General features: G+C 36.3%; 1 protein-coding gene across 1 annotated transcript; it reads left to right on the top strand.

Annotated features, from left to right (window-relative positions):
* Positions 1–49,950: 49,950 nt before the first annotated feature.
* Positions 49,951–121,461, top strand: C6 (complement C6). The gene is made up of 18 exons (XM_049767678.1): positions 49,951–50,063; positions 54,047–54,209; positions 55,859–56,015; positions 57,796–57,940; positions 63,598–63,739; positions 67,890–68,028; positions 72,669–72,869; positions 82,112–82,352; positions 89,811–89,933; positions 94,146–94,312; positions 95,382–95,607; positions 96,849–97,020; positions 97,293–97,404; positions 98,623–98,755; positions 99,594–99,782; positions 104,743–104,833; positions 107,736–107,977; positions 120,914–121,461. The coding sequence occupies exons 2-18, from the start codon at positions 54,067–54,069 to the stop codon at positions 121,093–121,095; spliced, it is 2,805 nt and encodes a 934-aa protein (XP_049623635.1). The 5' UTR covers positions 49,951–50,063; positions 54,047–54,066; the 3' UTR covers positions 121,096–121,461.
* The last annotated feature ends 22,718 nt before the right edge of the window (positions 121,462–144,179 follow it).

Raw genomic sequence — 144,179 nt, 5'->3', positions numbered from 1 at the left:
TCATTGATAGCCATTAAAGAAACTAAAGGTCTTATACCCACTAAAATAACAATTTCATGTAAGTTATAAAGAAAATAATAAAATTTATTTATGAAACTGGAAATTCTGAAAGAACATTTGTTTGAATGAAAATTATTCTCACTGGAAAAAAGTATAACAGAATCAAGTTTAAAACTACCCTAAACATATCATTTCACTAAGAATATATTTGCATAAAATAGATACATAATATTCATGAATATTACATAAATATGGAGTTTTAGGATAAATAATTACAATGAAATATTACATTTTAATTTATGTGTGAGTGTGTGTACTTAGATATCTCTCTAAAAAAAGAATCAATAAGTGGTGAAGAACTGACCACCAAGAATGACTATGGGAGTGGACAACCAGAGTATGCCTGGAGCTTGAGATGGTCTTTACGCCAAAATATTTAAGGGGGTAAGATCCCCTTGTTTTTTAGGCCAAAGGTCTTCCCAATTCCTTCATACTTTACTATGCCTATGCCTATGCAAATGACATCTGCCACACACACACACAACACACACCACTCACACACACACAACACAGCATCTTTTTTCTTCCTTTTTCTTTTTCTTTTTTTTTTTTGATAACCTCCCAATCTCTATAAGAAAAAAAGGGGGGGGCATACTAAACCTATCGATCATTTTAACCATTTTATTGGTGATGCAATAAATTTCCACAAATATAACTGCTAAAAAACTCTCTCCCCTTCTTTTTTCATCCTTTTTAAAATTTCTCTATTTTCTTTCTATTTTTTAATAACTTCACTTTCTGTCATCCTGAAAACAAATGTATTATGTGATACATTTTCTTTTAATAAAAGTTAAAAACTTAAATAAAGTAAGGAAAAAAGCTATGAATATTTAACTATATTACTAAAATGAGGGTATTAAATTTGTTTGACTTACATCAAATTATAATACAAGGTTCTATGCAATATATTCAATATTATTCTAAAACTTTTCTTATTACCTTAATGTACTCATCAGATTTAATATTTTTTCAAATCGCCAATAATATGCTATATACAATACTTCCCAAATCAACTTTTTGTAATAATTAGTAATATGAATATCTTTAAGGAATAATGCCACCAAACATTATATCCACATTATAAAATGTTGCCTTATACTTAAATAAATTATTTAATAGTCATTTAACATTTATTTAAAGCAAATCATTGAGATCATTTAGTTCGCTATATTTATAATAACAACCTCTTATAATTACTTATAATTATAAAAGTAGATTATATCCCTTCATAATTCAGTTTGAGTGGGCTATTTTTCTTTTTGTATATTTTTTTTTATTTAAACACCTTGATTACATACATGATTGTGTTTGGGTCTTCAGTCCATAAAAGGAAACACCCACCCCCATCACCAGTGCAACATTCCCATCACCCAAGTCCCCAAATCTCCCTCATCCCCACCCCAACCCCTGCCTGTACCCTAAACAGGCTCTACATTTCCCTCATACATTCTCAATAATTAGGACAGTTCAAAATGTAGTTATTTCTCTAACTAAACTCATCACTCTTTGTGGTGAGCTTCCTGAGGTGAGCTGGAACTTCTAGCTCTTTTCTCTTTTGTGTCTGAAATTATTATTACATGGGTGTCTTTCTTTTTTCTTACAACCCATAGATGAGTGAGACCATTCTGCGTTTTTCTCTCTCTCTCACTGACTTATTTCACTCAGCATAATAGATTCCACTGTTACATCCATGTATAGGAAACATTTCATGACTTCATCTCTCCTGACAGCTGCATAATATTCCATTGTGTATATGTACCACAGTTTCTTTAGCCATTCGTCTGTTGAAAGGCCATCTTGGTTGTTTCCAGAGTCTTGCTATGGTAAATAGAGCTGCAATGAATATAGGTGTAAGGAAGGGGTTTTTGTATTGTACTTTTGTGTTCCTATGGGTATATTCCTAGGAAAAGTGGTATAGCTGGATCGTATGGGAGCTCGAATTTCCAGTTTTTGGAGGAATCTCATATTGCTTTCCATAAAGGTTGAACTAGACAGCATTCCCACCAGCAGTGGATAAGAGTTCCTTTCTCTCAACATCCACGCCAACACTGTTTATTCTCATTCTTTGTGATGTGTGCCATTCTCTGGGGTGAGTGGGGCTATTTTTAACATATTAATCTTATTTTTTTTACAACCCATATTTATTCTTATCTGGATTTTAATTCTTTTCTTGACATTTCCCACGTACAGGTGACTGATCCTGGCAAGTGTATATTCCAGACTTTCAAAAAAAGCTGATTTTATTGTCTTTTTTTTTTTTTTTCTTTTTTTTTGGTTTTTTGGGTCATACCCGCAGTGCTCAGGGGTTATTCCTGGCTCCAGGCTCAGAAATTGCTCCTGGCAGGCACAGGGGACCATATGGGGCTCCGGGATTCAAACCGATGACCCTCCCTGCATGAAGGCAAAAGCCTTTACCTCCATGCTATCTCTCCGGTCCCTTATTGTTGTTTTTTTATGTCTATCTTTATTGATTGATTGATTGATTGATTAGTTTTTGGGCACACCCAGTGGCACTCAGGGATTACTCTTGGCTCTACACTCAAAAATCGCCCCTGGCAGGCTGGGGGACCATATGGGATGCCTGGAATCAAAACCGGGGTCACTACTGGGTCACTCCCTGGTCAGCACATGCATGGCAAATGCCCTACCGCTGTGCTAATCTCTCCGGCCCAGATAATTTTATTGTGAAGTAACCTTTGATTATAACAGAGCAGCTTTAGGGAAAAACACTCTGAAACACATAACTTAGTAGCTGCTCTGGCAGCAGCTAGAGCTAGTAAGCTAGTAAGATCTTGGCAAGTAGCATATTACACAACCAGTGGTGCCCCAATGGGATTAAGGTCACCATACTTAATAGTAACACATACTGACTTTTTCTTACTTTATTAATTTACTATTTGTTGTTGGGATCACCATCAACATAAAGTATGTGTTCATCTATTTTTTCTTATTTTGATTAATGGAATAAGCTTACAATTCTCTTGACATTTATGGTCTTGCTGTAAGTTACCTTAACTCATGAGCACCTAAGGTGTCCCCCCCCAGACTCCCATCCATTCTACTATGTCAGCTTTGACTAAGCTTGTTCAAATATAATGTATCTTCCCTATGCTTTGTTTATATATTTTGAGGATGTAAAATCTTTCTTTTTTTTTTTTTGGGAGGATTTTTTTTTTTGTGCATCTTTTTTTTTATTTAAACACCTTGATTACATACATGATTGTGTTTGGGGTTTCAGTCATAAAAGGAAACACCACCCATCACCAGTGCAACATTCCCATCACCCAAGTCCCAAATCTCCCTCCTCCCCACCCAACCCCTGCCTCTGTACCCTAAACAGGCTCTACATTTCCCTCGTACATTATCAATATTAGGACAGTTCAAAATGTAGTTATTTCTCCTAACTAAACTCATCACTCTTTGTGGTGAGCTTCCTGAGGTGAGCTGGAACTTCCAACTCTATTCTCTTTTGTGTCTGAAATTATTATTACAAGGGTGTCTTTCATTTTTCTCTAAAACCCCATAGATGAGTGAGACCATTCTGCGTTTTTCTCTCTCTCTCTGACTTATTTCCACTCAGCATAATAGATTCCATGTACATCCATGTTCTAGAAAAATATTCATGAATTCATCTCTCCTGACAGCTGCATAATATTCCATTGTGTATATGTACCACAGTTTCTTTAGCCATTCGGTCTGTTGAAGGGCATCTTGGTTGTTTCCAGAGTCTTGCTATGGTAAATAGAGCTGCAATGAATATAGGTGTAAGGAAGGGGTTTATGTATTGTATTTTTGTGTTCCTAGGGTTATATTCTAGGAGTGGTATAGCTGGATCGTATGGGAGCTCGATTTCCAGTTTTTGGAGGAATCTCCATATGGCTTTCCATAAAGGTTGAACTAGACAGCATTCCCACCCGCAGTGGATAAGAGTTCCTTTACTCTCACACATCCCCGCCAACACTGTTATTTCTATTCTTTGTGATGTGTTGCCATTCTCTGGGGTGTGAGGTGGTATCTCATCGTTGTTTTGATTTGCATCTCCCCTGATGATTAGTGATGTGGAACATTTTTTATGTGTCTTTCTGGCATGTGTATTTCCTTCTTTGTCAAAGTGTCTCCCCCCCCTGTTCATTTCTTTTCCCATTTTTTGATGGGGTTAGATGTTTTTTTCTTGTTAGAGTTCTGTCAGTGCCTTATATATTTTGGAGATTAGCCCCTTATCTGATGGGTATTTGGGTGAATAGTTTCTCACATTCAGTGGGTGGCTCTTGTATCCTGGGCACTATTTCCTTTGAGGTGCAGAAGCTTCTCAGCTTAATATATTCAATCTGTTAATCTCTGCTTTCACTTGCTTGGAGAGTGCAGTTTCCTCCTTGAAGATGCCTGTAATGTCCTGGAGTTGTTTTGCCTATGTGCTGTTCTATATATCTTATGGTTTTGGGGCTGATATCAAGTCTTTAATCCATTTGGATATTACCTTTGTACATGATGTTAGCTGGGGGTCTAAGTTTAATTTTTTGCAAGTGGCCTATCCAATTGTGCCAACACCACTCGTTGAAGAGGCTTTCCCTGCTCCCATTTAGGATTTCCTGCTCCTTTATCAAAAATTAGATGGTTGTATCTGTGGGGAACATTTTCTGAGTATTCAAGCCTATTCCACTGATCTGAGGAACTATCCTTATTCCAATACCATGCTGTTTTGATAACTGCTTGCTTTGTAGTACAGTTTTAAAGTTGGGAAAAGTAATTCCTCTCCCATATTCTTTTTCCCAATGATTGCTTTAGCTATATCGAGGGTGTTTATTGTTCCAAATGAATTTCAAAAAGTGTCTGATCAACTTCTTTGAAGAATGTCTATGGGTATCTTTAGAGGGATGGCATTAAATCTGTATAATGCCTTGGGGAGTATGACATTATGATGATGTTAATCCTGCCAATCCATGAGCAGGGTATGCGTTTCCATTTCCGAGTGTCCTCTCTTATTTCTTGGAGCAGAGTTTTATAGTTTTCTTTGTATAGGTCCCTTCACATATTTAGTCAAGTTGATTCCAAGATATTTGAGTTTGTGTGGCACTATTGTGAATGGGGTTGTTTTCTTAATGTCAATTTCATCCTTATTACTATTGGTATATAGAAAGGCCATTGATTTTTGTGTGTTAATTTTTGAGCCTGCCACCTTGCTATATGTGTCTATTGTTCCTAGAAGCTTTTGATAGAGTCTTTAGGGTTTTCTAAGTTAGAGTATCATGTCATCTGCAAACAGTGAGAGCTTGACTTCTTCCTTTCCTATCTGGATTCCCTTGATATCCTTTTCTTGCCTAATCGCTATAGCAAAAGTACGTCCAGTGCTATGTTGAATAGGAGTGGTGAGAGAGGACAGGCCTTGTCTTTGTGCCAGAATTTAGAGGGAAGGCTTTCAGTTTTTCTCCCATTGAGGATAATATTTGCCACTGGCTTGTGGTAGATGGCCTTCACTATATTGAGAAAGGTTCCCTCCCATTCCCATCTTGCTGAGAGTTTTGATCAAGAATGGGTGTTGGACCTTATCAATGCTTTCTCTACATCTATTGATATGATCATGTGGTTTTTATTTTTCTTGTTATTGATGTTGTGTATTATGTTGACTAGATTTACGGATGTTAAACCAGCCTTGCATTCCTGGGATGAAACCTACTTGATCGTAGTGGATGATCTTCTTAACGATGGCATTGAATCCTATTTGCCAGGATTTTGTTGAGGATCTTTGCATCTGCATTCATCAGTGATATAGGTCTGTAATTTTCTTTTTTGGTAGCGTCTCTGTCTGGTTTAGGTATCAAGGCTGATGTTTGGCTTCATAAAAGCTATTTGGGAGTGTTTCTGTTTGTTCAATTTCATGAAAGAGTCTTGCAAGATTGGCAGTAGTTCCTCTTGGAAAGTTTGATAGAATTCATTAGTGAATCCATCTGGACCTGGGCTTTTGTTTTTCAGCAGACATTTGATTACTGTTTTAATTTCATCAATGGTGATGGGGGTGTTTTAGATATGCTACATCCTCTTCCTTCAACCGTGGAAGATTATAAGAGTCCAAGGAATTTATCCATTTCTTCAGGTTCTCATTTTTAGTAGGCGTAGAGTTTTTCAAAGTAGTTTCTGATTACCCTTTGAATCTCTGTCATATCAGTAGTGATCTCTCCTTTTTCAATTCCTGATACGAGTTATCAAGTTTCTCTCATCTCTCTTTCTTTGTTAGGTTTGCCAGTGGTCTTTCAATCTTGTTTTATTTTTTCAAAGAACCAACTCTTTGCTTTCGTTGATCTTTCGGATTGTTTTTTGAGCTTTCCACTTCGTTGATTTCTGCTCTCAGCTTTGTTATTTCCTTCTGTCTTCCTATTCTTGGGTCCTTTTGTTGAGCATTTTCTAGTTCTATTAGCTGTGTCATTAAGCTACTCAGGTAAGCTCCTTCTTCCTTCCTGATGTGTGACTTGCAAAGCTATAAATTTTCCTCTCAGTACTGCTTTTGCTGTGTCCCATAAGTTCTGAGAGTTTGTGTCTTTATTGTCATTTGTTTCCAGGAAACATTTTTATTTCCTCCTTGATTTCATCTCGGACCCATGGTTATGAGCTATGAGGCTGTTTAACTTCCAGGTGTTAAAGTGTTTCTTCTGAGTCTCTTTGGGAATTCACAAATAATTTCAGAGCCTTGTGGTCAGCGAAGGTAGTCTGCAAATTTCTATCCTCTTGAACTTATGGACGGTATGTTTTATGTGCCAGCATGTAGTCTATCCTGGAGAATGTCCCATGTACATTGGAGAAGAATGTGTATCCAGGTTTCTGGGGATGGAGTGTCCTATATATATCCACTAGGGCCTCTTTCTTCCATTTCTCTCCTCAGGTCTAGTTTATTCTTGTTGGGTTTCAGTCTGGTTGACCTGTCCAGTGTTGACAAAAGCCGTGTTTAAGGTCCCCCTCAATTATTGTGTTGTTTGTTGATATTATTTTTCAGATTTGTCAACAGTTGCTATTAAATATTTTGCTGGCCCCTCATTCGGCTGCATATATGTTTAGGAGAGTGAATTCTTCCTGCTCTACCGTACCCCTTGATTAATATAAATGTCCATCCTTTGTCCCTTACAACCTTCCTGAGTATAACAGTTTGCATTATCTGATATTAGTATGGCCACTCCAGCTTTTTTATGGGTGTTGTTTGCTTGGATAATTTTTCTCCTGCCTTTTATTTTGAGTCTATGTTTGTTCTGACTATTCAGGTGCGTTTCTTGTAAGGCAGCAGCAAGGTAGTTGGATTGAGGTTATTCTGATCCATTTAGCCACTCCTGTGTCTCTTAATGGTGCATTTAGTCCATTGACGTTGAGAGAAAGAATTGTCCTGGGATTTAACGCCATCTTTATTCAAAATTTGGTGTGTCTTTTGGGTTGTCTTGTCTTAGATTAGGTCTTTCAGTTTTTCTCTTTAAGACTGGTTTTGTGTCTGTGAAGTTTCTGAGCTGTTTTTTTGTCTGTGAAACCATGTATTCTTCCATCAAACGGAAAAGTGAGTTTTGCTGGGTATGTATTCTGGAGTGAAGCTTTCATTTCATTCAGTCTTGTCACAATATCCCACACTGCTTTCTGGCATTGAGTGTTTCTGGTGACAGGTCTGCTGTAAATCTCAGGGAAGCCTTGCTTGAACACTGATTTCCCCCTTTTGATCTTGCTGTTTTCAGAATTCTGTCTCTATCTGTGGGATTTGTCACTTGTGACTAGGATGTGTCTTGGGGTGGTTTTTCTGGGGTCTCTTTTGGTTGGTACTCTTCGGGCATGCAGGATTTGATCACATATATTCTTTAGCTCTGGAAGTTTCTCTTTAATGATGTTCTTGACCATTGATTCTTCCTGGAAATTTTCTTCCTGGGTCTCTGGGACTAAATGATTCTTAAGTTGATTCTGTAGATCTTATCATAGATTTCTATTTTCGTCTGTTCCCATTCTTTGACTAATTTTTCATTGTCTGACTCATTTGCTTTAAGTTTTTTGTCCAATCTCTCCTGCTGTATGAAATTGTTATGTATCTATTCTTCCACGCACCAAGGTCATTCTCAGCTTCTGATACCCTGTCCAGAGCTTATCCCATTTTGTCATTCACTTCGTTTACTGCCTTTTTCAGTCTTGTTAGTTGACATGTTATTTCAGTTTGGAGCTTTTGTCATTTCTGCCTTCAATATTTTCTTGGTTCTTATTTGTGTTCTGTTCAACTCGATCATGGTTTCTTGGAGTCTGTTGAGCACCTTCCATATTGCTAGTCTTAAAGTCCTTATCTGAGAGGTTGATTAGTTGTTCAGTCACTTATCTGGTCCTCAGAATTTGTCATCTCTCATTCTCTATGTCTGATGCTGGCCTGCGTTGGTTTCCCCCATTGTCACCAATTGTATTGTGGGTTTTTCTACGTGTTGTGGTGGTATCTCATTGTCATATATTGATGTAGGCAGCACACTCCTCTGGCTCCTCCCCTTTCTGGATGGGCTGACTTGCCCTCTAAGGGAGGGGAGTCTCTCCGTGGATGAAGCCTCACCATGGGTCAATCTTAGGCCCCGAGCATGCAACCAGAGAAGGACAGTCCCAGAGAGAAATGTTTGCTTCTGTGATTTAGCGCCGTTCTTAGTGTGATTTTTCCTTCTTGTTGCAATGGAGTTCTTTCCTTAGAAAGAGTGCACGGCCGCGTAGCGAAGCGGAGCGGCGGTGCTCCTCTGAGCCTCTTTTTGCCCCACTCGCAAGAGTTTCCGCAAGAGGGACCAGTAGACAGACATAGACAGGTCACACACACAGTCTTTCACAGTTGAGCCCCACTGGGCCGGTGTACTTTCGCGGATTCTTCCACGCCTGGTGTCACACACAGGGAGGCCAGCTTTTGCCCAGATAGCATTTGTTATCTCTTCCCGAATGTAGTTCTCTTTGGAGTTAGCTTCCCAGGGCTCTGAGGAGAGCTTTCCAGAGTTCAGGAAAGACAGAGAAGGGTAGGACAGGGCTCCCCTTCCGGTGCTCAGTTCCTCAGAAGAAGCACAGCCCCGGTGGAGATTCTGCAGGTAGAGCCAGTCAGCACTCTGCCTGGAAAACCCCCACCCTGCAGCCATTCTCCTCACTCACTCACTGGCTCGCTGGGTAGCTCTCCCTCCCCCCGAATGTAGTTTCTTTGGGGTTCGCTTCCCAGGGCTCTGAGGAGAGCTTCCAGAGTTCAGGAAAGACAGAGAAGGGTAGGACAGGTCTCCCTTACGGTGCTCAGTTCCTCAGAAGAAGCACAGCCCGGTGGAGATTCTGCAGGTTAGAGCAGTCAGCACTCTGCCTGGAAACCCCCCACCTGCAGCCATTTCTCACTCACTCACTGGCTCACCTGGGTAGCTTCTCGAGGATGTAAATCTTATAACATTTAATCTTTATAGAATGGTGCTTGTAACAAGCAATTAAAATGAACATTAATGATAGTTAAGTTATAATGACTAAATGTTCAAATGACTACATATAAGTATAAATTTAAATAGCACCCAATTTTATCATTAAATAAATTAATAAAATCCTGTGAATAGTCTTTTGTTTAGTATTAATTGGCATTAATATTAGTATATGAGTGCATATTGAGGATTATATTTATTGGTTATATTATAATGTTCATAATTAATATAAGTAATTGTTTTATTTATTCAGACTTGTAAATCTGTGAAACCTGGAGCAGAGGGACTCCATTTTTGTCAACACAAAGTTAAATTTTTATTTATGGGCAACAAGACTAAGTTTCCATTTGAAAGCAAAGTTTCTATCCCAACATAATGATGCAGACCCCCAAGGCCTTATAAACCTCAATATACCATCCTAGATATCTTGCCATAAAAGGACACAATAAAACAACCCTGGACAACATCCCAATAAACTTTAAAATCAAGACTTCCTCCTTAGCCCTGGTTTGTGACCCCTGGGTAAGGGCACCTCCTTGAAAGGTGGCTCCGATCTGTCAGTTTGTAGCTTATGATTAACAAAATAAAGTTACTATATCTTGCATTTATTTCAGTTGTGTGTCTCTTCCTTCGACTCCTGACCTAACAAATCTATTGGTCCCTATATGTACATAAAGATATATAAGATGGGGCCAGAAGTGTTAATAAAGGAGGTGAGTTCTTGCCTTGCACATTGCTGATCTCCCAGTATAGTCCTGATCTCTCCAGGATTGAACCCTTTGCACAGAACAAAAGTAAGCACTAACAACTCCCAGCTGTGGTCCCCAATCCCCCCCCCCCAAAGAAACAAAACCAAAACAGCATCTAAGATGCAAAACATCTGGGCCCAGAGATATAGCACAGCGGCGTTTGCCTTGCAAGCAGCCAATCCAGGACCAAAGTGGTTGGTTTGAATACCGTGTCCCATATGGTCCCCCTGTGCCTACCAGGAGCTATTCTCTGAGCAGACAGCCAGGAGTAACCCCTGAGCAACGCGAGGTGTGGCCCAAAAACAAAAACAACAACAAAAGTGAATTGAAGCCCCAGGGTGTCCAGATAGATGCAATGGAGATCAGGGAGGCCACTTGCCTTGCACATAGCAGATCTGCATTCAATCGCTAGGCACCATATTTGTTTCTATGAACACCACCAGCAGTGATCCATGAGCACAGACGCCAGAAGATCTGAGAGTCAATGGGTGTGAAAACCCCCTCCCCAAATTGGATTTGAAATAGTAAATGGAGGAAAGAGCACATTTCCCTGTGTGCTGGAGAAAGGGGCACATGCTTGCTTATGAGAGAGGCCATGTAGTTACTTGGGGAGTGGCAGTACGGATTCCCTTTGTTAAGTATTAAAATAATCATCCTTGAATTTTCAGAACTGACCCCTGAGAATCCAAGGTCCCTATAAACGAAAATTAAAAAATGTTCTAGGACTGGATAGCTAGTAAACTGGTAGAGTATTTGAATATGAGCTGTGGCGAGCATATAGTGGTCCCAGGAGGTAAGCGCTGCTGCTCTGCAGCTCCCTGAAAAATAAAACAAAATGCACACACAATATCCTAAATAGATTATGTGTGACAATGATTTTGGCCATTGAAGATCTAGATGATAGCAACATGGAAATCAGAAGTGCATTTGAAGTCATCTAAGAAAATATATGCCTTAGTGTCTTCCCAACCCTTCTTTGACAATAGCCATCTTCTGACCTAGTTTCTTCCTGTGGAGTCTGTCACATCCCCTATCGGTTTCTCCACTTTCCTGAATGCCTCATGGGCAAGCAGCAATGTCTCTCATTGGCCTAGAGCCCTCCCTTGTGGGTAACAGGCAGCTAAGGCCTCTTGAGCCTGTTGCTCTCCCTTAACCATGGTGTGAGGGTCGTGTTCCTTACACAAGAGTGGTCACAGCACAGGAGTAAAAAATACTAATGCTGTAATCTGAATAATAACTAGAATTTGAAAGACAATACGGATACTCCTTGCTTAATGACCAGGTTCCGTTTCAAAGACTTTAAGTTAGGAACTGCATGTACTGTATACAGTAGTACAGTATATGCATAGTACCTGACAATACAGTATTCTGAAAAAGTAAATTATGAGAAATGTCAAACTAAAAACTTCCACTTGTTTTAATTTGCATAGGTTGTATAATTATACACAACAGTACTCAATGTATTACAGAACATAAAGTTAGTAAAGTAGGTACATTAAAGCACCAAAAACCACAGTACTGTACTGTAGAGTGTACAAGATGGAAAAGGGATATTTAAAATAAAAAAAAATAATGGTGCAGAGATGGTCATAAGTGCGAGTGGTTGCTAAACAGGTAGGTCGTTAAATGAGGAGTATCTGTACTTAAAAAATTCAACTTGATTCCCATGGCAATAAGCTTCAAGGGCAGAGAAACCCTATATTTCTTTTTTTTTTTTGTGGTGTTTTAGGGTCACACCTGGCAGTGCTCAGGGTTATTCCTGGCTCCAGGCTCAGAAATTGCTCCTGGCAGGCACGGGGAACCATATGGGATGCTGGGATTCAAACCGATGACCTCCTGCATGAAAGTCAAATGCCTTTACCTCCTTGCTATCTCTTCGGCCCCAGAAACCCAATATTTCTTAAGCCAAGGATTTCCCACTGTTAATCTCCCCAATATTTACCGTGACCTTTGCAAAAAAAAAATAATAATACCTTTTTTTAAAGAAGTTGCTGGTTTGGCTTTCTTTTTGTTTTTTTTTTTTCTTTTTTCCGTAGCTGATGATTTTGGTTTTGGTTTATTCTATGTTAATTCTTGTTGTAATCTTGTTGATACTCCCTTGTTTTTTGTTTCTGTTTTGTTTTGTTTTACTCCCTTTTACTTCTTTTTTTCCCTTCCTTTTTCTAAATGGATATTATAACACCTAGACAGACTCCTCCTAGTTTCCTCTCTCTCTCTCTCTCTTTTTTTTTTTTTTTGCCTTTCTTTTTCTTCTTCCCTGATCCCTGATGATACCAAGGCCAGATAGTTGAATGTTCATTTGGTGGAAATAAAAACTGATCAGACATGAATATCAAATCCAAAGTCAATGACAACAGAATTGCTACCCAATCTACAACAAGCTGTACAGTGGGGGCGGGGGGGACAGTTGCACTAGCATTACGGGGATAAAGGAGGGAGGTGTGTGATGGATGCATGCTGGGAACAGGGGTGGAGGGAGGACAACACTGCGTGGTGGGAATGCCCCTCACTCTTTGTCACTATGTGCCTCAAATACTACTGTGAGAGAATTGTAATTCACTTTGACCACAATAAAAATAAAATAAAAACTCAACTTGAAAGCTTCAGGGAGATTAAAACTCTTCTCATGGACAATTTTATAGAATGGGTGGCTAAGTGAAAAGACTGAGGCTGGAAGCATGAGAAGAAGCTAGATGATGCTGTGACATTAGAAGGTGGATCTGGGACAGATAAATGTTGCTGTAATTCAAAGAAACTCTTTTGTGTGCAGCAGAAACACGAACACTCCACAAGTGAATAATATTTATCCACAAAAAATAAAAATATTTGTGTTTTATGCAGAGATGTTCTATGATTTGAAAAATGATGTTTTAAGTGTTCTTTATTGAAGAAATACCATTATAATATTCCATAAATTTCTGATCTGTACGATTATATTCACAACTAAAATTATTTTTAGTTGGATTGTTCCGTATTTAAAAAAAATTTATTGTCTTATTTTAGCACAGTGGTTACAAATTTTTTTCACTGTTTCAGTTTACATCATACAGTGTATACTATCCTTTGCAATGCATCCTTTCCATCACCATCACCATTGTCTTCCATTTCCCTCCCATCTCCTACCCCTCAACCCTGCCTTGCACTAAATCAAGCAAATATTTCTTTTCTCTCTTTCTTTCTCGTTTCTCCACGCTCACTCTCTTTCTTTTTTTTTTCTTTTTTTTTTTTTTTGGTTTTTGGGCCACACCCAGTAACGCTCAGGGGTTACTCCTGGCTATGCGCTCAGAAGTTGCTACTGGCTTGGGGGACCATATGGGATGCGGGGGATCGAACGCAGTCCAAGCGCAGGCAAAGCAGGCACCTTACCTTTAGCGCCACCGCCCGGCCCCTCACTCTCTTTTCTTTTTGACTCTGTAGATTTGCATTGATGTTAATAGAGGAGTCCCTTCTCTGTAGTTTCTCTCCTTTCAGTGTCGAATTCTTGTCCAGAACAATCATTTCCAACAATCATTGTCCTGTTAGACACTTCTCTACAATAGCTACAGCCACCGCTTTTGGGGATAAACTTTCTATGCAAAGCTGGACCTACTGACATTTGTCTCTATTGACTCTGTGTATTATTATCATATTATCTCTTGTTTTTCTTATATCCACAAACAAGTGAGAGTAGTGTATGTCTATATCCCCTCTGACTCACTTCACTCAGCACTATAGTCTTCATGTCCATTCCAGTATAGGAAAAATTTTATCCCTTCATTTTTCCTAACATCTGTATAGTGTTCCCAGTTATGGAGGGGTGTGCAACAAGCTTCTGAGAAGGGCATACACTGAAGTTTCACTGCAGGACGTCCTTCCCCCTCCAATGTTCCTCACATGCCCACTTTGTGCAGTCCCAGAAGGCTTGCTTCCCCCCTTTCATCTTTGAGGACCCACACGGGTAAGTGGCCATGCAGTCAGTCTTTCTTCCCAACACCTCTATTCAGTGTCTCTTCATGGACTTAGGGTTTATTTTGAGGAAGGACATCACTACTCTTGTCCTTTCCAAAGGAAACAATGAGACAGCATCTTAGTGCTGCTCACAAACATTCAGACATCTCCATGTCCACCCTCTGGTTCCTGACTTCCTATTAGTCAGGTCACATCTCTGCCTCTGAACTCTTGACTGTTCTAGAACAGAGATAGGGGCACGGGGCTGTTTACCACGTTCATAAAAACTGAAGTCCCTTCAATCTCGTTCGAGGAGGTGAGGGAGCACCAGGTGGCTGTTCCCAAAGGAACTCCAGAAGGCAGTAGAAACGCCATGAGCTGTGCCATTCCCCCATCATTGCCCCTGACCCACCACACTCAATGTCAGGAAAACTAGCAGAGTCAACAAAAACATTGTTTGATTTATTGGGTTAATCCACATTTGGAGATACACAACAAGTGCAAATATGTTGGAAGGCTTTTCTAAAGCTATTTCGACGAGGATTTCACTCGAGGCTGAGTGAGAACTGGTTTCTTTGTCTCCTGTGGAGTGAACAAACATGGGAACCTCCATTGCCTATGGTTTAAATTTAACTCAGCGTCCCCTCCATAGAGTAATGGGGCCGGAGGAAAAAGGGGAAAGAAATGGAATGCTATAAAAGGCAGGGAAGGGGCTCTGTTGTTGGGGAGCCCTCACCACCCTCTCTGGCAGCCTGCACCTTCCCTTCAAAGTCTTGTTCCGTTGGATCCAGCTGGAGGTTAATACTAGATCCAGCAACTCATTCAGCAGATTGTGGACCAAATGTGTGTGAAATAGTAAGAAGGTAAGAGACTCAATGAGTTCCATGAGCTGGGCTGGCACCAGTCTCTTGCCATGCGCTGGGCATTGCAGAACAATGTCAGCCAGCTTCGCAGCCAACTGGGCCTGGCCTCTGGGACCCTGTGATACCAAACATGGCCCTGATATTGGAAGCAAAACCTGAGGTACCGTTCGGGGTTTCATTACAGACATCCCCATATTGAAAAGGCATTCTGGTATTTGGGGGAATGCTGCAAAAGAAAGGAGGGGAGGAATGGTGGAAAAGTGGCTCGAATGTTGCTGAAAGATCACACCTCTCCCCTCCATGGCAGCCTGCACCCTGCCTTTACTGTCTCCTTTAGATTTAGCAAGCTGGAGGCTGAGTCCGATGAAGTGTGCTATCTCCTGTAAATAATTCAGGTGATTTTGATCTTGAGCTGTTTCAAGGAGTGAATTTGTTTTTTATGAGCCAGATTTGGGTTAGATCCCTGCACCACATGCCCCTATTTTCTCCCCTTCAATATTTCCAGGTATAGTTCTGGATCTTTCAGAGTACTATGACTAGACCTTGGGAAGCCATATTTGGTGACATCTGATTTAACAGGACAAGGGTGCAAGCGGAGTTAGTATTTGGAGAGTGACCACCAAGTTACTTAGTGCTGCAGTGCAGGGAAAACAGGGACTTAGTAATACCACATCTTTGAGACGTTGCATGTAACTACTCAATAAGGGTAATTAGACAAGAATTGGTGGAATGGGGGGGTGGGCAGGAGTGGTGGTGCAGAACGATAAGGCATTTGTCTTGCTGGCACTAGCCTAAGACAGAGAGTGGTTCAATCCGCCGGCATCCCATACAGTCCCCAAGCCAGGAGCGATTTCTTTTGTTTTAAATTTATTTAAAGAAAATACATCACATAGTTGGGCACAATTGATCATAATACATTTGTTTCAGAGAGAACAAACGCAAAGTCATTAAAAAATAGAAAAAATAAAGAGATGGAAGAGAAAGAAGAAAAAGTTCAGTAGCAAGCACTGAATCATCAATGAACTCATTGAAGATCTAGCAGAAGGTTTAGTAAGCTTTTCTTCTCTCCTTTTTTTTAAAGGATAAAAGTTAAAGAAATACAGTAAAAACGGTGTTAGAGTAACAACAGTTGTTGTTTATATGCCCTCCATATGCAAGGAATCCCCTCCCACACCCTGTGACCTATTGTGACTTTAGTGGGAAGTGATGTCACTGATACCTATATAAATAGAACCCTGTGTGTCCCAGCCTCATTTGCCTTAGACAATTGACCAGGATAGCTGGAAAATTGGAATATGAATTTCCAGTATTTCTTCCATACTCGAAATCTGAATTTCTGGTATTATTTCCTTGATCCCTCTCCACCAATATTAAGATTGGTGTCTCTATTTTGATGACGGATGCGTCCTCCTTTGCTGGACTGCCTTGATCATTTACATCGCTGTCAACGGCATACAAAAGATTCATCTCAAGTACCAGGTAAGGAGGCAGTTGGAGTTTTGGGGGACTTCATGGCAGGACAGTGTTTTCAGAATAGAGACCAATTCAGAGACACACTGAAATTGGGGAGTCTGAAGCAGGATAGAACAATAATCCTCTAGCAGAGCAGAGAGTCAAAAGTAGAGGTTCAGGGGAATCTATTTCCTCAAGTTCAGAGGACTATGTTAGTTATGTCGCTGAGATCAGGTCCCACATGCAGGATCCCTGCAGTATCTTCGTAGTCCACATACTATACGCTTAAGAAAAAAAACAAGTCTTATATGTACCAATTATCTATGATAAGTTCAGTGCAATGAAATATATCATATAAAAAATGAATACATAGTCTATATTTTATGTATAAAACAAAAGTGCAATTTTACTATTTTATTTATTAAGTGTTTTGGGGCCTTTAAAGAGCTCTTTAGGGTGCAGTATAGAACATACATACTTTAGGTCCTAGTTTTTTGCCCCTGGCAGTGTGTGTGTTCCCAGATACATGAGACATTGCCCTAGATATCCCTGAGCATTACAGAAATGGCTCTGGTTGCCCCATGCAGTGCCAAGCAGCACACACATCACTGGACACATGCACTGTACCACTCTTGAGAGCACTGTCTGGCCTCCATTAACACTGCGAGTGTCACCCCAAAATATTTGAGAAGTATAGATCTAAATCAGGACACTTTAAGTATATATTGTATTTATCTATGAAGCACAAAGTTTCCATTTTAAGTATATATATATCTATAATAAATATTTGTTGAATGAATCAAGTTCACTGTTAGATACCTTAAAATATACAGATGTCTATTTTCAAATATGACTGTGGTGAATTTTCATTTCATAATCTTTATTATCATAAAACACATATCGAAATGACTTTTAGTATTTGTTTACATCATGAAATCCTTTGATTAATAAAATTTTCTATTTTTCATTAAACAGGGGAAGTGGAGTCATCTTTTGAATCCTAGTTACTCTACACACCAAACATTTAGCAGACTTAAGTTCATATTGCAACCTTTAAAAATAGTCTGACAAAGTTAATGTTTTATTCCCTTTAGTAAATGAGAACATTGTGAATGTTTAATATACAGAGGAAAATGACTGCATCAATGTATATTGATTCTAAATTCTATATATAATTCTAAATAAATTAATTCATATCCATATATCTGCAAAAGTACACATATACAAGATTAATCCACTTAACTAAATCTGAATATATTCAGGCATATGATACATACATCATGAGCCTCAACAAATTTAAGGCTCATGTAGTGACAAATAATTAGGTATTTACAAGTAAACAAACTAAAATGGGAAAATGGAGAAATTCAAGTCTCAAGTCATTTTTGTCTTTAACTTCATTCCATTGTTCGTTAGTTTGTAACCTAATAGTACTTGTGGTGCTTTTCCAAGTTTTTGTTTGATTTTTTTTAAATTTTTTTTAGTATTGTTGTTATGTTTTTCTTCCTTTTTCCCCACTTTTCTCTTAAATTGATATGTATAGCCTCTAGAAGGACTCCTCTCCCATTTTTTGCTTGTTTGATTTTTGCCCCCGTTTTATTTTATTTTTTTCTTTCCATCAAACAGAAACCACAAAATTTGAACCATCTTGTTCTGCCTCACAAACTGAGGGGGAATAATGGAGGGTACCAAGGACCAGACAGTCATATGAACATTAAGTAGAAATAAAAAAATGATCAGACTTAAACATCAAATTCAAAGGCAATGACAACAGAATTGACAATCTACAACATACTAGACACATGTTATGTACCAGAGTTCAAGTCCAAACTTGTTTTTTTGATCCCTCAGAGTTCTTACTTAAATTTTACTACTGTATCTCAAAATTTCAGCTCTATAACTTGGAGGAATTGTATATAACCTTATCTTAAAAGCCATTTGAAGCTTCTTGCTTTTTTAAAGCCTGTACTTTCTCTTTCTTACTCTCTCCCCATCTCTCTCTTCACATCTCTCTAAGTTTATTTCAATAAAAGCAATTTTTATTTATGAGGGAAAAAAATAAACAAAAACAGTTATTTATCAAGTAGAGAGTACAGCCCAAAATCCCCTGATATGCTGAAACCAGTTGATACCAGCTCATGTAAGTTGACTGTTAATTTTTAAGAATGCTGTTTACATGGGCATAATTTTAAATTAAATTATGGAAGCTTACTCTTGAATTAAGTGCACACAAAGCTAAAGGTAAGTTATACAAATTAAATTAAATTTATGCCATTAAGCACAAATTTAGTGGATACTACAAGTTATCATAATCTCATAATCAAGTTTTATATTAGTTTATTATAGTTTTATTAAAATAAAGTTGATTAGATTTTCACTTACGGTTTTTCTTTTGAATTTTATTTTCCATCTATTTATTTAATGATTTTTATTTGTTTTATTTGTGGGTGTGGCTGTAGGGACTTCTGATGCATGGGGGAAGCAGCCCACGCACACTCCAAACCATCCTTGAATATATTCTTGAATATGTACAAAACCCTGGAGTATTCTTTTTAGCAGTTTGTGAGTATCCTCAGTGATTAGTGGGGAATGGTGAAGCCTAGGCCATTGGTGTGGAGACCAATTGTAAGATGAGTCTTCGTTTTCAGATACTGCAGATCATGACCGTCGCCCTTCCTAAAGGAGCTGGTGCAGTGAGATCAGCTGAAAAACTAGAGTATTTGTCGCTAGTTGTACCTCTCTTTACAAAGTTTTATTTGTATATTTCTTTCATTCTATTAAAATAATTTCCAAGTACTTAATTTTTTGAGGTGTAATTGTAACTATGATTGCATTTTTAATTTTTATTTCTTCTATTTTATTGTTGCAAATAGAAACATCATGGGTTTCAGTGTGTTGACTTTGTAGTCTATAACTTTACTGTGTAAATTTATTGTTTTTTAGGAGTTTTCTGGTTTTTGGTAAAGGTTTTTAGAGTTTTCTAAGAAAAATATGCCATCTGCAAGTAGTGATAGTTTGACTCATTATTTTCATACATGGATGCTTACTAATAACCTCTTTCTGAACCTAATTACTGCCATAAGGACATCTAGAACTTAAAATGAATAAAAATAGTAATAGTGGATATTAGAGGGAAAGTTTTCATTAATAATAATAATAATAATAATAAATGCTTTCAATTTTTTGTCTTATATCTGATATTATACCTGATACTAGAGAAAGAAGATGAAGATGTGTGGGTTCACTTTCCTCAACTATAAAGCCATAGTAATCACCAAAACATGGTCAGTGGAATAAGGCCAAACTCTCAGACCAATGAAAAAGAACTCACAGTCAGATTCCTAAAGTATCTGGACAGCTAATTTTCAACAAAGGAGCAGAGTGTATAAAGCAGAGCAGGAAAAGCCTCCCCAACAAATGTGCTGAAGTGCTGTCCTAACATGTTAAACAATTTGGCACATTATACCCAAAAGTCAATTCAAAATGGATTAAAGACGACAATAGCATAACTAAATCCATAAAATATATTGAGGAAAATATAGGCAAATCACATCATGACATTAAATCAAAAGTATCTTTAATTATTTAATGCTATTGACAAAGTAAATGAGTCAAAGATAAACAAATGGGACTATTACCTAAAAGAATATTTCTGCAAAACAAAAGAAAAGATAAATAAAACAAAGAGATGTCCAACAGACCGGAAGAAAGTATTTTTCCCACCATACTTTCATTTGTTTGTTTTTCATTTTTTGGGCCACATCTGGTGACACTCAGGGGTTTACTCACTGGCTAGGCCCTCATAAATCAAACCAGGTCTATCCTGGATCAGCTGCATGCAAGGCAAAAACCCTACCGCTGTGCTACCATCCCACCATTCTTCCCATGCTACCCTCTCCACCATTCTTATCACCAAAAGTTAACTATTCAAGATATGTAAGAACTGGTAGAACTTAATTGTCAGGAAATGTAAAAAAGACCACCAAGATACATCTAACACTACTAAAATATCAATCACAGTTGAGGAAGAAGACGACAAAGAAGACAAGACAAGAAAAGAGGAGCAGGAGGAGGGAGCAAGGGATATGTTTCAATTTGTAGAACAGATGACTTATAGGTGTTGATGCCTAGATTTTATCCCAGATGATCTCATGTTCATGCTCTAATATTCGCACAACTTGTATGAATTCATGTATATCTGTATGTATAACCATTTGTAAAAATATATAATCACACATCTTCATAAAAAATAAACAGTTTTGGCATAGATATGAGAAATAGAAACTTTTATTCACTGTTGAGGGAATATCCAACTGGTTTCAACCATTTTGGAAAGAATAAAAAACACTTCTTTTTTTTTTTTTTTTTTTTTTTTTTGGTTTTTTGGGCCACACCCTGTGACGCTCAGGGGTTACTCCTGGCTATGCGCTCAGAAGTTGCTCCTGGCTTCTTGGGGGACCCATATGGGACGCCGGGGGATCAAACCGCAGTCCGTCCTAGGCTAACGCAGGCAAGGCAGGCACCTTACCTCCAGTGCCACCCGCACCGGCCCCATAAAAACACTTCTTAAAAAATACTAAGAATTCACTACAATCAAGTAGGTTTCATTCCCGGGAATGCAAGGATGGTTGAACATTCGTAAATCAATCAACATAATACAAAACATCAATAACAAGAAAAATAAAAATTGCATGATCATATCAATAGATGCAGAGAAAGCTTTTGATAAGGTCAAACACCCATTCTTGATAAAAACTCTCAGCAAGATGGAAATGAAAGGTCAATCTAGTTGAAGCCATCTACCACAAGCCAATGGCAAATATCATCCTCAATGGAAAAAAACTAAAAGCCTTCCCTCTTAATTCTGGTACAAGACAAGGCTGTCCCTCTCTCACGACTTCTCTTCAGCATAGCACTGGAAGTATTTGCTATAGAGATCAGGCAAGAAAAAGATATCAAGGAAAATCCAGATAGGAAAGGAAGAAGTCAAGCTCCTCACTACTTGCAGATGACATGATACTTTATTTAGAAAACCCTAAAGACTCTACCAAAAAGCTTCTAGAAACAATAGATTCATATAGCAAGTTGTCAGGCTACAAAATTAACACACAGAAATCAATGGCCTTTTTATACACCAATAATGATAGGGAAGAGATGAACAGCAATCCCATTCACACTAGTGCCACACAAACTCAAATATCTTGGAGTCAACTTGACCAATGACATGATAGGACCTATAAAAAGAAAACTATAAAGCCCCTGCTCCAAGAAATAAGAGAGGGCACACAGAAATGGAAACACATACCCTGCTCATGGATTGCAGGATTAAACATCATTAAAATGGTAATTACTCTCCAAAGCATTATACAGATTTAATGTGATACCCTCTAAAGATATCCATGGCATTCTTCAAAGAAGTGGGTCAAACACTTATTAAGTTCATTTGGAACAATAAACACCCTCAAATAGCTAAAGCACTCCTAGGGAAAAGGAAAATGGGAGGCAGTACTTTCCCCCAACTTCAAACTGCACTACAAAGCAATAGTTATTAAAACAGCATGGTATTGGAATAAAGGCAGACCCTAGATCAGGGGAATAGGCTTGAGTTCTCAGAGAATTTTCCCCCAGACATACAATTACCTAATTTTTAACAAAGAAGCAAGAAATCTAAGTGGAGCAAAGAAAGCTCTTCAACAAGTGGTGCTGGCAGAACTGGTAAGCCACTTGCAAAAAAGTGAACATAGACCCTCAGTTAACATCATGTATGAAGGTAAAATCCAAATGGATTAAAGACCTTGATATCAGACCTGATGCCCTAAGCTATATAAAATAAACACATAGGAAAAACACCCCATGACATTGAGACTAAAAGCATCTTCAAGGAGGAAACTGCACTTTCCAAACATGTGGAAGCAAAGATAAACATATGGAAACACATTAAGCTGAGAAGCTTCTGCACCTCAAAAGAAATAGTGCCCAGGATACAAGAGCCCACCCACTGAATGGGAGAAAACTATTCACCCAATACCCATCAGATAAGGGGCTAATCTCCAAAATATACAGGACACTGACAGAACTTTACAAGAAAAAACATCTAATCCCATCAAAAAATGGGGAGAAGAAATGGAAAGCTAAAAAAGAAATAAAAATGACCAAAACACACATGAAAAAATGCTCCTCATCACTAATCATCAGGGAGATGCAAATCAAAACAAGAATAAGATACCCATCGCACACCACACAGATTGGCACACATCACCAAAAAGAGATCAGTGCTGTCGGGATGTGGAGAGAAAGGAACTTTTAACCACTGCTGGTGGGAATGCCATCTAGTCCAACCTTTATGAAAAGCAATATGGAGATTCTTCCAAAAATTGAAATTGAGCTCACAATTTGGACCCAGTTATACCACTCCTAGGGATATACCCTAAGAACACAAGAATACAATACAAAATCCCCTTCCTCACAACCTATATTTATTGTAGCACTATTCACAATAACCAGGTTTGGAAACAACCAAGATGCCCTTCAACAGATGAATGGCTAAAGAAACTGTGGTTCATATACACAATGGAATATTATGCAACCATCAGGAGAGATGAAGTCATGAAATTTTCCTATATGTGGATGTATATGAAATCTATCATGCTGAGTGAAATAAGTCAGAGGGAGAGAGAGAGACATAAAATAGTCTCACTCATCTATGGGTTTTAAGAAAATAAAAGTCATTTTTGCAACAATCCTCAGAGACAAAGAGAGGAGGACTGGAACTTCCAGCTCACTTCATGAAGCTCACCACAAAGAGTGGTGAGTACAGTAATAGAAATAACTACACTGAGAACTACCATGACCATGTGAATGAATGAGGGAACAGGAAAGTCTGTCTAGAGTACAGGTGGGTGTGTGGTCGGATGAATGGAGATTTGGGACATTGGTGGTAGGAATGTTGCACTGGTGATTGAGGATGTTCTTTACATGTCTGAAACCTAATCATAATCATATTTGTAATCAAGATGTTTAAATAAATATATTATAAAAAAGAAAAATACTAAGAATTTAGCTAACATATGATTCCAATAATTCTCCTCTTGGCATTCTTCAAAGGCTCAAAAAATATTAGAAAAGGCACTGTTATATTCTTATGTAGCAGTATTTGCAATAGTCAAAATCTGGAAACAACCCAAGTGACCAAGAAAAGATGATTGGACAAAGAAAGTTATACATAAAATAACATAAGCATAATAAATATTAACTTGCTGTGGAAAAAACCCTAAATCATGTATTTTGCTGCCATGTAAAGGGACACAGACCATACCCAGGCTGAGTGATGTAAGTCAGAAGGAGAAAAACATATAAAAATCTCTCTCATCTGTGGTTATGTTAGAGAAACAGTAATGGAATAATAAACGTGTCAAAGGCAACAATATCTGTGAAGTGGTGTATAATAACTGAACTTACTATTTGGGGAATGGGAACTAGTATTATTAGGAGAGGGCTCTCTCGTGTAGGATGTTGGAATAGTTTATACATAAAAATTCTAACATTAACAGTATTGTTAAATCATGGTGTCTATAATAAAAAAGGAAAATAAATGTAATGTTAATTTTACTAATTGATAATGGATGACATTAATGGGTCTGAATTTTCAAAAAATGATATCCTTATAGCTGGAGGTGATAGTACTGGGGGTAGGGCATTTGCTTTTTACTTTGCTTACCAAGTTTTGATTCCTGGCATCCTATACAGTTACCTAAACCTGCCTGCCAGGAATAATTCTTGAGTGCAGAGCGAGGAGTTACCCCTGAGCACCACTGGGTATAGTGAAAAAAAACAAAACAAAACAAAAACAACAACAACAAAAAAAAGTCTACCTTGGGGGCAGAGGGGTGGTGCAAGCAGTAGGGCATTTGACTTGCACATGCTAAACTATAACGGACATGGCTCAATCCCCAGGTGTCCTATATGGGTCCCCCAAGCCAGGAGCAATTTCTGAGCGCATAGCCAGGAGTAACTCACTAAACGTCACTGGGGTGTGGCCTAATAAAGAAAAAAGTGTAACCTCATTGCTTGACTACTAATTTGCCTTCCAAATACTATCTTCATAATGAATAAATGGGACATTTCTGTCAATGCTCTAAATCTTAATTTAAAACTCTAAATTAATAGTGTTCTATTTGTGAGAATTTATTGTACTAAAATATAGCAATATATTTTTCTATCTTGAATTTCTGAATAATAAAAAGTTGCAGATGTTCCTCCATTTACCTTGGAATTCTTGATGCTTCTTAAGTTTAATTTCTCATTAAATACAGCTGATTTAATTTTACTAGTAATTAGTGAACATGAATAATTATGTTCCTTTGTAATCTTTATTTTTTTTAATTATTTTTGATCCACTTCAGATTGCTCAGGTTTTATTCTTACCTCTGCCCAAAGGGAATCACTCATGATGGAGCTAGAGGACCATATGGAATTGGTGGGGAATGAACCCTGGTCCAGCTGAAACACAAAACAAGCACCAACCCTCTGTACCATAGTTTCAGTTCCACTTTATAATCTTTCATTGCTAAAATCATCCTACTAAAGCATACTCATAATATAGGTTCTTCTATACTTTTGCTTTCTCAAATGGTATGAGAGAGTTAGATTACTTCATTAATCGCTATGAATTATTTATAAAATTGTATAATTCATATGATAATAAATATTTAGCTTCTATTTAGTTGTACTACACAATATAGCTATAAACTAAAATTTCTATTTTCTCAGTATATTGATCAAAGGTCTTTGAAAGAGAAAGTTTAAAGAATAAGCTTTTGAGAAATATATAAATTGCCAATTCTTTGTAGAAATCATTCTGATACTCTGTACTAAGTAATGTCTTCCAAGTAAAAAAGAACTTAGGATAACACATTTTGGGGTGACTTACAATATTAATAAGGGCGTAAATTGCTTGCCTTGCTTGCAGCAAAACCTCATTTTGATTCCTGGCCATAGTGTATGATCCCCCAAGCACTACCAGGAATGACCCCTGAGCAGAGAGCTAAGAGTTATCTTTAAACAATAGTGACTATAGGTACAAAATACAAAATCCACCATCCAACAACAACAACAACCAGGACAAAAAGTAACAAATTATACTCACGGGAAAATGCTAGAATGTTTCCTGAATAAAATGGGAAAGCAGAATTTCGATGAATAAAACAATCAGGTTCCCCTGGAGGGTTTGATTTATTTAGTTATTTTTACTTTCTCCTTCAAAACAATGTATGTTTTAACTGGAAAGAATGATACTTCTGAGGTAGTGGTTAGTTACTAAAATTTAGGTTCTAATGGTTAGGCAATATCTTCTCATCTAGATGTCTTACACCAATTTAAAACAATCTTTAATAGTAATAGCTGAAGGTTTTCAGAAACAACTTTATGTTACATTTCTGCAATTGTGTCTGTTTTATTCCAAAGTACTCACCAACTTTTTTGGTAAAATTTTCTATTTCTATAAAATGCTGTTTTCTTTTTTTTTTTTTTTTTTTTTTTTTTTTTTTTTTTAGGACAGTTTGGAATACTTTATTTATGATTTGGGTTTGGAAAGTCTGATCTTACAAGTCTTAGTCTGCAAGCACAGATGCAGAGATGATTGGAAGTCGAAAATCAATAATGATGAAATACAGCCAATGTGAAACAGGTGCTGGAATAAACGATTCATCTGTGAGTTCCATGGTGAGCAGAATGGAGATTCAAATATTTATTTGCATCCTGTGGCCTATTGAACAAGCCCTGAGGATCCAGGGTTTGACCCTGTTGCCTTGACGGCCTGCTCATTTTTAACTCCAGCTCAGATTGTTGTTGCCTTCCACATATTTGAAGAATTGTTGTGAGTTTTGTGGAACTTGCTCTAATTGCCACAGAAACCAGTGAATACTACTATTGTAACACATTATAATATTTCTTAACAGTACACAAGGCAATCTAAAGCCATAAAACTTACGTAACTCCTTAAACATTACAGGCATAGTATTTTCTTACATTTCCATATACATGCATATTAGCTTAAGTTAACCTCAAATTTTAAGTGAATTCTTTTTAAGGATTAGAGTCAAAGGAGCACAGTAAGAATGGTGTTAGAGTGGCAATTGTTGTTTGCATAGGCCCACCAAAATATGAGGAACATGGAAAGAAATAACCTTGGCCTAAGTACAAAGAGACCAGACCCCTGAAGTTTCCTGGCACAAGACCAAGTCTAGGCTCCAAGCAAGCTAGATCATCCAATCCAATACATTGTCTGTAGTGCCAACACACTTTTATTTTTCACACAGTCTCTGTTGTTGGTATCATGTTTCTGTATTAAAGATCCTGGAATCTGCATATCTTACATTGAAGTCAGGACGTGGAGCATCCTCTCCTTTCACCTCACAATCAAAGGGCAATGCAGGGAGCCCTGTCCTGTTAGCCGGTCGTTGTTGTTGTTAAGTCTTCTCAGTGTTAAGGGAAGTCTCTTTTGAGCAGGTCGAAGCCTGAGCAGTGTAGGTCTTCCATGGTAGAGGATTGCTTCCAGGTGATGTTATAGACCAGCCTGGATGTTTCGTGGATGGCTTTCCTGGATCAGGGGGAGAATGGAATATGCCCTTTCTTCTGAGGTCTGTGCCAGGTCGTTATGTCAATGTTCAGGGTGTAAGGTCCCTTTGCACTACAAGGTTTGTGTGTTCCAATCTCTATTAGATAGGATCTTATTTGTATTTATATTATTTTCCCATTTTAATGTGCCTATGCAAATAAGAAGCAATGCCACATGGTGTTATTGGCGCATATGGGGGCCATAAGAACAATTACAATGATTCCATTGACATGATTCAATCATAAGCATTAAACTGGGGGACTCTTCCACCAAAATTCCTTGTTAAACAGCTCAAAAGGAGAAGATAAAAAGTGGTTAGAATCATCACTGTATAAGAAAAAACATTTAGTAAGAATTATAGCTGTCAGAGAAAAAACACAAAAATATTCTAAAGAAATACGTGTCCATTTTATGTATCTTGAAACAGTTTGGGGTTGTCATACACAATGCACAGCTTTAGACTGTGATTACGATTCTACACTACTGAAGTTAAAAAGAGAAAACTAGATTAGTGATGTTTGAGAAGGTGTTAGAGAGTTAAGGAGTAAAAAAGACCTTTGTAGTGGTGTGGGAAAGGGGAGAATACACAATAAACATTCTGTATATGGAAAACATAACATAAGAATAAGGGATATTCTGAATACATGAAATACATGAAGTTTTTGGATGCCTAGGGAGGAATTTCTCACCCCCTCCCCCCAAGGCCCGATTAACCAGGCGTGGCCCTGAAGACCCCGCCTGGTGTGGGGGGAATCATGCTCTCCTGGACAAAGTGGTCAGCCCAGGGTCCTATGGCTAGCTGTCCTGCCCAGAGCCCCCATCTTACCAGTCAAAAGCCCACGAAATCCTGCATGTGGAGTGTTCTGGTCCCAGCCGAGCCTCCTGTGGTTTTTGGATGCCTAGGAAGGATTTCTCACCCCCTCCCCCAGGGCCCGATTAACCAGGCGTGGCCCTGAAGACCCGCCTGGTGTGGGGAATCTTGTTCCCCTGGACTAAGTGGTCAGCCCAGGGGTCCTATGGCTAGCTGTCCTGCCCAGAGCCCCCAACATACCAGGCAAACACACCAAGAAATCCTGGCATTCGGAGTGTTCTGGGCCCAGCCGGGCCTCTGTAGTTTTTGGATGCCTAGGGAGGAATTTCTCACCCCTCCCCCCAAGGCCCGATTAACCAGGCGTGGCCCTGAAGACCCGCCTGGTGGGGGGGGGGAATCATGCTCTCCTGGACAAAGTGGTCAGCCCAGGGTCCTATGGCTAGCTGTCCTGCCCAGAGCTCCCATCATACCAGTCAAAAGCCCACGAAATCCTGGCATGTGGAGTGTTCTGGTCCCAGCCGAGCCTCTGTGGTTTTTGGATGCCTAGGAAGGATTTCTCACCCCCTCCCCCAGGGCCCGATTAACCAGGCGTGGCCCTGAAGACCCGCCTGGTGTGGGGGGAATCTTGTTCCCCTGGACTAAGTGGTCAGCCCAGGGGTCCTATGGCTAGCTGTCCTGCCCAGAGCCCCCAACATACCAGGCAAACACACCAAGAAATCCTGGCATTCGGAGTGTTCTGGGCCCAAAAATGCTGTTTTCTAACTCATGGGAGTTCTGATAACCATTCCTCTGTCATAATGGAAATATTCTGTGTGAAGAGATACTCAACATATGAGAATACTAGAAAGAGCTCATACTTCCCTTTTTTGAGTTCCTTTTTAGTTATTCTTGGATTTGGAGTCAATATCTGACTGTGTTTAGAGATAACTTATGGTGGTTCTCAGGAACCATATGTGGTCATAGCATCTGAGTTTACCCATTCACTAAGTCTATTGTGTAATTGTCCTCCACTGACTTTCTGTAGTATCAGAATAGAGAACAGAAGAAAGAAAAACATTTTTGTTCAAATAGTTTTATTCAACCATAAAGTCCTTGTAGAATAATGAAATCATCACTGTTTGGGGACTAATTCTTTGCTACTTTGTTTTCCTACCTCCTCTGCAATATAGCTCCCCAATAACCAATGGAGTAGCAGTACTAACTATAAATGTTAAAGCATTTTTATCATAATAGAACTAAAACCAAACTTAGCTTCAAGTTAAATGCAATTTTACTGCCAAATTATCATTAAATATATAACTTTGACCCAAATAAATTGACTAGAAACAGAGAGATGATTCAAAATGCTAGAGCATATGCTTTGTATGTGGGAGCACTTGATTTGATCCCCAGCACCACATGCTCCCCAGAGCACTTTTGTTTATGCCACCTTAATTGAAAAGTGAATTGAAAATCAATTAATAAAAAATATCCAAACAAATATACGCAAGTTTAAATTTCTTAGTTTTGGAGAGAAATAAAGGGAAATTATCTGGTTAAATGAAAGTAGTTTAAATATTAAATGCTTTTCCTTTTAAAAGATTTATGATTTCTACTGAATATGGTAATTGGCCATATAGCTTATCAAACCAATTCCCTTTTAGAACAGGAAATAAATGAAATGTTGCAAATCTAAAAGGACACAGAAAATAAAGGACCTCCATAAAAATTGTATTTCAACAGATTTTGAAAATATAAAGGAAAGTAACTAACAAATCAGAGAGCTCACATGCTAAAGGTCTATATGTTCCAATGAGTCACTGGAGAGACATTAGGTATTATTCAATGGGACTACAATAGTGAGCAAGAATTGCTCTTAATGATTATATAGGTACAAGTCCAAGAATTGGAGAAATTGATGCATGTCATCTTTTCAAGAATACCATGTTTAATCTCTATACACTCTCATATGTAATCTATATATAATCCCATAAAGAATTTAACAAGAAAAAAATATCTAAGCCATCAAAAAATGGGGAGAAGAAATGAACAGATAGTTTCTCAAAGAAGAAATACAAATGGTCACACACACACATAAAAACTGCTCCACATTAGTAATCATCAGGGAGTTGCAAATCAAAATAGCAATGAGGTACCATCTCACACCACAGAGACTGGCACACATCACAAAGAACTACTAGAACAATCAGTGCTGGTGGGGATGTAGAGAGAAATAACTCTCATTCACGCTGGTGGGACTGCACGTTGTCCAGCCCTTATGAAACACAATATGGAGATTCTTCAAAAGACTGAAAATTGAGCTCCCATATGATCCAGCTATACCAGTCCTAGGGATATACCCTAGGAACACAAAAACACAATATAAAACTGCCTTCCTCATACTTATAATCATTGTAGCTCTATTAATAATAGCCAGACTCTAGAAACAACCAAGATGCGCTTCAACAGATGAATGGTTAAAGAATGGCTAAAAATAGCTTAAGAAACTGTGGTATATATACACAATGGAATATTATGCAGCCATCAGGAGAGATGAAGTCATGAAATTTTTCTATCATGGAAAATACGCTGAATGAAATAAATCAGAGGGAGAGAGATAGACACAGAAAGGTTTCACTCATCTATGGGTTTTAAGAAAAACAAAAGACATTGTTGTAATAATGCCCAGAGATGAGGGCTGGAAGGACTGGTTTCAATGTGAAGCTCACCATATAGAGTGATGATTTTAGTTAGAAAGATGACTACACTATTATGACAATGTTAATGAGTGAGAGAAGTAGAATGCCTGTCTTGAATATAGGCAGGGAGGGGGTGGGGAAGGAGAGAGATGGGGGAGCATTGGTGGTGGGAAGGTTAAACTGGTGAAGGGGATGTTCTTTTTATGACTGAAACTCAACTACAGTCAAGTATGTAATCATGGTGCTTAAATAAAGAAAAAATTTTAAAAAGTACAGAACTACTATACACTTGTTCAATTATTATCTAGCCCAAAGAAATAAAATTCCTAGGTCAAAGTCTAAAGTATCACATCTTTAATGTTTTTACTGTCCAATTAGCCTCGGAAATGTTATCACCTATCTCTACCAATGTAAAAACTTCCTATGGTCTATATATTCTATAAAATTATATATCAATATACTTACATATATATCCTATATATGTAAAATATTCCTATATTATATATAAAATTTTGATATTTTTATTATTGCTTCTAACTTTACAGATCCAATATGTGATGTGCTTTATAACCAATTATTATGGAATAGTTTACATTCTCTAAATTTTTAGTTGATTACCTCTACTCTTAGTAAATTAAAACATTTTTAGAGGTTTGTTGACAAAATAAAAAGGGGAAAAGTAATATTTTACATTATATATAAGTGGAGTGAACACTATAGAGTCAAATTTACCTGTACAGTACTAGACAAAGGACTTGTAGACCACAAATTATTCAAGATAAATAAGCACATCTTTTTCTTCATATTAAGACTCCATCTTATGCATGGAATGAAGAGCGCCAGAGAAATAATTATGTGAATACTAGTTAAAAAACTTTTTTGTTTTAATTTTCTTTAAATACATAGTTATTTATTTCTCAAATTTTTGTTTTATTGTCATTTTCTAGAACCTGTTCAAATTTTCCCTTGATCTAAGAACATTTCCCAATAAAAATATAGTAACACCCACCATGTATCATATGCCTGGTACATGTATAACTTCTCTGTAAGCATCAAAATATATATTTTCTTTAGGTATAAAAATATGTAAAGTTTAAAGTTAAATTAATGATTTAGAGTGAATAAACTTAAAAAGTAAGTTAAAAAATTAAATCTATTAGTATGCAATTTCACTTAAAATGTCTGACTTTAGCTACATAAATTTTGGTGTAAATTGTTTCTATATTTTTAAGGTATAAAACTTGTAAGTTATAGATAAATATAGGCAGTATATACAGCAAAGAGAGTTTTTGAAACCATTATTTTCTTTGTTTTTCTTGTTTTTGGAATGACATTCAGCAATGAATCAGGGACTATTTCTTTCTCTATGCTCGGGGATCAATCCTGGCAGTGCTTGAGGGATCACATGTAGTAATGGGGTCTAAATTAGGGTCAGCTGCATGCAAGACAAGCATCTTATCTTATATATTATCTTTCTGAACCAACATTAAAGATATTTTACTTTAAAATTAAGTTTCTTCAAAAATTTTATTGAACAATTTAACTTGTTGCAGAAGATAGGAAGTCTCTTTTAACTTACCATTACCATGACAATGATAATGAGGCAGAGAAGCAGAATGCCTGTCTGATAGAAAGGCAAAATGTTTGGGTGAGGGGAGGAAAATGGGAGGACATTGGTAGTGGGAAGATCACACTGGTGAATGGTGATGTACGTTCTATTACTGAAATCCCAGTATGAAAAATTTTGTAAACATGGTGATTAAATAAAAAGTAAAAATAATAAAAAATAAATATCTCAAAACAAGAGTAGGACTTAAGTTCTTTAAACATTAAAATAAATCAATTTATAGGTATGTTAATTAACACATTTAGACCCATTTTCACAATGTGTATATAACATATGTACACACATGCATAAATGCATGTCATGGAAGTAGTTTATCTATCATCATTAATGATACATGTCATCAAATCACCATGATGTTGACAATTAAATATCTTCTAATTTTGCCAACTATACCTTCATAAAATGCAACAAAGATGAGACATGCTGCAGTATACTTTTCAATGTGCTTCGCAGATTGAAGAAAGCTATCCTACAATTTACATTTTTTCTCTTTCTCCTTCCATTTTATTAATTAATATAGCTGTGTTTTCATGTAATAAATATAATTCAAATTATTTCTCTATTATTTTCTTTATTAAACTAAAAATAATATATCTTTTGATTTAAGTTATATGACACAATCGTATTCTTTTAAAGATTGACCTTGAAATATGATGTGATTATATGCTTAACTTATGTTTATTGTTGTAGGATCAATTTTACTGATACAGTAAATTTGTGAGGAAGAATGAAATCAATTTCTTCATAATTAGATTAAATATTTAATGCATTTCTTACTGTATAGAATGTTCCATCTAAATATTGTCAACTGAAATTGGAAAACAAACTTTTAAAACTATTTCAATATTTTTTTACTCTCATGGGATTTATTTTTACTTTGGGGCCAAACCTGGTACACTCAGAGATTGACTCTGTGCTTAGGGATCACTCCTGGCAGTGCTAGGTGCCATATGTGATTCCAGAGATCAAATTTGGGTCAGCCAGATGGGTCGCATGCAAGGCAAGTACTGAACTCTCTGTTCTATCTCTCCAGTTCCAGAAAGCAGCTTGAGTTCATTATCAACTCTCTTAAGATCAATTTTAGATAGATTTATGAGAAGAGTAACTTATGTAATCATACAAAGAACAAACTCAAATTATCTGTATAATTTTTGTGTCTGAAAATTATATTCAAACTTTTAAATTCTTTCCTTGATCTATAAAACTATATGTTTCTGTCAACAGAAATTTAGTTTTTATCATAAGACTTTTTTATCAGTTTAAAAAATAACAATAATTAAAGTTTGGTAATTTAAAAAAATCAACTACTCTAAATACTTTCCTCTTATTTATTTATGTGTTTTATTTCTTTCAACTTCCACTCTACTTTGGCCACAGACCCTGTGATAAGTAGAAAACTTTGGGGGAGCTGCTGGCTTCCACTGCTGTGGTAAATATGTTGCACTTGCACTTCTAATGGGTCTGTTAGGTTTACAAGAATTTGATTGAAACCAATTCTCCCCTTGAAAAAACTTGGAAAACTAGATGTTTATGTATGTAAGCCAAGTCTCAAAGAGCAAGTGTGTTCTCACTCTCTCTTTCACTCTTGTTCAAACTTGACATTGTTTATATAACGCAACACAACATTCTTCCTTTGTTTCTTTACTTTTTTAAATCTCTTTAAATTTATATACATATATACACACACATATACACACACATATATATATACTCTTCACCGGTGCAACATTCCCATCACCAATATCCCAAGTGTCCCTCCTGCCCATCCCACACCAGCCCGTACTCTAGACAGGCGTTCTACTTCCTTCATTCCCTCTTCCTTTGTTTCATAGCCACAAATCGACCATGATCCAGTGATTACTACCCAAACATATTTTTTGTTTTATTTCATGCTTCATTCCATAGTCCTATATCCAGAAAATCACATCACTGCTTTTCTCATTAGCATTCCTTAGTTTCCCACAGTTTAGAATTCAGAATAAATCTTTTCCTTAAAATAGGCTTTAAAAATGTATTAATTGAGTTTCTGTGATTTGTAATATTACTATTAATGGTTGTTCATGCACATGCTTCCAACACCACATGCATCATCAGTGTCCCTCCCTCCCTCCCTTCCCTAAAATCCCTAACACCTTGTCCTTTTCAACGCTTCCCACAGCCAGCACAATTGTGTGGATGAATCAGTTCTCACATTGTGTTGCTTTGGGCCTCAAAGTACTTTCTTTAGACTGTTTCAAGAAGTTCACATCTTCCTTTATTGCTCTTTCCCTTTTTTAGCTATTCCCAGTCCAGAAAAAACATTTGCTATAATACACTAAATGGTGGACTCTTCGTAGCCATATATGATCTAGGTGGCCCTTTTTTTCACTAAGTTCCTTAAACCTTGTAAGAAGACAAAGAAGGAAAGACCTTGTAAGAAGACAAAGAAGGAAAAGGAAGGGAAGGGAAGGGAGGGGGAGGGAAGAAAAGGGAAGGAAGAAGGGAAGGAAAGGAGAGGAAAAGAGAGGAGAGGAGAGGAGGGGAGGGGAGGGAGAGGAGAGGGAGAGGAAAGGGAGAGTAGAGAGAGAGTAGAGGGAGAGGGGAGGGAGAGGGGAGGGAGAGGGGAGGGAGAGGGGAGGGAGAGGGGGAGGAGAGGGACAGGAGAGGGAGGGGGAGAGGGAGGAGCGGGAGAGGAGAAGGGAAAGGAGAGAGGAAAAGAGAAGGAAAAGAAGAGGAGAGAGGAAAGGAGAGGGGAAAAGAGAAGGAAAAGGGAAAGGAGAGGGGAAAGGAGAGGGGAAAGGAAAAGGGAAAGGAAAAGGGAAAGGAAAAAGGAGATAAAGAAAAGAGGAAAGGAAAGGAAAAAAGAAAGAAGAAAGAAAGAATATCTCCTTTGACATGTCAATAGTCTAAAGATAATATAATGTTTCAATTAAGATTTTGAGATCTGTTTCTAAGAAATATATTCAGAGTACATACTCAAAAATCAGATAATTAAAAATAAATTTCCTTGTGTATATGTCCAGTATATAGCAGGACATCACAAAGTCCAACATTTACACACTGCAGAGAAGAATTTTGTTTCTTGTGTATTACTTGGGTTTCACACTATATCTTCTATAGTCTCTGCAGCACACTTCCTAGTTGGCACATGAACTTCCACTGATTCATGCCTAATCCTAACCTTAGCATCCTCCAAGGATTCCATAGGATTAGATTTTTAAGATTAGCCTACAACACTTTTCTCCAATAAAGAAAGCTTAAGTGTAGGAGAAAATGGTAGCACAAAAACTAATGTGGCTATAAAATGTGCTAAAATTCAATAAATATTAACTAAATGCTTATTAATGTTAGGATTTGATTTAGTTTTATGAGCTGTTCAAGTGCGATCAACACAGGAGCTGGAGTGGTGGCACTAGAATTAAGGCATCTGCCTTGCAAGCGCTAGCCTAGAAAGAACTATGGTGTCCCATATGGTCCCCCCAAGCCAAAAGCGATTTCTGAGCACATAGCCAGGTATCAATGGGTGTGGCCCCAAAACAAAAACAAACAATAAAAAAACAAAAAAACCCACAAAGTGTAGTTTTTTCTCTAACTCCACCATTATCATGACAATCTTAATAAGTAGAGAAGTAGAATGCCTGTCTCAAATACAGAAAGTGGTTGTGGGAGGAGGGAGATGGGGGGCATTGGTGGTGGGAATGTTGCACTGGTGAAAGGGGGTGGTCTTTTGTGTGTGAAATCTAACTATAGTCATGTTTGTAATCACAGTGTTTAAATAAAGATATTATTAAAAACACATGTATAGAGATAAAATAACAGAGGGAAAGAAAAACTAAACTTTATTTCTATGAATTCACAACTTTAAAAATAAATCATAAGATTAGCAGAAAATGTAAATACCGATTGGACAGTTAATGCTTATAAAAATGTCGCTTTGTGCTTATTTTTAAAGATACCTATCTTATCCAGGCACTTAATAAAATATATCTGGATGTAAGTTGATTATGTCTTAGATATGCACTAAGCCCAATCATCAGAGAGCAGAGCAGAAGACAGAAGTAAAAAGTTGTTGAAAAAGGTATTCCTTCTGGAGAAGGAAACTGGCCAGGTTCTTACTGAAAGTCTTAGGAGTGGAGGGAAGACCATTATATTGTCCTCTCTACTTAGTGTTCAAAATTCACAAATAAAACTTTTTTAAAATGATAAAAGAAAATCCACAAAAATGATGAATATATATATATATATATATATATATACACACACAGCTAGTTGAACTTTGTGGTGAAAGAAAAAAGATTTAGAATAGAATCCCTTATGGAACTGTTAAGACTATTATAGGTAAAAAAGGCATTTTTCTGAGAAAAGCATGAAGTATGTGTGCATTTTACCAAATTGAGGAAGCCAAAGGTGAATTGAACAGTGCTCCTTCAGTTTGACAAGAAAGAACATGACATTGAAATAATAGTTATGGGCCCTGTTTGGGACATCAGGCAGGGAAAAGCCACAAATCTGCGCCCGCCCAGTGGAGCCTAACTGTGAGTGCTCTTTGTAAATGTTTCTCTACTGTCCTCTTGCGTGAAACTCTTGGGAGTGGGGCCAAAGAGGCTCCAGAAATCTGCTCTCCCAGACGCCATTTCCAGGGCGGGTCTCCAGAACGTGAAAACCGGCGGGCTTTCGCAGAAGCCAGCTGCCCTGTTTGGGACATCAGGGAGGAAAAAGCCATGAATCTGCGCCCGCCCAGTGGACCCTAACTGTGAGTGCTACTTGTAAGTGTTTCTCTACTGTTCTCTTGCGTGAAACTCTTGGGAGTGGGGCAAAAGAGGCTCCAAAAAAGAGGCTCCGCTTCGCTACGCGGCCGTGCGCTCTTTCTAAGAAAAGAACACCATCGTAACAAGAAGAAAAAATCACACTAAGAACTGAGCTATAACACAGAAGCAAGCATTCCTCTTCGAACTGTCTTCTCCGTTGAATGCTCGGCCTAAGATTTGATCCAGTGTGAGGCTTCACCCACAGAGGACTCCCCTCCCTTAGAGACAAGTCAGCCCATACAGAAAGGGCGGAGCCAGAGAAGTGTGCTGCCTACATCATCTAGCCAATGAATACCACCACAACACGTAGAAAAACCCACAATACAAGTGTGACAATGGGGAAACAACGCAGGCCAGCATCAGACATAGAGAATGAAGAGGACAATTCTGATGACCAGATAATGGCCAACCAACTAATCAACCTCTCAGATAAGGACTTTAGACTAGCAATATGGAAGATGCTCAACGGACTCCAAGAAACCATGGATCGAGTTGAACAGAACACTAATAATAACCAAGAAAATATGAAGACAGAAATCACAAAACTCCAAACTGAAATAACATGTCAACTAACAGGACTGAAAAAGTAAATGAAGTGAATGACAAAATGGATAAGCTCTGGGACAGGGTATCAGAAGCTGAGAATAGACTTGGTGCTGTGGAAGATGAGATACATAACAATTCCATACAGCAGGAGAGATTGGACAAAAAACTTAAAGCAAATGAGCAGACAACGGAAAAATTAGTCAAAGAATGGGAACAGATGAAAATAGAAGTCTATGATAAGATCAACAGAAACAACTTAAGAATCATTGGAGTCCCAGAGACCCAGGAAGAAAATTCCCAGGAAGAATCAATGGTCAAGAACATCATTAAAGAGAAACTTCCAGAGCTAAAGAATATAGGTGATCAAATCCTACATGCTCGAAGAGTACCAACCAAAAGAGACCCCAGAAAAAACACCCCAAGACACATCCTAGTCACAATGACAAATCCCACAGATAGAGATAGAATTCTGAAAACAGCAAGATCAAAAGGGGAAATTACGTTCAAGCAAGCTTCCCTGAGATTTACAGCAGACCTGTCACCAGAAACACTCAATGCCAGAAAGCAGTGGTGGGATATTGTGACAAGACTGAATGAAATGAATGCTTCACCCAGAATACTATACCCAGCAAAACTCACTTTCCGGTTTGACGGAAGAATACATGGTTTCACAGACAAAAAACAGCTCAGAAACTTCACAGACACAAAACCAGTCTTAAGAGAAAAACTGAAAGACCTAATCTAAGACAAGACTCCCCAAAAGACACACCAAATTTTGAAATAAAGATGGCGTTAAATCCCAGGACAATTCTTTCTCTCAACGTCAATGGACTAAATGCACCAGTTAAGAGACACACAGTGGCTAAATGGATCAAAAAACTCAATCCAACCTTCTGCTGCCTACAAGAAACGCACCTGAATAGTCAGAACAAACATAGACTCAAAATAAAAGGCTGGAGAAAAATTATCCAAGCAAACAACACCCATAAAAAAGCTGGAGTGGCCATACTAATATCAGATAATGCAAACTTTATACTCAGGAAGGTTGTAAGGGACAAAGATGGACATTTTATATTAATCAAGGGGTATGTAGAGCAGGAAGAAATAACTCTCCTAAACATATATGCACCGAATGAGGGGCCAGCAAAATATTTAATACAACTGTTGACAAATCTGAAAAATAATATCAATAACAACACAATAATTGTGGGGGACCTTAACACGGCTTTGTCAACACTGGATAGGTCAACCAGACTGAAACCCAACAAGAATATACTAGACCTGCGGAGAGAAATGGAAGAAAGAGGCCTAGTGGATATATATAGGACACTCCACCCCCAGAAACCTGGATACACATTCTTCTCCAATGTACATGGGACATTCTCCAGGATAGACTACATGCTGGCACATAAAACGTACCTCCATAAGATCAAGAAGATAGAAATTTTGCAGACTGCCTTTGCTGACCACAAGGCTCTGAAATTATTTGTGAACTCCAAAGGGACTCAGAAGAAAAACCTTAACACCTGGAAGTTAAACAGCCTCATACTCAATAACCAGTGGTTTCGAGATGAAATCAAGGAGGAAATCAAAAGGTTCCTGGAAACAAATGACAATCAAGACACAAACTATCAGAACTTATGGGACACAGCAAAAGCAGTACTGCGAGGAAAATTTATAGCTTCGCAAGCACACATCAGGAAGGAAGAAGGAGCTTACCTGAGTAGCCTAATGACACAGCTAATAGAACTAGAAAATGCTCAACAAAAGGACCCAAAAATAGGAAGACAGAAGGAAATAATAAAGCTGAGAGCAGAAATCAATGAAGTGGAAACCCAAAAAACAATCCGAAAGATCAACGAAAGCAGAAGTTGGTTCTTTGAAAAAATAAACCAGATTGATAGACCACTGGCAAACCTAACAAAGAAAGAGAGAGAGAGAAACTTGATAACTCGTATTAGGAATGAAAAAGGAGAGATCACTACTGATATGACAGAGATTCAAAGGGTAATCAGAAACTACTTTGAGAAACTCTACGCCACTAAAAATGAGAACCTGGAAGAAATGGATAAATTCTTGGACTCTTATAATCTTCCACGGTTGAAGGAAGAAGATGTAGCATATCTAAACACTCCCATCACCATAGATGAAGGTAGAATGGTAATCAAAGGTCTGCCGAAAAACAAAAGCTCAGGCCCAGATGGATTCACTAATGAATTCTTTCAAACTTTCCAAGAGGAACTACTACCAATCCTGGCAAGACTCTTTCATGAAATTGAACAAACAGAAACACTTCCAAATAGCTTTTATGAAGCCAACATCACCTTGATATCTAAACCAGACAGAGATGCTACAAAAAAAGAAAATTACAGACCAATATCGCTGATGAATGCAGATGCAAAGATCCTCAACAAAATCCTGGCAAATAGGATTCAATGCCTCATTAAGAAGATCATCCACTATGATCAAGTAGGTTTCATCCAAGGAATGCAAGGCTGGTTTAACATCCGTAAATCTATCAACATCATACACAACATCAATAACAAGAAAAATAAAAACCACATGATCATATCAATAGATGCAGAGAAAGCATTTGATAAGGTCCAACACCCATTCTTGATCAAAACTCTCAGCAAGATGGGAATGGAAGGAACCTTTCTCAATCTAGTTGAAGCCATCTACCACAAGCCAATGGCAAATATTATCCTCAATGGAGAAAAACTAAAAGCCTTCCCTCTAAATTCTGGTACAAGACAAGGCTGTCCTCTCTCACCACTCCTATTCAACATAGCACTGGAAGTACTTGCTATAGCGATTAGGCAAGAAAAAGATATCAAGGGAATCCAGATAGGAAAGGAAGAAGTCAAGCTCTCACTGTTTGCAGATGACATGATACTCTACTTAGAAAACCCTAAAGACTCTACCAAAAAGCTTCTAGAAACAATAGACTCATATAGCAAGGTGGCAGGCTACAAAATTAACACACAAAAATCAATGGCCTTTCTATACACCAACAGTAATAAGGAAGAAATGGACATTAAGAAAACAACCCCATTCACAATAGTGCCACACAAACTCAAATATCTTGGAATCAACTTGACTAAATATGTGAAGGACCTATACAAGGAAAACTATAAAACTCTGCTCCAAGAAATAAGAGAGGACACGCGGAAATGGAAATGCATACCCTGCTCGTGGATTGGCAGGATTAACATCATCAAAATGGCAATACTCCCCAAGGCATTATACAGATTTAATGCTATCCCTCTAAAGATACCCATGACATTCTTCAAAGAAGTGGATCAGACACTTTTGAAATTCATTTGGAACAATAAACACCCTCGAATAGCCAAAGCAATCATTGGGAAAAAGAATATGGGAGGAATTACTTTCCCCAACTTTAAACTGTACTACAAAGCAATAGTTATCAAAACAGCATGGTATTGGAATAAGGACAGGCCCTCAGATCAGTGGAATAGGCTTGAATACTCAGAAAATTTTCCCCAGACATACAATCAACTAATTTTTGATAAAGGAGCAGGAAACCCTAAATGGAGCAGGGAAAGCCTCTTCAACAAGTGGTGTTGGCACAATTGGATAGCTGCTTGCAAAAAATTGAACTTAGACCCCCAGCTATCATCATGTACGAAGGTAAAATCCAAATGGATTAAAGACCTCGATATCAGCCCCAAAACCATAAGATATATAGAACAGCACATAGGCAAGACACTCCAGGACATTACAGGCATCTTCAAGGAGGAAACTGCACTCTCCAAGCAAGTGAAAGCAGAGATTAACAGATGGGAATATATTAAGCTGAGAAGCTTCTGCACCTCAAAGGAAATAGTGCCCAGGATACAAGAGCCACCCACTGAGTGGGAGAAACTATTCACCCAATACCCATCAGATAAGGGGCGTATCTCCAAAATATACAAGGCACTGACAGAACTTTACAAGAAAAAAACATCTAATCCCATCAAAAAATGGGGAGAAGAAATGAACAGACACTTTGACAAAAAAGAAATACAAATGGCCAAAAGACACATGAAAAAGTGCTCCACATCACTAATCATCAGGGAGATGCAAATCAAAACAACGATGAGATACCACCTCACACCCCAGAGAATGGCACACATCACAAAGAATGAGAATAAACAGTGTTGGCGGGGATGTGGAGAGAAAGGAACTCTTATCCACTGCTGGTGGGAATGCCGTCTAGTTCAACCTTTATGGAAAGTGATATGGAGATTCCTCCAAAAACTTGAAATCGATCTCCCATATGATCCAGCTATACCACTCCTAGGAATATACCTTAAGAACACAAAAATACAGTACAAAAACCCCTTCCTTACACCCATATTCATTGCAGCACTATTTACCATAGCAAGACTCTGGAAACAACCAAGATGCCCTTCAACAGATGAATGGCTAAAGAAACTGTGGTACATATACACAATGGAATATTATGCAGCTGTCAGGAGAGATGAAGTCATGAAATTTTCCTATACATGGATGTACACGGAATCTATTATGCTGAGTGAAATAAGCCAGAGAGAGAGAGAAAAACACAGAATGGTCTCACTCATCTATGGGTTTTAAGAAAAATGAAAGACATTCTTGCAATAATAATTTTTAGACACATAAGAGAAAAGAGCTGGAAGTTCCAGCTCACCACAGGAAGCTCACCACAAAGAGTGATGAGTTTAACTAGAGAAATAACTACATTCTGAACTTTCCTAATAATGAGAATGTATGAGGGAAATGGAGAGCCTGTTTAGAGTACAGGCAGGGGTTAGGTGGGGAGGAGGGAGACTTGGGACATTGGTGGTGGGAATGTTGCACTGGTGATGGGTGGCGTTCTTTACATGACTGAAACCCAAACACAATCATGTATGTAATCAAGGTGTTTAAATAAAAAAAATTAATTAATTAATTAATTAATTAAAAAAAAAAAGAAAGAAATAATAGTTATGGGCCGGGCGGTGGCGCTAAAGGTAAGGTGCCTGCCTTGCCTGCGCTAGCCTTTGACGGACCGAGGTTCAATCCCCCCGTGTCCCATATGGCCCCCCAAGCCAGGAGCAACTTCTGAGCACATAGCCAGAAGTAACCCCTGAGCATTATCGGGTGTGGCCCAAAAAAAACAAAACAAAACAAAAAAAAAGAAATAATAGTTATTATAGACTAAATACAGTATTTTTTGTGATGAAACATAAAAATATTTTATTACTTTAAGGTATTTTTTAGTAGTAGTTTTTATTTGACCAAAGTGGATTACAAATCATTCACATTAGTATTTTAGGTACATAGTGACATTGAATCATTTTAACCCAAATTTAAAAAAAACAGTCAATTATTATTATATGGTAAGAGAATATAAATATTTAAACTAGATGAATAATTTTATAATAAAAGTGAAAGTAGTTTATGAACCTAAAATCCAAAACAAACTAAAACTTTATTTGAGAATTTTATTTACTTATTTATTTATTTTTGGTTTTTGGGTCACACCCAGCAGTGCTCAGGGGTTACTCCTGGCTCCACTCTCAGAAATCACTCCTGGCAGGCTCAGGGGACCATATGGAATGCTGGGATTTTACCAATAACCTTCTGCATGAAAGGCAAATGCCTTACTTCCATACTATCTCTCCGGCCCCTATTTGAGAATTTTAATTTATCATTCTTCAAAGTAAAATAATTGCATTTGAAATTGCACTTTTTCTACTCACATAATGACTGACAAATTATTCTCAAGATTTATGAAATAGAAAGGATCATTAGCATTGACTATAATGACAAATTATAGAATTTTTGCAATAAGACTAAGTCAGCAAGAGAATAGTTAGCATATTAAAAAACCTTTAGGTTGTCAGCAGTTTCCACAGTTCATTATCTATGTTTGAGGTTATTTTCTGCCAAGTGGTTGTGAATTTATCATCATTTTAAAGGAATAAAGAATTAACAAATGCATATTCTTCTTTAAGAAAATTTTTTTTAATTATTTCATTTTAGTTTTCCGTATCCTGACTCCATGTTCCTCCTACACCCTTCTGTCCCTTTATAATTAAAGACTTTTTCTACTGGTCAGCCTACATTTAAACTTATCATAAATTTTCTACATTATAAAAATATGCAACATTCTGTGTTAAAAAATCTTTCACTGTACAATCATTTCAGCAATATGTAGTTTCTGAAAGAACGTAACTACTGTATATCAAAGTATGCTTTGTTTTTTAGTTTTAAAAATATTCAGATATTTTGAAAACACTTGTATTTTAGTATAGAGATATAAAGGGCATAAATATATAGAAGTTCACTTCCTAGTTCTATAGCAATCACTATTCATTAGTATCAAGATTATTTTCCAATGCAAATGGACAACACACTGGCATACTGGTTAAGGCTGACAACTTTGGGCCTTCTTGGAATGGGGGCAACAAAGAATCCCCTTTCTGCCTGAGAAACAGCCCTGCTCTGCAACTGATCTCATAATTATTATACTTGCAATCTGCCAAGTCACCAGATCGGTAATTTCTGAAAATCATAGTTAAGCAACACCTTGAAATTTTAGTTTTGTCATCCCAGTAGTACAACAGCAAATTTAATGGGAAAGTTGTATAGATATCTATTAAACTCCATATGCTTAGAAATTAACACATAACACTCAACTAGAACCAACCAACACAGAAAATCCTTAGATAGTGATCTTGGTAACACCATTTTGAGGTAAAACTATGATCATAAATTGACTTCTATTAACTTAGGTTATAATCATTTCAATTGCCTTTGTGTTGTACCAGACAATATAAAGAAAATTTGTTTGTGCATGCAAGAGAGCAGGCTGGAGTGGTGGGTGGGAAACTGGGGATATTGGTGGTGGGAAGGTTCACACTGATGGAAGGATTGGTGTTAAAAATTAATGCCTACAAAACTATAATATGAACAAATAGGTAAGCCATGGTGTTATTTAAAAAAAGAAAAAAGTAATTTTCATGCTCATTTCAAAAAATGTCCTACTATAGCAAAACTGATATCATTATTCTCACTTAAATGAGTTCAATGTAAAGTATAAGAAAATTTTGGAGAAAGTTCAAACTAAAATCATGAAGCTAAAGAACATAAAATATCAATGATTTTACATTGAACTATTAAATTTCCCAAATAATCAAAACAACTCTAAAAAAGGAGAAGAGAGAAAATGCTTTATTACTTCAAGATTAAATCATAATCCATAATATAGATCAAGAAACATGAGCAGAACTCTCTAAGATATTGATTTTAGAGATGCCTTTGATTTAATTGCTTTGGAAAGGAAAAAAAAACAAAAATTAAATGGAATTATATCAGACTGAAAAATTTATTTACTATTTACTTTACTTAAAATAAAAGACATTCAGGGCTAGAGCTATAGTGTAGCAGATAGACTGAAATTTTAGTTCTGTCATTCCAGTAGCACAACAGCAAATTTGATGGGAAAGCTGTAAAGAAAACTACCAAACTCCCTGTGCCTAGACACTGAGACATAACACTCAACTAGCACCAACCAACTCAGTAAATCCTTAGATAATGATCTTAGTAACACCATTTAGAAGTAAAACAATGATCATAACTTGACTTTTATTGACTTGAGTTAAATTCTAATAATTTCATTGCATGCATTCATTTTCTTGCATATAGTCAACCCAGATTGGACCACAACACACCATACAATCTCCCAAGCACCACTAGGAGTGATCCCTGAATGCAAAACCAGGAGTAAGCCCTGAGCATAGCTGAGTATGGTCCAAAAATGCTCCTAAAAAATATGTAAAAAGATATTCTATGGAGTGACTAATTCTTCATATTTATAATACAGTCAAAACTTCTACAGAAGGGGCCAAATAAAAGCACAGTGGTAGGGTGTTTGCCTTGAATGTAGCTGACCCAGGAAAGGCCTGGGTTCGATCCCCAGCATCCCATAAGGTCACCCAGAGCCTGCCAGGAGCGATTTCTGAGGACAGAGTCAGGAGTAACCTTGAGCACCACAGGATGTGGCCAAAGGAAAAAAAAAAAAGATCTTCAACAGTAGAAAAGTTAACAAATCCAGGAGCGATTTCTGAGGGCATAGCTAGGAGTAACTCCTGAGAGCCACCGGATATGATCCCAAAATAAAACAAAACAAAACAAAAATGAAAACTCTTATAGTGAACTTTAAGAAATCCATAGAACAAAGGCAAATTATAATTACATTTAGAAAGCCATAAAAATGGTGACAAAGTCACCATATCAATTATGTAGCTAGGGACTAAGCGATAGTATAGTACAGTGAGGACGGTATTTGCCTTGATGCTGCTAACCTAGTTTCCATTCCTGGTATCCCAGATGGTGCACAAGTACCATCTGTGGTAATTCCTGAGTGCAGAGCCAGGAGTAAGTACTGATTATTGCTGATCATTATAGTTCCTAAAACAAAAACAACAACAAATTATTTTACTGAATATCAATGGTCTATACTTGCTGACCAAAAGACACAAATAAAAATAAATAAAATTTTCTGCTGTCTCTAGGTATCTACTCGATTTCCAATGAAAAATATTGGTTCAGAGTAAGAAAAAATTGTGAAATACCATACAAGCAAATGATAGCCTTAAATATTCATATTTAAATGAGCTTTACAAAAGACTTTAAACTAAAAAAGATAATAAGGGAGAGAAGCAGACAATGTATACTGATTAGGGGGTCAATATATTTCCATGAAAAATTAGGCAAAAGCTTAGATGCTTAAGTGCTTAGTCATTTACAATTCTCTCTATTCACTTACTATCAAAAATAGCCAAATACACATACTAGTTAAAAACTTTTCGTAGCCCTATTTGACTTCTGATTAGTGTAAACTTGTACAATTTTTCTAAAAAAAAAACAATCTAGATATGTTTAGGAATTTCCTCCCAAATTCACAAAAAAAAAATAATGAATATAGTGTACATAGCTATAGGGAATTCAAAGCTACAAAAGTGTACTTTAAAGGAATAGATGAGTCTCACGTAGAGAATGCAACAAATATTTGGACTTCAATGGCTTATCACTGAAAAAGATGCAGAAGCATAAAGATAAATGATGAAAATAAGAAATCAAATAATGCTTCTAGCAAAATACTCTATTGCCAATTATAAAAATATACCTGACAAGACTGAATATTTGATGGATGATGGATGCCTAAATAAAAATGTACAAGGAAAGCATCAAGTACTAAATTTATGTCGTTTATCTGAGAAAAAAATTAATCATGTCCTTCAAATAAAAGTTCTTGCACAAGTCAATGTGATAAGGTTCTATGAACTGTAGAATATCATCAATTATTTACATTTAAATATTTTTAAAGTGTTATAACATAAATTATGTATGTATCAAATATGTCTCAGTGTTCAATATATACTGACAAAAGATACCTTCATATATATCATATACCTAAAAGTACTTATTATAAATATTGATAGTGATTTTGTCTATTTATGAAAATAATTTTATTTTTCATATTTTTCTATATTTTCTAAGCATCATTAAATATTTTCTATCACCAAATAATATTTATTCATTTTCAACAAACTGATGCATTATGAAAGGGGAGAATAATTTTTTAATTTTCTAAATGATATTTAAATTGGAGTTAGACATTATTTTTCTCATTAGTAGCAAAATCTTTTACACATGCCTTAAATGGGAAAATCATTGAAAATTCAGAAGCCTGTGTAATAGCTAACTCTTGGGAGTTTCGAGCTTAGTGCTGCTTGAAATTGTTGTTTGCACATGCTGGTTTCCACACAATGTTTATTTCAACAATGTTCTGGGTGATCTCTGGAACTTGGCTGTGTTAACTCACAATAGGGAAAGAAATCTGATGGACTATTCTTTAAACCCTTTTCCTTGTAAGCACCCATTGTTTCCTGAATCATATACCTGGACAAATACCACACTCTTTCAAAGTTATTTCATTTGAAATTTGAGACTTAACATAGTTTATAAAAAATGTAACCTTTCATACATGAAACATATGTAACTCACTTTATAGTTCTTTTAAAATAACTGCTTTGTCTAAATCTCAAATAAACCAAGTTTTATTTTCTAAAAAAATGATTTGCCTGGGTTTCCTAGGCTGTTCTACAAATGGTAAATATTACTACTTCATCTCTAGAGTATGAACAGAGTTGGGGGGTATAATATATATAAAATGTTCAAGGGGATTGAAAGAAAAGGCTATGATAGGGGCAAACAACAGCATCTTATGAACCTAACAGATAAGATGTGCTACACTGCCTTAGATTTAAATAATTTATTCCAAACAAGTGGAAGCAGAGATTAACAAATGGGACTACATTACATTTAAAAGCTTCTGCACCTCAAAGGAAATAGTGAGTAGGATACAAAGGCTACCCATGGAATGAGAGAAACTATTCACCCAAGAACCATCAAATAAGATATACAAAGTACTTACAGAACTTAACAAAAAAAAAAAATCTAACCCCATCAAAAATGGGGGTGGGGGGGAAATGAACGGACACTTGTCAAAGAGGAAATACAAACAACCAAAGGCACATGAAAAATGCTCCGCATCACCAATCATCAGGTAGATGCAAATCAACAATGAGGTACCATCTACGCCACAGAGACTGGCACACATCACAAAAAAAAAAAAAAGTCATGATATTTTCCTATACATGAATTAACATGGAAACTTTTATGCTGATTGAAATGAGTCAGGTGATAGATCGACACAGACTAGTCTCACTCATCTGTGGGATTTAAGAAAAATAAAATACAGTATGATAACAATACCCAGAGATGATAGAAATGAAAGCTGGGAGGACCAGCCCATGATACAAAGCTTACCAAAATGATTGGTGAGAGCAGGTAGAGAAATAATGACAACTATTATGGCAAGTAAGTGAGAAAAATAGAATACCTGTCTCAAAGACAGGCAGGGGGTGTGTATGGGAAGATGGAAATGGGGGGCATTGGTGAGGGAAATGGGTGGCATTGATGAGGGAAATGGGGGGCTTTGGTGGTGGGAAGGTTGCACTGGTGAAGGAGTATATTTTTTATGATTGAAACCCAACTATGAACATGTTGTAACTGTGGTGCCTAAATAAAGTTTTTTTTTTAAAAAAAAGGGTAAAAATTAAATAGTTCATGTAAGGCAACATATTGGAAGAAAAATAGGAATAACAGAATTTAACTTTGTATTCAAATTTTTCAAATTTCTACAAAGTTTTGTTTTGGTTTGGTTTGTTTGGTTTTTGGGTAACACCTGGTAGTACTCAGAGGTTACTCATGGCTCTGTGCTCAAAAATAGCCCTTTGTAGGCTCGGGAAATCATATGGGATGTCGGGGATTGAACCCAGGTACATCCAGGATAGTTTGTGTGCAAAGCAAGCACCTTACTGCTGGTCTCTTGCTCCGGCCCCCAAAGGTTTTAAAAATTTTAAAAAGTTTCAGTGAGACACTAATATTTAGAATTCAAGAAGATATGAAAAATATAAGAAATTGCATAAAAGTTTTCTTCTATCATGGCACTACAAGGAAAGATATTTCTTAACTTATTCCTTCTAATTCTTGACCATTTCTTTCCATTGTTGCATGAAAATTGTGTGATAATGGTAAAATGTTCATACATAATTTTTGACATCTTTAACAAGCCTACAGAGGCTTAAAAGTAATAAACTAATATTACCTGTTTGGCCTAACACTTGAAAGTTAAATAATTATCTCAATTGAATACACATTACAATTTTAATATTAAATCTTTTTTCTCACAATAATTAAATGTTAGAAAAGGAGAATCTACTTCTTAGATTTTATATTTCTATCTTCTCAAATAAGAAGTATGGGTCCTTTCTTAATATATTGCCATCTTTTAAATTGCTTAAGAACAGTTATAGCCAAAGAGATCTTTTATAGCCAAAGGGATCTCTTGGAATTTTGATGATAAATGGAATAAAACTAGCCTACAGTTTTTAATGTTTGGAAAGTTATAAAACAGTGTCTTGTTGAGAACTAAAAACTAATCACTTGTAACTTTCAAGTCCTTCTATTATGTGTATTCTGGTTCATAAGTTGCTTTTAAGATTTAGCTTTCTCTGCTATTTAGAGAATTATTTTAGGCCATAAACATTTTTTCCAAATGTAAAAATTAAAAAAATCTTCAAGATTAAAAATAGCTAGTAATAGAATTCTTTGCTTAGGTTTTCTTGCTGAAAAGTTTCCTGTGTAAATATTAAGATCCCAGTTTGGAGATGGGGTGGGAATGGGTGAAAGTCTGTTTAGTGTTAACAGGGAGTGTGAGTCTACATTGCTAACATGAGCTAACATTGTTTAGAAATCCCAGCAGCCAAAGGTTATTACAGTCAATAAAAAAAACTCTAAAGAGCTCAGGTTTGAAGCTTTGCACTATTTGTTCAAAAACAGTCATTCTTCTGATCCCAGCTGAAGTGCTGTTGGGATACTTGACTCCCAGAGTGCCATGGTTTGGGACTGCTGAGAAAAACCAGGAAAGGTGAGTTAATTATCAGGGAAATAAAACCAGCAGGTATTTTTAAATGAGTTTCTTATTTTTATTATTAAAAACAAACCAAAATAAATTATTATCTAAACTATTAGGGTCTTATCAGCTCTTCCACAAATTGAATTTGGGAAAAAAAGAACATTGACTGAAAGCTGTGTGGGCATCTTTGGTTTTTGTCTCACCGAGCCCAAACAGATTCTATTCTTTGTATCACACTCAATGCCTACCTAGCAAGACACAAAACAAATTCAAATGTGTTTTGATTCCATTTTATCTACAAGGACATATTCAACTATATATCAATTAATGTGATTAGGTTATTTGACATTTATTCTCTAAACTTGTTAAGACAGTTAAAAATTTATTGATTTATTAAGAAGAAAATCTCTAATGATTTTATTTTATTTCAAGATTTTGGCTTTGATTATTATAGAATGATTAACTCAGGTTTCTTAGGAAGGAGTATTCTTTTAGAAAAATAAGAAATGGAAATTAACCACATTAAAATATATTTATAAGCTTAACATTAGAAGAAGCAAAGAAACTCATTGGGGAGCCATATTTCAATGGAAAGTTTGACAATATTTATAAAAATTTAAATTTATATAGTTTAAAGCAGTTTTTACTACTAGAGTACATCTCATGTCCATTGAAAACAACAAAGATGTGCTAAAATATATTATAAAATTGTTTATTGAATATTTAAATCTACTAAATTTCCACAATAAAGATAATGGTTGATTCTATATACTACACCCATATGGTATAAAACAATGCAGATATTAAAAAAAAATCAAGTGTGGTCCAGAGTGATCATACAGCTTAAAACATTTGCTTTGTATAGCCTATCAGGCTTCAATCTTCAGCATCCCATAATGGTCTTCCATGAAATGCCAGGAGTCATTTATAATGCAGAGCTAGTAATATTGTCTGAGCAATGCCAGGTATTACCCAAAAAAGAAAAAAAGAAAGAGAGAGAGAACAAGAGAGAGGCAAAGAAAGAAAAACAAAAACAAAGAAAGAAAAAGAAGAAAGAAGTAAGGAAGGAAAGGAATCAAATGTATATGCATCTGTTAAAATATAAATATATATAAAATATACTTGAAGTAAATATAGATCTATGCAAAATATAATATGCATATGTTCTCTTTTGTGTGTGTTTATTTAAATATCATGCATACATTATAAATATATATGTAAGTAAAAAAATTTTCTTTTACAGGATACCTATTTTTAAAAATTATGTGAGGAAAATTTCTAGAAACAAGTACAAGACAATTTAACCTGCATGCTCTTCTTTATATTCACTTTAAATTTAAAAATAATAGCATGTATTATTTAAAATTCAACTTTTCTTGGTTGGTTATATTTGAAATAATATTTTTCTTCATTTCAATATATTTAGAACACAATAAACTAGAAAACAAATGATCTAAATAACTTACAGTGTTTTATGGATAAATCTGAAACTCTGAAATCTTAGTATTTAGATTTGTATTTTAATTAGTTATTACAACAAACCAAAAATAAATTATTATCTAAACTATCAATCTTGTTAAAGCAATTACAAACAAACAAGTTCACTTCTAAAGTAAACAAAATATCCTTAACCTGGAAGAAATTTTTAATAGTATTACATAAGTGTTTGCAATTATCACTCAAATTGCACTACTCAAATTTTCCTACAACCCCTTTCTGAGTTGTTTTCTAGACTCAGTTCAATAATTTATTTATTTTAGTTGCTAGCTTTCATTTTTTTTAATACCAAAATGAACAAAATAGACCCAGAAATTCAACTATCTTCTTTGCTTTTTAATGATTAGTAACAATAGAAGGAATATTTATTTAAATCTAGACAATATTTATTAGGAGGAAATAAGGAGGATGAAAATTGATGGGAAACTGCAATTTTAAATAAGATGGTCAGAGATCTAATTTTATTTGTAAGATAAAAAGTAACTAAAAGCAGTATTTCAGACTCATTTAAATATGAATATTCTATTTTATATCAAAGCTGATTTTTATTTTCACATGATCCTTACTGTGAAAGAGGAGCCCTAATTTTGATAAAATGTATGATCAAAGGCTAAAATTAAATTTACAAGACTCTTAAGCTTTCATATTAATTTGAAAAGCTAGAATTTATTTATGGCAAAGATGACAAAGATTTTATGACAAATCTTGTTCTAACTATATCGCGTGAAAAAAAATTTGGGGGGGGTCACTCCTGGCAGTGCTAAGGGGCTACTCCTGGCTCTATGCTCAGATCGCTCCTGGCAGGCTCAGGGGACCACATGGGATGCTGACCTTCTGCATGCAAGGGAAACACCTTACCTCCATGCTATCTCTCCGATCCCTGCATGAAAATTTTTATTGGAAAGACAAGAAAAGGATTATAAAATATGACAAGTAGTGCTACTTTGTAGATAAGGTAACTGAGATAGAAATTAGAAAGATGACCTTGTACTTATTTAAATTAGTTTCCATATTAATTACAGCAGGATTTTTATATTGTGTTGCATTTTTAGTTGGAGACGTTAAGATCAAAATGCCAAATAAGGGGACCTAAGCAGTGGTGCAAGTAGTAGGGCGTCTGCCTTGCAAGTGCTAACCTTGGTTCAATCCCCTGGTATCCCATGTGGTCCCCCAAGTCAGGAGCGATTTCTGATTGCATAGCCAGGAGTAACCCTCGAGTGTCACTGGGTGTGGCCCAAAAAAACAAAACAAAACAAAATGCCAAAAAAGTATGGAGAAACAGAAATAATTTTGCATATTCTTAATAAGTCTTTAGTATACAGATAGAAACCTTTGTTCTGAGTTTTCTCTGCAATCAGTCACATTTAGATAATTGTTATATGATCTATGTACTGAATCTTCAGGAATTTAGATGCTCCTGCTCCTGCAATAGATTCAATAGTGCTAATAGAAATTCATCAAAGGGACATCACTCCTTCAAGAATAAGAGTCTTGGACTTTTATGTATTTTCAACATTATTGTACTTCCATCAGCATCAGGTTCATCATCATAAAATGAGGTGTTTTGACTAGAGATTTCAAAAATCAATTCCAGCTTCTAACTCATTCCAGATTCTAACATCTACGGCTTTATGGGCAGAAGTAGTTGCTCTGTGAATTCAAACTTTGGCAGATTACCAGATGCCAAGAATCTAAGTAAGGCTTTCTGAGGTGTGGCCCAAACTCTGTCACTAGTTTCTGAAAAGGAAGTAAGACTTTCTGAAGTGTGGCCCAAACTCTCTCACTAGTTTCTGAAAAGGAAGAAATTCTGAAATTTACTTGAAGGCTATGTCACACACAGAGAAAGCATAAGTACATGTTAATTTTCATTTAAAATATAGTTGGTTCATATTGCACATGTTATCTTGAAGCCTATCAGTGTTCAGAAAAATAAAGTAGTACTGAGGGAAGTAACTGAGAGTATTCACCCTTGAAAATATTTTAATAGCATCTCCCAGGAAGAACATATGAATTTTCTAAGTCTTTAAGGAAGTATTGCTCAAAGAAAGACAAAAAGAAAGTGGCTTCTATAATCATCTTTGGCTTTTTGTTTTATTTTGATTTTGGCTTTATGTGTTTTTGGTTTTGTTTTAGTTTTTCTTTGATTGGGCCACACTCAAAGGCTTTCAGGGCTTAGTTCTGGTTCTACATTCACCAATCACTTTTGGCAGGCTGAGGGGACCACATGGGATGCCTGGGATTGAACCCAGGAAGTCCTGGGTCAACCACATGCAAGACATAACCCTACCCACTGTGCTATCACTTTGGGCCCATATGATCATCATTGTAAGTGTGACCATCTTTGTAAGTGTGAATGAATTACCCCTTAAAGTTCTACACCCCAAGCCTTGTATGTTCAACTCCTGCGTTTACTTCGTGGCACCAAAAGCAAACAAACAACCCCCCCACAACTTTATCCCCAACAAGTATGTAGTACTCATTATATCATTTCTCTTCAGTTCCTGGAGGTTCTCTTGACATGGCCAGAGGCTACATCCTGTATTTCATCCTGTTGACTTTTCTAATCCATGATAGCAAAGCCTGTTTATGTGATAATTACCCATGGACTCAGTGGTCCAGTTGCTCAAAAACCTGCGATTCTGGAACCCAGAGCAGACAAAGGTGGGTGTGTTTCCTTCATGCCCTTAGATTGGAGGATAGAATTAGCAACAACAGAAGTACCAACCGCACTAAGCTACTGGGGGGAGAAAGGGGAAATATTTTTTTAATGTAATAATTTCATTTGGGTGAAATAACATTTGAGGTTTTACAACATGAAAAGCTAACTTTATTTTCTCTGAAAAGTCAAAAAGTGCCACAGAAATTTAAGAATCTTAAGTGCAATGTTTTTAGTTGACTATTTAACTTATTGAGAATCTCTGCTCAAGTCTTTTTGCAATCAGCATATAATTGCTTGCCCACGGTTACTAAGTTAATTATAGAGAATTTTCTACTCAATAAATTAAGTCTAACAGGATCTCAGTTGAGACCTACTGCTAGCCATTAATTTCATTGTTGGTCTGCATAAGAAGGTAAAAGAAAAATGCTTACATGATAACATTTAATATTTTCATTTTTTCAATGTCAATTAATCACCCCCACAGTTTCTTTATATCTGTTAACTTTTTCTGAAGCACCACATTATGGAAGAGACCAAGGCATATATTTAAGGTGTTTTAACTATTATTGTACTATTTTTTTGTTTTGTTTGTTTTTGGGTCACACCTGGCAACGTTCAGGGGTTACTCCTGAACTTGTGCTCAGAAATCGCTCCTGGCAGGCTCGAGGGACCATATGAGATGTCAGGATTCTGTCCTGTATTGGCAGCGTGCAAGGCAAATGCCTTCTTGCTGTGCTATCGCTCCGGTTCCATATTGTACTATTTCGAGATATATTCTGAGAACTATTTATATTTATATAATGAGTCTTTTGAAAACCATCAGTTGATGGACTAGCAAGATTCATAGGCATATTCCTTGCATGTGCAAGGATCTGAGTTCTATCACCTGGTGGGCCTTTCTGCTCTACTGGCTATGTGTTACCTAATGTAACTCAGGACTCCCAAGCACTTCTTGGGAGGTCCATAAATAAATAAGGCCATAGTAAAATTATGGATTACTTTCCCCAGTAAAATACCCAAATGTGGTAAAACAGATTATTTACAATTCTCTTTAAATCAAGAGTACCTCAGTAGCTCTCTGCTGCTATAAAATAAGTAATACTTTATCATTGAGAAGTATTTCTCAAAAATCATCTCACAAATATTCCATTGCTATGCCACATTACTCTCTAATATTTGCACATGTACATCATTCCCTCAAAATTATGCTGGAGCAGTTATGTGAATTTTTCAAGATGTTTCTCTCATATCACCTTCTTTTTGAATTATTGGTCCTTTAAGACTCTCAATCTATTTCATCATGCTATTTATCTCTTTTACATTGTGTGGTCCTCTTTCCAGCAATTTGCAAGAATTTAAATAAATCCTAAAATTTGACTCCATGTATTTGTGAACTGTGCAGTCACACAGGACTCCACACCTACTAGTGTTCTGCGATTGGTTTAATGCTTTCTTAAAATTGATGAAAAGTTTTCATTTTTATAAGAGATTCTACCTTTTTTTTATTTAGCACTGATTTTTACAAAACATATCCTGGATTTTATTAAGTGGAAAGAACTACAGATAGATAATGGTCCATGATATTTTTTCATGTGGTCTCCAACCATAGTGAGTAAACTCATTCTAAACAACTTTACCTTCACTATTACAGACAAATAGTAATTAATCAGTACTATCTGGATAACTTTTGTGACCAGCTTTGCACCAAGCAGGAGACCAGACAATGTAACTGGCAAGCTTGTCCAATCAATTGCCTCCTGGGAGATTATGGACCTTGGTCAGACTGTGATCCCTGTGTTGAAAAACAGGTAAGTGACACAGAATATTCATACAATTTTCTGAAAGGCCCACAAATTTTAGAAATGTCTAATTTTTTTTTCAATTTGAAAATATGATCTCCCAGATTCTATTGTAAGGAAGTTTCAATTTCAATATGCTGGGGCTGAGCAGGGGGAAAGAAGGATTCATTTCTGTTTTTACTGTCATTGTAAGAAAATTCTGGCCCCCTGCATGGGGTTTGCATTTGCCTAAGTTTGAGAGCCCAGAAAGCAAAAGCTTCAACTAGAAAATGGAGTTCTTAATTCAGATATAAAATCAGTCAGTAATGAGGGACATTAATCAAAAGTCTGAGTCCTTGTTATTCCTCTAATTTCCTGTCCCATGTTGGAAAGTCCCTTCATCTGTTTATTGCCTCCAACTGCAGTATTTACTCACTTCTGTTGAATTCCTGTAAGGACATTGGTCTGTGTCAACATAGTCAGGGAAACTGCTGAGCTTTCACACATGAGGGAAGAAAAGAAACAGGTTCCTGGAAAACAATATCTGTGGGAAACTGTTTTAGACTCTTTACATGCTATCTTGTTCAAAGTTTACATTATCTTGTATCATTTGACCCATTTTACATGATTCTTGAGTGGTTAGAGATTTACCTAAGAGCACAACAGGAGTAAAGAAGCTATATTTGTACTTAGAATTTTTAATTTTTAAAGTTAATGCTTTTAAGTCCTATAATATTTCTATTTTCCATGACCCTCTCTTTTACCGCTATTATAGTTTTATAGTGATTTGCCTATGAAAATAAAAAATTGAGTTCTATTACATTTATCATATTATTTTTGATATATAGAAGAGTTATTGCTGTTTTCTAGAAGATTTTACTGCACTCAGGAGACTCTCAATAAGTACGTTCAATTTTTACTTAATTTAGGAACAATTTATGTTAAAGTTAGAAGCTTTAGAAATTTTTTTTTTTGGTTTTTTTGGTCACACCTGGCAGCGCTCAGAGGTTACTCCTGGCTCAGAAATCACTCCTGGCAGGCTCAGGGTACCATATGGGATGCTGGGATTTGAACCACCGACCTTCTGCATGCAAGGCAAACACCTTACCTTCATGCTATCTCTCTGGCTCCTTTAGAAAGTTTTGGACCACTTATTAATATTTTTCTTTAGCTTTTTTATACCAGTGTATAATATAATTCTACTAGAATCTCTCTCTTTTTAGGGGGTATAACTCTCATAAAGATATTTATGTGATTACTCAGTAAATGCCAGAGTCAAGATTTGTTTACACTAATTTCAATGGGATTGTTTATTACTATCTTTATTTAATCACCTAGATTACAAACATGATTGTAGTTGGCCTTCAGTCATGTAAAGAAAACCATCCTTCACTAGTGCGACATTCCCATTACCAATATCCCAAATCTTCCTTTTCCCGACCCTACCCCTGCCTGTACTCCAGACAAGCTTTCTACTTCCCTCATTTATTCATTTATTGTTATGATATTTATTATATATATTTATTGTTATGATAGTTCTCAATGTAGTTATTTCTCTAACTGCACTCATCACTCTTTGTGGTGAGCTTCATGTAGTGAGCTGGACACATTAATTTTTAAGCTTGGGAAAAAGAGACCCTAAGATGGAATGACCTTGCTAAGGATACACAATAATGGAACAAAACACTTATTAGTAAGTGTAGGAACACAGTCATAAAAAAAAAATCACCAGTGATTGAGAAGCCATTTTATCAAATGCCTCTGAACTTTGACCTTGTTTCAAAGTTATTTAACTTTCTTATCCTTTCAGTTTAAAGTCAGATCCATTTTGCGGCCTAGTCAGTTTGGAGGACAACCCTGCACTGAGCCCCTGATGACCTTCCAACCATGTATTCCTTCTAAACTCTGCAAAATTGAAGAGGTCGACTGCAAAAATAAATTCCGCTGTGACAGTGGTAATATACTCTTGGAAAATATTTCATTTCTACTAAAAATGACTTGACTAAATAAAGCTATTCCAGTTGACTACCAATAAAAGCCATACTAGAAGAGAAACATGATATTTAAGGCCTTGGGAAACAGGGATGTTATGCTACCAATTACTAAGCTGTTCATGTGTGAAATTACACTTTTCACTCTCTAATCATCTTGACCACTTACCTGGCTTATTAGCTCATCAGATCCTAGTGCTTAGGCCCCTACAAAGCTATAAAGTAACAAGCAGGGAGGAGGAGGAGGCAATGAACAAAGTCAGTTATCTTTAAATTTTGACTTTAATAAGCACAAATCTATAATAAGAACAAGCAATTGAAAAGAAATGGCAGTTACGTAGCTTTTAATGTAGTTCACTAAGGTAAAAATACTACACTCTTAGGTCACAAGGACGACCAGAGATGATGTGACTTTGTGTGTGTGACTTTGTGCGTGTGTGTGTGTGTGTGTGTGTGTGTGTGTGTGTGTGTGTAATTGTAATAGAACCTAGGCTTCCACAGTCTCATGCATTGAGGCAGGCACTCTGCCACTGAACCACATCTTCAGTACAGTGACAAACTTTCTTGATAGGTCTTTGAGATGACTCTGGATGTAATTCTTAACAAGGAGGCTGAAAAAATTTAAAAGATGGAAGCATTCTCTGTAAGTTAAGTGATGTTTAATACTTGAACAAGTTTACTACATACATAAAAATTCTTATATTTCAGTTTTATTAAATTGTCTTAAAATCTCTCCTATAAAGTTAATTATATATAGTTGCTATATCTCTCTCTATATATATATCTATAGTTGATACTATCTTGATATAATATCTTGATAGTAGCTCTTCAACACTCACAATTTGAACAGTCTAGATTATATTTCTGCGAACTTTTTTCTCAATAAACTCCAGATGGAAAATATTTTAGGTTTTACAGGCCATAAGGTCTATGTTGCAACTACTCAACTCATGTTGTAGCATCAAAGCTGCCACAGAGAAAACAAACAAATTAGTATGGCTGAGTCTCAATAAGAGTTCATTTACAAAAACAGGTAGCAGGTTAACTTTAGCCCTTGGATCCTAGTTCTCTAAACTCTTAGCAAAGCATTCAATCTAAATTAAAAATTAGAGTTTAAATGAAAAATCTATATAATTTCTTGATAATAACAATGAACTGTTTGTAATTAACCATTCATCAAACTTTAACCCTATAGAAAATTGACCCCAGAAGTAGATCTAATCTTCTACTCTTAGCCTGTTTTCTGCCATCAGCCTTTCCAATCCTCTTTTAATGTTAGATAGGTAGACTACTAACAGATATTACCCTGTAGAATTTCATTTACACACACACACATAAATCTAGGATATAACAAAAAAGAGTTGGACATTATACATCATGTCTATACAAATAAGATCATGTCATAGATTTTCAAAAGAAAATATGAAGATATCTTGAATAAATTTTAGTGCAAACTTCTAAGAAGATTCCTTTATTTAATAGTTGAAAAAATTATGAAATTTATTTCATAAAAATTTTATTAGGCATAAACATGACCACAAATTTGATATTACAAATTAGATATGATAATGAGATTTCAAGGTAGTTAGTGGTATAAGTACAGTTTATCTCTAGATTATCAATAGTATATCCCAAACCATTGATGAGTGGTAACACACCTGAGTTGGCCAATAATTCAAAGTGAAGGACTGAGGATGCAGTCTTCTCAGGTGTCCTGCTGTGCTGATTACCTGTCCTACTTTTGTGATTCTTAGGGATCTCCAGAGTTGTACCTAGTGATTCTCAGAGGAGCATACAAAGCTGAGAATTAAACTAGGGTTTGCCACATGCAAAGTAAGCAACTTAAACCTTGTACTTTTCCGACCTCTGGAAAAGTATATGTAGATTCTTGAAATTTACTAATAAGCTAGTGCTCATAGGCTATGCCAACTCTTCTCTCAAAGTCTTAAGGACTAAATAATTTGTCACAAAAATAACATAAATTGGTTATCATATAAAATTGGTTACAAAAATAACATACCATTTTAGCTTTACAAATCAGAAAAAAAAACGAACTAGAATAAGAGTACAACAGGTAGAGCATTTACCTTGCACATCGACCCTAGTTTGAAACACTATGTTCCATATAATCTTCCAAACACTGCTAGGAGTAATTCTTAAGTACCAACCCAGGAGTAACTCACAAGAATTATCAGGTGTGACCTAAAACAACAAAATAAATAAATAAATGCTGCCAAATTACTTGTAAAGCAATGATAATATTTTTAAAAAAGGGATGGAAAAATATGCAATTTCTAAGTGACTTCAAAGCACTAGGTAAAAGTGTATATATTAATGTTCTGGCAAAGCATATTGACTTCTGCAATTTTTTCATAGTCTAAATTTCCCTTCATCTTTCCCATTCCTTCTTTGAAGGCACATTTAAACTTCAAAATATCTTTCTCCATATGCTTTATATTTCATGATATGGAAGCAATCTCAGTGTGTCCCATTAGACCTACTTCACTCCTGCCACCCATTCCTCAACAACACAAGTCATTCTCTTATTTTGAGGATTTTTTTTGCCATCATTTGTTTGTTTAAGACTCTTTTCCAACTTCCTCTGTTGTATAGAGGTGTTATACTATTCACCTTCCAACTGACTGATACTGTCCTCAGTAGCTATTACTCTGCTTGTGTGGTCTTCCAGTGAGTTTTTCATTTCACCTATTAAGTTCTAAGTTCTAAGGTTTTTATTCTTTCCTTTTCTTTTTTCCTTTCTTTTTTTTTGGGGGGGGGTGGGCGTCACACCTGGCGGTGCTTAAGGGCTACTCCTGACTCTGAGCTCAGAAATTGCTCCTGGTAGGCATGGGGGACCATATGGGATGTTGGGATTTGAGCCACCATTGGTGGTGAATTGGCAGCGTGCAAGGCATACGCCCTACAGTTGTGCTATCTTTCTACCACCACCAGTGAAGTTTTCTTATTTTTACTCTTCTATCTTCTGAATAGTATTGGCTGTGTGTTCCATGGTTTCTTTGAGTACCTTGAACATCCTCGATATTTCTTCTTTAAAGTCCTTATCAGACAGATAAATAGGTGGCCGATATTAGTTGGGTCTTCAGAACTAACATCTTTATTTACTAAGCATGGTGGGCTTCTGTATTGCTTTCACATTGTGACCTTTGTAGTGCTGTGTTGTTTGTATGTGTTGTGGTGATGCTCACAGAGTGAAAGGGAGCCACAGTCTTCTCCAGATTCACTGACCCGGGATGAAAATGACTTATTTTTCCCCTGGCCCTACCTCTCCAATGAAAATGACTCTTCTGAATTAAATTAAATAGGAGCCTGCTGTTGATCTTTCTCTAGCCTCAGTTTCTTGGGGCTGTCTCACAAGACATATATATTTTTATATACACAAAAATGTTACCTTACTTTCATTCCTATCTTTGTTAGTAATTCTCTTTCCAAAATTTTAGAAATACCAAATGGATAGAATTCTTTGTATGCTAACATAACTGGTATCTTTCCTACTTATAAAGCTAAACTAAGGAAAACTGAACCTTTATTGAACCCTGCCTTTGTCTGATAAAATTGGATTTTTAAATGTAAATGTATAAAATATAAACTTGTTCAAATTTATAAAATTAAACTTATTTACTTTGTTTTAAAAAATCTCTATTTTTTCCATCCTGTAAAAAAAATGAGGCTAGCAAAATTACTAGATTTACTTCTTTTAAAAATAGCATTGTTCAGTATATAAATTGGAACTGTTGAAATTAAAATTGGAACTATGGAATTTATATAAATTCAATTCTGATTATATTTTGAGTCTAGTATGGTTGTGATGATCATAACTATATTCTTAACTGTACTCAATAATATTTTGAATACAATGCAAGTTTTCAAATATTAAAAGAAAGATTTTCTAAATGATTATTAAAAGTCAAAACTAAGTGCTTTCTTTTGAAATTAATTAAAAGATTTTACTTCAACAAAATAATATGAAATTCTTCAAAGCTTTCAAATTACTTTAAATAGGTATGTAGATTTCTAGTAAAATGCTGACCACAATTTAAAATCATTAACAAGTCTTTTATGGGCTTTCTAAGAGATTACTCCTGACAGTATTCTTAGGGATTGTGTTTTACAGTGCTTGGGGGACAATATGTGATTCTGTGAATCAAATTAGAGTCAGTCGCCTTCAATAAAAGCAATTAAACTCTCATATAAGTTTTCCAGAAAATCAGAAAATCTTGAGGAAGAATTTTAATGATTTTTAGTGAAAGCCAATGTATAATGGCCCTAATGCCAGTCTTTCTATTTTAGGTGAGAAGTAACTGAAAGACAGGTGTTGAGTTACCTAATATTGCACGTGTCCATGTCATATTGAACATGCAAGAAGTAGTTACTCATTAATTCAAAAAGTCCTTATAAAATTTAGCAAGTCTTAAAGAAGTCATTATATTAGTATATGGAGTTTATGTTGTTTAAAAAATCATACCACAATAATGTCTGTAATCAAGGTGCTTAAATAAAATAATAAAAATAAAAGTAAAAGAAATCATTCACTTAACCTGCTTTTTAGTACAATAATACCTAGATGTATGGGACCCGAGGGATAGCGCATAGATAGGGCATTTGCCTTACATGCAGAAAGATGGTGGTTCAAATTCTGGCATCTCATATGGTCTCCCAAGCCTGCCATTAGATTTCTGAGCATAGAGCTTGGAGCAACCCCTGAGTGCTGCTGGATGTGACCCAAAAACAAACAAAAAAAATTACAGATGTATAACTTTTCTGAAAATAAAACTAGTAAATTATATGTAGTAAGAAAGTTATCAACATTAATTATGTAGTTTATGTATGTAAATTAATATGTAGTAAATATATATAGCAAAATTATTATAGAACATCCAGAAAATGTTCAGTTTGATTTTGAACACATTTGTTTATGTAGATTTTGTTGTTTACATAAATGTACATAAACAATCTCTGAACAACACAGAAAAAAATTTTATATACACAAAAGTGTTATCTTTACACTTAATTTCTATCCTTGCTATTCAATATCATATAATCACATGGCAAGATTCATGTGTCTGATTTATTTCACACAACATAATTTTGTGGAGATTTAACTATTTCATTATATATATATATATATATATATATATATATATATCAAAGGTCCAGGTATATGGACTCAACCCCTCACACCAAAGTAAAAAAAAGACTTAATATATAACAAAGTGTATATAAAGTATATAAATAGTTTTATAGTAATTTAAAATAAAAACATAATACTAATATCCTATTTAGATCCAGCATTTCGAATGTGCTATTTCTTCAACAGAACAATCTCTGCAGCAAGGAGATTTCTATAATAAGAAAAGGAGTCTAGTGTTACTTCCCTTGGTTATATAATCAGCCCAATGGTGAATAAATAATTCTGTGGTAGTTTGTATAATCCTATAAAAAGAAGGGGAAATATTATTTTAGCATTCCATTTTGATGTTCCTGAAACTTTCAAAAATAACAAAAACTTTTCTTTATTTTTCCCTAGAAATTTAAAGCACTGAATATAATTTCCTAAATTATTGGGTATTTCAGTGTTATCAATTTTTGCTTTTCTTAACTAGGCCGCTGCATTGCCAATAAGTTAGAGTGCAATGGAGAAAATGACTGTGGAGACAATTCAGATGAAAGAAACTGTGGAAGAACTAAAGCGGTATGCTCGCGGACATATATCCCCATTCCCAGTGTTCAACTGATGGGTTCTGGGTATGTAATAATTTTTATTGTTCTGGGAGTATACGACCTTGGTCTTTACTTTCAAGAATAAAATAATTTATCATTTCCACATATAGTTTGTACCTGGATATGTTTTGGGCCTTTACAAACATGTTTATTTTAATTGTCATATGTCTTCTGACTTTTCTGGAATAGATAGAGACAAAATGATAAAGGGTCAGACAAGCTGTGAGATGCCAGGATAGATTATTGAAGCTAGGACTTAATGGCCTGATTACCACTCAGAAATATTAGAGGCATATGGATAAAGAAAACATTAGAAAAATATATCTATGAGTGTCAAGATACCAGAGAAATACAACAAACTTCAAATGCAAAAGGGCAAAAATAGAGTAAATAATGGAAGACAGAGCTAGAGATAAGGAGTTAGGCAAAAATGAGAAAAGTAGTATGATGTAAAAAAATCATTTTAAAAATAAGTAAAATATTTCAAAGAGTAAGAGGCAAAAAAATTCTATGACATAAACTTCCTCTCTCCTAGACTATGTGATGATGCAAAATTAGCACAGTGTAAAGGCAGAAATTCAGACCTTTCTACTGCTGCATCCTATTCATTCAATCTACAAACTGAAAAGTGGGACCTAAGAAACACTGACTAATGTGTCAACATCTACCATCTACTAAATGATAGAATCAGAACTCAAACCCAGACTTCACTTTGTTTCCTGGTGCTACCAATTCATGCTGATTTAGCTATTTCTATCAATCCAGGCTGATTCAAGTCAATCTACATTTAAAGATGGGACTATCCTAAAATAAACTTTAGTAGATCAAGCAACCATTTCCCCAATCATAGAATAGTGTTTATAAACTTAACGCTCCCATTTCAGAAATTCTAATGTTCCCATCTCAGAAATACTGATATTCTTGTATCATAAATACTAAGAATTCTTTTTCATAAATTCTAATGTTCTTATTACATGCCATGGGGTCTAGAGGCTTAGAAAAGAATTTTAGATTCATTAAACTAATCAGCTGTCTCTGAAAACTTTAATGTACAAGAAACTCAAAAAATCTATAAGAACATAGTCTTAAACTTAAGAAAAGTTGGTAAAGATAATCTTTTAAACCTTCTGTTCCCAGAGTAAAGAATTGTCCCTTCAGTTTTGACCAGGAAACAAATAATTCCCTAATGGCTCTTTAATTGCTTCATATAAAATTTTTACAAAATCATCTTTACAAATGCTTCAAGGCTTGCATAAGTCTCCAAATCTGCTTGAGGCTTCATTCAATTACAATGAAAGCTAGAAGATAATGAACCAAAATCAAGGACAGTAGTAAAGTGCAACATCATTAGTCTAGAAAAGGAGCCCAGTTCTAGTTTAGTTCTGCATTAACACACTATAACCAAGTTACTGAACATCTCTAGATTATAATTTCTCATTTATGCACCTACAAATTTACTTGAGAGTCTGTCTGTTCTAGGACTTCCTAGCTAGAGTTGATTTCAAGAAGAGTGCCTTCACCTTCTCTTATCAATGTATAAAAATGGCTTTATTCTTTCCTTTCCTTGGAAGAAAATCAGCCCAAAACTCCTACTGATAATCACATTTTCTAATGTTCTCATTTATGTGAGGTGACATTACAAACTCACCTCTTGCTCTCACATTACAGATGGAGAAGACCACATGTGATGTGTACTTTGGCAGAAGGTCTGTGTGGCCCTCGGCCAACCAGAGCTGTTGTCCCAAGTGTTCTGAGAAATGAGCAAAACCTGCTGGCTTGGGAACAACCAGTCCTCTATTAGCCCCTTCAGGGACTGACAGTTTTGAAAGCTATTACTGGAATTTTTTCTATTCAGTTGGCCTTAGAATGTCGTTCCTCTTCCTGACACATTTTTACCCACAAAAACTAGCTTCCTGCTATGGTAGTACCTCTTTTTAAATGTCATCTTTCAGAGAAAGGATTTAATAAGATATACCAATACTCTGTGCTATCGACATCAGTCACCAGGCCCTAAACTAAAGTAAAAATCAGTCAATGACACCATGCTGCTTTTTTTCCCCTCAGACTCAGATAAGGTACAAATATACACACTTGTATAAATATATTTATATACACATGCATTCAATGTATATAGTTATAAAATTTTAATTCAACTGAAAAAGGACAAAATACACTACTCAAAGTCAAATCAGATTCAAAAAGACTCTAGAAACTGAAATATTAAAGACTATGATATTTGAAACAAAAGAATATTCAAAATTCATTTGAATTCTTCAGAGGGGAGGGTAAAAATACAGTTAAAAACTGCTGCCTACTTGACTTAGTTCCTCAGTAATTCTGGTGCATGGAATGATAATTTATCCTCGACCCAAATTGTCTATCTGCAGATTATCTTTAAGTAGCTTTTATCCTTACTGATTCCTCAGAACCAGGAGCCCTTTTTGGCAAGTCCTTTCTTATGAGTTTATAGCAAACTTTTTTTTACTTATTGATTCCTATTATTTTTTTCAGAATATGCAAATTAATGAATCTAAAGCATCTTCCTAGTCCTGTTAACTTTAGTTTAGAAAGTTATTTCCAGAATAGCTCTTTATACTTCCTCTTTCAAATGCATGCCTATACAAAATTGAATTTGGATACAGCTATTTGAGTATAAGATGCATCTTACAGGAACCACTGGAATTCACTATGGGGACAAAAGGGGTCAGAGATAGAGTACAGAAGATGAGGTGCTTCCCTTGTAGGTGCCCAATGAGGGTTCAACCCTCAGCACCCCATTTGGTACCATGAGTAATGAAAGGAGTGATGTTTGAGTACAGAGCAAGTATTAAGCCTTGAGCACTGCTGAATATGACCCCCCAAAAATCAGCTTTAGGAATTTAATATCCATATATATTTCCCATTTAAAGTATAAAATTTTATTTTATTGAAACAGGTTTAATGTATTTAATTTTTAATCCAATCAAAACCACAGGCTAATTTCAGAACCCTTTCAGCATCCCTCAAATAAAATCTACAGCTATTAGAAATCTATGCAATTTGCCTTCTACCCTCAATTCTAGACCCTGGCCTGTATTTTGCAAATGGAGGCCAGGGTACCATATTATGGGCTCTTAGGATATTCCAAAGGGACCACAGGTGAAAATTGTATAAATGGAAAGAGCCATAACATGTGAGTGGAGAGCCAATCGGTTGTCCAGAGATGGGAACACAGACAGGAAATAAGATGGGAAGGGCCACAATTGGAAATAAGATTCAGAAACAAATCTATATTGTATCTGTATATATTTCTTTATTCTAGACATTTTACAATCAATCTGAAAATTTAAGAGGCAGATTAAAAAATGTTTAATTTGAATGAGGTTTACCAAAGTGGGCAGTCCTATACTCTCAGAGGATGATCCACTTTATTCAACATTTTTGATAAAAAGTTTTTTCATACAATATATTTTAACATGTAAAATAATTCATAACACTGTTGATATCTTGAAAATGTTTTCCATCTTTCACAAATATTTTAGCATTTTAAATATTTGATTTGCTTTCACCTTATTAATCTCAGTATCACAATTTCTTCAAAGTTCTCATTTTAAAAATGAACATAAGTATATCTATCTCTGCTATATCTTATTATAAAGAGTAAACAAATACAATACAAACATTAACTTTGTTTAGAAGTGCTTGGCTTATAGCAAATATTATGTAAGCTTTGTTGCATATATTTAAACATGATTTTATAATAATCAAGAAAATCAAAATACCAAAATATAGTATCTATTATTGTCACTCTATAAAAGTATTTTATGTAATACTGAAAGAAACAAATCCAGGATGACATTCATTGTATAATAGTTTATTTAATTATCTACTTACAAAGTTTACAATGGTTCATAAGTCATAAATAATTATTAATCCAAATTTTATTTCATGTTGAAAGTCCAGACTTTAATCAAGTGAGAGGAATAAGGAGAAACTAACAAAAAGATTCTTGCGTTAAGGCTTCTTTTTCTTTCTGAATGCCTCACTATAGTCTTAGTCTTAAAAAACTAGATTATTCTTAATCATTTTTCAGAAGTCAAAAATGTCTGAGAAAGAAATATTTTTACATTAGTCGGGTAAATTTTTTAAAATTGTTCTTGGTCTATTAAATTCTTGAACATTGCTTTGTTTCTAGATTTCATTATCTGGCAGGAGAGCCCAGAGGAGACGTCCTTGATAATTCTTTCACTGGAGGAGTATGTAAAACTGTCAAAAGCAGTAAAGCAAGTAATCCATATCGTGTTCCCATCAATCTGGAAAATGTCAACTTTGAGGTATGACATTTTATCATGGTAGCACCCCAAGACCAATGTTGATCATATTAAATTTGCAGAGAGAAAATTATGATCAAGCAGAGAGATAGTACGTGGTTTAAGATACATGATAGGCATACTCTAGATTAAGCCTGGGCACCACATGGCTCCTTAAACATCAGTGAGAGGCCATTACCTAAAAATTGTATTGATTAGTGATTAATAAAAAGGAAATATAGACCATAGGTAGCGGCGCCGGGGGCCGTGCCGGGGCGTCGGGGCCGTGCCGGGCGCGCCCCAAAAAAGGGGCTGGGGCTGGAGGCGCGTCGGGGAGGCCGGGGCTGCGGGGAGCCCCCCGAGCAAAATAAAGATTTAATTTAAAAAAAAAAAAAGGAAACATATTCTCAGATGAGTGGTGGGCAAATATTTTTCTCCTAGTCTGTGGAATGTCTTTGTTCTAGTCATTCTTTTTAAGTGCGGAAGCTTCTGAATTTGACGCAGTTCCATCCATTTATTTTTGCTTTCATTTTCTTAGTCGAGTCATTGAAGACTTGCCTCTAAATTCAATGTCACGAAGAGTTCAGGTTAGAGAATAACAAGTGGCTAAACATAATAGAATCTGAGAGTCAGACTATAAAAGGAAGATGCCCAAGGTGAAGAGGATGGGAAAGGAAAGAAAAGAGGGAACACTATGACAGTGGTAGAAAGAAGCAGATACTCTGTTGGAGGGTGTGGTGCTCAAATATTGTAGCTTATCATGAAACCCTCTCATTAATAATATTATGATTCAAGGCACCTCAAATAAAGACATGTTTTTGTTTTGTTTTGTTTTGGTTTTGGTTTTTTGGTTTTTGGGCCACACCAGGCGGTGCTCAGGAGTTACTCCTGGCTGTCTGCTCAGAAATAGCTCCTGGCAGGCACGGGGGACCATATGGGACACCGGATTCAAACCAACCACCTTTGGTCCTAAATCGGCTGCTTGCAAGGCAAACTCCATTGTGCTATCTCTCCAGGCCCAAAAGACCTGTTTTAAAGATAAACCTTATTTTTAGTTTTGGGGGCACACCCAGTTGAGTTAAATATTAACATTTAACAAGGTTATTGTCAGCATGTGAGCGTGGGGCAAATTTGAGCCTGTATAATACTTCCCAATTACATGATACTTTGATTTTTAATATGTTTGTATACATTGTTTCTCACTATTAGCATAGCAATCTGTTGAAAAAAGTAGAAACATGTTTATATCTATTTGACTAATGCAAGACTAAGAATTGGTGAAGTTGGACAGCTTTCTGCATTACTCAGCACATAACAAAAGTCAATAATGCAATAGAGTTAGAATTTTTAGCTCCTGCTTCTAATATAGTGTTACATTTGCTAGATGAAGTCTGCTGGTAATCTCAAGAAACTATTACCAATTTTTCATGTACAATGTCTATGTAGTTTGAAAACTTTCAATAAATTTTTGTTTAAACATAGTTTTCTATGAAGTTCATAAATGGTAGTAAGTTATTTCAATTTACAAGCACCATGGGCTACATTTAGGAGAATTTTATGAGCATCTTTTGATACATAATAATTAAATAAAAATATGTATATTACAGTTAAGGATAAATATTAAAATGCAAGTGAAAATCACACAGATGACCACATCTGAAATATTTTATATTTTACTATAATTATTGTTTTTGAATTTACTTACATCTAGTGTATCTGTATTATGAAAAATATAAAAATCACTACAATATATATCTTTGAAAGTGTAAATACATGAATTTAGAAACATCATATAGATAACTTGAAATCACCTTTGATATGAATATGAATATGAGGACTGAAACTCCCCCATTCAGACTAAAGTAGATTTGTTTCATTTTCAATGTGGTTATAAAACTTTTTAAACTTAAGTTACCTCAATTAGTCTGAAACTAAGACTACATTTAGTTTTAGATCACTATATAACTTCTGAGGAAGATATCATGGCCCTATTTTTTCAACAAATATTTAGAAATAACCAGTTCTAAGGTCATGTTTGTTAACTTCCTTGTCACTTTGTTTATATCTTTAATTAAAAGCTGCATATTTCAGCTTTATCCATTTAATAAAAAACATAGAAAAAATTAGCAAGCATTTTATTTCCCTTCCCTTACAGAACTGGAGTTTTTCAATTTTTTCTTCTTTAAGACAGATAAGATAATGGGCTGACTGGCACATAAAAATTACAATATCTCAGGAAAAGAAAAAAAGAAAATGCAATCAGAAAAAAGCATCTTTCCACCCCCATAATGTCTCTTTCTTTATATTCTATATCTTAATACAAATTCTCTTCCTTCTTTACACACAAAAATCTAGGTTTATCATGCCTCAGGAGGTTACCAGTCCACCAATTTCCAGTTAGTCAGTATGGGAGCAGTTGGAAACTTGTAATAATATGTAAAATGGAGATAAAAAAACTTTCTCCCAGAGCTTGGTTGACATTTCTTCCTTTGGAAATCTATGAAAATAGAATCTTTAGAGCCTACCTGCTGTTCTGAAAACACTTACACACTGGGAAAAACTTACCTTCCTCCTTTTACAAGATGTCTTAGTTTTTTTATATTTCCTTTAATGGAATACCAGTCTCATTCTCTTGCCTCCCACCCCACCTCTTGCCTTCTCCCAAATCTATTCACCTACTTGGTCAACAACTATACAGACTCACTTCCTAAAACAATCTACTAGTTTTTCTTCAAATCATCAATTCCTATGAACCTATTATTCTTGGTTCAATACAAATTTTATTTTTGGTTCTATACTGTTCTATCATATTTTCTATTTGTTTTGTGGCCATACCCAGAGGTGATCTGTGACTGCTCTCCTCTCTATGTGCAAGGGAATGCTGCAAACATTGCTTAAGGAACTATGTGTTTCTGGGACTGAATGCAGATCTTTTGCACAGAGCATGGCCTCTGCCCTTTGATCTTACTTGTAAAACCTTGCCTTTTAGAATTCAATACAAATATGTTAACAGGGTATCTAAAAACTAACTCTATTTTTCAAATCCTATCTAAATTGCAGCTCATCTCTGTTGTAAACCTCCCTCCCTCCTTCCCAGATAATATATACAGTATTCTTTTTCTGAATTTAGAATACCAAAGCCTAATTTTCATAGGTTAATATATTTTTTCAAAGGAATTCACTTTTTCTTATGTGAGAATAAATCCATAAAACATTGTCTGGTCTTTTTTGTTTTTAGAGAAATAACAAAGAAATATTAGTAACTATGTTTAAACCTGATTATCTTGCTTCTTATTAACTAAAGCACTTCATTTGTGAGATTTAAAATGTCAACTAGCATGCATATTAGTATCAGAATGTAACTCTGAACTTTTAACTAAATTTTTCTGTTGAAGATTTTGCAGCAGTATTTTTCCCCTTTGATAAATTATGCAAACTATTTCATAGTGGGGCCAGAGAGAGAGCATGGAGGTAGTTCGTTTGCCTGGCATGCAGAAGGACGGTGGTTCAAATTTCAGCATCCCATATGGTCCCCTGAGTCTGCCAGGAGTGATTTCTGAGCGTAGAGCCAGGTGTTACTCCTGAGCGATGCCAGGTGTGACCCAAAACAAAACAAAACAAAACCTATTTCATAGTAATCTGTGGTTTGCCTCAGTTCGAAAAACTTCAATATTCACATTTTAATCTTGAATATTTTAAACATAAAATATTTCCCTGGCAAGCCGTACAAGCATCTTTAACATAAAACACTCTTCTATCAAATTACTTTGCAACTTAAAAAGTCTGATTATTTGGGGACTGGAGAGATAGCATGAATGTAGGGTATTTGCCTTGCATGCAGAAGGACAGTGGTTCGAATCCCGGCATCCCCTATGGTCCCCCAAGCCTGCCAGGAGTGATTTCTGAGCATAAAGCTAGGAGTAACCCCTGAGCGCTGCCAGGTGTGACCCAAAAACAAAACAAAAAAATGGGGGGGGGGGGTCTGATCATTGTTCTCTTGTTTCTTCTAGCAAGAACAAAATAACATGTCATTGAAATCAGTTCCACTTGACTTCTCAGACTTCTTCAGAAGTCTCAGAAGTTCCACTTCTTCTCAGACCCAAGAATGAATGAATAAATAAATGAATGATAACCACCCAGCAGGCAGAATCAATTTTTTTTTCTCTGTCTCACAGACATGACCTGTGAGTACTGATGCTTATACCCAAAAAGGGACAAAAGGCCTATCCTGGAACCAGAGCCTAACTGCTCTCCTTTTCCCAGTCCTAATTTTCTGAAAAATACCTTAATTGAGATGGCCAACTTCATTAAATTCACAGGCAAACTAAAAATAACCTCATTGTTTATTGCCCCATTAAATTTTAGTGTAGACGCCTTTTCTGGTATAGCTCCTTTGGGTTTTATGGTTATTGGTTGCAATCCCAGTGGTAACACAACACTTACACTTAATACTTGTATTAAATGTCTGTGATGGTCTTTTCCCCGAATCAACTATCGACACCCTGAGAGCTAAGGAAGGCTAACATCCTTGTTCTCTAGGGAAATGGAGTGTCTATAAATATTTATTTTTGGCAAGAATGCATGATTGCTCATTATCGTAGAAACTTAGGGGTAGATTCAGTGTGTCCTGAGGTATGTCTTATTTTTAATGGCTTTTCCTCCAGGTACAAACTGTAGAAGATGATTTGGAAACAGATTTCTACAAGGATTTAATCCCTCTTGAAAACAATAATAATCAACAGGCCTCAGATAATCATGAACATAGTGGTTCCTCTGGAATACCATTTTTATTTTCCTCAAAGCAAAAAGAAAGCAGGACTTCCATGTCTAGCTTCAAACAAGCCATTGAGGCATCTCACCAAAAGGTAAAAAAAAAATCCTCACGCTTTAACTTTCCTGGAAATTAATACTAACTCAAAAGTCAATAAGAAGGGAGGATTTCTTATATAAATCATTTTTTATGCCCCGCCACTCCCGCCCCCTTATATAAATCTTATAAGATTTATACCACAAACATAATTTTATTTTTGGTGTCACTCAAAAGTTAGAAAAATAATACATATAATGATTCTACTGTATATGTGTATAATTGTAATTTCTTTATTTCAATATTTTTATTATCTTACATTTATATAAGCCAGTTTTATTTTTTCAGTGTAATATAATGCCGTCAATTAAATAATTGATTTTAATTTTCCTATTTACTGCTCATTTTATGTTTCCTGTTTAGTTGGATTTTTGTTTTGCTTCATTTATTTTGCTTTAACTCTTTGCCACACTTCTTTTTTTTAATGGTTACTTTTTTTTTAATTTTTATTTTGATCATAATGGCTTACATATCTTTCACAGTAGTACTTTTTAGGTACATATTAACATTGAATCAGGGGAATACCCATCACCAAATTTGTCCTCCCTCCATCCCAGTTCCCTTTCTGCAACCCATATACCCCACCATACCCCTCCCCCGGGCTGCTAGAGTAGGTGGCCCCTCTTTGTCTAGCTTACTATTACTGATCATATATCTGTTTGGTCCTGGTACCCTCCCTTGTTTCCCCCTTTATTTAAGAGGTGGAGCTAGATAAATCGAATTATGTGGTTTTGTTTGAAAGAAAAAAAGCAATAGTTTGGGGTACAAAATAAAAAATAGAACCATCCAAGACGAAGCAGAAGTCTTCCATTCACCACGAAAGCACAGAGGGGAGAGTAAATGATCATGCAAGGAGTCTATAGTTAATCCCATGACAGTATATTTCAGGGGTAGAGAAACCCTGTATCTCCTAGGCCAAGGGAATTCCCTCTGTAATATCTCCAATAGTTACTGTGCCTATGGGGGGGGGGGAGAAAAGGGGGAAAAAAGCACAAAACAATCATTTTTCCACATATTTATTGACTGATAGATTTTTTTTGACGTCTTTATTGTGGTGTAGAGATTGAAGTTGATATCTCCAATATTATTTTATTTTACTTTATTTTATCTTATCTTTCTCTTTCTTTTTGCACTCTGGCATGATTTGATTTCAGAACCAAGACTATTGTGTGGTGCTTGCCATTATTGCTCTAGTGCTCACTGGATATTTAATTTGATATTTTTTCTGTATTCTTGTGGTGCTTCAATTACCTTTTTCACATTCTCTTTCAAACTGAGGTTGAAAGCCTCTAGCATTCCTGGGATGAAACCTAGTTGGTCATAGTGTATGATCTTTATGATGCATTGGATCCTATTTGCCAGGATTTTGTTGAAGATCTTTGCATCAGCATTCATCAGGGATATTGGTCTGTAATTTTCTTTTTTGGCAGCATCTCTGTCTAGTTTTGGTATCAAGGTGATACCAAATAGCTTGATGATAGCTTGATAAAAGCTGTTTGGGAGTGTTCCCGTTTTTTCAATTTCATGGAAGGGCCTGGCTAGGATTGGTAGTAGCTCCTCTTGAAATATTTGAAAAAACTAATTAGGAAATCCATCTGGACGTGGGCTTTTCTTTTTGGGCAGATGTTTGACTACAGTTTCAATTTCCTCAGTAGTGATGGGGGTGTTTAGATATGCTACATCCTCCTTACGTAAATATGGAAGGTTATAAGTGTCCAAGAATTTTTCCATTTCTTCTAGGTTCTCATGTTTAGTAACATAAAGTTTCTCAAAGTAGTCTCTGATGACCCTTGGGATCTCTGCAACATCTGTCGTGATCTCCCCCTTTTCATTTCTAATATGGGTTATCAGATTTCTCTCTCTCTCTCTCTCTCTCTCTCTCTCTCTTTGTGAGTTTTGCCAATGATCTATCAATCTTGTTTATTTTTTCAAAGAACCAACTTCTGCTTTCATTGATCTTTTGGATTGCTTTTTGGTTTTCCACTTCATTGAGTTCTGCTTTTAGCTTTGTTATTTCTTTCTGTCTCTCTGTTTTTGGTTCCTTTTGTTGGTCATTTTCTAATTTTTTGAGCTGCTCAAAAGGTACTCAGGTATACCCCTTTTTCCTTCCTGATGTGTGCTTGTAGAATTTTTCTCTCAGGACTGCTTTTGCTGTGTCCCATAGATTCTAACAGTTTGTGTCTTCATGATCATTTGTTTCCAGGAATGTTTAATTTCCTTTTTGATTTCATCTCTGACCCACTGGTTGTTCAGTAGCAGGGTGTTTAATTTCCAATTGTTAAAGTTTTTCTTCTGTGTGGCTTTGTAGTTCATATCTAATTTCAGAGCATTGTGATCAGCAAAGGTAGCCTGCAAGATTTCTATCCTTTTAATTTTATGGAGGCATGTTTATTGTGTCAGCATGTAGTCTATTCTGGAGAATGACCCATGTACATTGGAGAAGAATGTGTATCCAGGTTTTTTTTGGGATGGAGTGTTCTGTATTTATCTACTAGTCCTCTTTCTTACATAACTCTTTTCAGGGCTAATATGTTTTTGTTGGGTTTCAGTCTTGTTGACCTATCAAGTGTTGATAGGGCCATGTTGAGGTCTCCCAAATTATCATCCCAGGAATGCAATGATGGTTTAACATCCATAAATCTATCAACATCATACACAACATCAACAAGAAGAAAAATAAAAATCACATGATCATATCAATAGACGCAGAGAAAGCAGTTGATAAGGTGCAACACCCATTATTGATCAAAACTCTCAGCAAGATGGGAATGGAAGGAATCTTTCTCAATCTAGTTGAAGCCATCTACCACAAGCCAATGCAAATATTATCCTCAATGGAGAAAAACTAAAAGCCTTTCCTCTAAATTATGGTACAAGGCAAGGCTGTCCACTCTCACCACTCCTCTTCAACATAGTACTGGAAGTTCTTGCTACAGCGATCAAGCAAAAAAAGATATTAAGGGAATTCAGATAGAAAAGGAAGAAGTCAAGCTCTCATTGTTTGCAGACGACATGATACTCTACTTAGAAAACCGTAAAGACTCTACCAAAAAGCTTCTAGATACAATAGATGCATATAGCAAAGTGGCAGGCTACAAAATCAACACACAGAAATCAATGGCCTTTTTATACACCAATAATGATAGGGAAGAGATGGACATCAGGAAGGCAATTCCATTCACAATAGTGCCACACAAACTCAAATATCTTGGAGTCAACTTGACCAAAGATGTGAAGGACCGATACAAAGAAAACTAAAAAGCCCTGCTCCAAGAAATAAGAGAGGACACACAGAAATGGAAACACATACCATGCTCATGCATTGGCAGGATTAACATCATTAAAATGGCAATACTCCCCAAAGCATTATACAGATTTAATGCGATCCCCTTAAAAATACCCATGACATTCTTCAAAGAAGTGGATCAAACACTTATGAAGTTCATCTGGAACAATAAACACCCTCAAATAGCTAAAGAACTCCTAGGGAAAAGGAAAATGGGAGGCATTACTTTCCCCAACTTTAAACTGTACTACAAAGCAATAGTTATCAAAACAGCCTGGTACTGGAATAAAGACAGACCCTCAGATCAGTGGAATAGGCTTGAGTTCTCAGACATTGTCCCCCAGACATACAATTACCTAATTTTTGACAAAGAAGCAAGAAATCCCAAGTGGAGCAGGGAAATCCTCTTCAACAAGTGGTGCTGACAGAATTGGTTAGCCACTTGCAAAAAAGCAAACATAGGGGCCCGGAGAGATAGCACAGCGGCGTTTGCCTTGCAAGCAGCTGATCCAGGACCAAAGGTGGTTGGTTCAAATCCCGGTGTCCCATATGGTCCCCCATGCCTGCCAGGAGCTATTTCTGAGCAGACAGCCAGGAGTAACCCCTGAGCACTGCCGGGTGTGGCCCAAAAACAAAACAAAACAAAAAAGCAAACATAGATTCCCAGTTAACATCATGTACGAAGGTAAAATCCAAATGTATTAAAGACCTTGATATCAGACCTGATACCATAAGGTATATAGAACAACACGTCAGTAAAACACTCCATGACACTGAGACTAAAAGTATCTTCAAGGAGGAAACTGCACTTTCCAAACAAGTGGAAGCAGAGATCACCAGATGGGAATACATTAAACTGAGAAGCTTTTGTACCTCAAAAGAAATAGTGCCCAGGAGTCACCCACTGAGTGGGAGAAACTATTCACCCAACACCCATCAAATAAGGGGCTAATATCCAAAATATACAGGGCACTGACAGAACTTTACAAGAAAAAACCATCTAATCCCATAAAAAAAAAATGGGGAGAAGAAATGAACAGAATCTTTGATAAAAAAGAAATACAAATGGCCAAAAGGCACATGAAAAATGCTCCTCGTCACTAATCATCAGGGAGATGCAAATCAAAACAACTATGAGGTACCACCTCACACCACAGAGATTGGCACACATCACAAAGAATGAGAACAATCAGTGCTGGTGGGGATGTGGAGAGAAAGGAACTCTTATCCACTGCTGGTGGGAATGCCGTCTAGTACAGCCTCTATGGAAAGTGATATGGAGATTCCTCCAAAATCTGGAAATTGAGATCCCATTCGACCCAGCTATCCCCTCCTAGGGATATACCCTAAGAACACAAGAATACAATACAAAAACCCCTTCCTCACACCTATATTTATTGCAGCACTATTCACAATAGCCAGGCTCTGGAAACAACCAAGATGCCCTTCAACAGACAAATGGCTAAAGAAACTGTGGTACATATACACAATGGAATATTATGCAACCGTCAGGAGAGAAGAAGTCATGAAATTTTCCTATACATGGATGTACATGGAATCTATCATGCTCAGTGAAATAAGTCAGAGGAAGAGAGAGAGAGAGACGTAGAATAGTCTCACTCATCTATGGGTTTTAAGAAAAATAATAGTTATTTTTGCAACAATCCTCAGAGATGATGAGAGGAGGGCTGGAACTTCCAGCTCACTTCATGAAGCTCACCACAAAGAGCAGTGAGTGCAGCTATAGAAGTAACTACACAGAGAACTACCATAATCATGTGAATGAATGAGGGAACTGGAAAGCCTGTCTGGAGTACAGGTGGGGGTGGGGTGGGATGGAGGGAGATTTGGGACATTGGTGGTGGGAATGTTGCGCTGGTGAAAGGGATGTTCTTTACATGACTGAAACCTAATCACAATCATTTATGTAATCAAGATGTTTAAATAAAGAAAAATTTTGGAAAAATAAAGAAAGCATCTAGCAGGACACTGCCCAATTTCAGCATATTTGACTTCTTTGCCACACTTCTATCTTCTCCTTTTTTGGTTACTTTAGACAGTCTGCTAAACAGATTGAGGTAAACAGTCAGGTAAGGGGTCCCTTGGGAGTCAATTTCAAGAACCCATAAAATCGAGAAATGTTTGGATAAATAAGACAATATATAGAAAGGAGCTATGTAGTTACCAGAGTTCAATTTAGACTGTATTGGGAAGATAATTAATAAGCAGGAACAATGTCCTAACAAAACAGAAAGATTACAATAACTTCTCTACCAAAGCAGAATTTCTTCCGCTTGCAATTCCCCTTTGCCCAAGTTGAAATAGTCTGTAAAAATCCAAAAACAGCTCAGTTCATAGCTAAAGAAGCTGTGATATGTATATACAATAGAATACTATGCAGCTATCAGGAAAAATAAAGTCATTAAATTTTTCCTATATATCGAAGGACAAGCTGAGTGAATGAGTCAGAGGGAGACAGAAAAACAATCATCTATGATATTTAAGAAAAATAAGACAGTATTGTAATAATACTCAGAGACAACAGAGATGAGGGCTGGAAAAACAAGCACATGATATGAAACTTACCACAAAGAGTGGTGAGTGCAGTTAAAGAAATAACTACACTAACAACTAACATGACAATGGTAGTGAGTGAGAGAAATAGAATGCCCATCTCAAACACAGGCAGGCCAACGGGATAAGGATTTAGAGGGTAGGGGGTATCGGTGATGGGAAGATTGCACTGGTAAAGGGAGGTGTTCTTTACAACTGAAACCCATCTACAAACATGTTTGTAATCATGGTGCTTAAATAAAGAAAATTAAAAAAAAAAACTCAGGTCACGCCATCTTGGAGATACCTATCCTCCTATCTTGCACATGTATTCTCTTCTTTTAATAAAACTTTTTTTTTTGCTTTGTTGTTTATCTTCTTAAATTATGTCTTCCTAAGCAGACAAGAACATGGATTCCAAGTGGAAATTAGAGCTAATGTTTCCTTATCTAACATAGTTCTCCAAAAATCAGAAGACAGAGATTAATTATCAGGCAGTGCAGATCAAGTGGGTCTCAGGTGCTGTTGACAATTGCCTTAATGAGATCAGCAAGACCTTCACATCCCCATCATACAGAAATTTGTACAGAATTTACCAATCAATTTTAATATACCCTGGCGTACATCTACCCCAGTAACATCTTTGGTTGCCATTGTCTAGATAACAAGAATTATTAAAATAATAAAAAGATAGAATGATGCTTTACTATTATTGCATAAAGTGATCAAAATTCCTCTGTAATGTGTTTATGTATCTATTTTTTATTTTATTAACACTCATTCTATTCTTACTATAACTTTGATAAATTATTTCTCTACTCTCCTCTCACTATCTTTATAGATCCCTAAAGCTTTCATTTTATTTAGATAGGTAGCAGCATCTTAAAACTCATTCCTTGTCTTTCAATAGAACTTAATGTTTTATGTCTTTTGTCAATGATGTAGCTGATTAGTTTGGAAGGTCTGTTTCAAAGTCAAAAGACCAGTTATCCCATTCATTGCTTAGTCATTGCTCTGATTCACTTTGCAAAACTGATCCCACCAAAAATGATTTAACTTAAGTAAAATCACACAAAATATTTATATATCTCATAAATAGATGATAGCTTTCCAGAGTCACAGCTAACACAGCCAGATGTAGCTGCCACACGGACACAGTTGGAGCACCACAGAAGGGCTTGTGCTAAGTAGATTCACCAAAACCTCTCTTATATTTTCCACAATTTACTTTCCAAAGCAATTGCCCATTTCAATTTTAATTTTAAATGGACAACATGGATATTCAGGAGTGAACCGGTTTCCTCCTAAAAACATAACCAAATTATGGCAACGTTCAAGAATTAAAAATAGAACTGAGAGCCACTAGAATTACAAACTGATCAAAGACACGAATTTTACCTTGTTCACTATTCTCTCCACAGTATCTGAAATAGTAGAGTAGTAACTATTTGAGGCAAAACAACAGCAACAACAAAAAATAAAACACAAGGAAAGAGAGACTGGAAGGAATAGATACTGAATCTTTCCATCTTTGTGATTATTTTTCCCTTTATATTGGCAGTCATTTTGTACCATACTTTTAAGTTATCTAGCTAATAATTTATAGCTACAATATCATTGTTTTTTCTTTTAAAAAGACTCTTTCCTATTACTATTACTCAAACACTAAAATTTTCTAAAACTGAGACATCATAATTTATTTTTATTAAGTCACCATGAAATACATAGATGTAAGTAGTTGATGACTGAATTTCACACATACAATGTTGCATCCCTTCACAAGAGTAAACTTCCCACCTTTGATATTCCCAGTTTCTTTCCTTGTTCCATTTCATAATTTTTGCTTCTTTTTTGAAGATTAACTGTTCATATACCTGAGGGTATGTGTAGGACATATATTTTTAAAATAATATTATGCAAGACTACTTAAATATTTAAATATTATAATCATATATTTTATATAATATAACCATATTATATAACATATTGTATAATATGTTAAAATATATGTTATGTATAGTGTGTAATATAATATATTAGTATTGTTATATGATACAAATTATATATATGCTATATAATATGATTATATAATTAAGTATTATATAAATATATACTTATAATATGATTTAATATTATAATTATATTTTAATATTTATGCATTCATAAAACTTACTAAATATGAAAAGGTCAATTTAATGGAATATTTCTGCATGATACCATAATACAAGCCAGGTTGTAATGAAGTAAACTGACATAACAAGACACACCTCAAAATGTTCTTAATTATTATACCTAAGGATAAAAGGAGATCATGTAAATTATTTTGTTAAATTTTACTATCAAATAATTTTAAATTACAGTATTTTTGAATGCCACCTGGTGTATAATCCTCTTCTAAGTGCATGGAAACATTCCACAGATGACTGAGATCTGTAGAATGTACAATTTTTATCTCATATTGTCACAAAACAGTGATTTTAATACTGATTGTATTACTTCTGACTAAAAATTGACACGATTATTTTTTACCTATATGCATCAAGAAACCTTCAAAATAAAAATTTGGGAGAGACAAAGCCATAGTTCAAATCAAAAAACAGAAGATTTTATTTTCTGAAATTTTATCTTTTTTCTAAATATATAAAATATTTATTTAAGCACCATGATTACAAGCATGATTATAGTTGGATTTCAGTCCTAAACAGAACACCCCTTTCACCAGTGCAACATTCCCACCACCAATACCCCCATTTCCCTCCTCCCCCACCCCCTGTCTGTATTTGAGACAGGCATTACACTTCTCTCACTCATTAACATTGTCATGATAGTTGTTAGTGTAGTTATTTCCCTAACTGCACCACTATTCTTTGTGGTGAGCTTCATATTGTGAGTGAGTCCTTTGGGCCCTTCTCTCTATCCCTTATCTCTTTTTGTTAGAGAACATATAGCTTGGTCAAAATAAATCTAAAATATCTTTATTAAAGTGTCATGATTTATAAGAGGCTTTTCGTAGAAGCAGACTGGTAGGAAGCAAAGGGGCCAGAAGACTGATATATGGAAATGAAGGGATTGCTGTTTAAACAATGTATGCTTGAAACCTAAAACAATCATAAATAACTTTTTAATTTTAATATTAAAACTTTAAGATTTCATTATTTATAAATTTACTAATGATTGAGTTTCCAAAAACTATTCAAGACTATCTTATCTTTTTATTACTTTGAATATCTTAGAAAAAGATAAAGGAATTAAAGTGAATGCCATGATTTTATACATAACTCTCCACAAAAAGTAAAATGATTGTTAAATGTTAGGAATGAAGCTAATGACACATTAATGTTTACTATCTTAAACTTCCATTATTTTAATCATTATTTTTGCTGCTTTCCTCTGCTCTTCAGGATTCTAATTTTATTAGGGTCCATAAAGTAATGAAAGTCTCAAACTTCACCATGAAAACTAAAGATCTGCAGCTCTCTGATGTCTTTATGAAAGCTCTTAACCATCTGCCTCTAGAATACAACTCTGCCTTGTATACTCGGATATTCGATGACTTTGGGACTCACTATTTCACTGCTGGCTCTCTGGGAGGGATATATGACCTCCTCTATCAATACAGCAGGGAGGAGCTGAAGAACTCAGGTATGCTTTTCTCAGTCTATTTAACAAAATGTAATGATGTTAGCACACAACATATTTCTCTTTTACACCATACTTAATTATTGGACAACTTCTTTGCACTCTGCTAAAGTTCCAAAATTATATACGGAACAACCAAAAAAGATAAGATCAATACAATAAAATTAAAATTAATTTAAAGGACACTGAAGGAAAGAAATTGATGGAGAAAGTAAGAAGAGGCAGAGGAGAAGTAAAAAGGTACAAACAGGGGTCAAGGGCCTCAGGTGCCTGGGTTCTATAGAGATGTGGTACAGCTAATTGTCCAAACCAGAGCAAACAACACTTAGAACATGAGATCCAAACTCATGTTCCAAACATAAAAACGTGGATGTCAAAGTGTCAGATTGAGGGGTGGGGTGGAAAGAAACCTGATAACATTGAAGGAGTGAAGCTGACAGTGATGAAGGTGATGTGTTGATGCTTGAGCACCATATATATAAAACTCAAATATCAATAACTTCATAGATTATGGTGCTTGAATAAAATGAACAGAAAAGAATATAATACATTTTAAAAGACCAATATAAAAAAGGCAAAATAAATATGTTTTACCTTCAATTTGTCAGCAACTTGGGTTCCACATTTTCTGATATCTAGGAACAGCATAAGCTATGTAATAGTTGTTATAGAAAGGAAGAAGTATCTATTAATTCAAAGAAGACAAAATTTTTCCTAGAAATAAATCCCAAATATAATTTATAATTTACATAAGTAATTTTTAATAATGTCTATTTAAAGACCATAATTACAAACTTGATTGTAGTTAGATTTCAGTCTTACAAAGAAAACCCCCCTTCACCAGTGCAACATTTCCACCACTAATGTCCTCAGTCTCCATTCTCCCCTATCCCCTGCCTGTATTCAAGACAAGCATTCTACTTCTCTTATTCATTAACATTGACATGGTGGTTGTTGGTGTCGTTTTTTTCTTTTCTTTTCTTTTTCTTTCTTTCTTTCTTTCTTTCTTTCTTTCTTTCTTTCTTTCTTTCTTTCTTTCTTTCTTTCTTTCTTTCTTTCTTTTCTTTCTTTTTTTTTTTTTTTTTTGAGTGTGTGTGTTTGGGTCACTCTCAGCAGCACTCAGGGTTACTCCTGGCTCTATGCTCAGAAATCGCTCCTAGCAGGCTTGGGGAGCCATATAGAATGGCAGGATTTGAACCGTCATCCTTCTACATGCAAGGCAAATGCCCTTCCTCCATGCTATCTCTCCAGCTTATTGTAGTTATTTTTCTTTTTTGGTTTTTGGGCCACATCCGGTGTTGCTCGGAGGTTATTCCTGGCTGTCTGCTCAGAAATAGCTCCTGGCAGGCACAGGGGACCATATGGGACACCGGGATTCGAACCAACCACCTTTGGTCCTGGATCGGCTGCTTGCAAGGCAAACGCCGCTGTGCTGTCTCTCCGGGCCCTGTAGTTATTTTTCTAATTGCACTCACCACTCTTTGTGGTGAGCTTCATATCTTGAGCTGGTCCTTCCGGCCCACATCTCTGGGCATTGTTACAATAATGTCTTTTATTTTTCTTAAAATCCATTGATCCGTGAGATTATTCTGTGCTCTCTCTCCCCCTCTAGCTTATTTCACTCAGCATAACAGTTTCCATGTCCATCCATGTATAGGAAAATTTCATGACTTCATCTCTCCTGACAACTCCATAATATTCCATTGTGTATATGTACCACAGTTTCTTTAGCCATTTGTCTGTTGAAGGGCATATTAATTGTTTCCAGAGTCTGGCTATTGTAAATAGCGCTGCAATGAATATAGGTGTGAGGAAGGGAGTTTTGTATTGCGCTTTGTGTTCCTACCTAGGGTATATCTCTAGGAGTGATATAGCTGGATCATATGGGAGCTCAATTTCGAATTTTCTTTCGAGGAATCTCCATATTATTTTCCATAAAGGCTGGACTAGACAGCATTTGCACCCACAATGAATGAGAGTTCCTTTCTCCCCACATCCCTGCCAGCACTGATTGTTCTTGTTCTTTGTGATGTGTGCCAGTCTCTGTGGCATGTGATGGCACCTCGTTGTTGTTTTGATTTGCATCTCCCTGATGATTGGTGATGTGAAGCATTTTCTCATGTGCCTTTTTGGCCATCTGCATTTCTATTTTGGAGAAATTGTCTGTTCATTTCTTCTCCCCATCTTTTGATGGGGTTAGATGTATTTTTCTTGTTAAGTTCTGTCAGTACTTTGTATATTTTCGATATTAGCCCCTTGTCTCCTTGTCTGATAGGTATTGGGTGAATAGTTTCTCCCATCTCTGTGAGTGATTTTTGTGTCCTAGGGCACTATATTTCCTTTGAGGTGCAGGAGCTTCTCAGCTTAATATAGTCTCATCTGTTTATCTCTTCTTCCACTTGTTTGTAGAGTGCTGTTTCCTCCTTAAAAATGCCTTTAGTCTCAATGCTATGAAATGTTTTCCTATGTATTGTTCTATATACCTTATGGTTTGGGGCATGAAATCAAGGTCTTTAATCCGTTTGGATTTGACCTTAGTGCATGGTATTACATGAAGGTCTAAGTTTGCTTTTTTTGCAAGTGGCTGACCTGTTATGCCAACACCACTTATTGAAGAGGCTTTCCTAGTTCCATTTTGCATTTCTTGCCCCTTTATCAAAGATTAACTGATTTTATGTTTGTGGAACATTCTCTGAATACTCAAGTCTATTTCACTGATCTTAGGGTCTGTCTTTATTCCAATACCAAACTGTTTTAATGACTATACCCTTGTAATGCAATTTAAAGTTAGGGAAAGTGATGCTCCCCATATTACTTTTCCCAAGTGTTGCTCTAGCCATTCAAGGGTGTTTATTGTTCCAGATGAATTTCAGGAGTGTTTGATTCACTTCTTTGAAAAATATCATGGGTATCCTTAGAGGATCGCATTAAATCTGTGCAATGCTTTGGGGTGTGCTGACATTTTAATAATGTTAATCCTCCCAATCCATGAGCAGAGTGTCTCCATTTCCTTGTGTCCTCTTTTATTTCTTGAAGCAGGCTTTTGTAGTTTTCTTTGTATATGTCCTTCACATCTTAAGTTGACTCCAAGATATTTGAGTTTGTGTGACACTGTGAATGGGATTGTTTTTTAATGTCCATTTAATTATTTAGTGACATCATTAGTGTAAGAAGCCACTAAATTTTGCTTGTTAATTTTGAAGTCTGTCACTTTGCTATATGAATCTATTGTTTCTAGAAGCTTTTTGATAGAGTCTTTAGGTTTTTCTAAGTATAGTATTATGTCATCTGCAAACAGTGAGAGATTGACTTCTTCCTTTCCTCTCTGGAGGCCCTTTATATATAGCTTAATCACTATGGCAAGAACTTCCAAGCACTATGTTAATAGGAGTGGTGAGAGAGGGCAGCCTTTTCTTGTACCAGATTTTAGAGGAAAGGTTTTTAGTTTAGGAGATAGTAATTTTTAAGGCATAACTTTTTTGGTTTTAAGGCCACTCCCAGTGGTGTTCAAGGTATCTTTGGTTTTGATTATTCCTAGAATTCTTGGAGTACCATATGGTGTCGAGTATTGAATCCAGGTCAACCACATGCAAAGGCAACTGTCCTTCCATTTTACTATCTGTTTGCCCTGTAGAACAATAACGTATACCATAATCACTAGCAGATTTTTTATTACTGATCCTTTACTTAAAGCTAAGAGCATAAAGTAAAAGAATAATTTAAGGTTTAGTAAGAAGGTAAGTTAATGTGATCTGATGAAAAAGCTTGAAACTAGATGAGAAATACTTCTTCGAGGAAAATTTCCAACTTTATATCTTGGTATCTTATTAGCATAAGTTCTTTGCTAATTTCTAAAATAACAACAAAGCCCTAATTTTAATGAATTTATGTTTATTAAATATCATATTATATTGTCTATGTTAATTATTATTATTGTAGCTTATATTTCTAGAATAAATTTCTTTTTAATGTCTTGTATGAAATTATATAGTATCTTTTGATGATTCTCATATGCCTCTTAAGAAGATAACATTAAAAGTCTGTATGGCAACTAAAGCCCAGTTGACCAATTCCTCTATATAAAAAAAAATCTGAATTCTTCATCAGTTCATTTTAAAGTGGCAGTTTATTTGAAAAAGACAAGAGCAGGCCAATGTGGGAGTCAATACTTTCCATTCTTATATCTCCCTGTAGCAAATTCTCATGCTTAATGTGGATGCCCTGAATCCTCCCAGACATACTATTTCCTCATAATTGTCTCTCTTAGAGAAGAGCTGGATTTTGAAAGTGGATTTTCAATTAGAGGTTTTAAAGGTATTCTTACCTGACAGTAAAATTCAAGAAATTTATTTTGTTAGGACTTCCAAATTGCCTATCCTTTTGTTTCTTTTTAACTGTTCTTTTCAATGGAGTACAATCTGCAGGATAATGTTGCCATCTTCTTCCACAGAGAATAGCATCAACACCAATGTTGAACAGATAGAGTTAGAGAAAATCTCTGATCCTTGACATGGTTGCATTTTACCCTTGGGATGAAATTAGTCTGGCCACTGCTGCTATAGCATTGATATCTCATTGATGAGATATATATCTCATATATATCTTATATATCTCATCAGATATATATTCCATATATCTCATTGATGAGATATATCATCTCATTTGATAATATAATCATTGTGCCCTCAAAAGACCTCCAAAACATTAGGTCAATTGAAGAACTTTGTGAATTGTAATCAACCATCTACCCTTTTAGAATTTGAGTTTCATAACTGAAATGAAAATAATGAGTTCTATTTCCTACTGAAGCGACTAAGGAAGATGCAAACCAACCATCTCTGGCAGAGATACACGATAAGGAAAGGACAGGGCATTGAAGCTGTGATAGAAAACTGGAAATACATAACCATGTATTTGTGCACATATATTTGCATATGTTATATAAGATATTCTTATATAACATATAGAACATATTCTTATGAGAAATATGTACATTTCTGAGTTGCAATACTAACATTGGTAGACAATTTTAACTGTATTAAGATGAAGTTCACTCATACATAAAGAACTCTAAGTGGAAATAAATTCTTCAGTGTGCTTATCTGTTTTTTCTTACTCAAGTAATCTGTAGTCTAGCTTCCATTTCCTCTTTAATTTCTCCTTTTATATAGCCATAATATGAAACAACAGCATAGACTTAGTTTTTATTTGCTTTATTCAGTAAAAAATACATCCCTTGTCATTAATTTAGAAAAAACTACTTAGTATTTATCTCTCTTAAGAAGAATGAAATAAAATTAAACTACCTCTTATTTGCATTTCTTGATTTATTCCTCTCTCATCAATAATTTCTTGATTTATTCCTCTACAGTCAATGCTCTGTAGTCAATTTAAAACCTGGGATAAAAGTTGACATTGCTTCAGTATGCAAGGTGAAGAAAAATTCAGTAATATAGTAAAAAACATGAAAAAAATTAAACTTTTATGATATTCAGTCTGGTAATTTCAAATTTCATTTGTCAAAAAGTCATATTATGTTCTAACATGGAGGAGAAAAATTCTTAACCCGTTATTTACCACTTTTGCATTTTTGCAAACACCATTGACCTTTTGTCCATTCAAGCAACTGAGGTTATTTCTTAAATATTCATTCTCATACCAGAGCAAAGGAACATTCAAGTTCAAGAGTATAAGTCTACAGTATTTCCATAGTCACTGCAGTTAGTTGTCAGATAGTAGAGCTATAAAACAGACTGAGTAAGAATAAAATTACTACACTAATAAAGATTTTACATTTTGATACTTTTATTTTTTTAATCAGTATAATTTCTGATGTTTAAATAGAAATGGTCTCAAAGAACTCAAGCATATGTAAGTTAAAGCTATTAATACCAGCTTATAAGCATTCAAAAGCACATCAGAAGAACTCAAAGTCCTATACAAGAATATCCAAATACTTAGGATATTCCTATTATGCCAAGAAAAATTGAAAAACGTTACATTTATTATTAATTAATTATAGCAGAAATTTTCTTGATCATATATATTATAATTTAATATATTTAGAGTAAAAATTCTAATAAAAGAAAATAGTTTGTTGTAGCTGCATTTATATTTCAACATGGTCAAAGCATTTTATTCACCCATTTGTTAAAACAATACTACTTGTATTCATATATCTTAAATAGATTTATTTAGACAAAAATAGACTTCTTGTTTTTTAGAATTTAAAATACAAGATAAAAATGAGAGTTTTAAATAAAGTATCTTTTGTTTTGAATCCATATACTTCAGTATGCAGGGCTTACTCTAGGTATATGCTCAGGCATCACTCCTAGCAGTGTTCAGTAGATTGTACGTAGTACCAAGGGTTGAACCAAGGTCAAACACATACATTGCAAATGCTTTATCTCCCATACTATCTATCTGGCCCTACAAAACATTTTTACTCTATTCAAATATGAGAAACTACTAAAATTACCAGACCATATCCACATAAATTCAGTTTTATTTCTCAATAATCTGGGTTTTTATATTTTAATTTCATCATTACACCCTGTCTACTATAGTCTGTAACCTTAAATATTGGTATTTGACAAAGCTTTTTGCTTTTGGATGCTTAAAAGCTGATATTAACAGATTTATCTTACATATGCTTGAGTTCTTTGAGACCATTTCTAATTAAATTTCAGATTTGGATTCTAATTGTGATGTTTAGGATAACATGGCAGGTGTCCTAGGAAGGTATTTTTGATTAAGGAAAATATTTCTTTGTCATACATTACCTCATCAGCTCAGCCTGAAATAGCCAGAAATATCTTCTTGCTATATCCCACTTAGATCTTGAAAGCCACATAAAATTTTAACTCAGTGAGAAAAAAATAGCAGCATTATGGTGGGGAAAATGAATCAAGATACCAAAATCTCCCACAAATGATACTGGTTAGTTTGGTAAAGGAAAATAATAATATGAGATGTATGTAAAGATGTAGATAAAGATGTATGTATGTTTACAAAGAATAATATGAGAATTGTCTTCCACATATTCAATCCTGCTCCATCCATGGCACTAGATACTCTACTCTGAGTCATCCTAGGAGTCAGCCCTGAGCATGCCTCATGTGGCCACCAAGCAAAGTGACAAGAATAACTGACAGTGTTAGAAATGGATGGCTTGAAGCTCAGAACATCATTCCTTTTATAAGATAAAGAAAACTTGAGATTTACTCTATGAAATTAGGTTCTGTGAAAATATAAGGATGTCCAATAGTGCAATGCCAGGAGCTTTCCAATACCCCTTAGAGTATACAAGTACAACTTTTTAATCAAGTGAATTAATGGGAATTGGCCATTGATACTGGTAGAGTGTTCACATTGCTCCCGAAGTGTCCAGAACCTTTCTCTTCTCTGAATTTTCAATGATTAATTCTCAGAGATTTTTGTTCACACTCTCCTTCTTAGGTTTAACAGAGGAAGAATCCCGACATTGCATCCGTATTGAAAAAAAGAAACGAATTCTGGGTTTTAAGAAAACAAAGGTGGAAAATAGGTGTACCACTAACAAGCTGTCAGAGAAATATGAAGGTAAAACTATCCTCTCCTAGCACTTTAATCAATATCCTGAGGCATTCATTTAATTGTCATATTGCATGGAACTGTGACTTTTAAGCCTTTCATTTAAAGCCATAAGTGCTAAGTATGAAGAGCTGCAACTAAAATCTCCTTAGCACTATGTAAAAGATGGGATACTTAAATAAATAATAACAACACACACACACACACACACACACACACAGAGCCTCAAGCAGCCAAGTCAGGGTGTTATCTTTGATTTTTCCCTTTTTCTAGATTCCATGTCCATGTCCAATGAGAAATCAACTGCTTTCTTTTGGCTAATGGCCCCATCTTTTCATTTCCATGGACATACTTTGCATTCATTATTTCCTACCTGAATTGCCACAGAAATCTGCTAACTGGTCTCCCACCTTTAGTTTTGCCTTCTTCAGATCTACTCTAAACAGTTTCTGAGAGAGAAACATTCTCCAAATCACTAATTAAGGGGAAATTTTTGGGCCTTAAACATGTCAGTTTCACATAGTCCTATCAGTCTCTCTATTCTGCTGAACCTTTAGCCAAAACATTTTTACATCTTTGCCACTACAGATAACTCCTCTTTGTGTAAAGTTCTGTTCTCTTACTTTGTCTGACTATTATCCATTAAACTCAGATAAAAAAGAAAGCAGAACTACAGATTCTGTAAAATATGCTGACATTCCCATTAGGAAATAGACAGGACCAAATAAAAAAAAAACTAATATTTACTCCAGATGCAAATAAATAACATTAGGATGTCAGAGTATATAGATTGCCAATATGTGATGTCTGTCTCAAGCATAAGACAAGTAGAAACTGAGCTAGAGAAACAGAAAAGGGATTAAGGTGCTTGTGTTGCATATAGCAGACTGAAGTTCCATTTTAGCACTATGTATGGTCCCAAAGCCCTACCAGAAGTGATTTCTGAGTGCATAGTCAGAATAAATAAGAACCACAGCTGGAAATGATCCAAAAATAAAAAGAAAAGAAAAACAGTACATGTATGTACTGCATATTATATAATATATTTATATTTAAAGTATAAAAGAAAAAGACAAAAGTAAAATGAAAAACAAATAAATGCTAATAAAAATTAGAGAATGGTTATAGATTCTATACCAATATCTTATGCAATAGAATTACTTAATAAATCAAGATCTTAAAGACAAAAATGTATAGGATAGTTTCAATGTGAACATTTTAAAACATAAAAATAAGCATTGAAAAATATCATCTTACGAATTTTAACTAAATTAGATACTACAAGCACAAAATATTATTCACTAAAAATAAAATTAATAAATTTAATTGCAATAGTCAAGAGATAAGTTAATTACTAATTAATGAAAAGGAAATTTCAAATATTAAATGTTATGTAATGAAAATTTAATGAATATATGAATAGAAATATAAGTATGAAATAAATCACTGTAATTACATGTATAAAAGATCTAATGTATTTCATAACAGGTACTGAGAAAAATTAAGATATTAAAAGTAAAAAAGAAAATTAAATTGATATGGTAATAAAAATGTAATTATAAAATACACTAATAATAGGAAAGGTGTTTAGCTTTAAAAGTTTTAAAGAAAATTGAGGGCCCAGCGAGGTTGCGCTAGAGGTAAGGTGTCTGCCTTGCAAGAGCTAGCCAAAGAAGGACCGTGGTTCAATCCCCCGGCGTACCATATGGTCCCCCAAGCCAGGGGCAATTTCTGAGCGCTTAGCCAGGAGTAACCCCTGAGCATCAAACAGGTGTGGCCCGAACCCCCCCCCAAAAAAAAAGAAAAAAGAAAGAAAATTGAATAGATATGGGAATAATAATGTAAGTAACTATGGTAAACACAGTTCTAAAAGGCAAAAACAAAATTAGAAGCTGTTGAAAAGAAAAACTAGCCCTGTACTGGAATACATGGCAGGATTTCAATCACTTCATTCTGGGCCTCTTTTTATTAAGAACCAAGTCACTGGCTGTATCATTCTACTATACTGGTAGACACCATGCTCTAGTCTCCAAGAGGACTACAGTATGTAAGCTGGGAATCAGCCTATACATTTTTTAACAAGAAGATGGAACTGTTACTCTTCTCTCAATTCCATATGCTAATATTACCTGCATGGTCAGGTATGATCAGATCAACACACAGCTGGGAGGGGTCTGCAGTTGGGAATATAAACCTTGCCTGGGGAAAAAGGGAGGCAGACAAAAGAGCAAGGGGTTATGGAGAGAAGCAGGAAAGAGGTTGCTTAGCTTAGAAGCCATGTGGAGAAATGCACATGGTGAGTAGGGCCATGTAATAAAACTGTCTCCTGAAACTTCAACTGACTGCCTGTGGATCATTTCTCTACCATTACCCTGCAACTTACAGACCCACTGGCATAAGGGGCTGCAGGCAATGGGCAGAGCCAAAAAGAGCTCACCCCACAACACTAGGACTCTGTATTTTATATTTAAACAACACTCATATGTAGCTGATCAGCAACAGTGGGCTAAGAATAGGCCAGGCCCACCTCACTGCCTGTATCCAAGCCACATACCTTCACTGATTTTAGCTATCCCAATGTAGCCATAGTGAAGCAATAGCCTCCCATACCACCAAACCAGGGCCTAAGTGTGTGTTTAGCATACACTTGAAGCATACAATAGGATACTAACCATAAGGAACTACTTTCATGAACTTCATGAGACATCATTGACAGGGGCATGGAAGATTTGCCTAATACATAGACACAAACACAGAGTCATTCAATAAGAAGGCTAAAGGCGAGCCCTGAATGAAAGAGCAAGACAAAGTCCCAGGAAAGACTTTTGAGAAATGGTGATAATCACACTCTCTGATGAGGAGTTCAAACTAAGCTCTGTAACTTTGGTTAAAGACATGATATAAAGATGCTACTAAATTCAGAATAGGAATAGGTGAGTCATAATAATAATATCCAAAATACATGTTGACCCAGAGAAAGAAAGAACATGAATAAAGCACTTGCCCTGAGTGTGACTAACTTAAATTTGAGTCCCAGAACTACATGGTTTTCTGAACACTCCAGGAATGACCCCTAAGCACAGAGCCTTTTTATATTATTCTATGTATCTCACTTTGTAAAGAACCATACTACTTTATTTTCAAACAGAATAACTTCCCCATTCAAGACTAGCTATTGAAATCCTAAATAGAAAGAGCAAAGCTCATAATACTGGTATCTAGAATAAATACAAATACAATTATTCTTTATATTATAGATTAGGTAACATGATATAAGTAGTATCAACATTTATAAATTTGATTAACACAATTCCCACACCTTACCACCTTCAATGTGCCTAGGAACCTCCACTGACCTAATATTATTTCTTGTCCACATCTCATAGGCACCACTAATTTCCTTTGAATCTGATTTTATTTCTCCCTACATGATCCTATTATTCAATTCCTAACCATACTAATTAAATACACCATTAGTTAATGGGAATTTGAAATTGTGTATAAAAAATAGGTAGCTATGTAATTAAGCATTAAATGTCATTGTGTCTAAAGAAATATAGTGCCTACTTTGTTGTGCTCAGGGCTTGTTTATTCCTGATCTTGTGCTGAGGGATAACCCCTGGCAGTGCTCAAGGTACCACTGGAAACAGAGTCAAGGTCAATTCTGTGCAAAGCAAATGCCCTACCCACACTGTACTATCACTTTAGATCCTGTGCAATTTTTAACTTGAGGTTTAATTTTCTTTACTCTTTAGTTAGTTGTCCTTTCACATTTTTCCTTAAGCTCAAAAGCATTCTATCAACTTTTTGTAATTAGATGTCTTCAATATGATAGTCTATCAGAAGCCTTGATGTTTATGTGTATTTTGTTTTTACAATCTCAACCTGATGTCCTCGATCTGATCTCCTCAGGTGTTCTATATAGAATTATTTCTAGCTTTATAGACCATAAATGTTCATAGAATCATTGTGAAATTTATATAAGATAACATGTGTAGTTTCTAATACATATAAAATGTCCAATACATGGTACTTGTTATTGTAATTTGTATTATTAAACTTCTTATAATGATGAAGAGAAGTGTTCTCTGGCTTTCAATTTGTTTGGTAAAAGCGGTTATATGCTCACACCATTTATTTCTTCTACTGTGTAAATATCTTTTTGTTGAATTGAAATTTGCAGTAAAATTAAATGGTTAATTTTCCAAAAATACTTTGCAGGCTCATTTTTGCAGGGAGCAGAGAAATCCATATCCCTGGTTCAAGGTGGAAGAAGTGAGTATGCAGCAGCTTTGGTATGGGAGAAAGGAAACTCTGTTCCAGAGGAGAAGGTGTTTTATGAGTGGTTAGAATCAGTGAAGGAAAATCCTGTTGTGATTGACTATGAGGTAAGATCCAAAAGTGTTATGGGTAAGAGAGTCAAAGTAGTCTCTAGTCACTCAAATTGTACATAAATTTTTTTTCTATTTTCTTCTCAGGTGATAAAGAAAATGTCTTTAGTGTACATGCTTTTGCCATATTACATTTTATAATATATAATGCTAATGATTTTTCTAAATAGTATTTAAAATTCCTGGTGTGCATAAAATATTAGGGAGGAACTTTAGTAACTAAATTGCTTCGGATTTTCTTTGAGTAGTAACTCTTCAGGTTCTCATACATATAGCAAATCTGATATCTATATTTTTCTTGCAACTTTTTATTTGATGAATACTTCTAACTATTCATTTATAGCTTTGTAAGATAATATAATTATACATTCTCTTTCTGTTTCTATTGCCACTGATTAAATTTATCAGTCTCATATTTGCTGTAATTATATTAAGAGGTGACTTTTATTATATATTGCATTATTTATGGAATACTTCACCCACATATGTCATTTACAGCCAGTTTTTCCTAAAATATAACTACATTTTAAAAATCTCCCAAGGAAGCTATTTTGTTCATTATATTAAAATGAAAATAAATAACTTTAATCATTATAAAAAAGAAATCATTTATATCTAGTGTGACAATAGATTAAGTTATTTTAGTTGGACAGGTTATGCTAGAAAAACAAGATGCAGACATCCATCTGGATACTGTGAGTCATATACTTTATAAGTAGTATTCCTTTTGGGATTTGAAAATATTAATTAAACATGCCCCCTTTTAATTGTTTGGAAAGTAAAGTCCAGGGATACCTCTTCTGCTCTACTTTTGGGACTCTAGAAAACAGCTAATTTTGCAGTTGTTCCCCAAGAGAAAGAAAAATATTACTTACCTTATAACTTCTCATAGAAAAGGATTTGATCTGTTATAGGCAGGTAGATATTACTATCTAGAATTACCCCCTTTGAAAGTGAGGAGACTTCCAGACTTTTCATTTTACTTCATGATAATTTGCCAGTGATGGCAACCTACTGCCAGAGGGATGTGGCCATGACTAATGTTCTTTCTCCCATCTTCTCTTAGCTTGCTCCCATCACAGACTTGGTCAGAAACATTCCCTGTGCAGTGACCAGGCGGAACAACCTCAGGAAAGCATTCCAAGAATATGCAGCTAAGTTTGACCCTTGCCAGTGTGCTCCATGCCCTAATAATGGTCGCCCGACCCTCTCAGGGACTGAGTGCATATGTGTTTGTCAGAGTGGCACCTATGGTGACAACTGTGAGAGACGCTCTCCAGATTACAAATCCAGTAAGTTCAGTGATTGAGTACAGGGAGATCATCTTTTTCCTCCAGAAAACAATGAAGCTCCACAAACTAAACAGAAATTGCACCTTCCTTTAAGCGCATTAGGAACATAAGCCTGTCAAACATTAGATTTTCAAGTCAAACAGCCCCAATATTCCCTCTCACCTGTTGTTATATGCTAACTCTGTCCCTTTGGGAAATTACCTAGTATGCTGTCTCACTCTGTCCATAAAATGGGGTTAATACTAGTAATCTGGGAGCCAAAGTGGTGGTGCAGTAATAAGGCATTTGCCTTGCAAGTGGCTAACCTAGGATGAAATGTAGTTTGATCCCCAGCATCCCATATGTACCCCAAGCCAGGAGCAATTTCTGAGCACATAGACAGGAGTAACCCCTGAGCATCACCAGTGTGGCCCAAAAACCAAAAGAAAAAAAAAATACTAGCAATCTGAAGATTAAATACATATGTAAGTAATACATATTACTTTTAAGTAATATATATTACAATGTAAAAATACATTGCCTATAGTATGATGAATAAAGTGATAAAGTGTGCTATAAACACGTATGATGTTCTAACTATAAACCTCCTATACATTTGAGTAAAGGATGAGGATGGCTCTATTACATGGAATAAATTAAATCACAAGGTTTTATGGAATACTAAGTACTATTCATGTATATATTATATCTTCCCTAAAAATTATGTTTCAGGGAGTGAGATTATAGACTACTCCCCTTAAAAATTAATTTTGATATAGTCTATTTATTAAATTGATACAAATATGTATAAATAATATATATGTTGCTCATATCACAGCTATGTATTGATAGTTAAAACCAGTCCATAGTTTTTGCCTTTCTCTTCAGGTTGAGAGACAAGGAAAGGCAATTAGGCATTGTGTCAGTAATTTTCACAGGCAATTTCTTTTAACCCTCACAATAGAACTGTGCTAATCTACTAAAAGAATACAGTGAAGGGCTGGAGAGAACAGCAATACGTCATTTGCCTTGCATGCAGCCAACCCAGGATGGACCCTGGTTCAATTCGCGGCAACTCACATGGTCCCCTAAGCCAGGAGTGATTTCTGAGCGCATACCCAGGAGTAACCCCTGAGCATCACCAGTTGTGGCCCAAAAACTTAAAGAAAAAAAAAAGAATACAGTGAAAATGTGAGGTAACTGACTTAGCCCCATTATTTCAGTTTCATCATGATTAGTGGATGTCTCTTTCTGCATTCCAGATGCAGTTGATGGAAACTGGGGCTGCTGGGCCTCCTGGAGCCAATGCGATGCTACGTATAAGAGGACCAGAACCCGAAAATGCAACAACCCTACCCCTCAGCAAGGAGGAAAGGCCTGTGAAGGGGTGTCACAGCAAGTGGAGGACTGCACAATCTCAATAATGGAGAACAAGTAAGGATGAGTGAAGAAGAGATAATTTTCTTTCCCCATTAAAATCGAATTATGATATTTGTTATTCTACTACTAAAGTAGTTAAAATGCTGTCAATGCCAACACAATAAGATACTAGATCTGCTGCTCTTTCTATCTGATTTCTCTTCATTTTTGCATATAAAAACACATACAAATATAATGTGTACGTATGGGTAAATATTTGGATATATGTGTATGTTGATACATATGTGTATATGCCATACTGTACACACATAACTTTTTACCTCTAGTGGACAACACTGTATCAGTGATGATGAAGAAGTAAAAGAAATAGACCTTCCTGAGATTGAATCGGATTCAGGATGTTCTCAGCCAGTTCCTCCAGAAAATGGATTTATCAGAGTAAGCATCATTCTGACTTTTTAAGAGAGAAAAATAAACATATGCCCCTTTATTTAGAACTATCTCTAATCTTGATACTTTCTTCTTAAGTTAAAAATATTAAATACTATTTAAAATTTTTCTCTTCCATCTTGAATTCCAATTGAATTTGTACTAGCAAAATCCTCACAAAAGCATGTTATCAAGCATTATCAAGTTGTTCTTGACCATGATTATGTATGTTACGTCTATATCTTACTAGGTTAGGAACATCTAGACTTCATAAGCACTCACTACAGCTTTAATATAATTGATATAAAATGAGTACAATTTTTGAGACTTTTTTTCTTTATTTAAACATCTTGATTACATATATGATTGTGATTAGGTTTCAGTCATGTAAAGAACACCCCCTTCACCAGTGCAACATTCCCACCACCAATGTCCCAAATCTCCCTCCATCCCACCCCACCCCTACCTGTACTCCAGACAGGCTTTCCAGTTCCCTCATTCATTCACATGATTATGGTAGTTCTCTGTGTAGTTATTTCTATAACTGCACTCATCACTCTTTGTGGTGAGCTTCATGAAGTGAGCTGGAAGTTCCAGCCCTCCTGTCATTGTCTCTGAGGATTGTTGCAAAAATGACTTTTATTTTTCTTAAAACCCATAGATGAGTGAGACTATTCTGCATCTCTCTCTCTCCCTCTGACTTATTTCAATCCCATCAAAAAATGAGGAGAAGAAATGAACAGACACTTTGATAAAAAAGAAATACAAATGGCCAAAATGAGTACATTTTATACTTTTCATAAAATAGCACTGTTCTTATGGGGTGAGAGGGACATACTTGACAGCAGGACTTAATCCTGGCTCAAGGATCCACTCCTGGTAGTGCTCGTGGGACTATATATGGGACAAGGATCAAACTCAGTAAGTGAAAGACAAGCACTATGTCCCAGGCTTGTATACATTTTTATAACTGAAGAGACCTGAATACTTTAAACAGGCAGATTTAATACTTTAAACCTAAACATATTTGCCTAAGTACAATGAACAAAGATGGTGATTTTGGAAAAGAAAGGAGAGATTCAAGCACTACCTATCAATAGAAATTGAGAGAACTCTGTGACTGAGGATGATATAGGAGTGAGCTATTATAAAGAATACAGGATGAGCTGACATGTGGAGAGATATTTTTCAGAGAATCAATAGCTTGCTGAATTTTTTAAATTCTAGAATGAAAAGAGACTATACTCTGTTGGGGAAGAAGTTGAAATTGTCTGTCTGACTGGATTCAAAACTGTAGGATACCAGTACTTCAGATGCTTACCAGACAGAAGTTGGAGGCAAGGAGATGTGGAATGTCGACGTGAGCAAGAGAAAATGCTTATGACTATCGCAGTAACTCTAAAGAATAAATGTCACTGATACCAAGCCAGATCACACCTTAAAATCAGAACATTTTGTCACTTTTTGCTAATTCTGGGGAAGATGTATTGAAGCAGAAAATAGGATTTGTTCATTAAAATTAGGTTTCAAAATATATTCATATTTTGTTTCTCCTAGTCCTGCATATTAGTGCAATTTACACAGGACTGGAAAACATAAATTAAAAAGAAATCTAGAAATCTGCTCACTGCATTTAACCACAGACATTTGCCTTGTCTGATGTATCAATTGATACATCTATTGCAGTTGTTATGGATCATAAATGAGATTTTGTGTAAAATCTCCTTTGAGCCATCATTCTTTTTTGAGAAAGAGGAGATGAGTTTATAGGCTCCATACTTTCATGTTTGTAAAGACAAAATTCGATGCAAACAAAACTCAAATGGGGACTCCAAAGAATTATCAAGTTTTGTGTGTCCTACTTCTGTGTCACTCACAATGTGATGGATTGCTTTAGGGGGAAAATCCCATGGGGAAAATCAGGAAAGAAAATTTATTCTTAAAAGAACCGGTCCCAATAATTCCTTGAAAGTTGAACGTGTTTGTAGAGGTTCTTAAACAAGAAAAATTAGAACTAAACAGTTTCTTAGTGGAAAAATGGGATGCTACACACCCAAGTTTTCTGATAAAATGGTGGCTTCAAATAGGAACCCATGAAGTAATTCTTTTAAAATATCCACATGGGTTATATAAAATCTACCTACTTTCACTGAGATTCTGTTCTAGTAAACACATTTGAAATGTTTCTTTCTCTGCAGGGACAGAGTGCCTGAATCCAATACTACAGGAAGGTCTAACAGTCTCACCATTTCAGAGATTATATAGAATTGGTGAATCCATTGAGATTAGCTGCCCCAAAGGCTTTGTTGTTTCTGGACCATCAAGATACATGTGCAAGGGGGAATCTTGGACCCCACCCATTTCAGATTCACTCATATGTGAAAAAGGTGGGTAGCAGTTCAAATTTCTGGTGTTTATTAAGATGGTACCCTTTAAAATGGGTGGTAAAACAATGATAGCTGAGCTCTTTGGGGAGAGGAGGAGCAGAAAGAGCAGATGACATTGATGAGATCTAGTATATTTCACCTTTTGTTAATGATGAGGTTAGGCAAAACACAGGAAATTACATGGCTATATATCTTCAAATATTAAAGTGAGATCAATTTAAAATAGCTAACTATAAAATATAAAATATTCTTTTTTTTCTTTCATTTGTTTGTTTTGGGGTCACACCCAGTGACACTCAAGGGTTACTCCTGGCAATGTGCTCAGAAATCACTCCTGGCTTGGGGGATCATATGGGGAAGCCAGGGGATCAAACCACTGTCCAACCTGGGTCAGCCTCGTGCAAGGCAAACACCCTACTGCTGCACCATCACTCTGGCCCCAACATTACTTTTTCATTTAGAACCTAGAAATAAGAATGGAAGATAACTCAAGGGTGCATTTGAGAGATCTAATGTCATCCATTAGTTCTTCGATGACTGCTTGAACTGATATGAAATGATATTCCCCAAGCACTAAGTTTGGAGTGGCCCCTGACATTGCCTGTCAGAAGTGGTTGCCCATAACTGAAAACACGGAACATACATGCTTACAACAATTTTCTGACAGAGGACTAAATATAAATTTATTTGTAAAATGAGCTTCTAATTAGAGTTCCAAGCTTTCTTCCTCAAAGCAAATGCATAATTCATTGACTCTGTTAATCCCTAGCAATTTTACTGAAACAATTCGTCTTAATTACACATATACATACATACATACACACACACACACACACAAACACACAGTATGAAAATACCTCTAGCCAGATTTAAACATAGAGATGTTAAACTAGACTTAACTTCAGATAACTGAGTCAAACAAACTGCAGTTATTCAAGTCTACTAGCTTTTGCCTCTTGTCTTTTCTTCTTTTCTATTTTTTTAAGTGTGTGAATGAAAGGGGGGGAGTTGTAAAATGACCTCGAAACTACTAATAAAGAGAGCTTGTGAAAGTTTTTAGGAACTACAGGTTAATATATTTTGCTTTCATATGATCCCCATTGATATGAGTCAGAGGGTGAATATATTTGGAAACCACACAACTCAGAAAGTTAAGATCCCCTAGGATATTTAGGTTGCATTCCCTTGTCTATACAAATAGCATAGATCCATAGATATAACACACCCACAGAGACAAGCACACAAAGACACATATACAAATATATTTGTAAATACACACAGAGGATTCTATATTTAGAAAAAATAAAAATGATGAGCCAAACTGAGAATGTTATAGTTATGTAAATGAAATATCTTAGCTCATGTACTTCCTCAATTAGTAGCATTACCCAAAAGATTAATAAAAGAAGTTACAGAAAGAGTAAGAAAATAAACAAGACATTCTTCCTTCTCTATGGGTGGCTTCTAAGCCATTTGTGGCTTAGAGTTTTAATTTTTTCAACATGCAAAAGTATTTAGCTTCTAATGAAATGAGCTACTAATGAAATGAGCTATTATCTATGCCCCCAGTGACTTTTTCTTTTCTCTGAGAAATCAATATCTCCAAAAAGAATTCCCCTTGTCACCAGCACTTCAAAGACCTCAATATTCATTTTTCCATGCTGTTCACACACAGTGCTATGCCATGTGGGTCTCAGACCTGGTCTCACCCTGACATTTTGTGAAAGAGAAAAGTACTCATACATAATCAATAAGCTTTCAAATCTGTAGTGACAAAACAATGCTTCGTTGAAATTGATTTTCTTTGGAAACTGTAGAATTTGGAGTCCCTTCCTAATTTAACGTGGAACTTATTTGTCATGTACAAAGTGGTGTTGCTACATAAGAAATAAAAAATACTCCTGAGTCATTGTAAATTTTAATATAAAGTTTTACTAAGAATTATAGTTCTACATGCTCATGAAGGTTGTGGAGTAGGTAGAATATCACCAGGTAGATTAAAGGTCTTAACAGAAGTTAATAGTATTATGACATAGGAAAAGAAACAAAGAAAATCCACCATTTTTGCTTCTAATGTAAACCTCCTTCCCTTATAAATCATTTTACCTGTTAGGTTAAGAGGAGAAGCTATGAAATTTCTCATATTTCATCAAGTATCTCAGAATATCTGTACCAAGCTACCAACTGCTTTCCTTCAATAGTCACTTCCATAACCTTTTATAGTTCTGTGGAATACCAGATTCAAATCTGAAACTAAGAGGTTTGGGAGAGATCAGTTGCAAGTCTAGTTCAGCCTGAAAAAAATTTCTGCAGCTTAGCCTCAGTGATAACAAAGATTTCCCTTTCCCCATGGCCATTTTATTCTCTTCATTTTACTTATTTATTTTTTAAATTTTAATTGCTTTATGTTGGTTCCATAACATTTCCTTGTGACTATATCTTATATTACTTAGTTGGCTTTGTTATTTGGTATTCTGCAACCTTGTTCCCTGATTTTTAAATACCTATTTTAGTCTTAAAGTATAATCTATTGATTTACAAACATTACATCTATATATAGGAAAATAAGAACTTTCTTTTTCAGAGGGATTGCTGGATGTTGTTCAGAGAAAAAGCAAACCTATATACATAGTTTTTGATGTAACTGCCTCCCTTGCCCCAACTCTACTTGGTGTAAATTCTAGGTTATATACCATTGTGACAAGTGGGCTATTCTTAATAGAGAAAAATTTTATATCAGATCTAATTTTTTCTTTCATGGAGTGGGGAGAAACACTCTTGGTACTCAGGGCTGACTGTGCACAGGGATTACTCCAGGTTGTGCTAAGGATGGAGGGGAGGGACCCTAAGAGGTGTTGAGTATGGTATTGAATCCAGGTTGGCGGTATACAAAACAAGTATCATACAATTTTTCTGACCCCTAAACCCACAGTTTAATGTGGCAAATCTTTGTTTGTCAGAGCATATGGTGAGTCCTAACTTCTTTGAAAAAAAAAAAAAGACATTTGAATCTGGGAGATTTATATTTCTGAGATAAAAGCCATTATGTGTATGAGAAAATGAAAATTTAGAGGCAAAAATCCCACAATAGGACTGTTTATTAAAGTGGACAATTGCCTAATTCTTTGCAGTTGCTGTCAGACCCTCCTGCTGTAGCTGCACAGCCTGAAATATAGATAAGCATATCTACAGTTTTCGGAATCAAAGAATAAAATGAAAATATTTGTGTTGCATGATTTTATTTTCATAAATAACTCAAACTCCACTGCCAATTTATTTTCTTTGTGCCCAATTTGTCACTTATTTTCACGAATCCATTATTACTATTATTTTATGAATGTGTGTTTTTTCTTGCTTGCCTTTAAATTCATTCACACACAAAAACACACACATGCTAGACTTATTCTCTCAAGCATGTATTCTCACTTGAATACATATTTCTCTATCTTTGCTTATTTCCTCTTGAACATATACTTCTCGTATCTTTCTCAGTAAATTTTACTCAATAAAAAATTTATTGAAGGACTGGAAAAATAATACAGTGGGTAGGGCATTACCCTTGCATGTGACTGACCCATTTCTGATCCCCAGATGGCCCCCTATGCACAGCTAGGTGTAATTCCTGAGTGCAGAGCTGGGAGTAACCTCTGAGTACTGTGGGGTGAGGTCCAGTAAAACAAAACAAAACAAATATTACAAAATTTTTTTCTTTTACTAAAATTGTTCAGGGGTTACTCCTGGCTCTGTGTTCAGAAATAGCTTCTGGCAGGCATGGGAGACCATATGGGATGCCAGAATTCCAGTCCATCCTGGATCGGCTGCGTGCAAGACAAATGCCCTACTGCTATGCTATTTCTCAGGGCCTCACTAAATTTTTTTTATTTCACTTTCTTGCTTTATTAAAGAAGAGAGAGAAATAGAGTGCTGTTGCTTTTGTAATTTTGTTTTTCATCGTAAGATTCTACAGACTGGACTCAAGAAAATAAGTAGCAATAATTAAAACTTGGAAAAATTAAAATTTCTTCACTTATTCTTATTGTATACAAATTTGACTTTCAACCAAAGTTGAAGAAATGACATTCATATTGCTAAGTGTCATGGATATATTTGATTCTCATCTTTCCTGAGTTCTCAGAAACAATTCATTTAACAGTGTTCATCTTCCTCTGCACATGCATATTTTCCTGGGCCTCCCCTTACAACATCTAATTCTATCAGTCCCTCTTAATATTCCCTGCTGGAATTCCTCAAAACTCAACTCTCCTGCGCACTTCATGCTATTCTCTCTTACTACAGAATCTCACCCTCACCCACAATTTTTAGTGAATTTCTGTCCTTAGGCCAGAGCAACCATCTTTCAGTTCTTGCAAAGTCACAGGTTTTCTTTTGAACACTTTTTTGCCTGATGTTTATTTTTTGCTTTGAACACTCTTCCTTTTCTCTTCTCATTTTACTATTCCTAATTTTTCTAGCGATATAATTTCTTAATTACACTTTATCTTTAACATTCATAACACAACAAAATTGATTCAATTTAGATCACAGCATTTGTTGAGAGAATAACTTTTTGTCCCACAAAACTTTAGGTGCTCTTTCAAAGGAATCTGTCTAATTCAAATTTTACTCAATTTTCTATCCTAGAACCAGTTAAGTATTGAGAATACCATGGGTAATCAATGACTATTTGAAAAACAATTGAACAATTAAAACAATCCAATTTTCTTTAGTTTTGTAAACAGTAGAAATTTAGTGTTGAGAAAAGTAAACATAAAATGAACCCAGAAAAAATATTTTATTTAGAATATTTCATAAATATATCTTGAAAAGGCAAAAGTAATTCTAATCAGCAGAAATAAATAAAAATTTCACAAGAATCTTTTCTCCTAAATTTGAATTTATTACCTCAAGCTTCTGCTGTACACTGTTCTTTTCTTTCTTTCTTTCTTTTTTTCTGTTTCAGATATTATGACAAAATTACAGGGACATTGCCAACCAGGACAAAAACAGTCAGAATCAGGATGTATTTGCATGTCTCCAGAAGAAGACTGTAGGTAAGTACTACTGTATAGGATGTGTTTGGGAAATTCAAAAAGCCAGTCCAATGGAAAGAGACAAATATAAGAACTAGACTTCCTAAATCACAAATATGAAACACATATATTTTTGACATAATTCCTACACACTTTCTCATTTCTTCTTCTCTTCTGGGTAGTAAACTTTTATTATCTCTTGGCCCAGTTCTAAGTTTACATGAATTTTGTGTATAAAACAAATTCATTTTGGCAATACTTATTCTTGTTCAGTTTTAAACTTTGGCCTCAGTGATTCAAAAACTTTCTTCCTCCCCTTTTGAGAATAGTAGGATAAGATGTAGTTTCAAAAGCTTTGAGTAGAAAAAGAGGGCTGTTTGACCTTTACTTTATCATACACACATTTGTGCAAGAAATGTACGTTGTGAGTTGTTTAATCTTTTATGTGAAGAGAAAAGCATGGACAAATATGATATATCCTGTGTGACTTCCTTGACAAGTTAGTAATCTCCTCTTTATTGTCATAAATGTTTTGCATGAATAGAATTTCAGACAAATCTAAAATCACATTTTGTTTTTCTATCGCACAAAAATGTGAGGAAGCAGTCTAGGGCTAGACTAATTTTCTCACTTGAGGCAGAACTTAGACTTCATCCAGATCTTTATCTGCCTTACTTAAAATTAGTTCATGGTCCAAAAATGAATCCATCACCTGATTCAATCTCATGAACTTCCTTTCATTCACATGGTCACCTGTCTCTTAGGGGAAGACTGTAAAAAGGTTAATTGTTCAGCTGTTCATTTTAAATAAAATTAGATATGTTACTGAGAAAAGGAAAAGCACATGTTGGTTTTGACATTAATAAACAGTGTCCAGATGCTATTCTCTACGTTGAGTCAGAGAGGCAGGGGGAGGACACCCAAGAGATCAAGAGATCCATGAACCTCTCTTGCTAACATTTGGTCAATCAGGCTGGATGATACTCAGTCCCTGCAGTGCTGGAGATCACCTCCTTGTAAGTTTTGTAAGTTTATATATATATATATATATATATATATATATATATATATATATATATATATATATATAATCAGAGACCTCATGGTTGCACTAATAATATTTAGGGGATTTGTAGTATTTATATTCTATTATAGCTACTGCTGAGATATCTGCCTGACTCCAAATTTTCCTCACTTGTAACCCTTATTAGTTCTTTTTTTTTTTTTTTTGGTTTTTGGGCCACACCTGGCATTGCTCAGGGTTTACTCCTGGCTGTCTGCTCAGAAATAGCTCCTGGCAGGCACGGGGGACCATATGGGACACCGGGATTCGAACCAACCACCTTTGGTCCTGGATTGGCTGCTTGCAAGGCAAACGCCGCTGTGCTATCCATCTGGGCCCACCCGTATTAGTTCTAAAGTTGACTACCAGGCTGAAATAATAGTACAGAGAGTAGCCATTATTCAGAAGACCCCTATGTGCTTAATAAATATTCTAACTATTAACACTGGCATTGACTATTTAAGAGGAAACTCTTGCCTTTTACCTTTGCAATACCAAACTATAAGGATACAAATTTTAATCTGGTATCATTTAAATTTTAGTTCTTCCATGAAATAGAGGGATAGTACAGCAGGAGGAGAGGACTTACCTTACATGCAGCTGATCCGGTTTCAATCCAGTATCCCACATAGTCCCTGAGCAATGCCAGTAGTGATCTGTGAGTTCAGAGCTAGGAGTAAGCCCTGACCATCACTGGGTGTGCCCACATTTCCCCATCCCTCCTTCAGAATTTTTTTTAGTACTTTGAAACCTTTCTGGTCTCTCTTTATGTCTGTCTTTATATACACTATTAAAGATGTTTGTAAAAGTGGCTGGTCCCACAGCTTAAGTTCTCTGACTTTAGAAAGTAGCTATTTTTTATGGATTCTAATTCCAGAAAATAATTTTGCAAGCTGGTACACTGGTTATTAAGTATAAAACTGACATCGGAGACAAATATTATATTTAGAATATCAAGAGAAACTGGTGCACTGGTTATTAAGTGCAACATTGACATTGGAGGCAAATATCATATTTAGAATATCAAAATCTATTTTTCTCAGCAAGAGAGGTATTATGGGAGCTTGTGACTCTTAATAGCAAGACACATGCAGGTGCTTACATATCAAGTTGCCCAATCAATGACAAAGAATTTTATGTTATTAACCACAGTGCAAACTATATCATAGTGTAAGACTCTAAGATCATAGTAAAAGAGTATTAGTGTAGACCTTCATGTCTGGATCAATTAGGTTTCCTTTCAAAGCAGAGCTAGGATCAAAAACCAAGTTGGACACACAAAAATGGAGAATTAAGAACATGCAAATACTGACAAAGCAAGGCATGAAATGAATATGAGAATAATTTTGTAAAATTATAAAATTAATTAATAAAATTGTCCAATCATAAAGAATTATTTTAAAGGGTGAAAAAAATCTAGAAAAAATTTATTATTCAGATTACAAGAAAATATTGATTGCTAGTTTGAAATTTGGACTTTAATTAAAAAGCAATTGGAAATAATACGAAGATTAAAATTCCAGAAAGTTGAATACTAAGGCATAAAAAAAAATGAAGGCCTGGGACTGGAGAGATAGCATGGAGGTAGGGCATTTGCCTTGCATGCAGAAGGACAGTGGTTCAAATCCCAGCCTTCCATATGGTACCCTGAGCCTGCCAGGAGCGATTTCTGAGCAAAAAGCCAGCAGTATACCCTGAACACTACCCGGTGTGACAAAAAAAAAATTGAAGGCCTGATAACAAAAAGAAAAATGGGGGCATCTTGAGAGAGAATATTTTGTTTATATATTAAGTTGGTTGCATGCCATCTCTTTTATGCCAGTCTCAAAAAATCAATGCTCTCTTTCTCCTCTTGTGCAGTCACTATTCAGAAGACCTCTGTGTACTTGATAATATCTCTAGCCAATACTTTTCCTCAACTGCTTGTAAGTTTTTGGCTGAGAGATGTTTAAATAATCAGAAACTTCATTTTCTAAATACTGGTTCCTGCCAAGATGGTCTACCATTAGAATGGGGTCTGGAAAGAATAAAACTTTCATCCAATAGCACAAAGAAAGAAACTTGTGGCTATGACACTTGCTACGACTGGGAAAAATGTTCAGGTAAGCTCTAGTGGTAGTGATATACCAAATGCTTTCACTAAAACTTCATCTCAATACTATAGTATTTGTATTTGTAAACTTTCCTGAAAAATAAACTTTCCTCAATTAATAGTAATTCCTCTTAGTCATCAAACAATTTAATCACAAATAAAAAATAAAATTCACCACAGTTAAAAATAATTAACTTAACCAGGTTAATATAAATCTTTTTTCTCTACATAGAAAATCCATAAAACCATTGATGCCCCAGTAAGAACAGCGCCCACCCTAACCTTAGGCTTCGGGTATATTTTTCCAGCTCTGAAAACTTTTATTTATTTACAACTTTCTAAATTTTCCTCTGGTAGTTGGAACTCAAAAGGATTAGAAGTGCCTTCTAAGTAGAATGCCCTTAGCTTGGACTTGGGCTCTAACATGATATGAATTAGTACGAGCAACATCCTCAAAATTTTTTTTAATATAAATTTTTATTTTGATCATAGTGGCTTACATATTGTTGACAATAATATTTTAGGTACATATTTACATAAAATCAGAGGGGATTCCCATCGCCAAATTGTCATCCCTACGCCTCCGTTTCTATCCTACCTCCCTTTTCCTTTTCCCTCACCCCAGGGCGGCTAGAATATGTGGTCCCCTCTGTATCTAACCCACTACTTAGTAGTCTTGCACCTGTTTGGTCCTGATGCCTCCCTTATTTCCCCCTCTATCTGGAGTCAGGACTAGCTAGTTCAAGTTGCGTGGTTTTGTTTGAAGGAGAAAAAAGCAATAAACTGGGGTAAGAGTCTAATACCCCGAAAATGGGCGGAGTCCTTCTAAAGGCTCTCATCATCAATCTGGGAGATGTAGAAAAAGTAGGTGAAACACTCCACTAGTACCAAAAGAAGTGTCAAATATCCAGTGAGGGCTCCAGCTATATCGATAAGCACCACACAGAGCAGACAAAACAAACAAACAAACAAGTAGAAAAAAATAAAACAAAAACAGACAAACAAAAATCACGCCATGGTCTTGAATTAAGAAACATGGCATAGCACATAACGAAAGAGAAGAAAGGAAGAGAAAAAAAAATAAATAAATAAATAAAAAAAATAAGTATAATTGGGGACTACACTTTCAATAATCACACCCAAACAGAGAAATCGACCAAAATAGATTGGTAAATCAAAAATAATAATAACAATAATAAATGAAGGTAATATATATATATTTATATCAAAAAAATAACCAAGGTTTTGTGCTTTTTGTATTTTTGTTTTTTTCCCTCCTGCACTGGCACAGTAAATATTGGGGTCATTCGAAAAAGAATTCACTTGGCCTAAGAGATATGGGATTTCTCCGTCCTTGGAGCATACTGTCATGGGATCAACTCTAGACATTGCTCAGGATCCTTTACTTTCCCGGTGGTGTTTTTTGTTTTTTTTTTTGTTTTGTTTTTTTTCTTTTTTTTTTCCTTTGGTGTGTGGAAGACTTCTGCTCTGTGTTTAGAGGTCTCAGTATCTGTATAGATCCTGAGGTGGGACTTATGATGAAGTCAGTCTTTGTGGTTCTAGAGGTTCTGTTACCTCAGTGTCATTTTAACCCATCTTCTGTGGTTGATGATCTTGGTCTTTGCACTGAGCCTAGGGTGGCACCTAGGATAGCGTCTTTCTTTGTGCTCCCAAAAGCCCCATTCCGTTACAATTGTCTCTGCCGGATCTTTGGGGCTGGGGATCATGATTCTTGTGCAGGTCATAGTTCAAACCCTAAACTAGGGCTTATTTATTGGTCCCAAGATGTATACAGTCTGGTCGTGGATCAAGCAGCCAGTCATCTGTAAATCCCGATCTTGGGTTTTTGTCCTACCAAAGGGAGCCAAGACTTCTGGTTTTGTCTTGTCGTTAGTTGGTAAGGTAGGCTAATCTGCTCTAAGGTCAAGATGATCGCATTTTCCCCGTTGTCAGGATATCATGTTAGAGCTGGGCCTTGTTGTTGGTCTCGTCGTATTAAGGCCGTCCTGGATGGAGTTTGTTTCCTGCAGCTGTTGTGGAGAGCTGTGCCGTTTCTATGTCGGAGATCCAGGGTTCAAGGCTGGATGAATGGTATCTAATCACCTGAGGTCTAATTTGATTCCACATGACATGTTTTCAAGGCAGGAGATATCCCTATATTTTAAATAACTATGAGTTCCTATCTCTAGTAGATAAGAGCTCTCTTTTAATTTTTTTTTAAATGTGAAATTTCCCCTTTACTTAGTGTGCCTTTGTAGGGGGAAGTGGTGCTACATTATAATGTCTGTGTATTCGTGGGTGGACTGATGGGATAACAGTCACAGGTCACCTACCAAAAAACGAAAAAAGAAAAAAAAAAGGGGGGGGGGATTGAAACTGTATGTGCTCACAAATATATATGAAGGACAAACATTTAAAAAAAAAGATAAATAAATAAATTAAAAAAAAAGAAATAAAATGAGTTAGCGAAATTTTTATGGGACCAAAGTGGTGCAAAAGACTACCTTACATTTGGGGGAGGGCAGGTAAAGAGGTGGTGTATTACAGGTCTTATGCCTATGTTGGAAGTACAGTTTTTCCCATTGTCTTTTGGGTTTTTCTTGTGGTGTGTGGGTTCCCAGGCATCTTCCTAACCCACCCCCTGACCTTCTTCAGATTGGTAAATATTTGCGGCAGGGGGGTCTTGGAAGAGTTCTTGCATTGGGGATACTTTTGGATCTAGGCCCGGTTTCAAGGAGCAGTTCGTGTTAGGGGGAGTTGGTCGGGAGGGCCTCGCAGCATGAGTCCATAGGGGAGTTGGCTGTCTTTTCTTTCAGGAGACGAGGTGTGCTTTTATCTGGGTGTCCTCTCGCCTGGGTGCTGGGTACTGGTTCGTTGGGTAGGAGGTCGATCTTGATGCCTAATAGAATAAGGACTGGGGGTGAAGAGTTTTAATATGGTGGGAGATCTGGATGGGATTGAGGGGTGAGGGGATAGTTGGATTTCCGGAGGGGGGAAAGGGGAAGGTGTATGGGAAGGGTTTGAAGGGAGAGAAAAGAGAAAATACCTTAGAGAGAAAAGGGGGGGAGAAAGGGAGAAAAGTAATGAGCAGAATAGAAGAAGAAAAAAAAAAGTAGTGAGAAGAGGGGAGAGAATAGCAAGGGAATGCTGGTTTGATTGAATGTGTTCGAAGAATAGAGCCTGTAGTTTAAGTCTGTACGTCTCAGGTACTGCTTCAGTGGTCTGACTGGTCACGTGCTTCAATTCCTAAATGAAGGTATTACCTAAAGATAAAGTGTATGTTAAAGAGTTTTCTTGTGGCCATCTCATAGTGCAAGCAAGGTATGGTATCCCGTGTGGTATCCCGAGTTGCCACCTTAGTTTGTCCGCCCTTTGTATCCAAGGGCACCTGTGGGCAGAAAAGCTGAGAGGTTATTTAAAGTATAGTAAGATAAAGGTATTAAAAGGTAGTGTTATGGTATGTTGCCATTGTAGTCCGTGATTTCCCTTGGTGTTCTATACTTGTGTTCCTGTATATGAACTCTAAGGGATTATTGTGGACGTTTGTTGTAGAAGTCTGATTACATACCTGTTCTCTCTATGCTGCCATTTCTGTTGTTGCTGTTTTCTTTGTGGTATAATGTGTAGTCAAGAGTTTGCGTTGTTCCTTTTTCATGTATTTTGGACACTGCTCCCACGTCTATGCTGACTATTACAGTGTTCGGAGTTTCTACCCTGTTATTTGATAGGATTTAGTTGTGTATAAACTATGTGTTCTAGGTGTTTCAGAATAGTGCTACCATTCTGTGTTTATCTTTTGTCTTCTGACTTACTTCGTTTAACATAACATGATCTAGGTCCATCCATGTTGCTGCAAAGTCTGTGATTGTATCGTTTCTGACTGCCATGTAATATTCCATTGTGTATATGTACCACATCTTAATGATCCATTCATCTGTTGTTGGACATCGAGGTTGGTTCCAAGATTTGGCTATTATACTGAGTGCTGCAATAAATAGTGGGGTGCATATATATTTTGGAATGAATGTCCTTCCATCTTGTGGGTATATGCCTAGTAGAGCAATTGCTGGGTCAAATGGCAGATCAATTCTGAGTTCTTTGAGCACTCTCCAGACTTTTCTCCATAGATGTTGGACTAGGGGGCATTCCCACCAGCAGTGGATGAGAGTTCCTTTCATACCGCATCCTCGCCAACAAAGGTTGTTTCCATTATTTTTGATGTGAGCCAACCTCACTGGTGTAAGGTGGTATCTCATTGTTGTCTTGATTTGGATCTCCCTGATGATGAGTGAAGGTGAGCATGTTTTCATGTGTTTGTTGGCCAGCCTTCTGTCTTCCTCAGAGAAGTGTCTATTCATTTCATTTCCCCATTTTTCTATGGCTTTATTTGGTTTTGAGGGGCTCAGCTTTCTGAGTGCTTTGTATGTTCTAGATATCAGCCCTTTATCTGATATGTCAAGTGAAAAGATTTTTTCCCATTCTGTTAGCTGTCTTCTTGTATTAAGTAGGGTTTCTTTTGCCATGCAGAAGCTTTTTAGTTTGATGTAGTCCCATTTGTTTATATTTGATGCTAACGTTCTTGCCATTGGTGCTCCGTTCACAAAGACCTTTTAGATATATAGGTCTTCGAGTGTTCTGCCTATTTTATTCTCGATAAACTTTATAGATTCAGGTCTGATTTCAAGGTCTTTGATCCATTTTGAGTTGACTTTTGTATAAGGAGTGAGGTATGGGTCAATTTTCACTTTCGTACATGTGGTTTTCCAGTTGTACCAACACCATTTGTTGAATAGGCTTTCTTTGTTCCATTTCAGATTCTTGCCTCTTTTATCAAATATTAGTTGGCTGTATATCTGGGGGTTTATGTCTGGGAATTCTGTTCTGATCCACTGGTCTGAGCTCCTGTCTCTGTTCCAGTACCATGCTGTTTTAATTACTATGGCTTTATAGTATAGTTTCAAGTTAGGTAAGGAGATGCCTCCCAGCTTCTTGTTTTTCAGTATGTGTTTGGCTATCCTGGATCTTTTGTGGTTCCAGATGAATTTTGTGATTGATTGTTCTATTTCTTTAAAGAATTGTGTCTGAATTTGGATAGGGATTGCATTAAATCTATATAGAAGTTTGGGTAAGATAGTCATTTTGACTATGTTAATTCTACCTATCCATGAGCATGGGATGTTCTTCCATTTCTTTAGATCTTCTTCAATTACTTTCTGAAGTGTTTTGAAGTTTCCCTGGTAAAGGTCTTTCACTTCTCTTGTAAGGTTTATTCCTAGATACTTGATATTTTTTGATACTATCTTAAATGGGATTGTATTTTTAATCTCTCTCTCCTCAACTTCATTGTTTGTATATAGAAACGCTACTGTCTTTTGTGTATTGACTTTGTATCCAGCCACTTTGCTGTATTGGTTGATTGTTTCTAGGAGTTTTACTGTGGACTCTTTAGGGTTTTTGATGTATATCATCATATCGTTGGCAAATAGAGCTAGCTTGTGTTCATCTTTCCCTACTTGAATTCCTTTGATTCCCTTCTCTTGTCGGATTGCTATTGCTAGGACTTCTAAGGTTATATTGAATAAGAGTGGAGAGAGTGGACAGCCTTGCCTAGTTCCTGACCTTAGTGGGAATGCTTCTAGTTTCTCGCCATTAAGTATAATGTTGGCTGTAGGCTTTTCATAAATAGCTGTAACTATCTTGAGGAAGGTTCCTTCTAACCCTATTTTGCTGAGTGTCTTTAACATGAAAGGATGTTGGATTTTGTCAAATGCCTTCTCAGCATCGATTGATATGATCATGTGGTTTTTGTCTTTCATGTTGTTGATGTGATGTATCATGTTTATTGATTTGCGTATGTTGAACCAACCTTGCATTCCTGGTATGAAACCCACTTGGTCGTGATGTATGATCTTTTTGATGAAGTGTTGGATTCGGTTTGCTAAGATTTTGTTGAGTATCTTTGCATCTATGTTCATTAGTGAGATTGGTCTGTAGTTTTCTTTTTTGGTGGTGTCTTTGCCTTCTTTGGGAATGAGTGTGATATTAGCCTCATAAAAGGAGTTGGGGAGGATTCCTGTTTTTTCTATGGTTTGGAAAAGCCTTTGGAACAGTGGTAATAGGTCTTCTTTAAATGTTTGATAGAATTCACCTGTAAATCCATCTGGGCCTGGGCATTTGTTCTTAGGGAGTTTTTTAATTACCTCTTCAATTTCCTCTGAAGTGATTGGTCTGTTTAGACTTTCTAGATCTTCCTTTTCCAGTCTTGGAGGAGGGTGTTTGTCCAAGAATCTGTCGATTTCTACTGGGTTCTCTAGCCTAGTTGAGTATAGTTGTTCATAATATGATCTCATGATATGTTGTATTTCTTGGGGTTCTGTTGTAATCTCTCCCCTTTCATTTGTGATCCTAGTGATTTGGGTGTTTTCCCTCTTTTTTTTGGTGAATCTTGCCAATGGTTTGTCTATCTTGTTTATTTTTTCGAAAAACCAACTCCTGGTCTCATTGATTTTTTGTATTGTTTTCTTAGTTTCGATGTTGTTTATTTCTGCTCTGGTTTTTATTATTTCTTGCCTTCTGGTTGTGGTTGGATTTCTCTGTTGCTGTTGTTCCAATTCTTTGAGGTGATCTTTTAAACTGTTGGTTTTGTTGTTTTCCTGTTTCTTGACATAGGCCTGTATTGCTATGAGTTTCCCCCTAATTACTGCTTTTGCTGTGTCCCATAGATTTTGACATGTTGTCTCTTCATTGTCATTTGTCTCAAGGAATCTTTTTATTTCTTCCTTGAGTTGTTCTTTGATCCAGCTGTTGTTAAGTAGCATGTTGTTTAGTCTCCAGGTATTAGTTTTCCTCCATTGCTTCTTCTTGACATCAATTTTAAGCTCTGTTGCATAGTGATCTGAAATGGTACTTCTAATGATCCTTTCCTTTGTGATCTTACATAGGTTGGCTTTGTATCCTAAGACATGGTCTATTCTGGAGAAGGTTCCATGTGGGTTTGAGAAGAATGTGTATTCTGCTTTCTGGGGATGGAGGGCTCTATATAAGTCTGTTAGCCCTAAATCTTCTAATTTTTCATTTAGAGCTCTTATTTCTTTGCTATTTTTCTGCTTGGAGGATCTGTCCAGTGGTGATAGTGGAGTATTGAGGTCCCCTACTATTATCACAATTCCCTTCATGTGTTTCTCCAGGTTTGCCAGTAGTTGCCTCACATATTTTGGTGACTCTACATTAGGTGCATAGATGTTGACCAGGGTTAGTGTTTCTTGATCTAATGTTCCCCTGACCAGTAAGTAGTGACCCTCTTTGTCTCTGATCACTTTCTTGAGGTTGAATACAATTTGGTCTGATATAAGAATGGCTGTCCCTGCTCTTTTTTGTTTTCCATTGGCCTGAATAATTACTTTCCATCCTTTTATTCTAAGCCTGTGCTTATCCTGTAGCTGTAGGTGTGTTTCTTGCAGACAGCAGAAGTCCGGTTTATTTTTCCTAACCCAGTTCTCTACTATGTGTCTTTTAATTGGAGAGTTTAGTCCGTTTACATTTAGGGAAATTATTGATAGAGAGGACTGTTGTACAGTTGTATTGTGTGGAGTGGTTGTTGTTACAATCGGGGGTTTGGATTGTGTAATTCTTCTCTGAGTAAGTCGCTTAGGATCGGCTTAGTTTGCACAAATAGTTCAAGTTCATTCATGTTTGAGAATGTTTTTAGTCTGCCCTCCCATATGAATGATAGTTTTGCTGGGTATTGGACCCTGGGTTGGAAATTTCTTTCATTCAGTCGTTTAAATATGTCATTCCACTGTCTTCTTGCTTGAATTATTTCAAATGGGAGATCTGGTTTGATTCTTATGTCCTTTCCTTTGTACTTGAGTTTTTTTTTTCTCCCTTATTGCTTTCAGGAGTTCCTCTTTCTCTTTGTTTTTTGCCATTTGGATTATTATGTGTCTTGGTGTGGGTTTATTGGGGTCTACTTTATTAGGGACTCTCTTGACTTCTTGGATTTGTCCTGAATTGTCTTTCCAGAGGGTGGGAAAGTTCTCTGTTATTATCTCCCCGACTACCTGTTCTACCCCCTTCCCTATTTCCTCCCCTTCTGGTATACCCACAATTCTTAGATTGTTTCTTTTGTCCTTGTTGATTAGATATTGGATTTTTCCTTCCAGTGCTTTGCCTTTTATTTCTTTGTTGGTTTCTTGATCATTTTTTGATTGCAGTTTTCCTTCGAGTTCTTCTATGTGCTTCTCCAACTCTGTGTTTCTGCTCGTAAGGCTTGTTACCTTGTCTTTTAATTCCTTCACTTCTTTTTGTATGGACTCTCTCATGTTCTTTGACATTTCTTCTTTAATTTGGCTGATTCGTTCGTCCATGGATTTTTTATATTCGGTTGTTAGGGTTTCTTTTAATTCTTTTAGTAATTCTTGCATTTCCTTCCTCATGACTGCTTTTAGGTCTTCTTCCCGTGGATCTGTGCGCTTTGGTGGACTTGGAAATTTGATAGGGTTTGTCATGGTGTCTCCAGTTATTAGCGATTTCCTTGCTTTACGCATTGTTCTTTGTATTTAATGGTGTATTTTGGAGTGCTTTGGCTTCTAATTTTGGCCTGCTTTGGTCCCCTTCCTGAAGGTGTTTCTAGAGGGGCCTGTTGGGTGAGTTTGTTGGGCCTAGCCCTTTCTCCTCCCCTTTGCTACCTAGAGTGCAGCCTTCCTGCTGTGGGTCTTGTCCCTTTCTGCTCCTTATTTCTGTCAGCGGTGCAGTTCCACTCCTGGCCACAATGGTTACTGGCGCTGTTGAGCCTAGCTCTCAGTCCCCCCTCCTTTCTCTGGGAGTCAATGGAGCTCCGCCCCCTCCACGCCTCCCTTGAAGGGTTCCCTCAGTCCAACCCTTCAGGCTCTGTCCTCACCCTTGGGGAGTCCCTGGTCCACTCCAGGGTCCAGGGAGGTGGACTGCTCTAGTTCCCCTGCGAGTCCAGATGGCTGGCCCTATCTCTCCCGTCTGTTCGGGTCGCTCAACTTGACTTTCTAGTCACCCACCTGGGGGAAGGGAGTCACTCAACCCTCTCCGGCTGGCCCGCAGGGGTTCCTTGGGGAAGGGTCCGTCCCAAATGCCGCGCGCAAAGAGACAGAAATTCCCTCACTCACTCCTCCAGCCGGCCCGCCAAAGGGTCCGACCCAAGCACCGGCGCAAAGAGACAGAAATTCCCTCACTCACTCCTCCAGCCGGCCCGCCGGGGTCCCTGGGGAAAGGGTCCGACCCAGACACCGGCGCAAAGAGACAGAAATTCCCTCACTCACTCCTCCAGCCGGCCAGCCGGGGTCCCTGGGGAAAGGGTCCGACCCAGACACCGGCGCAAAGAGACAGAAATTCCCTCACTCACTCCTCCAGCCGGCCCGCCGGGGTCCCTGGGGAAAGGGTCCGACCCAGACACCGGCGTTAAGAGACAGAAATTCCCTCACTCACTTCTCCAGCCGGCCCGCCAAAGGGTCCGACCCAAACACCGGCGCAAAGAGACAGAAATTCCCTCACTCACTCCTCCAGCCGGCCCGCCGGGGTCCCTCCATCCTCAAAATTTTTAAAGTCCTTTGCAGTGCCCAGGACCAGTCAGGGTTATGATTGTTATTTACAATGTTATTCTGAAAACAGACATGATTTCTCATGAAGGTACTATTTCATCCTTGCGGAAACTTCTTTGGATCCTCTATTTCTCCTCTGCCTGGATCAAATAGATGCTCCAAGAAGCACTGGAATTCAAGTCAATAGAAGGACCCCTAATCTAGAGGCTTTATCTCTCATTGTCAGAAAGCAGCCTGGTGAGCTACTTGTCAAGTCAAGGAGGGTATTCTCAAGATTTCTTGAGAGTGAGTTATCAACATGGTGTAATTTTAATTGTTATATAAAATTTAAAAGTTTCTAGAATCTCCCTTCCCTCATAAGTGTTCTTGATAATAGTAGAACAATTATTTCAAGGTATAGTAAAAAATCATATTTTATTTTTATTTGACATATTTCTAGGTTTTTATTAACTCATTATAAAACTATTTTCATGTCATTGCATATTATCCAACCACAAATTTTTAATGTAAACATAAATTTATTTGGATATTTTGTGACTTATTTCACTTTGATTGAAAGCAGAATTTTCCCAATACTTTGCTAATTTAAACAAAAAATTATCAGAGGTAAATCTATAATCTAAGATTGATTTCTTTGGGGCTGAATGTTTGCCTTGTATGAGATGACCTGGGTTCAATCCCCAGCATCCCATATGGTCTACCAAGCCTGCCAAAAATAATTTCTGTGCAGATCCAGGAATAACCCTTGAGCACCACCAGGTGTGACCCCAAAACCAAAAAATAAAAAAAGAATAATCTTAAAATGTACCTTAGAATAGACTTAATAGATCAGTCTAATTTTAAATGGTTTTTATTGACACTATATATGAGATTGCTTTACATAAAGATTTTTATATTATATTTCTATCTATAATGTCTGATGCAGGCTAACTTTTAAATTCTCACCAAAACTTAAGAGTGATCATTATATATGAAAATATGACACTTAAGGACATTAAAGTGCCATATTCAAAGGGAATTTGTGAATTGTTTAAGATTAAAAACTTCATAGCAGGATACTTGTTCAAAAATGAAACACAGTGAAGTCACACTAGCCCTTCCCAAGAGTTTTCTTTTTGCATCTGTGGATATGCTCCTATGAAACACAGCTCCCACCCCACCCACTCCTGGGGTCACTGGGATTATATTTACCTAAAGTGCTTGAGTGATTGTATACATACACACACACACACACACACTCTCTCTCTCTCTCTCTCTCTCTCTCTCTCTCACACACACACACACACACACACACACACACTCCCTATGTTCCAAGGCCACAATCTCAGAGAAGATTGAAACAAACACAAAAGGGCATCCAGATTTTTATTGATTCCATCTACAGAACCTGAGAGTTTCTGCAACTATGGTGGTTTTTGTTTGTTTATTTGTTTTGTCACACTTGGCAATGCTCAAGAGTTACTCCTGGTTCTGCGCTCAGAAATTACTCCTGGCAGTGTCCTGGGGACCATATAGGATGTTGGGAATCAAACCTTGTCAGCTGCATTCAAGGCAAATGCCCTATCTGCTTTGCTATCGCACCAGCTCCACTGTGAATGTGTTTTATCTGCAGTTTGAACCCACAGTTCATATATTATTCTACTTTTCTATCTGCATTCCTGGTACAGAGAGTAGAAGTTGCAGACTCTGTAGACTAAAGTTGATTGTTAATGTTTGCCTGAGGCTTCTGGGGAAATTTTGACCAAGAAACAAAGATGGTTGCAAATTTCCCCCTGAACTTGAATACTAATATCCCCTAGGAAGATTTGAGTTTATTATTCCAATAGCAAAATTCTGCCTTCTAGTACCTTATCTCCTACTCTATCTCTGCACAGAGTTATAGTCACTCGAAGAACTAATAGTCTTTACCAGATAGTCTAGAATTCTGGGCAAACAAGGTAGATTACATTCTGCATTATGTTAAACAGAGATGTTGGATTCTTAACTGTAGAATAAATGTATGGCTGGCATATAAAGTTAAGGCAACAAAACGGTTACCCCCATCCCCATTCTTCCTTTGTAACTTCACCTGCTAGTAAGACCTGCCCATTTCTGGGAGGGGTCTTTGGTAAGTAACAAAAAGATTTGCCTCAGGGGCAGGAGGAAGATTGATTGGGAGATTGAGAGAGATTGATCAAGAGAGAAGGAGCAGGAGGAGAGGAGATGGTGGAGACAAGTTAAGATGCAGGGCAAGCTGAAGAGAGCATGCTTAAATATGGTAGAAGCCACACCTGTTGGCTAGGACCTTGAATAAAGCTGATGTCTCCTGAAACCTAACTGATGTGAGTCTTCCTCGCCACCACCTTGAACCCTCAGACCCACCAGCTGGACAGAGTTGCAGACGCGTGGTCTGGGCCTGCAGAGAAAGGCTTCACCCTCCATCACCATCCATCACCATCCAGCTCCATCCAGGGCTGTTATTCTACACAAAACAATTTAATTCAACCCACTAAATTAATATATAGTGTTAAAAAATTAAGAGAGAGTAATAGACTACAAATGGTGGTTTATGTAACAAAACAAAACCCTGGGAGGAAAATATCTAAATGCAACAAAACTATGTAAATGAGTGAAGAAAACTTCAAAGAAACAGTTCTAACAGTGTTTACTGAAAAAAGAAAAATAAATAATAAGAATATAACAAGGATAAATAAAATACAAAAAGTCTAAGCATAAGTGATAGAGCTAAAGAAAACAGTAGTAGGTCTAAAGCATTAGTATTTAGAGTATAATCTACCACGAAACAATAAAAGGATAAAACTGATTCTGCAAACATCAGGTCAATATCCAAAGTGTGAAAATCACTGTACCAGAAATGGCATTTTGTCTGAAGATCAAGCAGCCTTTGTATTCTGAAATTCCTTGCAATGGTTAGATGAGTAACTTTACACAATAACTGCATGAATAACCTAAATGCAAGGCAGTATCTAATAAAGTCTCTAAGAAAGATAAATATCGTCAGGCTTGGAGAATTTCATAAAGCTGAAAGCATGATAACTGAGTGTTAGAAGATGAAACGGAGGTAGTAGGAAGAGCCTCTTAGTGTTGGTAGTCTGAAAATAATCTTGCTCAGTGTATTTAAGATATAATCACCTGAGAAAGTCCTTACCATTTGTCCTTTCCACTAACCTGGAGAGTAATATTATCTGCATAGTTAAATGTCTCCTGTTCTTCAGCAAACTGTTTTAAACAATGAGCCAGACTTCCCACAACTGAAATCCTTCTCTAGCTAGTTGACAGCTAATATGCAAGGAAAATGAACTTGCCACTCCATTAGTGAAAAGCAAAACCATAGAGTAATGTGGTGAGTCACACTGTCCCTATTTCTCTCATTTCAGCTTCCTCTTCCAAATGTATCTGCCTACTACCCTCCCAGTGTCTGAAAGGTGGAAACCAACTCTACTGTGTCAAAATGGGGTCATCAATGACAAAGAAAACATTGAACATCTGTGAAGTAGGAGCTGTGAGATGTGCCAACCGAAAATTGGAAATACTGAATTTGGGGAGGTGTTTGACCTAACACAATTACTGATAAACATATTTACATCCAAACATATCTCCTACAAAGAATAGTCTACCATAGTGATGCTAGGCTGGCATGCCTAGAAGCTATTGACAAAAATTGTTATTTTTATATAATTATTCTGCCCAGCCTTTCCTGTCTTAGTCTCCCTTATCTACTTTAGGACATAAAGCCCTAGCATGCTCTTGAGGTAATAATATTTAGATCAATGTAGTAAATTCTTCTGTTTATGTTGCATGATAAAAATTGGATTTCTGAGGATTTTATAGGGTCTGCGGTACCAAGTATTCTCTCAATAAAAAGAAACAAAATCATAACTTTTTTCATTAAATAAACAAACAGGCAAATCTACAACTTGTGGAACATATTCTTAAAACACAACTTAATGTGTTCATTTAATAAATACTATGAGTGTCTACAATGCACCAAAATTATATATGGTGCTAAAGGCTCAGCCTTATCTTCCTTAGAACTCATGTGTAAGAGGGGAAAACACATATATGAAATAAGTGATGTAATATATTTTATATTGATAATATTTGCTATAGCAAATACAAGGATAAAATAATATATGAAAGGGTGAATTCTATTATTAAGCTTAAACTTGTTCAAGAATTTCAAAGGAAATAATTCATCCTCTAAGGAAAAAGATAAAGGAAAGGATTCATTTTCCCTCAGGTAACGTATCTCTTTAATCTTTTAAAGTTAAAATTTGATGGGTGAAAGCTGGAATGATAGTATAGCAGGTAAGCTGTTTGCCTTGTATGAGTTCATATTGAACCCAGAACCACAGGTGGTCCAGCCACGGGTGATCTCTGAATACAGAGTCAGAAAGCCTTGAGAAACTTTGGGGTGTGGCTCCAAAACAACCACAAATTTAATGGACAAGAAACTGTGCCAGATTTTGAAGAATTGTGTTTAAAGTTAGTTGTGTTTTTTTTTCTTTTTTTTTTATTCAAAGAAGGAGGACAAAGTACAGTTACAGTAGAAGGACAATCACCCAAAAACAGAGTTCTCAGAAGAAATCCCCCTGTTGACACCCTAATTTTGAACTTACAAAGAACATCAAGAAAAATAGAACAAAACCCATGTACAATTACTTTGTCCCTCAAGACCCCAGATTGTAGTACATTACAACATTTCTTAGCAGTACACAAAGCAATCTTAAGCCATAAAATTTATGTAACTCCTTAAACTTGAAGGCATAGTAGTTTTTTTTTAATTTACTTAAACACCTTAATTACATACATGATTGTGTTTGGGTTTCAGTCATGTAAAGAACACCACCCATCACCAGTGCAACATTCCCATCACCAATGTCCCAAGTCTACCTTCTCCCCACCCGACCCCCCGCCTATACTCTAGACAGGCTCTCCATTTTCCTCATAAGTTCTCGTTATTAGGACAGTTCAAAATGTAGTTATTTCCCTAACTAAACTCATCACTCTTTGTGGTGAGCTTCCTGAGGTGAGCTGGAACTTCCAGCTCTTTTCTCTTTTGTGTCTGAAAATTATTATTACAAGGGTGTCTTTCATTTTTCTTAAAACCCATAGATGAGTGAGACCATTCTGCGTTTTTCTCTCTCTCTCTGACTTATTTCACTCAGCATAATAGATTCCGTGTACATCCATGTATAGGAAAATTTCATGACTTCATCTCTCCTGAGAGCTGCATAATATTTCATTGTGTATATGTACCACAGTTTCTTTAGCCATTCGTCTGTTGAAGGACATCTTGGTTGTTTCCAGAGTCTTGCTATGGTAAATAGTGCTGCAATGAATATAGGTGTAAGGAAGGGGATTTTGTATTGTATTTTTGTGTTCCTAGGGTATATTCCTAGGAGGGGTATACCTGGATCGTATGGGAGCTCGAGTTCCAGTTTTTGGAGGAATCTCCATATCGCTTTCCATAAAGGTTGAACTAGACGGCATTCCCACCAGCAGTGGATAAGAGTTCCTTTCTCTCCACATCCCCGCCAACACTGTTTATTCTCATTCTTTGTGATGTGTGCCATTCTCTGGGGCGTGAGGTGGTATCTCATCGTTGTTTTGATTTGCATCTCCCTGATGATTAGTGATGTGGAACATTTTTTCATGTGTCTTTTGGCCATTTGTATTTCTTCTTTGTCAAAGTGTCTGTTCATTTCTTCTCCCCATTTTTTGATGGGGTTAGATGTTTTTTTCTTGTAAAGTTCTGTCAGTGCCTTGTATATTTTGGAGATTAGCCCCTTATCTGATGGGTATTGCGTGAATAGTTTCTCCCACTCAGTGAGTGGCTCTTGTATCCTGGGCACTATTTCCTTTGAGGTGCAGAAACTTCTCAGCTTAATATATTCCCATCTGTTAATCTCTGCTTTCACTTGCTTGGAGAGTGCAGTTTCCTCCTTGAAGATGCCTGTAATGTCCTGGAGTGTTTTGCCTATGTGCTGTTCTATATATCTTATGGTTTTGGGGCTGATATCAAGGTCTTTAATCCATTTGAATTTTACCTTCGTACATGATGTTAGCTGGGGGTCTAAGTTCAATTTTTTGCAAGTGGCTATCCAATTGTGCCAACAACACTTGTTGAAGAGGCTTTCCCTGCTCCATTTAGGATTTCCTGCTCCTTTATCAAAAATTAGGTGGTTGTATGTCTGGGGAACATTTTCTGAATATTCAAGCCTATTCCACTGATCTGAGGACCTGTCCTTATTCCAATACCATGCAGTTTTGATAACTATTGCTTTGTAGTACAGTTTAAAGTTGGGGAAAGTAATTCCTCCCATATTCTTTTTCCCAATGATTGCTTTAGCTATTCGAGGGTGTTTATTGTTCCAAATGAATTTCAAAAGTGTCTGATCCACTTCTTTGAAGAATGTCATGGGTATGTTTAGAGGGATGGCATTAAATCTGTATAATGCCTTGGGGAGTATTGCCATTTTGATGATGTTAATCCTGCCAATCCATGAGCAGGGTATGCCTTTCCATTTCCGTGTGTCCTCCCTTATTTCTTGGAGCAGAGTTTTATAGTTTTCCTTGTATAGGTCCTTCACATATTTAGTCAAGTTGATTCCAAGATATTTGAGTTTGTGTGGCACTATTGTGAATGGGGTTCTTTTCTTAATGTCCATTTCATCCTTATTACTATTGGTGTATAGAAAGGCCATTGATTTTTGTGTGTTGATTTTGTAGCCTGCCACCTTGCTATATGAGTCTATTGTTTCTAGAAGCTTTTTGATAGAGTCTTTAGGGTTTTCTAAGTAGAGTATTATGTCATCTGCAAACAGTGAGAGCTTGACTTCTTCCTTTCCTATCTGGATTCCCTTGATATCCTTTTCTTGCCTAATCGCTATAGCAAGTACTTCCAGTGCTATGTTGAATAGGAGTGGTGAGAGAGGACAGCCTTGTCTTGTGCCAAAATTTAGAGGGAAGGCTTTTAGTTTTTCTCTATTGAGGATAATATTTGCCACTGGCTTGTGGTAGATGGCCTTCACTATATTGAGAAAGGTTCCCTCCATTCCCATCTTGCTGAGAGTTTTGATCAAGAATGGGTGTTGGACCTTATCAAATGCTTTCTCTGCATCTATTGATATGATCATGTGGTTTTTATTTTTCTTGTTATTGATGTTGTGTATTATGTTGATAGATTTGCGGATGTTAAACCAGCCTTGCATTCCTGGGATGAAACCTACTTGATCGTAGTGGATGATCTTCTTAACGAGGCATTGAATCCTATTTGCCAGGATTTTGTTGAGGATCTTTGCATCTGCATTCATCAGTGATATTGGTCTGTAATTTTCTTTTTTGGTAGGGTCTCTGTCTGGTTTAGGTATCAAGGTGATGTTGGCTTCATAAAAGCTATTTGGAAGTGTTTCTGTTTGTTCAATTTCATGAGTCTTGCCAAGATTGGCAGTAGTTCCTCTTGGAAAGTTTGATAGAATTCATTAGTGAATCCATCTGGACCTGGGCTTTTGTTTTTCGGCAGACATTTGATTACTGTTTTAATTTCATCAATGGTGATGGGGGTGTTTAGATATGCTACATCCTCTTCCTTCAACCGTGGAAGATTATAAGAGTCCAAGAATTTATCCATTTCTTCCAGGTTCTCATTTTTAGTGGCGTAGAGTTTTTCAAAGTAGTTTCTGATTACCCTTTGAATCTCTGTCATATCAGTAGTGATCTCTCCTTTTTCATTCCTGATATGAGTTATCAAGTTTCTCTCTCTCTCTTTCTTTGTTAGGTTTGCCAGTGGTCTATCAATCTTGTTTATTTTTTCAAAGAACCAACTTCTGCTTTCGTTTATCCTTCGGATTGTTTTTTGAGTTTCCACTTCATTGATTTCTGCTCTCAGCTTTGTTATTTCCTTCTGTCTTCCTATTCTTGGGTCCTTTTGTTGAGCACTTTCTAGTTCTATTAGCTGTGTCATTAAGCTACTCAGGTAAGCTCCTTCTTCCTTCCTGATGTGTGCTTGCAAAGCTATTAATTTTTCTCTCAGTACTGCTTTTGCTGTGTCCCATAAGTTCTGATAGTTTGTGTTTTTATTGTCATTTGTTTCCAGGAACCTTTTGATTTCCTCCTTGATTTCATCTCGGACCCACTGGTTATTGAGCATGAGGCTGTTTAACTTCCAGGTGTTAAAGTTTTTCTTCTGAGTCCCTTTGGAGTTCACAAATAATTTCAGAGCCTTGTGGTCAGCGAAGGTAGTCTGCAAAATTTCTATCCTCTTGATCTTATGGAGGTATGTTTTATGTGCCAGCATGTAGTTTATCCTGGAGAATGTCCCATGTACATTGGAGAAGAATGTGTATCCAGGTTTCTGGGGATGGAGTGACCTATATATATCCACTAGGCCTCTTTCTTCCATTTCTCTCCTCAGGTCTAGTATATTCTTGTTGGGTTTCAGTCTGCTTGACCTATCCAGTGTTGACAAAGCCGTGATAAGGTCCCCCACAATTATTGTGTTGTTGTTGATATTATTTTTCAGAATTGTCAACAGTTGTATTAAATATTTTGCTGGACCCTCATTCGGTGCATATATGTTTAGGAGAGTGAATTCTTCCTGCTTTACGTACCCCTTGATTAATATAAAATGTCCATCTTTGTCCCTTACAACCTTCCTGAGTATAAAGTTTGCATTATCTGATATTAGTATGGCCACTCCAGCTTTTTTATGGGTGTTGTTTGCTTGGATAATTTTTCTCCAGCCTTTTATTTTGAGTCTATGTTTGTTCTGACTATTCAGGTGCGTTTCTTGTAGGCAGCAGAAGGTTGGATTGAGCTTTTTGATCCATTTAGCCACTCTGTGTTTCTTAACTGGTGCATTTAGTCCATTGACGTTGAGAGAAAGAATTGTCCTGGGATTTAACGCCATCTTTATTTCAAAATTTGGTGTGTCTTTTGGGTAGTCTTGTCTTAGATTAGGTCTTTCAGTTTTTCTCTTAAGACTGGTTTTGTGTCTGTGAAGTTTCTGAGCTGTTTTTTGTCTGTGAAACCATGTATTCTTCCGTCAAACCGGAAAGTGAGTTTTGCTGGGTATAGTATTCTGGGTGAAGCATTCATTTCATTCAGTCTTGTCACAATATCCCACCACTGCTTTCTGGCATTGAGTGTTTCTGGTGACAGGTCTGCTGTAAATCTCAAGGAAGCTTGCTTGAACTTGATTTCCCCTTTTGATCTTGCTGTTTTCAGAATTCTGTCTCTATCTGTGGGATTTGTCATTGTGACTAGGATGTGTCTTGGGGTGGTTTTTCTGGGGTGTCTTTTGGTTGGTACTCTTCGGGCATGCAGGATTTGATCACATATATTCTTTAGCTCTGGAAGTTTCTCTTTAATGATGTTCTTGACTGTTGATTCTTCCTGGAAATTTTCTTTCTGGGTCTCTGGGACTCCAATGATTCTTAAGTTGTTTCTGTTGATCTTATCATAGACTTTTATTTTCATCTGTTCCCATTCTTTGACTAATTTTTCCATTGTCTGCTCATTTGCTTTAAGTTTTTTGTCCAATCTCTCCTGCTTTATGGAATTGTTATGTATCTCATCTTCCACAGCACCAAGTCTATTCTCAGCTTCTGATACCCTGTCCCAGAGCTTATCCATTTTGTCATTCACTTCATTTACTAACTTTTTAAGTCCTGTTAGTTGACATGTTATTTCAGTTTGGAGTTTTGTGATTTCTGTCTTCATATTTTCTTGGTTCTTATTAGTGTTCTGTTCAACTCAATCCATGGTTTCTTGGAGTCCGTTGAGCATCTTCCATATTGCTAGTCTAAAGTCCTTATCTGAGAGGTTGATTAGTTGGTTGGTCATTATCTGGTCCTCAGAATTGTCATCTTCATTCTCTATGTCTGATGCTGGCCTGTGTTGTTTCCCCATTGTCACACTTGTATTGTGGGTTTTTCTACGTGTTGTGGTGGTATTCATTGTCTATATGATGCAGGCAGCACACTCCTCTGGCTCCTCCCTTTCTGGATGGGCTGACTTGCCTCTAAGGGAGGGGAGTCCTCCGTGGATGAAGCCTCACACTGGGTCAAATCTTAGGCCCGAGCATGCAACAGAGAAGACAGTCCGGAGAGAAATGTTTGCTTCTGTGATATAGCGCCGTTCTTAGTGTGATTTTTCCTTCTTGTTGCAATGGAGTTCTTTTCTTAGAAAGAGTGCACGGCCGCTCCGCTTCGCTACGCGGCCGTGCTCCGCTGGAGCCTCTTTTTGCCCCACTCGCAAGAGTTTCATGCAAGAGGACAGTAGACAGACATAGACAGGTCACACTCACAGTTTTTCACAGTTGGGCCCAGTTTTTCACAGTGTACTTTCGCGGATTTTCCCCGCCTGGTGTCACACACAGGGAGCCGACTTTTGCAAAGCCTTGCCGGTTTTCATGCTCTCGGCATAGTAGTTTTTTACATTTTCATGCACATGCATATTAGTTTAAGTAAACCTCAAAAGTTTAATTGCTTTTTTTTTATTTAAGGTTTAGAGTCAAAGGAGCACAGCAAAAACGGTGTTTGAGTGGCAATCATCGTTTGCATAGGCCCACCAAAGTATGGGGGACATGGAAAGGAAAAGCCTTGGCCTAAATACAAGGAGACCCTACCCCTGAAGTTTCCTGACATAAGACCAACTCTAGGTTCCAGGCAAACTAGCCTGTCCAATCCAAGTCACCTTCTGTGGTGTCAATACAGTTAGTTTTGGCGATTTTTTGTTTGTTTGTTTGGTTTTGGGCCACACCCGGCAGTGCTCAGGGGTTACTCCTGGCTATATTCTCAGATATAGCTCCTGGCAGGCACAGGGGACCATATGGGACACCGGGATTTAAACCAACCACCTTGGGTTCTGCATTGGCTGCTTGTAAGGCAAACATCGCTGTGCTATCTCTTCTTCCCTAAAGTTAGTTGTGTTTTTTATACTGGACTGAGAAAGCACCAATTTCTCTGAGAAGCTAGCCTCACTTTAAATTGGAGGAGAGAATGGGACTGGAATGGTAATACAGTGATTTAGGGTTCTTGATCTGTGTTTAATCTTCAGAACTGCATAAGTTCCCCTGAGTCTACCAGGAGAGAGCCCTGAGATTGTTGAGTGTGGCCCTTAAAATGAACAATGATAATGATTTTAAAATAATAATTGGGGAAGAGATACTTCTTTGAAAACAATGGTGTGCAAATACCTAGTGAGAATAATAATATAGATACCTAGAACTCATTCCCAATTACTGATTCAGACAGTCTGGTGTGGGACCTCAGAATTTGCATTTCTAGCAACTGTTGATAGACATTGTACTATTTGTACTGATTGTACTATTAAAAGGCATCAAGAAGAGGAGGGTTGAAGTTTGAGTCACTTAGGTTAGAAATAGAATCACAAATGGCTTTTCTTGCATAGAAGAGATCTCTAAACCTTTTTTTTTTAATTCAGTTTTCTGGTTTATTATAACAATGAATTATCTCAATCTCTAATACTAATAATTGTTTTTTTTATTTAACCAACTTTATTACATACATGATTGTATTTCGGTTTCATTCATGTAAAGAACACCAGTGTAACATTCCCATCACCAATGTCCAAAATCTCCCTCCTCCCCACCCAACCCCTGCCTGTACTCTAGACAGGCTTTCTATTTCCCTCCTACATTCTCATTATTAGGATAGTTCAAAACGTAGTTATTTCTCTAACTAAACTCATCCCTGTTTGCGGTGAGAGATCTCTAAACCCTGGCCAGTCAGTCTCTAAGCAGATGAGTGGAAGTAAAGTCCCTTCTAAAATTTACTGAAATACCTACCTAGAAAGGTAGCTTGGAGCCATACATAGCTGGCAGCACTATTGCTAGGTCATCCACATTAAAGGGAATACCTTCATCTTTTATATTTGACAAAATCTAAAATATCTTTTAATATCAAAAGAAAGGAAGGAAAAACCTTGTACACTGAAACCATATGTTTCTAATTAAAAAACTAGCAATTGAGTTTTTTCTCCTGGAAGTCTGTAACCACCTCTTTCTCAGTCATGTCACTCCACTTCCTTCTCACTGAGCAGTAGTAAAGCTGTTCTTGGAGGCATTGTGCCTTTAGCATGCACAAGATGAACAAGAAAAATGCAAGATGACAAGACAAGCACAAGATGACAAAGACAAGATAAGAACAATATAACAAGCAAGGTGCAAAGAGGTTAAGGCTTTCCAATTACTTAGGCAAAATAAGATGGAGACATCTAAAACGTATTCTGAGAATATTACTTTTGACAATCATCAGTAGCATGACCTAAAAAATCACTAGAAAATAAAATTCTCAGGTTCCATTCCATACTCACTGAACTCGAAATGGTGGGAAGTGGAGTAGTACCAGAAATTTGTATTAACAACTTGCCAAAATACACGGTAATATTTAAAACTCCTGTTGTTAAAAAAAAAAAAACTTCTTTCTCAATTCAAAATGACTCCTGTGCCTATTTAAGAAATGGTTGTCTATATTTTAACAATTGGGTCAAGAAACACCTCTCTATAATAAATTGGCTCTGCTCTATTCTCTCTCACAACAGCTTCACATCTTTCTAGGCTATAGATCAGGTACAGGGGATGAGGGGAAAGGCCTAGAGGCCAGAGCAGTGGCATAAGCGGTAGGCCATCTGTCTTGCCCACGGTAGCCTAGGACAGACTGAGGTTCGATTCCGCCGGTGTCCCATATGGTCCCCCAAGCCAGGTGCGATTTCTGAGCACACAGCCAGGAGTAACCCTGAGTGTCACCGGGTGTGGCCCAAAAACAAACAAAAAAATTAGAACTTATATAAATTCATTGCTCCAAGTGATATTTCTAATCTCTCCCTGGATTCTTTTGCTTCTCTCATGAAGACAGGGAGAATGGACAGTATCCATGAAAGCAAGGACACTAAGATCCCTCTAGAATCATCTGTTGGGGGGCCAAAGTGGTGACCCAAAAACCAAAAAAGAAATAAATAAATAAATAAGAATCATCTGTTGGGTGTGGAGCATCAGAAAAATACAATGCAGAAAGGAGCATGGGAAAAGAAAAGAGAAATACTGAAGACATCCTAAATCTTAGAGTGAATCTATTAAAAAAGATTTTAAATACACAAGAAAAGGAAAAACAATTGTTTCTCTTGTAGTAAATTCTAAGGGACAAATTAGATAGGGGTAAAATGAATCACCACACCCAGGACACAGTGATAATAACTAACCCAGATTAAGGTGACACAGTCACTGTATTTTCATTGAATTCTAGTATCTTTTTTTATTTATAATATCTTTATTTAAGCACCTTGATTACAAATATGATTGTGATTAGGTTTCAGTTATGTAAAAAATACCCCCCTTCACCAGTGCAACATTCTCACCACCAATGTTCCAAGTCTCCCTCCATACCACCCCACCCCCACCTGTACTTTAGACAGGCTTTCCTGTTCCCTCATTCATTCACATGGTTATGGTAGTATTCAGTCTAGTTATTTCTATAACTGCACTCACCACTCTTTGTGGTGAGCTTCATGAAGTGAGCTGGAAATTCCAGCCTCCTCTCTTTGTCTCAGGATTGTTGAAGAATGGCTTTTATTTTTCTTAAAACCCATAGATGAGTGAGACTATTCTGCATCTCTCTCTCCCTCTGACTTATTTCACTCAGCATGATAGATTCCATGTACTTCCATGTATAGGAAAATTTCACGACTTCATCTCTCCTGACGGCTGCATAATATTCCATTGTGTATATGTATCACAGTCTCTTTAGCCATTCATCTGTTGAAGGGCATCTTGGTTGTTTCCAGAGCCTGGCTATTGTGAATAGTGCTGCAATAAATATAGGTGTGAGGAAGGGGTTTTAGTATTGTATTCTTGTGTTCTTAGGGTAAATACCTAGGAGTGGAATAGATGGGTCGAATGGGCGCTCAATTTCCAGATTTTGGAGGAATCTCCAATCGCCTTTTATAGAGGTTGGACTAGACGGCATTCCCACCAGCAGTGGATAAGAGTTCCTTTCTCTCCACATCCGGCCAGCACTGATTGTTCTCGTTCTTTGTGAGGTGTGTCAATCTCTGTCGAGTGAGATGGAATCTCATCATTGTTTTGATTTGCATCTCCCTGATGATTAGTGATGAGGATCATTTTTTCATGTGCCTTTTGGCCATTTGTATTTCTTTTTTATCAAAGTGTCTGTTCATTTCTTCTCCCCATTTTTGATGGGATTAAATGTTTTTTTCTTGTAAACTGTCAGTGCCCTGTATATTTTGGGTATTAACCACCTATCTGATGGGTATTGGGTGAATAGTTTCTAACACTCAGTAGGTGGCTTTTGTATCTTGGGCGATATTTATTTTGAGGTGCAGAAGCTTCTCAGCTTAATGTATTCCCATCTGTTGATCTCTGCTTCCACTTATTTGGAAAGTGCAGTTTCCTCCTTGAAGATGCCTTTAGTCTCAATGTCATGGAGTGTTTTACCGACGTGTTGTTCTATATACCTTATGGTATCAGGTCTGATATCAAGGTTTTTAATCCATTTGGATTTTACTTTTGTACATGGTGTTAACTGGGGGTCTGTATTCACGTTTTTGCAAGTGGCTAACCAGTTCTGCCAGCACCACTTGTTGAAGAAATTTTCCCTGCTCCACTTAAAATTTCTTGCTCCTTTGTCAAAAATTAGGTAATTGTATGTCTGGGGGACAATGTCTGAGAATTCAAGCCTATTCCACTGATCTGAGGGTCTGTCTTTATTCCAATACCATGCTGTTTTGATAACTATTGCTTTGTAGTAAAGTTTAAAGTTGGGGAAAGTAATGCCTCCCATACTCCTTTTCCCTAGGAGTGATTTAGCTATTCGAGGGTGTTTATTGTTTCAGATGAAATTCATAAGTGTTTGATTCACTTCTTTGAAGAATATCATGGGTATTATTAAGGGGATCACATTAAATCTGTATAATGCTTTGGGGAGTATTTCCATTTTAATGATGTTAATCTTGCCAATCCATGAGCAGGGTATGTGTTTCCATTTCCGTGTGTCCTCTCTTATTTCTTGGAGCAGGGCTTTATAGTTTTCTTTGTATAGGTCTTCATGTCTTTGGTCAAGTTGACTCCAAGGTATTTGAGTTTGTGTGGCACTAATGTGAATGGTATTGCCTTCTTAACTCCATCTTTTCCCTATCATTATTGGTGTATAAAAAAAGCCATTCATTTCTGTGTATTAATTTTGTAGCCTGCCACCTTGCTATATACATCTACAGTTTCTAGAAGCTTTTTGGTAGAGTCTTTAGGGTTTTCTAAGTAAAGTATCATGTCATCTGCAAACAGTGAGAGCTTGACTTCTTCCTTTCCTATCTGGATGCCCTTGATATCTTTTTCTTGCCTAATCGCTATAGCAAGTACTTCCAGTACTATGTTGAAGAGGAGTGCTGAGAGAAGACAGCCTTGTCTTGTACCAGAATTTAGAGAAAAAGCTTTTAGTTTTTTTCCATTGAGGATAATATTTGCCATTGGTTTGTGGTAAATGGCTTCAACTAATTGAGAAAGGTTCCTTTCATTCCCATCTTGCTGAGAGTTTTGATCAAGAATGGGTGTTGGACCATATCAAATGCTTTCTCTGCATCTATTGATATGATCATGTGATTTTTATTTTTCTTGTTGATGTTTTGTATTATGTTGATATATTTACGGATGTTAAACCATTCTTGCATTCCTGGGATGAAACCTACTTGGTCATAGTGTATGATCTTCTTGATGATGCATTGGATCCTATTTGCCAGGATTTTGTTGAAGATATTTGCATCTGCATTCATCAGGGATATTGGTCTGTATTTTTCTTTTTTGGCAGCATCTCTGTCTGGTTTTGGTATCAAGGTGATGTTGGCTTCATAAAAGCTGTTTGGGAGTGTTCACATTTTTTCAATTTCATGGAAGAGCCTGGGTAGGATTGGTAGTAGCTCCTCTTGAAAGGTTTGAAAAAATTCATTAGTAAATTCATCTCGGCCTTGGCTTTTCTTTTTTGTGGTGTACTTTTCTTACTTCCAACATAAAACTACCAGATCTAACAGATAAAGAGATTTTAGAAAGAAGCATCTTCCCCATCACTCTTATGATGCAGAAGGTTTTGAAACATTCAAGCCAAACTTCATGCATTCCCAACCCCAAATCCTCTAACTCACAATGGAGGTCAGGAAGAAAATAAGATGGAAATTATATAGCGAAACAGATTAGGCTAATAATTTTAAACTAGTAATTTTTTAACCAATGCATGAATATTTTTGAAGAAAAATCGATCAGAAAAAAGCTGTGATCTATTCCAATTTTCTTATGTAAGCACAAGAAAAATGTTATTTAGCCAGATCATAGTAAAGTTTTATTAGCTTGAACCACAACATAATTCAACAGCTTAAAACAATGAAACTGTATTGTGCTATAGTTTTGGAAGCTAAATATCTAATCAGCAATGTTACCTCCTTGACTCTTTAGTTCTAGTGTTTGTCAGAAATGATCAGCAGTCCTTGCCATATAGATACCTCACAATGCCATCCATCCCTAGTGTTTTCCTTTGGTGTATTTCTATTGGCCTAAATTTGCATTATTCAATAAGAACACAAATCATGTTGGATTAAGTCTACTCTGAGGGCAATATTTTAACTGATTTTTTTTCATGTAGGAGGAATTGGTTTTTCAAAGTACTTTTTACTTTTTTTTTTCAGATACAATTCAGTGCATAGCACAATGTTTTGAGGTGTTTTTCCCCTTCCTGTTTATTCCCTGTCATATAATCAAAATTTTATGCAAGTTATTATGTTTACAGTATTTGATTAAAATTTACCACTCTTGCTTTAAGGTATTTTATTCCTTGGGTTGTAGCAATCGTCTCTTTGAATGGTGATTAGTTGATTTTTGAACTACTTTAGTTACCTTTGTTTCCCCCAAAAATTGTTGAGTGCATGAATCCATTAAATTTTGCATTAGGTTAATTTGCATGCCACTTACCAGTTGATTTTTTCTCACTCTGATATTAATATTAATGTAGCAATTTAGTATAATAAGTGTTAAGAGTTAGTGATAAAATTGTCATCATGAGGCTGAGAAAAAAACTGAACATTAAATACATGAAATTTGAATCTAGATTCTCCAATATCGTCCTAAAAATAAAAATAAACCATAGATCACAGGCAAAAGGTTTATCTTCTTAGTATATCTGTAATTAATACTGATATTCTGTGCTAAAAAATAATTCATTTCCTCTAAAATATTTTGTTGTTGTTTTTGCTTCTTTAAGATTTTGACTGTAGTGAAACTCCATTTTAAATAAATTTATAAACAGATATAGTTTATATCAGATATAGATATAAACAGATATATGTGTAAAATGACATCCAGCTATCAACCTCAAAGGTGTTCCCTATCTTCCTCTTTCCTGAAAATATCTCTTTTGATATATAGAAACCCACCTGAAATATTTTGCTCTCCTGGTCTTGGGTATTGGTTTTAACGAAGAAGGAGGAGTTCTGGTTTTTTTGGCTCAGGCAGCCAGAGAACCCATGATGGAAAAGCCACAAGAAGCCACTTACTCCATTACTCTCTCCTAACTATCTGGGCATATTATTTCTTTGCCTCTACCCCTGCTTCTTCAGACCCAACCACCTAAGGGGTTAGAAACTGAAGTGTGAAATGATCTCACAACCTATGGATTTTTATTTTATGTATATATATTATATGTATATATACTGTATTTTTCATATTTTGAAATCACATTTCTATTAGTGTATGTCTCTTTAAAACTCTAGTCCTCTAGTATGATCACCTCTTGAATGGCAACATTCAAACCTAAAAATTTTCTGTGTGGCAGCAGAGCTTATTAAACTTGATAATATGATATTGCTGATGCTGTTTTTTCTGTGTCCACATAAACCTGAAACTCCCACCACCAACCCTTATAGTTTTAAATATTGAGCACCTCTGTTACTAATAGAAGAGCCCCTACTAATGAGACCTAATACACACCACTTCCTAAATTCTAATTCTGAGTAACAAGAAAGTGACAAATTAACAATGTCTCTGGCTGGTGTTGAGCACCAAATAATCTAAAGCTTGATTAATTGCATCCTAAGTGAAAGCTTTCTCAAGGGTCACCTTGATTCTCTTAGAACAAAGTGTGGAATCAATGAAGTATCAAGATCTAAGCAAACAAATGGGCTGAAAAATTATAGTTGTATCCATTTTGGTTTATGAGACTAAGACAGGACATGTTACCCTATTTGTCTCCTTGACAAGTTCTAGCTGCGTAGCTTCAGTTCCACCTGTCAAATGTCAGTAAAAGTGTGTGTGTTAACAATCAAGGGACTCAAAGGGACAGATAATGTGTTGGAAAGTCATGCTTATGAAGATTAATGTAGAAAGGTATTCATCCCAGCATTATAATAGAAAATAATAGACAGACCTTAAATGTCCAATAATAAATTATTTATCTTCTATTTGATTGATGGGAATAATATGAGACTACTGAAAAAGACCTTTCAAAAATGTTAAAGAACATAGTAAAAAGTAAAAATCAGTCTGCAAAAATATGTATGATAAAAGCTATGAGAAATGTGCATATAAATATCTCTGAAAATAATGGTTAGGAAAACAAAAATTTTGGTTTAGTACTATTTTATTTCCTTTTGTTTTCTTCTATAGTTTCTATAATCATGCGATTTTTTAAAAATAATTGGATGTGAAAAAACATTTAATTAACTTTCTCTTCTACTTGAGAGAAAATTGATATTACAAGAATCTAAGCCATCCCGACTTACACAAACTTGCCTCTGGGAGATAGAAAGTAGCATCCAGTCAGATACAAATACTCAGTTTTGTTTTGTTTTGTTTTGTTTTGTTTTGTTTTCAAAAGCTATATCTGGATTCCTAGAGTCCTAGTCAAAAGAGTTAGCCTATAATTATGCAAATATTTTGAACTTGCTTACTCTGTAATAGGAATGTGTTAAAAGATAAGCTCAAAGCAAGATTATATAAATTAGAAAATGATGAGCTACTGTTAAGATATTACAGATACAGCGGGGCCAGAGAGATAGCATGGAGGTAAGGCCTTTGCCTTTCATGCAGAAGGTCATTGGTTCAAATCCCGGCGTCCCATATGTCCCCCCGTGACTGCCAGGGGCTATTTCTGAGCAGATAGCCAGGAGTAATCCCTGAGCACCGCTGGGTTAACCCCCCCCCCCCAAAAAAAAAAAAAAAGATATTACAGATACAGGAACTGAAGTATAGTGGTAGGATGCTGTTGCAAGTCAGCCCCTGAAGAGTTTGACTGATGGAGGGATGGGGCTGATTTGCAACAGGGTGCTTGCCTTGTATGTGGCTGACCCAAGTTTGACCCCAGTATCCCATATAGCAGTGGACGGCAACCTGCGGCTCACAAGCCACATGTGGCTCTTTACATTTTTAATTTGGCTCTTCTGTGTGCCGGGCTGCCGCTTCAGGAGTCAGGACTCTGCTCCTAGCCTCTGTCAGTGCCTGTCCTTTATGCAGCCCTGGTGGCCTGCTCCACACAGTTCCAGTCAGGTCATGTGGTATGGGGGGGGGGGAAACGTGACTTTCTGTGTGGCACCACATAGGTCCAGTCAGGTCATATGGTATGGGGGGGGGCGTGACTTTGCACTACAAACTGAGGAGCAACAGAGGAGAGAGCCGTGTGTGGGTCAGTGACTGCATCTTGGTACCTGAGGAGTCACTGTCCAGCCTGGACCCCACCCCATCCCCTCCCCTGAGGGACAATATTTGTATTGGGGCCCTGTGAGCCAGAGCTTCATGATTTTTTTTTAATCTAGGAGCCAGCAAAATAAGTTAGTGGCCAGGTTCAGTACCAGTGAGGACTATTTGAGTGAACCCTGCTTAAAATATCCATGATGAGCCCCACTCATTTCATAATACTATTTACACACACATAAGATGCCATATTGCATCATCCACAGATCCCCTCCAAAACAGTGTGTCATCCACAGATCCCCCATAACAGTGTGTCACCCTCAGTTTTGCTTCCTTATTATCAGAAATCAAAGCATTTTTCCTTGAGAAGGGTGTTTACTATCTATAATTAACAAACGATCAATGGATTCAAAAACTGTATTTCATGTTGGATGTTACTTCACATCTAAATCAGCTTAATAATAAACTACAGAAGAAAGAAAACATAGTTTTTTCCATATTAGAAGAAGTTATTTCGTTTGAAAACAAATTATCAGGGCCGGTGATGTGGCACTAGAGGTAAGGTGTCTGCCTCGCAAGTGCTAGCCAAGGAAAGGACCATTTCTGAGCGCGTAGCCAGGAGTAACCCCTGAGCATCAAACGGGTGTGGCCCGAAAAAACAAAAAAAAAAAAAAAAAAGAAAACAAATTATCTGTTTTTGCTCAAGATTTTGACAAGAAATTTTGATTCATTTTCCAAGCCTGTTGAAACATAGCCAAGAAAATAATCTGATATTGACATTACCTATTTTACAACAGCACTTTTAAATATGAGGGAAGCTTTTCTCAAGAAGTTTCAGGATTTCAGAAACAGCAAAGCGATGTTGGCCTTTGTTAAAAAAAAAAAACCTCTGGATGCCACTGTAACGAAATTAAATATTTTTCCCTTTAATATCAACATTGGCAACTTTGAAATACAATTGCTGGATTTAAAAAAACAAAGAACTTATATGGAAGGGGTATGAAGGGAGAGAAAAGAGAAAATACATTAGAAAGAAAGGGAGAAGAGAAAGGGAAAAAAGTAAAAAGAAGAATAGAAAAGAAAAAAAATGAAAAAAAAAAAAAGAAAGTTGTGAGAAGAGAGGAGAGAATAGCAAGGGAATGCTAGTTTGGTTGAATGTGTTTGATGAACAGAGCCTGTAGTTTAAGTCTATACGTCGCAGTTACTGCTTCGGTGGTCTGACTGGTCTCGTACTTCAATTCCTAAAAGAAGGTATAACCTTGAGATAAAGTATAAAGAGTTTTCTCGGGGCCATCTCGTAGTGCAAACTAGGTATGGTTTCTCGTGTGGTATCCCGAGTTGCCATCTTAGTTTGTCCGCCCTTTGTAACCAAGGGCGCCTGTGGACAGAAAAGCTGAGAGGTTATTTAAAATATAGTAAGATAATAGGCATTAAAATATAGTGTTATGGTATGTTTCCATTGCAGTCAGTGATTTCCCTTGGTGTTCTTTACCTGTGTTCCTGTATACGATCTCTAAGGGGTTATTTTGGGCCTTTGTTGTAGAAGGCTGATTACATACCTGTTCTCTCTATGCTGCTGTTTCTGGTGTTGCTGTTTTCTTTGTGGTATAACGTGTAGTCGAGAGATTGCATTGTTCCTTTTTCATGTATTTTGGACACTGCTCCCAAGTTTATGTTGACTATTAAAGTGTTTGGAGTTTCTACCCTGTTAAACCCTGTTATTTGATTGTTAGGTATTAGTTGTGTATAAGATATATGTTCTAGGTGCTTCAGAATAGTGCTACCATTCTGTGTTTATCTTTTGTCTTCTGACTTACTTCGTTTAACATAACATGTTCTAGGTCCATCCACGTTGCTGCAAAGTCTGTGATTGTATCATTCCTGACTGCCATGTAATATTCCATTGTGTATAGATACCACATCTTAATGATCGAGGTTGGTTCCAAGACTTGGCTATTATACTGAGTGCTGCGATAAATAGTGGGGTGCATACGCATTTTGGAATGAATGTCCTTCCAACTTGAGGGTATATGCCTAGGAGAGCAATTGCTGGGTCAAATGACAGCTCAATTCTGAGTTCTTTGAGCACTCTCCAGATTGTTCTCCATAGGTGTTGGACTAGGGGGCATTCCCACCAGCAGTGGATGAGAGTTCCTTTCATAACGCATCCCCGCCAACAAAGATTGTTCCCATTATTTTTATGTGAGCCATTCTCACTGGTGTAAGGTGGTATCTCATTGTTGTCTTGATTTGGATCTCCCTGATGATGAGTGAAGGTGAGCATGTTTTCATGTGTTTGTTGGCCATCCTTCTGTCTTCCTCAGAGAAGTGTCTATTCATTTAATCTTCCCATTTTTTATGGCTTTATTTGGTTTTGGGGGGCTCAGCTTTCTGAGTGCTTTGTATGTTCTAGATATCAGCCCTTTATCTGATATGTCAAGTGTATCACCCAGGACAGAGCAGAAGTCTTCCACACACCACAAAAACACCACCGGGAGAGTAAATGATCCTGAACAGAGTCTAGAGTTGATCCCATGACAATATACTCCAAGGACGGAGAAACCCCATATTTCTTAGGCCAAGTGAATTCCTTTTTTGAATGACCCCAATATTTACTGTGCCAGGGCAGGAGGGAAAAAACAAAAATACAAAAAGCACAAAACCTTGGTTATTTTTTACATATTATTTTTATCTTCATTTATTATTATTATTATTATTATTTACCTATCTATTTTTGGTCGATTTCTCTGTTTGGGTGTGATTATTGAAATTGTTGTCCCCAGTTATACTTATTTTTTTCTCTTCCTTTCTTTTCTTTCGTTATGTGCTATGCCATGTTTCTTATTTCAAGACCATGGTGTGTTTTTTTTGTTTGTTTGTTTTTGTTTGTTTTGTTTTGTTTTTTGTTTGTTTTTTTGTGGTGCTTATTGATATAGCTGGAGTCCTCACTGAATATTTGACACTTCTTTTGGTACTGGTGGAGTGTTTCACCTTCTTTTTCTCCTTCACCTCTCAAATCGATGATGAGAACCTCTAGAAGGATTCCGCCCATTTACGGTGTATTAGACTCTTACCCCAGTTTATTACTTTTCTCTTTTTCAAACAAAACCACGCAACTTGAACTAGCTAGTCCTGCCTTCAGTTAGAGGGGGAAATAAGGGAGACATCAAGACCAAACAGGTGCAAGACTACTAAGTAGTAGGTTAGATACAGAGGGGACCACATATTCTAGCCGCCTGGGGGTGAGGGAAGAGGAAATGGGAGGTAGGACAAAAACGGAGGTGTAGGGAGGACAATTTGGTGATGGGAATCCCCCCTAATTTTATGTAAATATGTTCCTAAAATATTACTGTCAACAATATGTAAGCCACTATGATCAAAATAAAAATTATATTAAAAAAAAAAAACAAAGAACTGTGGAGCTCGAAATTTGAATGTCTTTGTGCTAATTTAGAAAGATTGGAGAAGCGCAAATGTGAACTTAGTTCACAGCACAAGTAGTCTGCTTTGAAAGACCTGGAAAAGGAATATATATTGATTTTTAACAACTGAAATAGTATTCCTGACTCATATAATCAACTGAAAAAGCTAGCATTTGCTGTTCTTTCCTTGTTCGGGTCTACATATTTATGGGAACAATCATTTTCAAGCATGAATCTTATCAAGAGTAAATTGAGAAATCATCTCATCGATGAGAACCTGGAATTGTGCCTAAAATTAAAAACAACAACATACAAACCTGACTTACTCGAACTATCCAAGGAAATGCAAGGCCAATGTTCACATTAGTGTTTGTGACTTTGTCAGTCATTGTCAGTTTGTAATTTTCTCTACATTGTAAGGCAAAGTTTATGGAATTTAATGTTATCAATAAATAATATTGTTCTAAAGTATTTTTTATTAGTTGTGTTATTTGTGTTCTCCCGACCTATGTGGATACTTTCATGCAGAATATTCTCAATAAAAACTTATTGAAACTAAAAACAGTGTACCATCCTTTTCGGTTTTAAAAATATGGCTCTCAGGGCTGGAGAGATAGCATGGAGGTAAGGCATTTGCCTCTCATGCAGAAGGTCGGTGGTTCGAATCTCGGCATCTCATATGGTCCCCTGAGCCTGCCAGGAGCGATTTCTGAGCATAGAGCCAGGAATAACACCTGAGCGTTGCCGGATGTGACCCAAAAACCAAAAAGGGGGGGCAGAGAGATAGCACAGCAGTAAGGCTTTTGTTTTGCGTGCAAAGGTCGCTGGTTCGAATCCTGACATCCCATATTTTCCCCCGAGCCTGCTGGGGGCGATTTCTGAGCATAAAGCCAGGAATAACTTCTGAGCATTGCCGGTGTGACCCCCCCCAAATGTGGCTCTCAAAATAAATTTCAATCGTGGTTTTGGCGAGATTTGGCTCAGTTGAAAAAAAGGTTGCCGACCACTGCATATAGAACTCTGTGTGCCCCCAAAAGTAATACCTAAGAACAGAGCCAAGAGTAACCCCTGAGTACTGTCTGATGTAGTCTAAAAGCCAAAGCCAAAAAAAAAAGATATTGCAAATACAGATAAAATTTTAAGGTAATTAAAAAATCTTGACCATTAAATATTAAAACCATACCTAAAATATTAAGTTATTATTCTACTTCAGCAAATCTCTTTGAGTCTTCATTTTCACATATGAAAATGGGGACAATAGCAGTTAACATAATCTATTTTTCTTCAGAATTGTCTGGAAAATATATGAATTGACCGCTAAAGAAAGTGGAATATAATGTTTTTGACTAGTTGAGCAGAATTATAATTATTCCAATGGAGAGCTATGATAGGACTTTATGCTATATTTTCTACCTCAAGAGGTGTTTTTCTCTTTTGCCAATTTTTCCAGGGAAGCTTGCTTTGATTGATTAAAGTGGGTTTACTTAGAAGACTCAAAGGAGAAAAATGTGCTTGCTCACTGTGCTCAGGCAGGCATGACCACAATGATTGGCATCAATAATAAAGGTCTGAAGTTCTCTTTAGAATAAATCACCCTATGCCAAACAAATAGATGCTTGAGATCAAACACTAACAATCTATGCTATAAAAGCAATGTGGACAAAATATCTATGAATAAAAAGTGAAGAGGAAATTAATCTGAGTATCTGGAAACACACTACCAGGATAACTTGTTCTCTGTCACCTCACAGTATACAATGACAAAATATGTTTTTTTATAAAAAAGAAAAGCTTATTTATGTTTATTGAATATCAGATGTCCAAGTTTACTTTCTGATGTCTAATGCTTACTGAACGTGTAACACATGACATGAAATTTGAGAACTTGATCTTTCACTTCCCCAAATTGCATTTCAAAATTTTTTCTATTTTCTTTGGCATTGCTGAGTAAATAGGAACTGTTATTGCTTTCATCATAAGTTTTCATTACTAATATCCTTGTGGGGGAAATATAAAAAAATAGAAAATGTAGTGATTATATTTACTTCTTAAATAGCTTCCTAATTGCTCTCACAATTAATTAGCAAAAAATTAGCTTATACGGACTAAATAAATTCTTACACGGAAAGTTTATGTGCTAGACTTAAAAAGAAACACAAATTTTAAAAGGGCAAACATTCTTCTAAGAAACTCCTCATTGTATTTTGGCAATTTAAACAGTAATAGGAATGTTTACTTTTCTAAAAGCATTTGTGTTAATTATATCTGCTTTGTATTTTTATTACCAAATAATTTCTATTGCATTTAGTACCAATTCTTGTCAAAATTTTATTTTTAAAGACTTTATACATTCATTAATGGTACAAATATACAAGAATGGAATCTTCATTTTAATTTCTGTAGCTTTCTATTATCTTAAAATTAAGCTAGCATATTTTTTGCAGTTACTTTTAATTTCCTCTCTCCCCTAAAAATATATTTAGATTCCTGATCATGGCTAATAATTCAAGTGAGCTTGATTCCAATTCTAATATCAGACTCTAGAAGTTACAATTAGTCTAAGTCACTTAGTGGATTCTCTTATGCGGTGTAGTATAAGCAGATAAAGTAATATGATAAATGAAAGTGTTTCTTAGGATTTACTTTCTCTTCAAAAGCTTATAGAAAAAGATTGATTCTTTCAAATTTTGCTATATCTGAATGTGTTGTTTAGACCTTTTGTAACTATCTTGACAATATAGTAGTTTGACCAATACATGAAAGTGTTGACAGAGACATAGAATCTAGACCTTGTGTAAAATCAGTATTATATTAACCATCTCTAAAACATCCATACTTCAGAGCCTGTTGTTAAAAAAATTAAGACATTTTTTCTTTTGTATAGTTTCTTCTGAGTTTTCTGGTACTTGTATTTTAATTTCAAAAGTATCTTAAAGCCAGAGAGATAGTAAGTGGGTGAGACATTGCATGTGACTAACCCAGGTTGAATTCTCTGCATTGCATATGGTCCCCAGAGCACTACCAGGATTCTGAAGACAGGGCTAGGAGTAATAGCTGACCATCACTGGGTGTGAACCAAAAGCAAAAAGTGAGCAAACATCAACTTATCTTGATTCAGTAAGCAGACTTGTGGCCAGAGTTAAAGAACAGGGTAAAGCTCACCTTACATACAAGTAACTGAACCAGTGAGTAACTGAATGGAAAACTATACAGGTCCTCAGCCACCAGGTAACATGGGTTTACCAACAATGACCTTAGAACCATGAGGCTGACTAACAATGAGAAATTCCCAATTGTACCTTGATTTCCACCTGCTGCATGTACTACCAATTGTTCTGGAAAAATTAGCATACATAGGGGCCTTAAAACAATACACATTTATTATCCTATGGTTTGGGGAACCAGATATCTAAGATGGATCTTACTTATAAGCAAGGCAAGCAAAATTGCATTGCATCTTGTAGCTCTAGGGGATAATCTCTTTCCTTGCTGTTTCCAACTTGTAAAATTACTTGC

This window comes from Suncus etruscus, chromosome 2, assembly GCF_024139225.1.
Source record: "Suncus etruscus isolate mSunEtr1 chromosome 2, mSunEtr1.pri.cur, whole genome shotgun sequence".
NCBI lineage: Eukaryota > Metazoa > Chordata > Mammalia > Eulipotyphla > Soricidae > Suncus > Suncus etruscus.
This window is presented reverse-complemented; position numbering and strand designations above follow the sequence as displayed.

Coding starts and splice junctions, on each gene's coding strand:
- C6 (XM_049767678.1), top strand. CDS start 54,067: ATGGCCAGAGGCTACATCCTGTATTTCATCCTGTTGACTTTTCTAATC. Junction 54,210..55,858: donor GGAACCCAGAGCAGACAAAG/GTGGGTGTGTTT, acceptor TCACTATTACAG/ACAAATAGTAATTAATCAGT. Junction 94,313..95,381: donor CTGTTGTGATTGACTATGAG/GTAAGATCCAAA, acceptor ATCTTCTCTTAG/CTTGCTCCCATCACAGACTT.